Source organism: Crinia signifera, chromosome 5, assembly GCF_055691185.1.
Source record: "Crinia signifera chromosome 5, ASM5569118v1, whole genome shotgun sequence".
NCBI lineage: Eukaryota > Metazoa > Chordata > Amphibia > Anura > Myobatrachidae > Crinia > Crinia signifera.
Genome location: NC_139221.1, coordinates 63,070,091 through 63,214,269, shown reverse-complemented (window position 1 = coordinate 63,214,269; position 144,179 = coordinate 63,070,091).

Sequence of the window (144,179 nt, the reverse complement as noted above, 5' to 3'; positions counted from 1 at the left end):
AATCCAAGCATTGTAGGTTCCTCTAAATAAGACATGGTTTAGGATTGAAGAAGGGATCAGTTTTGGGGGAGAGTGTAACAAGGCGCTAAGTGAGTAGGGGTGAAAAATCTCCTTTTCGATTATAGAGTTTGTGTATATTGATCTCTCTTGGATCCAGTCAGATATGTACCGAAAGTGCGAGGAAAATGAATATAGTGCAAAGTCAGGGATTCCGAGGCCTCCGTCCTGCCTTGGGCGAGCTAGTTTGGCTAAAGACATTCTTGGCTTTTTTCCCTTCCATAGGAATTTTGACATTATTTTGTTTAGGTATGTTATGTCGTTTCTGGGAATTATGATCGGGAGTAGCTGGATTATATAGTGGAGTTTGGGGAAAATAATACTTTTTAGGACCGTCGCCCTTCCCAGCAATGATAGTGGAAGTTTTGTCCAGCTCTCTAGTTGGGCTTCAATTTTTGTGATCAAGGGAGGGATATTTGCTTTATAAATCTTAGTTGGATCGTTGGTGGCTTGTATGCCTAAGTACTTGATTTGGTTAGGTTGGATTTAAAATTTTTTTATCATAGGGTGTGATCTGAATAGTTCAGTAGGGGGCGAGAAGGGAAGTATCTCTGTTTTATCTATATTTATTTTAAACCCTGATGTGCGGCTATAAGTTTCTATAATGCCCAGGATGTTCGGGATAGAGGTGAGCGGGTTGGAAATGAAGAGAACCATATCATCCGCAAATAATGCTAATTTAAGCTCCTCATTACCCACCTGGATGCCTGAGAAGCTAGAGGAAGAGCGAAGGGCGATGGCTAAAGGTTCTATTGCTATAGCGAATAGTAAAGGCGACAAGGGACAACCTTGCCTTGTTCCCCTCTGTATGGAAAAGGGAGGGGATAGAAATCCATTACATGAGATCTGGGAGGTAGGGTTAGAATATAGAATTTTAATATAGGAGATGTATTCTGTTGGGAAGTCAAAATTATGCATGGTTTGGTATAGGTGGTTCCAAGTTACTAAATCAAATGCCTTTTCGGCGTCTATTGCTAGGATCATGTCTGGGGATTCTGTGTTTTTATTGGAATGGGACTTTTGGGCTGCTGTGAGTATTTTCCTTATGTTACGTACTGATTGGCGACCAGTTATGAATCCTGTCTGGTCACCATGAATTATGGTGGGCAGTACAGGATTCAGCCGGTCAGCCAGTATTTTAGTTAGTAATTTGTAGTCGCAATTCAGCAACGATATGGGACGATATGATCCCGGCTTAGTGAGATCTCTCCCTGGTTTTGGAAGGACCTTAATTGTTGCCGAATTATGGGGTATGGGGGAATGGTTTTGTTAACCAGGATGGCATTAAATACTGATACTAGTATGGGGGCTATTTTCTCTGGGTACATCTTGTAAAAATCACTTGAGAAGCCGTCTGGGCCAGGAGCTTTGGCGGGTTTTAGAGCTCGGATTGCTTTGTTAACTTCTTCTATAGTGATTGGGGTAATGAGGTTGGAGCCTAGTTGCGGGTCAAGTTTAGTGTATGGAAGGGTGGGCCAATCTATCTGTGTGATTGTTGGATCCAATGTCTGTGGTTGACTGGTGGGGAGATTACTGGTGGGGGGATCATTCGAGTATATAGTAGTATAAAATTCTGCCATCACCTGGGAAATCTGAGCATTTGTCGTGGTAAGGGTACCGTTTGGTAGTGAGAGGTGGTTTACTGTCATAGGTGGACGGGTGGAGTTTAGGATATTAGTTAAAAGTTTGCTCGTTTTATTGACGAATCTGTGGTATCTGTAGTTTGAGATAAAATGATGTTTATTAGTCATATTTAGTAATGTAGATTCAAACACAGATTTGGCTTGCAGGTAGGCTGATCTATTTGAAGGGGACGGTTGAGACGTGTATTCTGAATAAGCTGCTGTAAGAGCATTCTGCTGGTTAATATACTTTGAAGAGAGGGATTTCCTATGTCTCTTTTCATATGTTATTATAGTTCCTCGCAACACCACTTTTGCTGTCATCCAATACAGAGCGGGGTCGGTTGCCAGAGTTGCACTATTATTTAGATGAAATTCCTCTAGGGTTTTCTGAAGCTTCGTCTGGAATTCTGGGGAATGGGAAAGATGTGCAGGGAACCTCCACGATTTATGTGGGGAGATTTCTTTAGATGTCTGTATGCTGATGTGCATTAATGCGTGATCAAAGACTATTATCGGTTGTATTTCTGACTCTAAAGTTTGTGGGAACAGGGTGGAGGAAATACACATATAATCTATCCTTGATAGTGTGTGATGTGCCGCGGACAGACAAGTATATTCCCTTTGAGTGGGATGAAGTGCCCTCCAAGTGTCGATCAGGTTAAGGGATTTTAGAATGAAAGGGATTCCTATGTGTGGGGAGTGTCTTTGTGTGCGTGTAGTGGAAGATCTGTCTAGGGTTGGATCTGCAGTCAAGTTAAAATCACCGCACAGAATGACCCGAGTGTCTATATATGGAAGTAGCAGTTTGATTATTGATTTAAAGAAGACTTTGGAGTACTGATTAGGAGCATAAATGGAGCATATTGTATATTCTGCATCATATATTTTAGCTGATACCAGTAAAAACCTGCCCTCTGGATCTGCCTGGGATGAGGTAATCTCTATCGGGAGGGATTTTGACGCCAGGATAGCAATACCCCTGGCCTTGCTCGTGTAGGGTGCTGAGGCTAACAGCCTCCAATTATACATTTGGAGTTTAAGAAGTTCAGGGGGAAGTAGGTGAGTCTCTTGAAGACATATTAAATCTAATTTCTGCCTCTGGAGATAAAGGAGTACCTTGCGTCTTTTTATCGGTGAGTGGAATCCACCCACGTTGAGCGATCCTATTTTCAGGCTAGCCATGGTCGTCCACAGTTGGATGTTCTGGTCTGTGGGGAATAGAAGTGGAAGTCTTCATACGGTCATCTTCAAGGATATTCCTGGATACATATATAGGGGAGAAGGGTAAGGAGAACTTACATTGACAAGACTCGGGGAACAGATACATAAAGAAAAGGTGTATGATTAACATACAAATTTTAAACATACTTAAATAGACATTCCGCAAACATTTGGTAAAGTGTGTACTTTTTTCAAAGTGCCATATAAGAAGGCACAACATTACAATGAACTTATTCCGGAACATTTCCGCTGACCCGTGACCCTTATTAAGGTACTATGCATATATTATATTTAATCACGTTACAGGTTTACCGTGGGGTGTGGGGGAGCTGCTACATATCCCAGGGGATTTTAATCAGGGATTATGAGTACTTGAATATATTTTGAGTTGGCTCATTTAATTGTGCCGGTCGTTTCATTAAACAGCTGGGGTGAGAGTATGGTCTAATAACAGCTATATCACTATATTATCAGGTAAGATCACATCGTATCTAAAGTCAATTTAAGTGGGTGGGGGAGAAACCTAACTACTGCTTGTCTAGGCTGGAACAAACCCATCTATCAGACTCAGTCCTGGGAACTTTTTGTTTCAAGGTGAGACGTCGGTGATATCTGTATGGGATTCTGCACTTGTTTCCCGGAGGTATTCCTCAGCATCTCTGGGTGAAGAGAAGTCGTAGTGGGAGTAGGCTGTAAAGATACGTAGTCGTGCAGGGTAAAGAAGTGCGAATTTTCTTTTATCAGCCACCAGCCTGGAACATATGGGGGAAAAAGCTCTCCTCATTCGCGATAGTTCAACAGAGAAATCTTGAAATAGACGGAGGGTTTTGCCTTCCCAGATGATTGCAGGTGTTTTGCGAGAGGCCTTCCATATGCAGACTTTATGCAGGTAATTCATGCATCTGAAGAGAACCACTCTGGGGCGGGTGTCAGTAGGTCTGGGTGTGGGTCCCACGCGGTGAGCTCGTTCCACTACTAAATCTTTGCATTCTGCTTGGATGTTGAGAAGCTGAGGTAAAGTCTCTGATACAAAGTTATTGAGAGCAGGGCCCTTTATGGACTCTGGGAGACCCACGATCCTTATGTTATGTCTCCTTGACCTATTTTCAATATCGTCAAGTTTGTTCCAAAGTTGGTGATTTTCCCTTTGCAGCTTTATGATGTCTTTTTTCACATCATGCATATCGTGATGTAGTGCACCAATGCTGTTTTCTGTATCTGTGACCCTTGTGGTGAGGTGATGTAACTGTTGGGTGATTTCAGCCACAGCCTTGTTTAACATGGGTGACATCGTGGCCTGGATGGCGTCCACAATATCTTTATAAGAGGCTGGAGCTGCAAGGTCCCTGGTGCTGCGCGAGGCTGAGTGTGCTGGTGAGCCTTCTGTATACTTAGACGCTGGGGAGGGAGGCGCCGAGTCCAGCTCCGGCGCCATGACAGTTTCAGCCCGGCGCTTGTCAGCTCTCTGTAGCTGCGGCTTTTGGGGCGCTCCCGGGGACAGATTCTTGTCCATGTCACTCCCTGATGCGGCGATTTAGGAGAATCGGTGGGAGGGAGGCTAATTACCTGCCCAATTTAGCGGGTTTTGGGGTCCGGTGTTGGAGCTGGTCTGTTCAGCCAGCTAGCTTCATGAGCCAGAAGCGGAAGTCTCCAGTCTATACTGACTTTTATTTCTGTCGGAGTCCGCCAAAGAGGGGGTAGGCTTCCTATTCACTTCACTTCTATGCCATTACATGAAATGGAAGTTCAGTGCTCACATCCAGCAGGACACTAAGGGCCTTATTCTAGTTCACTCTTAGAGGCAAATTCCTTCTTAGCTGGACAAAACCATGAGCACTGCAGGTGGGGCAGATGTAACATGTGCAGAGAGAGTTAGATTTGGGTAAGTTATTTTGTTTCTGTGCAGCGAAAATACTGACTGCTTTATTTTTACACTGCAATATTGATCTCACTTTGAAGTAAAACTCCACCCTAATCTAACTCTCTCTGCACATGTTACATCTGCCCCCCTGCAGTGCACATGGTTTTGTCCATCTAAGAAGGATTTTGTCAGAAAGAGTGAACTAGAATAACCCCCTTAAGACACAGAAGGGGTAAGTCTGAATTTGGGGATATAAGACACTGACCTTTCAGAACAAGACCCCCAACCAACCACAATTGACCACCTGCTAATACCAAGCATCCTGTCAGCAACATGATGCAGGCCAAGAAAAGACCATTTGGATCCAATAACTCCATCTACGTTGTGTGCTTACTCCACCATTTGTTCATTCAACCTATTGTGATATTGACTTATTTCTAGTTACTGGATACTTCACCTACTGGTAAGAGGAGCTGACAGAATAGTAGTGCCCATAGCAGGCAATATACCCCTGCCAGTAGCTAGCAGTATACCCCAGATTATTGCTGGTCCTTCCTCTATTGATTACTCCTCATGTCTCACTGATTTAGATTGGGAGTGTGAGATGGTAACTGGGACAGAGGGGCCTTTACACTCATATTGGGCAGTTAGGAGATTTTTTGTCCAAGATGGAAGATAGAAGACACTAATATATTGTATAGTTTGCTTCTGGTTGTAGCAGGCATGAATATACTGTACAAACAAAAATAACCCACACACGTACACACAGGGCCAGACTGGAAATCTGGCACTTCTGGCAAATGCCAGAGGGACTGATGGCCAGGTGGGCCGATTTTTTCAATCAGGGTGGAAGCACCGTCTCCTGATCGGCGCACAGAGCGAGCCGCTGGACCGCCGATCGGGTACAGGAGAGATTGAGGCATCAAATGCAGCTCTGCCCCCTCACTCTTGCATGCTGCGATCAGCAGCCCATGCATTCACCAGTGGCGTGCGGTGGGGTGAGGCAGGAGGCACAGCCTTTCTTGTCATACTAATGTGTATGCTGGAGTTTTAAGTTTATAAAGTATGTCAAAAATACAAAGTACTGTGTATATATATATATATATATATATATATATATATATATATAATATTATCTTTATTATTGTAATAATTTTAATAGTCAAAACTCTGGAGCAGAAAGTCTATGGCAGGTGAAGCAGTGCCTCACCTGGCTACCTTTTCTGCACACCTCTTACTAAAACTCAGTGAATCTCCAGCAGTATATACTGCTGCACTTGTGTATAATGCCCACATGTACCCCATGGCTCATAAATTGTGTGCAAATCTGGCTCTGGTACTTGCCAGGGACTCCTTAGCCATTTACCTCACCGCACGTCCCTGCTGCACACACACACAGAAAGGCGTATCACTGTGTTCTCATCCTCCTCCTCCTCAAGTAGTAGTTGTGGGGAAATAATAATAGTCCCCCAGACTCTGAGGTAAAAATGAATTCCGGTTATATTAAATGATTTTCTGTGGTTGGCATTTCTGTGTTCATGACTAATATTGCCAATAAAAATATATAAATAATCATCCCAGGGATGCCAGCTCAGGCATAGACACAAATTTATCTGATAGTGCTTGAAGTTGGCAAAAAAACATTAGAAACGCATCTCTGAATAATTCTGCTGAATGGGAATCCTAATACCGGATCACAGGGGTTGCTCTAGCTGCCAGAACACCTCTGCCTAACATATAATCCTCACACTGAGGCGCATAAAAATTCTAACCAAGCACTCAGGTCTACAATTATAAAAGAGTACTCTATGGCACTGAGGATTTTCGTAGACCTGTCTGATGTGCCAAGTCTCTTCTCCCACATATTAGAGCAGCTGTGATGCATTATTGAGTAAGAAACTGCTGAATTAAAAAATACAATTCTTAGAAAAACTGAAATGAAACCACAGTCACAGCAGGTCCTCTGCTCTATGTCCTGGGCTAGGCAGAAAGAAAAACAATTTTAAGTAACTGCGCAAAAAAAAATGTTGATACTGATAGCTCCTTAAAAAATATATATATAAATTATCTAATTTTAACATAATAGGAAAGGTTTCAAATAATGAAACACATATGACCTTATTCCGGTCCGTTCATTCAAACACGAGGCCAGTTTAGAAACTACACTGTAGATTTTTTTAACATAGCTGCCACTCACACTGAAATTCTAATGATGTATTGTCACTTACTTATCCATATCTAGGGCCAAAATGGATTTGAGAAAGATGACCATATTCAAATATGTACGAGACACATCTCACTAACTTTATCTAACTTTATCTGTGTTTGCAACTTTATCTATGTAATCCTCTAATGGGGTGTGCGAAAGACTATTATTATTATTATTATTGTTATGATGACTCTTTTCCATAGAATTACATGTTGAGTCTCCCGTATCCAGAGATCTCTTATACAAAATATTCAAAAATCCGTGTGTTTTTTAGAATATTTTGGATGTTTGTTTTTGTCCCCCCCCCCCTGCCCTTTTTCATACTTACCAAGTCCTCCAATGTCCCTAGCAGTCTTCAGGATCTTCTTCAGCAGTCCCAGCAGTGCATTGCACGGGTGAGCGGGTGCGCCGGTGATGTCACCGGCACGCATACAAACTCGCGGAATGCACCCCTGGGACCACTGAAGAAGTTTCTGAAGACCACCGTGGACACCGGTGGATGCTGTGGGTCCAGGTAAGTATGTTTAAAAAAAAAATCAAAAAAACTTAAAAATCCCTTATCCGAAATGCTTGTGGTCCTGAGCATTTCAGATAAGGGATACTCAACCTGTACTATACAGTATAACTAATATAGTGGTGATATCAAGATTTTGAAGGGTTTGATCTTTGATAAATACGTGAAAGAGCATGCATGTGTGTGTGTATTGCACTAATAAACTATATAAATAATAAAGTATCTTGGAACCTGATTCTGCAGTAGGAATAACCCAGAAAATAAGAGAAAGTAATGTGCACTTTTGCAAAACTATATCTGTCTATTTATCTTATTGAGGTCTTGCAAATGATTGAACATGTGTTTTGAAGCCAAATTCGTTTCACCCTATCTCTTTCAGCTCATATCCATATGTGCTGACTGTGGCTTGGTGTCCGTTGCATAAATATATTACTTTTCATTTTGCTTTTTACAATTCTTTGGTCTATAGGACAATTTTACACCTCATAACATAGGTTATATGGCATGTAAGCCTGCAGCTGATTATATTTGACTTGTCATTTATTGAGGTCTACATAAGGCCATGCACAGCAATTATGTTACTATATGGAGCATGCAATTATAGTTAAGATAAGAAGTATGAGATTGTCTAAAATAAAATTTACTTAATCCCTTTCATATATGCAGTTGGCCTAGTTCAATTAAAACGGAGCATTTAGATAGCAATTATGACTTTGTTTGACCAGGGACTACTGTAATTGAATGTCACACAGCAATTGGTCATCTATGACACATACAGATTGGCTGCAATTACTGCCACACAGAACTGAACCTGCACACGTTTTAAATTGCATTTTACACTAACGTGCACAAGATCAGATATATACATTTTCTATAACTTGCATTACATTATCAGATATAAATTAGATATTGGCTTTAGTCTCAAATACAAATAAGAAAGTATTTGAAATATCCTTCGCTACAGTAGATTTTGGTAAAACTCTGTAGTACAGATGGGGCAGGCTTCATCCTGACTGGCGGATCACCAGAACGTCCCCGCTGGCGATCCGCCAGCAGCCTCGCCATCCATCAGACTGAGACGCGCGTGCGTCTCACGCGCACGCGAGTCTCAGTCTCCGTCGGCGGGCGACGGAAACCCTATCCGTCTCCGCCTCAGGGAGACGGACAGGGTTAGGGGGGGTGCGGGCAGGCGGCGGGGACCCCGGGTTACAGGGTTGGTGCGCATGTACAGTCTATTAATAATCTCTTTGCACTCATGTGTGAATAACCCCCATAGTTTCTTAAACATGTCAAAGATATGCATCTTAATTGCACACAGCATGCAATTTCAGAAAGTTGCCTGCGGTAGAGTATTACCAATGTTCTTGGGTGATGATTGGGAGGTGGCTATTTAGACACGGTGGTTTAGCCATTTTATGTGTTATAGAATAGTTGCATGGGTATTGCTGCAGCAACAAAGTGGAGAAGTAGCTTCTAGCTGGCATCTACAAACTGACAGATAAGCTTATTATGATTGCTATGGGAAACTTCTCCACTTTACCACTTCTCCACTATAAGAAGGTTTTTTCACAAACCCACCTTGGTTTTCATAGGTAAATAGCATAGCCATATTTCACAGAGCTGTACAGTTGGAGCATCGGTGTTTGGGGATTTTGTGATTACACTTAAATTGAGGTAGGGATGTGCGAGTTCGGATTGGGGGAATCCGAACACCCCCCGAACTCCCCTAATCCGAACTCACTCTCCAACACTGTCCGGGTATTCCAGCCCAGACTTAGGGCATGGGTCTCCGAACCTTGCGAGACCCCGCCATCAGATCTTGTGAGATACAGACCCTATAAAGGGATTTATAGCAGGATGCCATCTTCACTCCAGTCTAGGAGAGTGAAGAAGCAGCATGTGTCCTGGCCGCCTGCCCGTCCATCTGCTGTCCTGCTGAAACTTAGTAGTTTTTACTACTAGTATACAGTGATAATGCTGTTGTCCAATCCAGTGATAGACAGCACTCAGTGCTGTAGTGTACTGTATATAGGCCAGTCCAGTGGTAGTGCTGTGCTGTATAGTCCAGTCCAATAATGTAGTGCTGTATATGTATAATTTTTAAATAACCCCAAAATATATGTAAGGCTTATTTTAAATCCATATAATTTTTAAGGCTTTGCCGTGTGTGTGGTTTAGGGGTACACTCTCCTGTGCCGCCCACATATAAATAAAAAATAACCCCAAAATAAAAGTCTTACTTTAATCCGTATAATTTTTTTAGACTTTGCCATGTGTGTGTGTGTGTGTGTGGTACAGTCTCCTGTGCCGCCGCCTACAATAAATGACCTCAAAATAAAATGGCTATTTTAATCGGTCCAATTTTTTCCGGCCTTGCCGTGTGAGCGTGTGTGTGTGTGTGTGTGTGTGTGTGGTACACTTTCCTGTGCCCACTGCATATAAATAACCCCAAAATAAAAGGGTTATTTATAATCCATCTAATTTTTTCAGGCTTTGCCATGTGTGTGTGTGTGTGTGGTACACTCTCCTGTGTCTCATATAATAAATAAGCCACACTGGAGAGTTATCTGGGCAATGTGAGAGATGGGTGGTGCTCTTTTAGATATTAAATAGCAATGAAACAAAGGTAATTTGAAATATTGCATCTTTTTTCTGCCAATACAGTATATTACATTATTGTAAGCTAGCAATCAGGGTCTTCCTAACTCTAAATTGGTCTGTTACGAATACTACCCAGTTTATTTTATCACTGTTGTTCCAATTTTAATGTGCAACGGAATATGCTGCGCTATATAAGAAACTGTAAATAATAAATGGACTGTCTGACATGCCTACTTGGATACTGTCACTGAAAACAATAAATATAATCCTCCACCATCATATGCAGTGACAGTAAACATGTCTATCATTGTAGCGGGTATGTTTTGAAAATATAGTTTTCTCCGGCAGTTGTCGGAGAAATAAAGAAGGAGATGTTGCAATGTCACAATCCGCTTGAGCTGACCATTTTCTCACCAACAGCTCTTTGCGCCTCTAAAGATTTGTGTAAATCAGAAACAAAGATACAGGTTTACAATACCTGTGATTGTACAGTGGCCAAAATACAGTGATCTGATTTCCGACAGCATCTCCTGCATGCCTCTGTCATTTTATGGAATCAATTATGCTTTTTTTGTGGGGGGGCCCAAACAAACCACTTACAGTATTTCAGATACAGTTATGGCAGACCCTGTCGCTGAAATGGTTTGTTAAACTGTGCATGTTTTGTTTATGCAAGACAATTTCATCTTGCACCTCTTTTTTTGGTGGGGGTCCAAATAAAACAATCATTTCAGCCACAGTTGTGGCAGACCCAGTCACTAAAATGATTGGTTTGTTAAACTGTGCATGTCCTGTTAATACAACATAAGGGTGGGCGGGAGGACCCAAGGAGAATTCCATCTTGCACCTATTTTCTTTGCATTATGTGCTCTTTGGAGCATTTTTTTTTTCAGTTTTTAAAACTACCATCCTGTCTACTGCTGCAGATGGGCCACATGTTTGTTCCGCCCACTTGTGTCACAGCATAGTCATCTAGCTATCTTGGTGCAACCTTTTGGCCTAATAACATTGGGCATTATTCTGGTTCACTCTCAGAGGCAAATTCCTTCTCAAATGGACAAAATCATGTGCACTGCAGGTGGGGCAAATATATGGTGTCCAGATTGAACTACATTTGGGTGGGGTTTTTCTTCAAAGTGAGATCTACAGTATATTGCAGTGAGAGAAAATAATTTGTCCTGGTGTGGTGCACCAACAATAAATTTCAATAATAAAAATTAGCTTTTATTAATTTATGTTTAGAAGCTAGCGAAAAATTATTTAAAAACACAGATAGACAAACAAAAGACAATGAAGTGTGTTAAAAACTTAGCACGTGCGGATGTGTTGTGTGTGTTTAAACCGTACGTATATATAGTCCACTGTCAGACAGGCTCCTGTTTTAATTGAATCTGGGAATTTATAAGATTCCCTTGAACAGACACAGTTATTAGAAGTATATTGGCTAAACAGCTCTATGGTACTGTGTTCTTCAGTTCAGGTAACAATTAGAAACAATTTGTACAGATTGTATTGAGTGTATCAATTATCCAGATTGGTTACACTGCAATGGGCTCTGCTCTACTGAAATTGTCCTCAAGCCTGAGGATTGATTATACAGTATTGGTCTGTGGCTTTACACCTTCTGAAATTAATGTTGGGGATTTGTAATTATATTTTATTCCCTCTTGAATAAAATATAATTATGCTTATACAGTGCACCCAATGTTACCGATGGCTTTTAATGCCACCGATTTTATCACAGACTTCAATTATCGCGTTGGTCGCGTCGGGGGGATTGAATATGCTTATACAGTGCACCCGATGTTACCGATGGCTTTCAATGCAACCGATTTTATCACAGACTTCAATTATCGCGTCGGTCGCGTCGCGGTAATTGAAGCATAGTACACTTTGCCTGCGATTGATTCATTCAAGAGCATCGCGGCCCTTATAGTGCACTAAATAAGAGCCGCGACCGATCCCGATTGTGGCCGTGCTAGGAAACAAGTACCTTAATTTATTATCTGGCAGCAATGTTCTTGTTCCTGTTTTTCTGTTTTTGCTCCATAATGAACTTTATCGGTCATGTATCACAATTTCGGTTTGTGAAGGTTGCAGTGCGGTCTTCCTGAAGTTTGTGATGACCGTACTCGTTGTGCTCCTTCACTAACCACTGTTCCGCATATTTGTATTTTCTTCCAGACTCATGTGAATGTTTCCATGAGTGGGCACGGTATTCTAGCGTGCTGTTATCTTCCCATTTGCCTCATTTCAATTTGCCTGGTTGTGATAGTCAGGCATCTATTTTCCTTGTATTTTTCGATAAACTTCCCCATTCAAATATGATCCTATGTTTGGTCCCCCCCCCCTCCCCCGCTCTTTCTTGAAAATAAATTAAAAATTGAATAAAAAAAAAAAAAAGTTTGCCAAGATCGGTCTAAAAAAAAAAAAAAAGTTCTAAAAAATTCCATTAAATAAAAACCCGTAAACTTTATTTACATGTATCGTCTGATTTATTGTAATGTAATACAGTAATTAATTGTGTTTAATGTAGACTGTTTAGAATGTATTGCTATGTATTGGGCTTTCAAATTGTTTATTTGTGTACTATCACGACACACACTGCATGGCAAACCATAAAGGCATGCAATGGTATGCAATGCAGTGGTTGGCGTTCATATTTATATTGGTGGTGCCGTGATAATACACAAGATATTTTAGTTGTGATGGTTATTGGGTTAAAAAACTGGTAAAAGTGGTACAGGTTGGTTAGGAATAGTGGTTACGGGTAAACTGTTGGGAAAATTGGTACAGGTTAAAAAACTGTGAAAAGTGGTACAGGTTGGTTAGGAAAAGTGGTACGGGCAAAGTGTTGGGAAAAGTGGTACAGGAGTTGGTTAGGAAAAGTTGTACGGGCAAACTGTTTGAAAAATTGGTATGGGTAGGGAAAAAACTGGGAAAAGTGTTACAGGTTGTTACTAAAAGTGGTACGGGCAAACTGCAGGGAAAACTGGTACGGGAGTTGGTTAGGAAAAGTTGTATGGGGAAACTGTTGGAAAAATTGGTACAGGAGTTGGTTATGAAAAGTGGTACGGCCAAAGTGTTGGATAAATAGGTACGGCTTGTTTAAGAAAAATGGTACGGGTGTCACACTTTTGTTATGGGGGTATTTCATTGTAAGCACCCATGTCACATCATGAAATAGGTGCTACAATGAAGAAATCGCGTCGGTCGCATCAGGTACAGTGTACACTGTACGCGATGGTATTCAATGCCCCCGACATTTTCTGAAAGACTATTAGTTGCGTTGGTCGCGTCGGGGGGATTGAATATGCTTATACAGTGCACCCGATTTTACCGATGGCTTTCAATGCCACCGATTTTATCACAGACTTCAATTATCACGTCGGTCGCGTCGCGGTAATTGAAGCATAGTACACTTTGCCTGCGATTGATTCATTCAAGAGCATCGCGTCCGTCGGGGGATGATCGCGGCCCTTATAGTGTACTAAATAAGAGCCGCGACCGATCCCGATTGTGGCCGTGCTAGGAAACAAGTACCGTATAATCAATCCTCAGGCTTGAGGACAATTTCAGTAGAGCAGAGCCCATTGCAGTGTAACCAATCTGGATAATTGATACACTCAATACAATCTGTACAAATTGTTTCTAATTGTTACCTGAACTGAAGAACACAGTACCATAGAGCTGTTTAGCAAATATACTTCTAATAACTGTGTCTGTTCAAGGGAATCTTATAAATTCCCAGGTTGAATTAAAACAAGAGCCTGTCTGACAGTGGACTATATATACGTACGGTTTAAACACACACAACACGCCCGCACGTGCTACGTTTTTAACACACTTCATTGTCTTTTGTTTGTCTATCTGTGTTTTTTTATAATTTTTCGCTAGCTTCTAAACATAAATTAATAAAAGCTAAGTTTTATGTATGAAATTTCTTTTTGGTGCACCACACCAGGACAAATTATTTTCTCTCCTTGTCCTCCTTGAATAAAATACATTTGTCAGTGGTAGCACACCCCTATAGCACATCTTCCTTATATAAGGTCTTCATATTAAGATATTAGGGGGCCGCATAGATATAAATCCTCCTACTACAATCCACGAGTCTTGTGCGATTGCACCCAACCTGTACGTAGAAATAATGAAGTCAGTATTTTTGCTGCACAGAAACAAAATAACTCACCCAAATCTAATTCTCTATGCACATGTTACATCTGCCCACCCCGCCTCCCCCTGCAGTGCACATGGGCCCTTATTCTGATTGAGTCAGATGGCTCCGAATGCGGATGGACGGTCGATGGTTGGTATTTGCGCATGTGTAGAGGCATATCTGCGCATGTGCTAATGCCTCACACGTCCAAACACGGCGTGAGATTCCTGCAGAAAATGATCTTACAGAACCATCCGAGTAGGGGGTGGAGAGGGGCGTGAAGGGCTGATTTTGCTCATTACCATATGCGTACGCCCCGCGTTTCATGGGCGTTCCCATGAAGGTCAGTGTATTGGAAAGCACCATTCATCTTGCTAGAAGGGGACGTAGCCTTGTACCCCAACCCCAGTTCAACCTTTCTGGAGCTACCAAGGATTCCTGTAGTGTTGGACTGAACTTGTAGATTCGTCTGGCTGCACTACCGGCTCCAACACTGTCACAGAATCCAAGTTCTGCATGTAGTGCCAGGGCCGGTGCAAGGTTTCTTGGGACCCTAGGCAAAACTTCTGCCAAATGCCCTCCTCCTCCCCCGGCCCTACCCACTGACTCCTCCATCCCACAAATTCTGGGTAGATCAGCTGCGGTGTGCAGTAAGCACTGTATGTGGACTGATCTGTGATAATGCGGAACAGCAGCAGCCACCCTACCCCAGGGACAGTCCCACGCAGGAGCCTGGTAACCCATCGCTGTGGAAGGAAGTTCCCACTTGCTAACTGTCACCGCAGCTTCGGCATCACACTGCTGACTCCCCAGGGACCACTGCTCCTCATCTTTCAGTCAGTGCTCCACTCTAGCTCCTGCGCACCCCGCCCCCAGCTTCTGGCCAGAGGGGTTACAGTCCCTTCAGCGGTGAAAGCACTAACGCTCCTGGGGCCATCACACTGCGGCCTCCCTGGGAACCGCTGATCCTTGTTAGTGGGGGAGGGGGAGAAACTGCGCCAGTGACCGTATATGATGATAGTTAGAAGCTGGGTGTGCGGGTGCACTACCACGTACCTGGGTTTGTACAGCAGAAAACAAATGGGGGTGTACACCCTGCGCTCAACTTCCATATATAGAATTTACATACACAATGAGTTTAGTAACTTAATAAAGAATTTTATTTGAAAAAGATCAATAAAATATTTATTTGTAGCAACAAGCTAAAACACAATATGATATGAATGAGTCACTGATAAAAGGTATTTACTACCGATATGTTTAAAACAAAATATGGGTATAAATGCAAAATAAATATAGAAATAATTCTATGTGCAGTATCCAAATGTAATCAATTAAAATGGCTAGTACCGGTACACATACACATGTGTACCGGTACTAGCCATTTTAATTGATTACATATCGGTAGTACATACCTTTTATCATTGACTCATTCATATCATATTGTGTTTTAGCTTGTTGCTACAAATAATTATTTTATTGATCTTTTTCAAATAAAATTCTTTATTAAGTTACTAAACTCATTGTGTATGTAAATTCTATATACGAAAGTTGAGCGCAGGATGTACACCCCCATTTGTTAACCGCTGATCTTTACCTCCCAGCCAGTGCTCCATCCCAGCTCCTGCACACCCCACCCCCGGCTAGAGGTGTTACAGCCCCAGCAGCTTCCTTCAGCCATCAAACTACAAAAATCCCAACCCAGGTACACGGAGAGACCATGTGCTGTTAGTGCTACTGGCCTGTACAGCACACAGTCCACCCCACTGCCACCTGGGGGTGGAGAGGAGATCACCCCATTCGCCTCCCCCTGTAACCGTCCCTGAAAGGTGCCTCCCTCTAGTGGCTGGTGTCCATAGGCAAATGTCTAAAGTTTTATAGTTTATATTATGTTTTGACATGTATATTGTAGTTTAATATATTTAGAACAATGTTCTTTTATTAGGAATTAAAATATTCAACTTTTAAATTAACCATCTTGTAAATCATTCAGCCAGTGCTGGCACATCTTTCTTCTTTAAATGCCTAAAGCTGCCTAGTGGTGGCGCCATCCCTGTGTAGTGCAGTAACTGGCTTGGATCTTGTAGGGTGACACCTGGGTGAGGACTACACCCCTGCCACCTCCTTAGTGATGCTACCACCCAAATAGAATGTGAAAACTTCCTACCTTTTGTTTCCTTGTCTATATTTATTTTGACTATCTAAAGGGCCACTGTTTTATGTATGTTCTGTTCTTCACTATTGCCCACTAATGAGGAGCATTGTGTCATCTTAAAAATCAACTATAATTATAGTAATACCAGAAATGTGAAGTCTTCTAATATACAGTACTGTACAGTATGGAATCATTTTAACTAATAATATAGTTGCCGTACAGTATACCTCATAATTCCTATGTTTTCCTAAAACATAACACATATAATAAAAAACATTGTTGCAGATATTAGAACTAACACATATAAAATTGTCACATATGAATAAAAATCAAACAATGGACATAATAAAGACATTGCACTATTGACAACAACTGTATTCATTAGCATCTTGACCTTTTTAAGATTCAATATACTGTAGTTGCTTCTCTGTGTAATGTTAATTGTAATATACTATATTGTTTGTTAGGCTTTATTTAGCCCAGGTTCAGATCAGATTCCTGGGAAGCTCCCGGGAGAGTTTAAGTGAAATCTGAACAGATTTGTAGCTTCATACAGTATATGTCTGCGTAGTGGATGAGCACCTAAGATATGTCTTAGAATGTTCAAGAAGGAAGCCATACTTTCTCTGAGTCTATTTCCTTAAGGTTTACTTCTACTAATGAAGCACTGAATTTAACATAAGGGAAATATTGCTTAAAAGCTGTGTTTGCATGTAAGATGTGTCAAAAATGATCAGCAAAACGCAGAAATAATTGTACATACACACTATACAATACATTTACCAATTATTAGCAAATCAGACCAATATTTCTATAGTGTGTACTTAACTTAGCTCTTTGTCCTGACCTAAGGCTAAAGTATATTATGCTACTTCTTCTCTAATTTCTGAATTTTGAACAGACAATTATTTTCTGCACTTCCCATCTCATCTTTCTTAAAAAAAAAAAATTTAAATTGATTTTTAATTGATTTTTTTTTTTACTTTGTTCAAATTTACAAACAAATCACTGTATCGACTAATGTACTGTATTATTGGATATTTCAAATTAGAACTGTTCTTGAAACTTAGATGTAGGTTTGAATTTGTTTTACTCGGAAATTGCCAAATAAGCAAATGCATTTCTACATAAAAAAGAACACAAACCATTAAGTCTGAACATTTTGAGGCTCCTTGCTAGTCAGAGGCCTTGGAAAAAGACTCATATAAATAACCCAGTCATGCACATGATACAGCACTTCACATGATAATATCATGTGCATGTTTATATATATATATATATATATATATATATATATATATATATATATATATATATATATATATACAATGCAGGGTTTCTCCTCCTCAAAGAAAAGTGGAAACGGCACGTCACTGCAGCAGAAGTGAACAAATCTTTATTAGAGCCTCAACGGCTCGTTTCGGGGCATCAGCCCCTTTATCAAGAGGCAAACAAGACAGTTTACAGGCAAGTGGATTACACAGCATCACAGACGGATTTACCTTTTAAATGCTAAAACAGGCGCCAAATCAATAGGCTTCACGTGGATTTCAGCACAGCTGCGGTAAGACAGGCACCAGCTGATGACGAATGCAGCTCTCACCCGCCGCGTCATCACCATAGTAACCCGACTTGCGTCCCGGCTAGTTACTGACAGCGCGGCTCCCACCCACGCTGTCATAGCAACAGGACGCCGCTCAGCTGATTGCCGCACACACTGGGATATCCTGTGTGAGCAATCGGCTGTCAGTTTTATGCAAACGGACCGACCTCAGCAGCTCACACCTGCTTAGTCAAGCCCCCTGTCATCAAACCGACTGCCTCTGCTCAAAACACAGTGATCTGCCTGTACAATCAATGCATACATTTACATTTCATAGTATTGCAACATATTATATATTATATTTTATATATCCATAAATAGAGAAAGGTTCTTTAATGTGCAAATTGATTTATCAGAAACATATTAAATAATAATATGATTAAACGCTATCATAAGCCCAAAGGATCTTAATGAATGGTTGGGTCACAAAAGCTGGACAGGCACGCTTATGTCACACCAAGTGGCTCTCACACACCGGGATAGACAGTAGCTGTTACCAGAGCAGCCATTTGACACCATTTCATCACTACATCATGGGCACCAGTATAACCATGTAAATTAGAACCTAAATAAGGAAAAGAACACCCAAAGTGATAAAATAACTGTTCAAAGGATGCAGGTCAATTTTCTTCATTCTGCAACCTAAGATAACAGAGAATTAAAAACAAAGATGTAATCAACATTAAGAAGAGTAACTAGAAACATGTATACAATAAGAAAAAGATAGACCACCTAGGTCCTAGTACACCAATCTACATGAACGTGCTCCATACAATACGCTCATTCAAGCCATTTGGAGCCACCGTATTTAATCGATGGATCCAAGTGGCTTCCAGTTTTAATAATCTTTTAGTTCTGTCTCCTCCCCTATTAGACATGGGGACTTGATCGATAACTTGGTATCTAAGAGAGGCCAGAGTGTGTTGGCATTCCTTGAAGTGGATGGCCACTGGTTGGTCGACCCTTTTCCCGACCAATGCCGATTTAATGGCCGACCGGTGCATGGCCATTCTTTCTTTGAATTTGCGGGATGTCATGCCTATGTAAAATAAGCCACAGGGGCATACAATTCTGTATACCACGAATTGCGAATCACAAGATAGCACATGTCTGATATGGTGTATCTTAGAAGAGTGAGGATCTTTAAATTTACTCCCCACTATCATGAAATTGCATGTCGTGCAACGAGGGCACTTATAGCAACCTGGCTTTTTAAAAGATGTATTAATTTGTTCGTTTACACCATATCCTGTGATATCAGTGTGAACTAGAATATCACGAAGGTTGCGCCCCCTAGTATAGCAGGTTAAGGGGCGAACATTTTTAAATGTTGGTAAATTAACATCTGTAGCAACTATGGGCCACAATGCTTTACTTGCAATGGGCACCACAGAGCTCGAGGTATCAAACTTAGTGATGAATGGAAAAAAAGAAGCAGGGAGCTTAGTCACAGGATTAAGTAAATCACTTCTGTTTAATCGTAAAGCTTTAGTTTTAGCTGTAATTAGTTGTTTATATGAATAGCCTCTGTTGCGAAACTTATCAATGATGATGTTAAGTTCATCCTGCATTTTACAAGGGTCACTACATATCCGCACTGCTCTCACCATCTGCGAATATGGGAGACCCCTGCGCAATGCAGGAGGGTGGTGGCTGCTGGCATGCAACAGGGTATTACGGTCTGTAATTTTCCTATATAGCTCAGTATTAATCTTCCTGTTGCTCAGGTTGACAGTTACATCCAAAAATTCGATAGATGATTGGCTGGATTTACAGGTAAATTTTATGGGCGGTTCCGCCTCATTAATTTCACCCATCATGTCATTGAATAACTGTGCTCCACCATTCCAAAACATAAATAAATCATTGATATATCTACAGAATGTCCGGATGTGCTGGCTGTATCTATGTTCAAAGAAAAACTCACGTTGAAATTTGAACATGAAAATATTAGCGTAAGCCGGAGCTACCGCCGCTCCCATAGCACACCCGGACGTCTGTAGATATATCCCTCCATCAAATAAAAAATAATTTTTCGTGAGCACCAGCTCAAGCAATTTAAGGTACAGATTGATATTGAACTCAAACCCCTCCAAATCCATCAGAAATTCTTGCATGGCGAGTAGACCCTGCTGGTGGGGGATGGACGTGTACAAACTGCACACGTCCATCACACACATGAGGGTGTGATCGCAAATATCATCCGCACTGGATAGACGATTAAGGAAATTTGTAGTATCCTTCAGGAATGATTGCTGGGACGGAAGGTAGGGCTGGACTAACATGTCCAGGAGCTGAGAGATGGGTTGATATAGACTCCCCCTGGCAGAGATAATTGGTCTGCCAGGGGGGTATACCTGATTTTTGTGCAGTTTTGGCAGGGAATAGAGCGCCGGGATCACAGGATTCGCTACCTTCAACGCTGCTGCACATTTCACATCAAGAACCCCTTCTAAGACAGCCCCATCAATAACAGCAAACAATTCTCTCTGAAACATTTTAGTAGGGTCATAGGTTAATTTTTTATACACTTTATCATCGCCCAGTTGCTTATATAACTCTTTACGATAATCAGACACATTTTGTACAACTATCCTGCCCCCCTTATCGGCGGGACGGATAGTTATAGACTTGTCCTTGCTAAGTGACTTTAACACACTCTGTTCGGCCCTGGAAAGGTTACAATGTACAGGGTGTTCAGCAGCATTGAACCTGGTCATAGAGTCATTCAGCAAACGGACATACGTCTTGATAGAAGCATTAGTACTAGCTGTGATACTAAACGTATTATGGTTTACTGAGTTGGTATATTTAATGCATTTAGTAGTAATGTGTAAGGGCAATTCATTATTGTTACCGTGATATTTTTGGTTTTTATGTTTTTAATTTTTTTTTATTATTTTTTTTATTATTATTTTTTTTTATTTATTTAGTGTTTTATATTGTTTTCTAATTTTTATGATGCTTTATTTGTTTTATTATTTTTTTATGGTTTATTTTCCTTTAACATGGTGCTAGATGGTTGTTTGGCCATCTGTCTTAATTATTAGGTTTCCCTACTTAGTGGGTGTTCCTTAAGTTAAGATTGGACCTATAAGTTAGATCGCTGAGTGTTGTTCTATATCTTTGATAGGAACCAGTCTCCTTAATTTAATGAGTCTGGTGTGTGGCTATATGTGCATGTTTTGCACCACTACTTTTTGAACGACTATTTTGGACATTAGTTATTTACAGGAAGAGGTAGTTATTTGACACTATAAGATCATGTCTCATTTTGTGGGTCTGGTATGTGGCTATCTGTGCAGAATCGGCTACACTATAGATTGTGCATCTTTTTATTAAAGATTATTTAATTAAAGGAAGAGAGAGGGGAGGAATTAGCAGCTTTTTTTTTTTTTAGTGTTCCTGTTCTCACAGTGCCATTATCTACACACCAAATGTATTTGCAGATATTTATGGTGCACGACAACACAGTCTAGAAGTTGTGTTGCAGTCTACAACTCATAGACAATAAATCTTAATAAGGTAAACAAGTGTATTTAAATATTGTTATATTTAATGGTGGAGTCTCAGTACACAAATCATAGTAAACAAGATATAAATACACAAGGGAAAGAAGTGTATTTAAATGTGTTGATTGCTAATGCTGCAGTATCAGTACACAATTCAAATATTGTTATTTATTAACAGTTTCTTATATAGCGCATACATATTCTGCAGCGCTTTACAGAGAATATTTGAACAGTCCCTGCCCCAGTGGAGCTTACAATCTATATTCCCTACCACATGTACACGCACACAGACATTCTAGGGTTCATTTGTTGGGAGCCAATTAACCTACCAGTATATTTTTGGATTGTGGGAGGAAACCGGAGTACCCGGGGGGAACCCACGCAAGTACGGGGAGACTATACAAACTCCACACAGATAGAGCCATGGTGGAAATTGAACCCATGACCCCAGTGCTGTGAGGCAGTAATGCTAACCATTAATACATAAATGAAAAAAGTGTATTAAAATATATGTTGTTGCTAATGGTGCAGCTGCAGTACACAAGACATTGTTATGCCTGATTTAGAGGTGTACACACTGCCATGGCATGGCAGAGTGAGTTATTGCTACTCTGCATGCATTTAAGAAGCATTGGCAAAAGAGCCTGTGACACCTTGTGCAACCATGAGACCCATCTGAAAAGGGGCATGCCTTCGTGGAAAGAGGGCATGGCCTACCAACCAATCTAACGACTGACCTATCAGTATTAGCCATGCTTATGTTAGTGTTGCCAATAGGCATTGTAGTTCTTATACACATGCAGAAGCAGTATTCCTCTGTGTGACCACAGAGGAACATTTATTTTTTATTTTTAATACTATTTAAGGAGGGGGTCTGGTCACACCATCCACCTTGGCTATGCCCCTTCCCTAGTACAAGGGCACAGCACAAAGCAATTGGCTACTCTGCACGAATCTAACAAGGGTAGAACTTTGTATCGGCTTTTGCAAATGTTGCAAATGGGCGACCACCAATAGTTGCAGCTGCAGGTGCTTCTTTGCCCTTCTCTGAATCAGGCATTGTTAATGAAGCCTATTATTTATTACACCATGTTATTTGAGGAATCAGTTTTTTAAGATATGGTCTGCTTACGTTGCCCTCTTAATAAACTGAATTTTATGCTGGCTGTTGTACAGCTGGATGCATCTGTACAGTGGCGTAACTACTGTAAGGCAGCCCCAGCAGCCGCTTGGGGGAGCAAGCAGCATCAGGGTCTGTGTGGGCGCCAGCACCTGCTCAACGCACTGACATGCTGCTGCCTGCCGCTGCCCCTGACTGAGCACTGGAGGTGAGTCAGCCACATCATGGGTGTGGCCATGGCAGATATGTCAAATTCCCCCATTGATTCAATTGACTGTACACAGAGACAGCTATTGGCTACTGTGTACAGGATGGGCAGGGTGGATGGGCATGCTAGGGTGGTCTGGGAATGCGTCGGAGCCAAGGGAATCAGCAGTGTATGCTGGTCTCTCTTCCTCTCTCCTGCTTCAGCTTCTCAGTTATGCGTGTGACGTGATGACGTCACACGCTGGGGAAACATGCTGGAGAGGAGCCTGGAGGGGGGGGCGCCACAAACTTTTTGGCAGGGGGGAGCAAAATTTATCGTTACGCCACTGAATCTGTATAAATATATCTGTAACATTAGCCCCATACCGTACGTATGCCCTTCTCATGTCTTGCACCCAAGCAGGATGTACATATGCTGGGTATGTTTCATACATGCCTCTGCCTGGCTGACAAAAGGATAAAAATATATCAACGCAAACACAATCTACATTCCAGACACGATCGGAAAAAGTGAGAACCTGTAAAGATGTGATGCTCTCATTAGCCTTAGAAATTTACATAGAAAAAACCATGTGACCTGAGCAATATAAAGCTGAACTGCATATTATCAATAAAGGCATTTCATTGAGTCTGTATCTGTACATTTTGTTTAATGCTAGCCAGTGTATCCTATTTATTTTCTAATATCAATGATCTGCTGCAGATCACGTAGCTACAATACAGAAATGGCAGCGATTTAAATAAGATAATGTATGATATTGTAGCTACCATTAACATGTATGGTCCATTTTTACAGTTTACAACCCAAAGTATATTTTAAATAATTTGCAATAAAGTGCGCTTTTGCATACTGTAGTTGCATTATTAACAGTCCTTGAAACTAAACAACGCTGTTACCTGTTATGTTTTTGCAGCCTCTTCCTCCCCTGCCAGCTTTCTTTCACCGCATTGCATAGATCTGCAGTCATACCACAATGTAACTCTGTTAAAATACTTGTTTATTCATCTTTAGTGCCAAGTGAAAAACATAGTTTGGTTTTGCAAATATAAAATGTAAGAGGCATTTATTGCTATGGAAGCAGTTACAATAAAATAACAAATTAAAATGTAATTCTCCATCCATTTATATGATTATGAAATGCCAATAAAACCCTGTCTGTTCTACATTACAAATAAAACTTAGTCAGTAAACACCCTGTTTTATATATATATATAGAAAATATCAAACTCTACATTTCCCAGTGAACCTTTAAGAGTATAGAAATAGCTAGATGTATTAGATGTAGCATAACAGACGCCATGTATTATAACACACCAACAGTCAGGATTCTGACAGTCTTTAGCCCGATGACGGTATCACGACTGTGGGGACTCAGACAGCAGGGGGAGCGCAATGAAGACACTTGTAGGCTTGCTGCACTCGCCACGCTACGGGCACAGAGGTTCTCTACGCTCGCACCTATTTTATTCTCCCTCTATAGGGGTTGTGGACCCCCACGAGGGAGAATAGCTGCTGCCCGCCAGTCAGGCTTTTAGTAGTCAGGATTCCGACGTTGGTGTAATGACTGTTGGAATCCCGACTGCCGGTCAGTTATCCGGCACCCGTTTATCATAGACTATTATTAACCTCAACAACATTAATTTCCACTCATTTCCGGTCTATTCTGAACAGTTCCCAATATTGTTTTTAAGCTAAAATGTTGCACCGAGGTAGCTGGATGACTAAGCTAAGCGATAGAAGTGTGCAGAACAAACACGTGGCACATCTAGGAGTGGCACTGCAGTATCAAACAGGATGACAGTTTTATAAACTATGCCAAAAAAAAAATGCTCAACAGAGTACATAATGCAAAGAAAAGAGGATCAAGTTGGAATTGTCTTTGGGTCCTCCCACCCACCCATATGATATATGAACAGGACATTCACAACTTAACAAACAATCATTTCAGAGATGGGGTCTGCCACAACTGTGGCTACAATTATTGGTTCGTTTAGACCCCCACAAAAAAAGAGATGGAATTGTTCTGTATAAACAGGACATGCACAGTTTAGCAATCCAATCATTTCAGTTGCATGGTCTTCCAGAACTGTGTCTGAAATGATAGGTCTGTTTGGACCCCCACAAAAAAGCAGAAGGAGAAGCAATTATCTATCATTGCACAAACTGGCTCTACAGAGGCAAAATGTCATCCTCACCCCCATCAGTATGAACATCCTTGTCTTCACAGACTATTAATTCATCAGAGATCTGGACCTATTCGAACTTCCTGAGAGTATAGACTGGAGAGTTTACTAAACAGTTATGTCTGTCCTCATTTCTGTGGATCTGGGGGTGGGGTGGGTGCACTATCTGCTGTATCAGTCCAGGGATGCCCTGTTTACAATCGCAGTCAAGGGTTCTGCTAATTCTTCCGTATCAGTCCATGGGGTGCTGCTAAGTATGCTGTATCAGTCTAGGGGTGCTTTGTGTTGATATAAATGGAAGACAATCAATTGAAAGATTAGGAAGCACCTACTACTACTAGTGCTGAAGCTGCTGTCACCACTCATGACTTTGACAATGCAAGTCCATCATATCATCTGCAGGAAATGTTATTGGTGGCCCGAAAAAGGTGGTCAATTTGTTGAAATCAGATAATTTGGCCACCGTACTTGATCCTAGATTTAAAGCCTGTATCTTGTTTGTTTGTTTGTTCCTCCTTCTTTATTTTCTCCAGCAACTGCCAGAGAAAACCATCTACAATTACTGACATGTCTACTGTCACTGCATATGATGCTGTCACCATTTAAAGAATGGTGGAGGATTATTTCAGTGACAGCATTCAAGTAGGCATCTCAGACTAGTCCGTTTATATAATACTGGCAGGAAAAAGAGGAAATTTGGAGCACATTGCACAAACTGGCTTTGTTTATTTTAAGTTGCTCTCCCTTCAGTGTGTACTCAGAAAGAGTTGTTAACACAGCCGGGAAGTTGGTCAGTTATCGGTGTAGAAGGTTACTTATCCAAAATGTGGAAAACCTGATGTTAATCAAAATGATTTACAAATTCCATGAGGAAGACATAGACCTTCACCAGCTATTACCTCCACAAAGTACAGAGGGAATAAATAATTTCATAGTCTGTAAGGACAAGTATGTACACACTGATGGGAGTGAGAAATCAGAGGATGGTGATGATGATGATGATGATGATGATGATGACAACTTGCCTCTGTAGAGCTAGATTGTTAATTGCCTCTTTTTTGGGGGGGTTCCCAAACAATCCAATCATTTTTACAACAAGACTTAGCATGACCCATTTATTTATATGGCAGACAGGGCAGCACCCCTGCATTTATAGGGCAGACAGGGCAGCACCCAATTATATTGCAGACAGGGCAGCACCCCTATAATTATAGCGCATAGGGCAGCTCCCTGTATATGGCAGACAGGGCAGCACTCAATTATATAGCAGACAGGGCAGCACCCCTTTAATTACATTGGAGACAGGGCAGCACCCAATTATATAGCAGACAGGGCAACACTCCTGTAATATGGCAGACAAGGTAGCACCCATATAATATGGCAGACAAGGCACCCCTGGACTGATAGAGCAGAGCAGACATGGTACCCTGGATTAAGACAGCATACACAGCAAGGACCCACACAATGCCACTACTCACAGACTATGAGAGGTCCATCCTCCTCAATCTCCTAACTGTAGTGAAGATGGTGCAGATTGGTGGGGACTTACAATATAGGATCCAAATCGCACAAGAATCTGACAGCAGGATGATAATATTTTGCCTCGCTCTAGGATCAGAATCTGTCAGGAAAAACCAAGCCAGACTCGGGTTAAGCAAAACTACACTTGTGTTATGGTTTAGATTCAGTTTTGAATTCCAAAATTCATAAACAATCATTTAAAATATGATACTAACAGTTACAAACAGCTAAAAAAACAGCTAAAATCATATACTGTTTTATGTACAATCCAAAACCCAAGTTTGATTTTTATGTCTGAGTTCCCAACTGACAACAGACACTTTCCCAAAGTTATTCAAAACTTTTTTCAACTCAGAACCCTTACATCTGGGTGTGTTCGTTTTTCAATAAAAGCAGACAGCACATCTAGTTTATAGGCATTTTATAAAAAGAGGGGACCAGTGAACAGTCTTTATGTGAGCCCACTCCACTGTCATTGGTACATGAGCTGAGAAGATGCTGGTCATCTCTGTTTCTCAGTGATTTTTGCCGTAGAAAGGTAAGTATAATCAGTAGTGTGAGCCAACTCGTCAAGAGTTAATGTACACCAAAAACCCAATGCTCATTATTAATACCAGCCTCTTTTCATTCCTCGTTTTGAGTAGAGGATTTTTTTAATAACAATACATGGTTATGGTACTTTAGGCATATTGGCAATGCCAACTCATGGTCCTCTGCCAGCAACATTGGAGTGATCATTTTTTCTCTGACTTTTGGTAAATTATGTATCCTGACTGTGCCAAATATGCAGTTGGATGTACATACTGTAGTTATAACATAAAGCCATGAACAGAATTTTTAACACAACTAGACTGTATGCAGTTCAAAAAAAATCTATACCTTGGGAGAAAAAGAACACAATTTGGTCCTTTGTTCGGTTTACCTAAGAAACCATTATTATTCCAGTCTCCCATTATTCTATGTTCATGTTTATGAATTGTTTGAGTGTGTAGTTGTTGTCTGCCTTGTAAATAATGTTCCAGCTACTTTGTAATTGCTTCAGCATCCCTTCATTCTCCAAGGACCTCTTAGATTTGATGTTGAGTTCTTGGTTTCCTTCTGTTTGTAATTAAATTGCTGAACTGTGGGTAACATTTGTTTAGTTCAGCTGGCTGTATCAGCTGCTTCTTAAGGGTATTTAAAGAATTAGAAATGAAAAGGCAAGGATTTTAAAGGAACTGATTGAGTTTGGTTTATTTTTAAAACTCTAGAAAAGATTATTTTTGATAATGAGGGGGATGGGTTATCTAGTCTTGGAGAGAGATAAAGTGGAAAAGTTAACCTTAAGAACCTGATAGCTTCTGTTATTTGCAGGCTGTGATAGAAAAATAAAAGTTAGAAGCTTATTAGTTAAGCAACTTCTCCACTTTATCTATCTCCTAGAGTTGATAAATCATACATGGAACCTACCCTAACCTACCCTCCACAGCTAGCAGAACAACAGACAGTTTCGCTGGTCCAGAAGATTATTGCCACTGTCAGCACTAAATATAATACACTTGCAGTAAAATTGCGGTGTAGAACAGGAGATTTGAAGATGGAGATGTGATGTCCTGTCAATGTGTTCAGTATGATTTCCCGACGGATACAATACAGATGGTCATAATTCCAAAATCCATTGACCAAAGTCAAAATAGCAACTCGTACAAAATGCTGACATTCATTTTGCCGACATATTCAAAATACCGTCATGGTCAAAATAACATTTTTAAATGCCAACATGAGTTTCTATGTTTTTTTGGCATGTCTATGTCGACATAGGTCAACATGGACACCATCTAAGTGCAATCTGTCCCCTTGCATGGCTCGGTGTGTTTGGGATACAATTATATTCCTACTCCAGGTCTACTGGGATGGAAAAGTCTTTAAAACTCATGTTGTCATTTTGACCTGTAGGCATTTCAAATGTTGGTATTTTGAACTTTTTGACATAGTGAATGTCTGTATTTTTTTTGTCCATGTTGTTATAATTTGCATGTGCAAACCCCCAGCAGCGAGCGCCTTCTGCAAAGTTTTAATTTGCCGGTGCGATTCCTGCCTGAGTGACATGAAGGGGACGTCGCCCTGCCTGTTTGGAGCGGGCAGATGATGTCACATGACGTGAGCACCCACCTTCAAAGCCTCCGGATGAAAAGTAAGTCCTGGCTTACTTTTCATAATGAACATAAGAAAAATCATTTGATTTGAGTAATCATTGGTTGATTTTTCCTCTGGGTAGGCGCATGTGTAAGCATGCACATCTGCTCGCAGCGTAACATGGTTATTTGGGCAGTGGGTAGGTGTGCGTTCGGTGGGGCAGTGGTTACCTGCTCGCTAGGCAGCCAATATATGTATCTTGAGCAGTGAGCAGGTCTGATTTGGGCCTTTAGAGTCCGTGTAGTAGCAAAAAAAATCTGCTACACTCATACACAAGAGAATGTTTTCTTAGATGTGGGTTTAAAAAAAAATATGGGCGAAATGAAATAGGATGAGAGATTCAGAAAGTGAGAGATTTGGTAAGAAATCTCCAGTTTTTTTTAAAGTGGCAATCATTTACACTGCAAAACCAGTTTGATTGTGCAGTGTAAATGATTGCCACTTTAAAAAAAAAACCTGGAGATTTCTTACCAAATCTCTCACTTTCTGACTCTCTCATCATATTAAATTTCACCCTATATATCTAAAAATTAAAAAATGATAAGGAAACTCCATACAGCTGCTGAAGGTAATAATGGCAATGACGCTAAGAAAATAGTAAATTAGATATAGCCTGAAGTGCCATCTACGATCTTTCTCATCTTGCTGGTATAATGTATATAAAAGTTATAAAACGAACAATACAGGAGCCATATTACAAGGTCAGGTTGTAATTAAATATATAACCTAGAGGAAAGTGTTACAGTTTATCCATTATTTCTCTGAAAGCTCATTGATTCTATAAGCTTCATGATGTTCTATCTTTCTGATGTACAGTTATATGTGATGTGAAATGAATATAAAGAAAAGTAAGCAAAATAAATGAAAATGTATAAAAGAACATGTGTATTATGAATACATAAAAGAATGTCTTTACAGAAAACAGAAATCTTTCAATAGGAACACTGGTCAAGGATAATATAAAATATAGCGATTTGTAGAAATTCAGCTTGTTTGTTCGTTGGCGGACATTGAATTAACCTCAAGGATCCAAAAACACCTCTCATTTTACAATTTTTCCATGATTATTTCTCTCTCTCTCTCTCTCTCTCTCTCTCTCTCTCTCTCTCCCGATAGCATTATATATATATATATTTCAGCATATTTTAACCCATTCATTTTAAAAAGTTATTTATTATATTATGTGTAATATTTGTAAACATGTCAAATAAGAGCATTTTAAATGATATTTTTTTTTTATTTTTGTAAGCTTGAAAATATCTGTTTGATCATTTCCTACAAAAAGTATTGATCACTGTCGATCCTAATGGCTACTTGATGGTTCTAGATCTTATGAAAACAGTGGTGTATTTGTAATAGGCGCAATGTATTCATTTCTTAATACTAACCCTCTGGAGTACTGTGATGAAGGCATCAGTGCTACTGGAATCACCAGAAAAATGGCTGCTGTGCCATTTTTCCAGAAGTTTGTGCATGCGCAATAGAGCCTGAGCACTCTAGTGCTCAGACTCTATTGTGCTGGGTGGTCGGGACGCTGCAGTCCGGAAATAGGAAGGGGCCCGGCCAGAGGAGGCGGCGCACAGGCCTCCTCCTCTCTTGAAGCGCCCCTGTATGAGAACATTTTTTTTTCTTAATTTGAAGCAATCTCTCCCATAAATAGATAACATGATTAGATAATTCAATGGTTCTATTAAATTTGTTGAATTATCTTATATTTATACTATGATCTGTAACAACATGGCAAATTTATAAACAGTAAAATTAGGGTACTTGTGTATTATCACGGCACCCAGTTTTGTTACGTAAGGTAACGTAGTGAAATCGCATCGCATTACGTTATAGTACCATGCGATGTGATGCGATGCGATTTTAACCTTCCCGCTCCCTGTCATTCTCGCCCCTTGTCAGATCTTGTCAGAAAGTGCTCTGAGGTGATATTCTGTTGTGAAAATCACTCTAAATCACAGGCGAACACCAACAGCTCTGAGCTGCTGGTGTTTGCCTGTGATTTAGAGTGATTTTCATTTGAGATGGCTGCATCAAGTACCTTATTTACACTGCCTCAGAGGATGCTGTGAAGTTTTTTCAGGACCATCACCTGCTGCCAGTGACGGCTACATACACGAATGGGCATCCCATGCACTTGTCGGTGAAGGAGTGTATGTGGCGGTGCCATATAAAAGCCTGCAGGCAAAAGGTTAGCTTAAGAGCTGATCCGCTCTGCCAGTCCCTCCATTGGTTACCTGTATCTTACCGTATTCAATAAAACACTTCTACTAGCATCTAAAGCTATTAACCATACTGCACCAGCATATATCTCTTTACTTATCACAAAATATCTCCCATCTCGACCACTGCGCTCTGCACAAGATCTGCGTCTCTCTTCTGCACGGATCACTAGCTCCCATTCACTATTACAGGACTTTCATCAGGCTGCTCCCATCCTATGTATGCCCTTCCACCCACAATAAGACTCTCTGCTAGCCTCCAAACCTTCAAGCGTTCCCTGAAAACTCACCTCTTCAGGCAAGCCTATCATATTTAAGTTCTACACGCATAACACTCTGAGGCACTTATGTATTATATAGCTTCCCTTCTGGACTTGTAACTTGGTGGGACTGCTATGCTATTACTGGTGCCTGTCCTTGTGTTTCCCTCCTATATCCGTATAGATTGTAAGCTTGCAGCAGGGCTCTCCTACCTCCAAGTCTGTCTGATGTTACCCAGTTTGTTTTATCACTGTCTACTATTGTAATGCACAACGGAATCTGCTGCGCTATATAAGAAACTGGAAATAAATAAATAAGAGCGGGACACTTTTTCCCTGGGTGCCGCTTATCATTTCTGACTCTGATCAGATTTATATATTCTTGGGCAGAGGAGCTGACATAAAAACAGTAGTCATGTACAATGCCTGGATACGGAAGGCCTGTACTATGGACCTGCTGGCATAGCCGCAGTGCCGTATTGGTGGACCGGGCCAGATTTTACCTCAGGAATGGGTATTTGGAGGCATCTCACGCGAAACAGGACAGTGCTTCATAACTGCGGTGCCCAAACGTGACGCTGCCACTCTTATGTCCACCATACATCAAAACATCGAGCCTGGCACGACCATTTATAGTGATTGCTGGCAGGCATATAGCACAGAATAATTGGAGCGGGCAGGATATCATCATGCCAGGGTTAATCATAAATACAACTTTATAGACCCCGATACTGGTGCACATACACAAACGATTGAACGCTTATGGGGCTCCTGCAAATGGCGGAACAAGCGGCAACGGGGAACAGCACGTCACCATTTGGAGTCACATTTACCAGAATTTATATAGCGTAAAAGTTTGGCTGCAGATAAGCCATTTGAGCGAATACTTCATGCGCTGACGCTGCTCCCAAAGGCAGATTGACTCTTTTTTTATCTTGTTCTTTTATCTCATTTTTCTCATCGTTAATGTTCTTGTTATTAATTGACTGCTATCATTGTCATTTTGTTACTGATTATTGTCATTATTGTTTTTAATATTCTCTTCATCATTCATTATTCACTAAATTATACCAGTTATTCGTTAACACACGTGGTCATTACTGTGTCAGATGTATGAATGCAGGTGTGAATGTGTCCAGAAAACGCCCCCATTATCCACGGCACCACGAAGCGTGATGTCATAGCTGATCTCATAGTAAGCACCCACCACATCTCATCACATATCATCACATGGGTGCTTGTACAATACAATATCGCATCGCATTTGGTGCCATGCGATCCCATGCGATATTTGATTGTATAAGCACTCCTGTGCACTTAATATGGACATGCGATGCAATGCGATTTTCCTACGCAGAATACCCCACTAAGCTATTTGCTTACTGGGCGCCGTGATAATACACAAGTACCAAAATTAGCAATAACTTTATAGCTTGATAGCCACTCATTTTGTCAAGTGGTAGCTTACCTCCAGTCACTGGGGGACTTATTGGAGAATGTTTATATATATATATATATATATATATATATATTCAGTAGATATATTGATATCATAAAGCTTGATTTTAAATTTGAAGCTGGGAAATGATGAGAAGGATATTAGTCTTACAACTTTTATTTTATAACTTGAATAGTAACTATAACAGCTGGATTGACGGCATTAGATGAGACGTCCACTAATGAATCCGCTAACAATATTTATTGCTTATTTAATTTATTACATACAGCTATTAAATGTAATTCAATGTCCAGTCACTCTATTAGCTTTGTGTTGAAAATGCCCAATTGCTGGTGGTTCCTGCTGAGCCAGGTGCCCCCCCCCCCCCCCAGCTTATGATCAGCTTAGGGGTAGGCCCTTTGGCAGTCCTTATGTTGTGTTCCCTGTGCTTGCATGGGTTTTCTGCGGGGTACTCCGGTTTCATCCTAGGATCCAAAATATACTGGTAGGTTAATTGTCTCCCAACAAAATCAACCCTAGAATGTCTGTGTGCGTGTATATGTGGTAGGGAATATAGATTGTAAACTTGGTGGAGGAACTGGTGTAAATGTTCAAAATATTTGTTGTAAAGCGCTGCGGAATATGTGTGCACTATATAAATAACTGGTAGCAATAATAATAATAATAATAATAATAATAATCTGGCTGTTTATTCTTTTTACATGTAAGAAAATTAAAATTAAAATTGGCAAACTGTCGGTTGTGGACATGTCAGCTTTACAACGGTTTTCTGGCAATTTCGCTTCAATAAATCTTTTTGGTTGTTTTCTGCCCAAAAGCCACTGAAAATTGTGATTTAAGCAAATCCATGCTTGATACAGTATATTTGCACTTAGATATTTACTGGTCTTTATATACAGTAGCAGCCAATATTCCTGTGAGAAACAATAGCTAAGTCAGTTTAACTAATAAATAATAAATTAACTTTTATTATTTTCTTTGCTTCAGAAAATTGTAAAATGATCGTAACTCACATGTACTGCATTGTACAAGCTCTCGTAGTCCATAGTGTGACTTAAGACTTGGACTTATCAAACCACTTTAGAAAGAGTTTCCTCCATTGATTTATTTAATGTATTAAAAAGTATTTATATAGTGTCTCATTTTTAAGCAGGGGCGTTTAAGACAGAGGGCCTGTCCCATCTCCTCTGAACCTACCCTGCTTATCAGCACAATCCCTGTAACACTTCTTACTTGTCTACTACCACTGGCACGCTGCGCTATATAACAGTGCAGAGGCAGCAACACATCTAGCAGTGAAAGATGCAGCAGAGGCTAAGCAATAATGTTGCAATATGGGTAAAACCAACCGTCTCTATATTTGATTTCTGTTTCAATAGTGCTAACCACTACTCCAACCAAGCATCCTCCCCACTAAACTCAAAACCCTCCATATATATGGGGGTATTCTGGTTGAATATGTTCACAGCCTGACCGATGGTGCATGCGCTGGGTGCGTGCACCCACTGCGATCAGTGGGATCGATGGTGGGCGGGGGGCGGAGAGGAGTGGTGGGCAGCCCCATTACCATATGGGAATGCCTAGCGTTTCATTGGCGTTCCCATGAGAATGCTGGGCGTTCTCATGGTAACGAGGCCGTGACAGGGGTTGGAGGAGGTGCGGGCAGCTGACATCACCAGATGTCAGCTGTCTGCCCATTTCCTCCCAATGGTGCACGCATATGTAAGGTTGCTCAGAGCAACCTTACATATGCGTGCACTTTCCACAGCATTCGATAGTCGCCGATCATCGATTGATATGGGTGTTCTCTTATGTTAAACATCCATTCGTCGCCTGTGCGTGGGAACACACGCTGTGAGGGGAGCGGGCGGCCCAGCATTCGCCCCGCGGGGTTTGGATGCAGCCTTGCGAATCAACGATAATATTCCCCTATATGTGTTTAATTCTATTCAGTATAAAACCTTCATACTATAGCAATCATTGCAAAATAGGAACGTAAAAGCAAACATAGCATATTACAAAGCTAAGCATGTTATAAAAATATTGATCTTGATTTAAAGACAACTAGATACAAGAATAAAATGTGGATCATTATATATAATGTATGTAAATGAAATGGAATGTGCTTGGGAAAGTAAAAAGTAAATGAGTTAATTAGAAGCCTGCAATCATGTTTCTTCTCAACTTGCAGGAATAATTACCATGGCATGACATTGATAAGGGTTCATTTATTCTCTATAATTATATTTGCTTAATATATTTTAATTAATACAGCCCCTCCTTTCACACAGTGCTTTCTTTGATATTGTCATGTAGTGTTAGATATGCTCCATTTTAACTCCCTTGAATCTCTGTACCCATATTTAACTTGCTTATTTACATAGTACATGTGCCATTGCACAGCACAGCACACACAAAAAATAAAAATAAGAAAAAAAAATATATACAATATATATATACTGTATACAGCAGCAGTTTAGCAAACAACATTTCAGTGCATTTAATAAACATATCTTAAGTTTAATACTAATTAGCGATATGTGTTTTTATTTTTTACTTTTTTAAGGAATTTATGGAATAAGAGACGAACCGGGACCCCTCGGATTACTTCAATGAATCAATGCCAACTCGAGTCCTGACTCAAAGCTTCCTTCCATTCGAATCTCAAATGTAAAATCAACATTTTTGGCTTTAGATTGCTTGTGCAGTAAGTCCCTCCATTCTAAGTTCATCTGACATTTCATGCAGGAGAATGTGTTCAAAAATGACAGGAAATAATTGGAAATGAATGTTATTAATGTTAATAATAATGTAGGAATTAAAATAGGTCTTTGGGTTTTAGATATTTCCCTGGACCTTCATTTCCTTTTGTAAAATGGAATCTCTGCTATGATTATTACAGTACCTACTTTCAACAGACTGTTCACTACAGTACTTCATTTTGTCACCCTAGGTGTCATCAGTTCTTAGGGTCCCTACTTTGATGCAAGTCCAATGACTCCAAAGAGATGTCATTTACCGCTTATAGGGCCCAAAACAGCATTATTCTTTGAAGAGCTGAAATCAGGAAATTTCTGCACTTCATCCCATGATAGCTCTAATCCTGTGACCACAGGCAATTGTAGTTTCAGAGCCATGGAGGCGGCAGAGGGGCGGTGACAGGATGGCCACAGGCCGTTGTGGGGGCGTTTCATGGGAATGGTCTGTGTGGCACATCGCTGGGTGGAATCCGGAGTTGTGAGTTGCCTTTGCTCTGTGCTGGGCAAAACTACACTCATGTTGAAATAAGCCCATAGTTCTCATTTCCCTGTCCTTCCCTTCCCTAATTCTTTCTTAAACCACATTATATAATTGTCAGTAACAATCTGGTATTGCTCTACTTTCAATAAAATGTATTGAGTTAGAAAAAGAAAAGAGTGTACGGAACTCTAGCCACTGAATTTATCCCTCTAGCCACTGAATTTATAGCGGGGCTCGCTGCGCTCGCCATGCTTCGGGCTCGGTGGCTCGCTGCGCTCGCCACACTATATAAAATCAACTCCATGCCGACGTGGATAGTGGGGGTATGAAAAGGTCGGAGGATGCGTACCGCCGCCCCTCGTGGGCTCGCTGCGCTTGCCACGCTTCGGGTTGGTGTTGATAGTGGGGTGGCGCTAACAATGGGGGGCATTTAACATTATCATTACCCATCAGGGTGGGGATACAATTAAAAATCAGGTCTGGGTGGGCATGTAACATTGAAATCATGTCGCATCGCATGCCATTATAATGGCATGCGATGCAACGCGATATTAAAATTGTACACTCATCCCGGGGAAAGGCTCAAATCGGGTCCATCGTATGCCATCGCATACCTTAATTAGTGGTATGTGATGCGACGCGACGGGCGCCGTGATAATACACAAGTACCCATATTTTTTTAATTGTGAATAACTCATGTCAACCTTTTCATATCAACATATTGCTTGTCTTGACTTTTGACTAGGCTGACCATAGTATGTCAATCATATGGTGTCAAACTTTTAAACGTCAACCCGTCATAGACATTGTCTTTCAGCCATAAGGAAATCAGGGTTTCTGAAGCTGTGCTAAGAAAATATCTTTATTATGTATACATATATGGCATTAATATTGCCGCACAGCTGGTACCATGTACAATGTGGGTAGAACTGAGCAGGAGCATTTTACTTTTCTGTTTTGTTTCAAAATATTTTGTATAGTGTTATCATGGCAGCTTACAATTAATAAATGCTCTCCACTGTGCTGTATCTGGAAGGTAGCTACAGTACTTTTAACGCTGTGATGAGCATATATGCTAGGTTGCTCTAAAATTAGAGCAATTAGGGTTTCATGACAATAGGCTGCAATTAGGGTTGCAGAAAATTAGGGTTCCTTGATAATGGGCTGCAAATAGGGTTACCAACTCATCCCTTTAATCCGGGCACATATTAATTACACAGGTTCTGTGGCAGTTTAAAACCAGGTGAATTGGAGTCTTGAGGTGTGGCAGTTTAAAACCAGGTGAAAGCCAGCTACAGAACCTGTGTAATTAATATGTGTCCCGAATTAAAGGGATGAGTTGGTCACCCTAGCTGCAAACCTAAATATTTGCACGGGGAAGGATTTTACTCAGACTGGGCAGCAGCTACTGTATCTAATAACAGGGTGATTGCAGGATGCTGTTAAATCATCCTGCAGTGATCAGGTCTGAATAACCCCCTATAGTTTCTTTGTGGAAAGATTGTTCCTGAATGGACTGACGGCCTCTCTTGATAAACTCACTTAGTCCAAAATTTGTATAAATGTTCTTACTGAGGGACTACTACTAGTGGGGTCAAATTTAGATTTTTACAGAAGCTTTTTGAGTTGTATAGGGATAAAATATATCATTTTGGTCTAATATTACCAAAATGTTCTTTTAGTTTTGGGGCACAATTCAAATGAATTAGTATTATTCTTCCTTTGAAAGCAGTCTAGTGGGAATACATGATAAGCCTTTTGACAAAAGGATATTTTCTGTTGTCATTAATGGAGTAAATGATAGATTAAAAAAACAGGTTAATTTGCTGCACGGGGGCCTCCTTGTGGTGCTACCTCTAATTCCATCTCCCTTGCCTCCTCCTTTTAGAGTGGAGCTGTTTTTGGCTGCCTGTGTGGTGACCCATAAATGGCAAACATGACCGTGAGTGACGGGCCCAGATGCAAAAAATATAATTTAGGCCCCCTCCACTGCCCCAACCCAAGAAGTTATTGCTGGTCTGGGCAGCAATAGGGCACTTAGTCCTCGGGGGCCCTAGTGCAATGCACCTGCTGCACCAATGGTAGTTTTGCCTCTGTATTGAGGGTTGTCATACCGTTCAGAAGCTACCAAAGAAGAAGAAGTTTGTGTCTGTACAGTTTGTTGTCATGGTTACTGTACACAATGTTTCTGGTAGGTTTAGTGAAGGGGCACTTCCTAATTATACTGTTTCAGTGACATGGGGGTTTGGCAGTATCTGGAAGAGCAACCCTCCAGCTGGGACCTATTAGGTAATTAATTGTATTATGCATTGCTGTGTATTTATAATGGGTTGGTTGTTTGCATTTGATTTTGCAGTTATAAGTCTCAGAGTGCCGCCTAATTGCTGTATGTATTGGAATGCTTACTACTTGGAAGGCACCAGAGCCAGTTACATATTCCTTGCAGTGATGGGTGAGTGGCGGATACATATATCGTATACATACAAACACACGTATATGTGTGTGTACTTTTTCTCCTGATGACAGGGTGAGATACCACTAAATGTTGAGGCTAATAAATTCAATTTTACAAGACCCGCAGGGCCATGCCTATCAGCTTCTATATACAGTGTATATATATATATATATATATATATATATATATATACAGTAGGAGCAAGTTTCATCTTTGCTCCTTTGGGCGGGGCTAGCCATGGCTAGCCATGGCTAATCTATTGTTCTCAACTGCAATACAATACGTATTGCAGCTAAGAACAATAGAATAGCCATGGCTAGCCATGGCCAAAGGAGCAAAGATGAAACTTGCTCCTACTGTATATGTAAGAGAGAATAGCGCAAGTGAGTCAGATGATGGTAAAAAGTAATTTACTCATGAAATAAAAGCTCACATACATATAAGAAAGCAGCAATCAGCTTGCCCGGTAATTAGAGTCCTTGGATGCAGCCTTCAGTCGGGGGAAGCCAGGACGTAGTTCCCCGCCGTCGGTGCTTCACTTGCTCGGACCAGGAACAACACAAGTTGTAAGGAGACAGCCCAGCCTCAACGCGTTTCATCACGTGATGGACTTCGTCAGGAGGTGTGGTGAGTCTGGGTTTCAGTGTGCTTTATATCTACACCAGCTCAGCTGGTACCTATTACAATCTTAATCAACATTTCTTTCCTAGTCGTTTGGCTAGCATCCAAATGGGGGGATATCTATTAGTACAAACATTATAACATCTATATGTTTATAATACAAAATTTTAATTCACAATACATTTTTGATAAAAAATATATATAATACATAAACTTATAGAGCAGCATAGAGAGAGAATTTAATAAAATACATATATGGATATAAATATGTATACACACTAATTTAAAAATAAAAATAAAATTTGTTGCACAAATGTCTGGGTACTATCACCGGCCCGTGGATCCGGACTACAGCGACAGCATCCGACATAAAGTGCAAGCATATAAGTACAGTTTAATTGCATTATAATATAACACTAATTGCTATGTCTAAAAGAGGGAATTTATTTAACCCTAACGAACAACATTTATAATAAAACGTCTCAATTTATGCGAACAGAATGAACATATAAATATACGCCTCACTATTTGTTTAACTTTAACTGACAAAACGGGCAAAAACTTTTGTCAGATATATAAATATACGCCTCACTATTTGTTTAACTTTAACTGACAAAAGTTTTTGCCCGTTTTGTCAGTTAAAGTTAAACAAATAGTGAGGCGTATATTTATATGTTCATTCTGTTCGCATAAATTGAGACGTTTTATTATAAATGTTGTTCGTTAGGGTTAAATAAATTCCCTCTTTTAGACATAGCAATTAGTGTTATATTATAATGCAATTAAACTGCACTTATATGCTTGCACTTTATGTCAGATGCTGTCGCTGTAGTCCGGATCCACGGGCCGGTGATAGTACCCAGACATTTGTGCAACAAATTTTTTTTTTTTTTTTAATTAGTGTGTATACATATTTATATCCATATATGTATTTTATTAAATTCTCTCTCTATGCTGCTCTATAAATTTATGTATTATATATATTTTTTATCAAAAATATATTGTGAATTAAAATTTTGTATTATAAACATATAGATGTTATAATGTTTGTACTAATAGATATCCCCCCATTTGGATGCTAGCCAAACGACTAGGAAAGAAATGTTGATTAAGATTGTAATAGGTACCAGCTGAGCTGGTGTAGATATAAAGCACACTGAAACCCAGACTCACCACACCTCCTGACGAAGTCCATCACTTGACGAAACGCGTTGAGGCTGGGCTCTCTCCTTACAACTTGTGTTGTTCCTGGTCCGAGCAAGTGAAGCACCGACGGCGGGGAACTACGTCCTGGCTTCCCCCGACTGAAGGCTGCATCCAAGGACTCTAATTACCGGGCAAGCTGATTGCTGCTTTCTTATATGTATGTGAGCTTTTATTTCATGAGTAAATTACTTTTTACCATCATCTGACTCGCTTGCGCTATTCTCTCTTACTTCTATATACACCATTTGGACGATCTTTGAGCCTTGGTCAGGCTCTGCGAGAGAAAAAGCTGCAGACATACCAACAGGAAAAGCACTTTTATTTCTTAAAGTGGCTGTGCGCGGTTGGACTCCCAAACTTGCTATATATATATATATATCATGCAGGATGCGGCGGCACTCAGAGACGATCACACGTGGTTGAAAGTGCAAAAAAACTTTTATCATATAAATATGATAAAAGTTTTTTTGCACTTTCAACCACGTGTGATCGTCTCTGAGTGCCGCCGCATCCTGCACGATATTCATGGTGGCTGGGCCACTAACGGAAGGCACCTGGGCAAAGAAGACACCCCGTCTTCTGGGGCAACGGAGTGCCGGGGGTAACTGGACTATATATATATATATATATATATATATATATATATATATATATATATATACACACAGTGTATGTCTGTCACATCAGGTTTCTGCAAAAAGCAGATCTGCTTTGTTTTCCGTGATCTATTTTTTCAATACTTTACATGGTACTTGGAGAATAATGAAATTATAAGTAAGGGAGTATTTATTTATTGTACTGTAAGCATTTGTGTTTTTTCCCAATATTATGTGACATTAAAGCACCTAGCATGTCTGATATGCTATAGTTTTTTTTTTTTATTAATACCATTAATACCACACCTCCCAACTTTTGCATTCTGCAGCCTGGGACAAATGCACATCTATGGCACACATAATCCTAGGGGGGCATAATCCTAGGTGCCCCCTAGAGCTGCTGTAGTTTTCCATAAGCAATACAATTACAAGGATATCATTTATCTTTTTTTTTTTTTAGAAGACGGGAGGAGACGGGCACACACGCTGATGCTGTTCCTGCCTGGCGGCTTCTGGCGCACCGCTCCGTCCTTCTTCTGGTTGCCTGGCGTCTCCTCTGTGTGAGAGACATGGAAAGACGCTGACCGGGAACTGCCTATTGCCGCGTGCTGGGGAGGATGTGACTCGGTGGACTGCTTTGGGCATCCCTCTGTGTGAGAGGCAGAGGTGCCGGCTTGAAGCTCCCCTTTCCAGTGAGCCAATTGCCTCATTCTCCGACCGACTGCTTGATGTCCCATCTGAGTGAAAGGCAGAGGGAGACGCCGGATCTGAACCATCCACCTCAGGGCCCCACGTGCTAGTGAGGAGGCATGATGCAGTGTTGAAGCAGGAGAGAGCAGCAGTGGCCCGCACACCCTGGATTACTGCCCATTCAAAAATAAAAACTGCCCAGTTATTTAGTATCCTTATACTTGGATGTAAGAGGACAAAGAGAGAGACACTGTCCTCAGGAAAAACATGGACACTTTGTTACCCTGGTGGCTGCTTGGAAACCCACTGAGAAAAGGATACAAAGGGAAAACTTTATCTCGAACCTGTACCTCACTATCACTATATCTGCAGCCCCCCCAGTACCCCTGCATATCTTACCGACCCGTATGAAAAAAAGCAAGATATTGACACCTGGCACAGATATGATAAGAGACTGATATTTGTGCTAATTACGCATTGCCTGGGGGATAGAGATCGGAGGGGATCCTGACCATTAATACTCTATTACTGTAGGTCACATTGACCGATATAAGCTTGTCTCTTTATCTGCTGCCTGGACTCAGATAAAGATTGGACATACAGTTATGGCCAGGTACATCGTGGTTTACAACGCGCTTTTGAGGGCTCTGACTCGCGAGTTGCAGATCGCGTTATGTCCTGCGTTATGTACCACGCCATGCAATACATAGTTTAACCACTGGGTGACTAATGCTCCACATTAAGACTTTACGCTACGGATTTTTGCTAACCAGCCACTTTTCACTAGGGATTTTGTCCTTACTTTACAGACAGAGTATTTTGTATTTATTCGCAGACGCAGCTACAGTACGTACGGTCATTTATGTAATTGGTACAGAAGCCATGCTAACCTTTGCTATTGCTAGATGACTACTTAAAACATTATTGGAGGACCTACAGTATCATACTGTACTTTACACTACGGATTTTGTCCTTACTTTACGGACAGAGTTATTTTATTTTATTCGCAGCCGCAGTGACGTACTGGATGGTCATGAACTGTATTTGATTGGTGCAGAAGCCATGCTAACCATCTGCCATCACTATATTCAGAGGCAACAGTGGCCTAATGGGTAGAGGCACGGCTTCACCATGTCAGTATCAGTAGTTCGATCCTCAGTTGGTTACAATATATTTTTATTTTTTAAACGTTCTTTTTTTTTTTTTTAAACCAATACAGGTACTGTAGTTACAGTTACAAAAAGGCAGACTGCAATTAACATATGACTGCAATCAACATCTTATTGTCTGAGGTGTCGGTCTGTGTCTGAGTTTGGAGAAATCTATTGTTGCGGAAAAAAAAACGTTCTCTGTAGCGCAGTACAGTATGTACAGTATGGGTATTAACTATCGTGTACATGGAGGCCTGCCATTGTGAATTTTTGTTTGTGGAAAAGTCCGAAAGAATTTGATAAGCGCCAACTACTGTAACTACAGTACCTGTATTAGTTTAAAAAAAAAAAAACGTTTAAAAAATAAAAATATTATGTAACCAACTGAGGATCGAACTACTGATACTGAGACAGTGAAGCCGTGCCTCTACCCGCTAGGCCACTATTGCCTGTGATTTTACTGCTGGCAGATGGTTAGCATATCTTCTGCACCAATCAAATACAGTTCATGACCAGCCAGTACGTCACTGCGGCTGCGAATAAAATAAAATAACTCTGTCCGTAAAGTAAGGACAAAATCCGTAGTGTAAAGTATGATACTGTAGGTCCTCAAATAATGTTTTAAGTAGTCATCCAGCTATAGCAAAGGTTAGCATGGCTTCTGTACCAATTACATAAATGACCGTATGTAGCTGCTTCTGCGAATAAATACTGTAGTAACAATCTGTCCGTAAAGTAAGGACAAAATCCGTAGTGAAAAGTGGCTGGTTAGCAATGGTTAGCGAATTTAATCCCGAAACACGGTCCTCAAGGCAAGGAGTTTTACCTGAAAAGCTAAATCTATTTTGCGAAAAAAAACGTTCTCTGTAGCGCAGTATGTATGGGTATTAACTATCGTGTACTGTACATGGAGGCCTGCCATTGTGAATTTTTGTTTGTGGAAAAGTCCGAAAGAATTTGATAAGCACCAACTACTGTAACTACAGTACCTGTATTAGTTTAAAAAAAAAAGAACGTTTAAAAAATAAAAATATTATGTAACCAACTGAGGATCGAACTACTGATACTGAGATAGTGAAGCCGTGCCTCTACCCGCTAGGCCACTAATGCCTGTGATTTTACTGCTGGCAGATGGTTAGCATGGCTTCTGCACCAATCAAATACAGTTCATGACCATCCAGTACGTCACTGCGGCTGCGAATAAAATAAAATAACTCTGTCCGTAAAGTAAGGACAAAATCCGTAGTGTAAAGTATGATACTGTAGGTCCTCAAATAATGTTTTAAGTAGTCATCCAGCAATAGCAAAGGTTAGCATGGCTTCTGTACCAATTACATAAATGACCGTACGTAGCTGCTTCTGCGAATAAATACTGTACTGTAGTAACAATCTGTCCGTAAAGTAAGGACAAAATCCGTAGTGAAAAGTGGCTGGTTAGCAATGGTTAGCGAATTTAATCCCGAAACACGGTCCTCAAGGCAAGGAGTTATACCTGAAAAGCTAAATCTATTTTGCAAAAAAAAAAACGTTCTCTGTAGCGCAGTATGTATGGGTATTAACTATCGTGTACTGTACATGGAGGCCTGCCATTGTGAATTTTTGTTTGTGGAAAAGTCCGAAAGAATTTGATAAGCACCAACTACTGTAACTACAGTACCTGTATTAGTTTAAAAAAAAAAAAGAACTTTGAAAAAATAAAAATATAATGTAACCAACTGAGGATCGAACTACTGATACTGAGATAGTGAAGCCGTGCCTCTACCCGCTAGGCCACTATTGCCTGTGATTTTACTACTGGCAGATGGTTGGCATGGCTTCTGCACCAATCACATACAGTTCATGACCATACAGTACGTCACTGCGGCTGCGAATAAAATAAAATAACTCTGTCCGTAAAGTAAGGACAAAATCCGTAGTGTAAAGTATGATACTGTAGGTCCTCAAATAATGTTTTAAGTAGTCATCCAGCAATAGCAAAGGTTAGCATGGCTTCTGTACCAATTACATAAATGACCGTACGTAGCTGCTTCTGCGAGTAAATACAAACACTCTGTCCGTAAAGTAAGGACAAAATCCATAGTGAAAAGTCGTGGCGGCCACTGTTTTGTAGAAGAGATTTTTACGCATGCGCTGTACTGTTTGGGAAAAGTGACATCTGGTGGTCAATGAGTGTAAGTGCAGGTTACATTTACAAGATTACGTTACGTTATAACGCAATCTATAACGGGACTATAGCGCAAGGAGCAGGCGCGATCCAGGCGCGATTTGCATGGCGCACTTTATGCGCAATGCAGCCACGATGTACTTGGGCATAACTGTAATTGTGAATAGTGAGATTCAAGCTCATTGTACTATTGAGTTACTTGACTTTTTGTAGGTGAATAGGCTAAAAGGGGAAGTCATTGCCGGCTACTGGTTATATATCTATATATATATTGGTATATGAGATATTGAAAACAACCCCATAAATCATCAATACGGGTTGTAAAGTGACTGTATGGAGAAATATCTATTACCACAAAGGATGGGGAAAAATGTAAAAAGCAGCCAGCAGATGTAAAAAGTAACGAAATGGAGGCTACAAATACCCGATCCAAGGGGACAGGCCCAGTAGCAATACAAAAATCAGAAAACCGGACCCCAACTTTAGTGTCTCCATCACATACTGGATCACAAGGACCAAATACTGACAGGCCAGTTTCCCCTTGAAGTGATTCACTAAACAACACCTCAGTATCTGTCACAAGTTGCGAATCAAGACGAACAGCTAATTTAGAGGACTATATCACCTATGGTGAAATTGTTCAAGCTATGTTGGCAGAACAAGCCACTATGAATAACCAGTCACTAGAGGGGCTGAAAGTACAGCTACAACAGATTACACAAGGAATTGAATCCATGGAACATAATGTAGGAACAATTTTCTCTGATACGGTCAGAAATATGAAAATTATGAGAAGCTAAGTAAATCATATGTACAATTAGCTAAAAAAGTCTCCGACATGGAGAACAGATCTAAACGTAATATTTTATGTGTTGGGGGATTACCAGAAACATTGAAAGGCCAGATTTGAGTACCTTTCTGAGTAGTACTCTACCGACCCTATTAAAAATACAGGAGGAATGCCAGGGAATCGTCATCGAGAGAGTGCATCGCTTAGGACAATGGAGAGACGACAGAGGACACAGACCACACGTGGTTATATTTAACATTTTGAACTATGCCGCACATTTTTCTATGTCACGTCTTGATTATATTTTTTTCCTCAGATTCGGTTTTCTTACGCACCACATCTTGGGCCGGATGTATCAAGCTTCAAAAAGTGATAAAATGTAGAGTGATAAACAACCAGCCAATCAGCTCCTACCTGTCATGTTACAGGCTGGGTTTGAAAAATATCAGTAAGGAGCTGATTGGCTGGTTGTTTATCACTCTCTATTTTGTCACTTTTTGAAGATTGATACATCTGGCCCCTTGTCATATAGAACCAATTGGATTATCAGACCACGCAGTAGTGTGGGCCACAATGTTGTTGAATATAGAAAAAGAGACATATCACCAATGGCGTTTTCCCTCGCACTTATTGTCTTCATTTAAATTTAGGAAAAGGATAGAAACTCTATGGCATACATATGAGAATGATAATATACAGCATAGAGAGGAAGACCCTATTCTGTTTTGGCAAACGTTTAAGGCAGTGCTTAGGGGTGATGTCATATCATATGTATCCCATAATAGACAAGAATTTTTAGGCTCCTTAAAAAAGCACAATATGCACTTACAGTACTACGTCTTTTAACAAAGGATTTAAATTCTATAAATACGGAAATAAAACCAAAAGATTGCTATCAAATCTTTTAAAAGGGAAATGGGTACTTATGCAATATCTGGACTCCCGTTTTTCTTATGAGACCACGTCCCCTCGCGGGGCTCGCTGCGCTCACCACACTATATAAAATCAACTCCATGCGTAGTTGGATAGTAGGGGTATGAAAAAATGGGGTGCATTTAACATGGGAGTCCAGATAATACATAAGTCACGGGAATTGGACTTCTGCTCACATTAAAAAATTACGTTCAGACACAGGGCACTGTATAGAATCATATAAACACATAGTTGAGGAATTCTGAACTTTCTACGAGGCACTATATGCACCTCCTCAATTTTAAACAGCAAACAGAAATGCCTTTTGGCCCGATATTAGTATTCCCTCTATATCTATAGATGAGTCAATTTCTCTCACAGTTCCAATAAAAAAAATGGAAGTAAACAACACGATTCAATTACTAAAAATGGGGAAAGTCCCAAGACCCAATGCATACATGGGAGAATTTTATAAAACCATAGGCCCACAGGTAATAGATACTCTGACAGATATATATAACTCCATGCTTACCATTGAATTATTACCTTCACATTTCAATTTTAACTCGGCAATACTTAAACTCTTACCCAAAACTGGAAAAGATCCAGAATGTACTGGGTCTTATAGACCTATTTCATTACTCAACATTGATTATAAAATTTTAATGAAGATATTGGCAAAACGGGTCAAAATGATCCTACCAACCGTCATACACAAAGACCAAACTGGGTTTATAAAGGGAAGACACTCCACGGCAAATATCAGTAGAGTTCTGGCGACAATTCTTGCAGTAAAAAAAAAAACCCTTAGATGATTTAAATATGATTCTTTCATTTGATTTGATGCTGAAAAAGCTTTTATTTAATTATAAGGAATCATTTATTTTACACTTTAAAATCTTTTGGTTTTTCACAAGAATTTATACATTTATTAACTATTATTTATTTTAATTCTAAATCACAAGTTGTTAAAAAGAAAAAAAAAGTTTTTTATTTACATTAGTTACATACAGTATATGTATATCTATATATATATCTATATATATATATCTATATATATAGATATATATATATAGATATAGATATACCAACAATAGTGTCCTCAGCGCCCCAAATAGGTAATGTCCAACAAATAATTCAATAAAATTGTTTCAATAAAAATATTGACAAAAACAATTGAAGTGGTTCTTTTTTATATAAGAAGCTTTTCTTTTATTTTCAGTACATCTGACCAACACCCAACGCATTTCGTCTCGTTAGAGACTTCATCAGGGGTACATGATCTTAGAATAAACAAGGTTTATTAGACCCTTCTGGGTCAGAAGACAAAGATAGCACGAAAAAACGTGGTTAGGGTCCAATTATGGTACCGCAGGAAACAGTTTTTGAACCTTCTTATAATTTTAAGATGTTTAAATAATCTGAAGTCTTTGACGATATACTTAAAAGCTTGAATGGTGAACCTAATTAAGGCAATTTCAAAACTTGTCCCAATGTGTCCGAGAGTAAGGTCTTTTTCTTTCTCTTTCCTTTGTCTGTGGAAGGTGTGTGCTCATTGGGATCCAAATTGCAATTTGATCATGTACCCCTGATGAAGTCTCTAACGAGACGAAACGCGTTGGGTGTTGGTCAGATGTACTGAAAATAAAAGAAAAGCTTCTTATATAAAAAAGAACCACTTCAATTGTTTTTGTCAATATTTTTATTGAAACAATTTTATTGAATTATTTGTTGGACATTACCTATTTGGGGCGCTGAGGACACTATTGTTGGTGTATTTGTTTTTTCTATCTCTACTAGTCGGGGATAGAGTGTCAACAGCGACCACCCATATAACATTGTATAATAACAGCGCAATTTTGGGGATTTTTGTCTTTGTATAGATATAGATATATATATATATATATATATATATATATATATATATATATATATATATGACAGCTGCCCCTTTAATACTAATTCAGGTGCTGTGTTTGGGATGGTCTCACCTTTAAAAGCCATAAGGACATGGCAGTTGAGCTTTAACCCAGGAAAATAACACATTCATTTTAGCTATGATGTGCAAACAGTTGCCAGGTTCCCATGAAAATCAGTTGTTAGTGTAGGACTTGCAGTGAAATGGGGTCCCTTGGCGATGGGCTGCAAGCTTAAATGCATTGATCAATTCATGAATTAAAACCCCATTATTTAATTGATTATTTGAATGTTAAGTTGAGTTAGTTTGTTGTAGTGAGTGCTGGGCCCCCTGTGTTTGTATTTACTAGAGTGTGTGGTCACAGGCCAATGCACCCCATCCTGGGAAGTGGGTGCTGTTTGCACCCCATTCTTAGGAATGGTGAGTGTGTTGGTACTTCTGTATCTATATATTTGGGTTGGTTTTTAATTAACCTCTGTTACTGTGATCATAGCTTTCTCATGCACCCTAGATAAGCTCATTTACCTGAAACCTGTGACAGCTGCCCCTTTAATACTAATTCAGGTGCTGTGTTTGGGATGGTCTCACCTTTAAAAGTCATAAGAACATGGCAGTTGAGCTTTAACCCAGGAAAATAACACATGTTAATTTTAGCTATGATGTGCAAACAGTTGCCAGGTTCCCATGAAAATCAGTAGTTAGTGTAGGACTTGCAGTGAAATGGGGTCCCTTGGCGATGGGCTGCAAGCTTAAATGCATTGATGAATTAAAACCCCATTATTTATGTAATTGATTATTTGAATGTTAGGTGAGTTAGTTTGTTGTAGTGAGTACTGTATTTACTAGAGTGTATGGTCACAGGCCAATGCACCCCATCCTGGGAAGTGGGTGCTGTTTGCACCCCATTCTTAGGAATGGCGAGAGTGTTGGTACATCTGTATCTATCTATCTATCTATCTATCTATCTATCTATATATATATATATATATATATCTATATATAGAAAAAACAAGAATAACCCTTTCACTGCGCTAAGATAGTAGGCCGCACCTCTATATAAGTCCCCCCTGTTAGTGGGGGAAGGAGGACAACAGATGCAACAAATATATAGAGTGCGCCTTTGTTTGTGTCACCACCACCACCAAAAGACAGGTGTATAATTGACACTTTTTTGTAATTTCATACAATTTATTAAAAATGAATAAAAGATGTTTTCAGCAAAATTTCATTCGTATGTAGTCATATTTTCCATCATTCCAATAACCCGACGCGTTTCGTCATTATGACTTCATCAGGGGTATAACAAAAAATGACTCGGTAGAAATAAGCTTCAACTTAAAAAAGACTGGTTCTTCTTTAATTCTTGAACCGACTAAAGTTTTAAAATTCGATCACGATGTTGAAATGGGGCAAAAATAGGGTGATGAGTGGAGAGGCAAATTCGTCTGTCCTCTCACAGCAGTTTAACTCTCCTATCATGCCACTCCAATGTCTATATATAATACAGATAGGAACATGTTTACTATTTGTATCATATTTTCAGAGTTTTCTTACTTGCTATTATGACACATTTTGCAACAATACAGTCACACTTCAGTTCCTTTCTAAATAAGTTCCTTTCACTGCATAAAAAAAAACTGCCAATACTCATAGTTTATTCACTCTCTAGTTTTGACGTATTGAAGCCAGGGCAGTTTGATGACTGTAGGGATCCCATGTGCAGCTCTTCTGCATCCACATAATTATACCTCTCTTGAGTCCCAATCCACACACCATGCACCCAAATAATTATACCTCTCTTGAGTCCCACTCCACACACCTTGCATCCACATAATTATACCTCTCTGGATTTCCACATTGGCCGGCACTGGAGACATCAATCAACAAGAAAAAGTTGCAATGCACATTTTCCCTTTGGTTTGAACATGCACAGTGAAGATGTCCATGGGCATCATGTTCCCAGAGACCTGCCACATGTGCAGTTGACTCTGGAACAAAGCCAGAGTCTACTGCAATACTAGAGAGGATGGGCCTTCACAGACCCTGTACATGTGCTCCTTCTTCTCCTCTTAAACAGCCCTGTCCAGTTATTTTTTTAACTGCATTAACATAAATATAAGAACTGTGACTGTAGTATCAGTTGTCATTTTCATTGTTATTGTATACTGTAACTTGTGTTCAGTAAATCTAAAATGGTGTAGCACTGTGTCCATAAAATAAGCATTGTGTGTCGATATGAATCATGATCAGTCAATAAAGGAGCAGGAGCAGCAACCACATACTTGTGAGGTGACTGCTGTCAGTCATAATGATCAGAAAATTAGTGTGATATAAACTAAGTGTGATGCTAAAGGGTATACAGTTTAAAAAAGGGCATCTGAAATAAAAACAATTCTTTACATTGCTAAAGAAAAAACATTGCCTCTAATAAAAGAAGAGTTTACTGCTAAAAAAAACGAAATTCCAAACATAGGAATCCACCATTGCAGAATTCTCTCTATTTTGTTGCATTTTGTGGCAGTTCATCTTAAAGAAAATTAGAATTTTATTCACATTTAATTTACTTTAATTTTTTTTAGTTGCTTTCATAAAACATATTATGCAAACTGGAGTATAACTGAGTATTCTCTAGTCTGCATAAGTAATATACATCCTCTCCGTATGTTATAGATTTTTGTGTAGGTTTTTATGGCTTCTTGCTGTTCCTCCATTTTCTATACACTGAAGCATTTAAATGATGCAATTCCATCTGGTCACCACTTCTTGATCCAGTTGTTGTTATGGTAAATGGATATGTTCATGCCACAAATTTTACATGCAGTTGCTGAATGACAAAAAACGAAAAGAAAGACCAGCGCTAAGTAATCTGGACGTATTTAAAACCCAAAAATGTTACCAGTGTTTCCACTACTGCTGCTGCTTTTTGGGACTGCTCAATAAATCCCAGTGAGAACAAACAGAAAATAGGAAAAAAACTGCGCAAAGGGAAACACTAATAATAATCAAGGAATTTATTATACAAAATGTACATATGGTATGTGGCCACAACCTATAAAACCTTAGGACATAAAATACATCCACATAAAAATGAAATAAACAAAAATAAGAATATATAAATATATAGTATAAAAACTACATAGCACAAATCACACACAATATCTGGCTTAGTGGGTGCCTCTGCTGGTTAGTAATGCAGGTTAGTAGGTTTAGCAAGCTAAAAAAACTTGTATGGTTGGATCCAGAAAGTCCATATACTCAGACTGACAAATTTTTACTCAGATGGAATTAGTAAACTTGCAGCATGCAGAAGGTGTTATCAACTTCAGAATGAGTTAAAATAGGTTGTCTGGCCAGACACAAAAAGAGTTAGTATAAAAACTGGGTATATACCTTTGGAGACCTGTGGTGGAATACAGTCTCTGATGCCTCCCAGTTGCTAGAACTGAATTTCCAAATTTGTATGCAACTATATCCGGAGTTTGTGACACCAGTGGCTTCAAAGATGACAGGTCCCCTCAGTAAAATATCGATAGTCTTCAGTGATCTGGAGAAGTAGAAATAGTTCCCTAACGCGTTTCCCCGCCTGCTGTGAGCGTCGGCGGCTTCCTCAGAGAGAGAGCGAGTAAATAGTGCATAGGACAGTTGCTGAATGACTGCAGAAATGTCCCAAACAATTTTGGCCACAGGCAGCATCTCATGTACACTTCTATCATTTACAAAAAAAAAATTTGAACCACCAAATTTAATATGTAAACAAAACTGCATCCTCCCTCAAAAAACTTATTAGGAACTCAAACAATGAAATTAACTAACTAATGAATCCATCTTTAACAGAAAATAAGGAGAGAAAAGGCTTCAAAAGATAAATGTTTGATCATGTATACATTCCCCAATGCCCCCATTGATTAAAATGTTCTGGATGAAACAATTAAATTACAAATCAATCCTTCCTTGCTTGGCTTTTGATTAATGAAAACATTCTTGGTTTCACTTTTCTATAGGGTTGTATAGTTTATTAAACTGCCATCCTTTCTGCCATTGTAGTACCATTCTGTTTCCTATATGTGCCATGTTTGAAGTGCCACCCACTGGGGTCATTTAGCGAAGTCATCCAGCTATCTCAGAGCAGCTTTTGGCCTAAACAGGATGAAACCAATATTGTGAGCTGTAGGGTGGTCAGAATTGTCTGGAAATTAATATAGTTGAGTTTAATAACACTGCATAAACAAATCAGCCCCATTTGTTTTTATCAATAAAAACAAAAATACCAAAACCAGTGGGGGCAGTTTTTGCAAAACCAATACCCTACAAAGATTTAGAATCAAAACCAAAACATGGGGTTTGGCAAGCTTCTCTACATTTTAAATACTGTAGATCTCTTATGCTAAGTTGCAATTGCTCACCAAAGCTACTTCTTTGCTTGCTCAAATTCTAACACATTCACAAATACAGTAAATGACTGTTTGCTTCTTGTATTTTGGAAAATACATATTATCTTTGGGTTGGGATTCACAAAGAACTATTTTTCAAATATCGGCAGAACTACATAATATTTCAAACATGTTTGGTGTCAGGAATATATATATTAAGAACACTGGGATGATTCATTTTGTCCCTATGAAACAATCAAGTCTGGTAGTGCCCTGGTTGTTTGTAGTGCTTATGAAGCAATTGAAGCTATTACTGCTGGAGTCATGATGATTGCAATTTATTGAAAACAGCTATAAAATTATATATCATTTTCTCTTGTGATTTTTAAATGGCAAAGGTAGCAATGGCATATGACATTGGAAAGAGACATTAACAATCACAGGTAAAGTGATGGATAGTTTAGAAAACTAATCAATAATGTAACAAAAACAATTTTTTTTTATAGATATGAGAAAACAATTTACAATAAAAGTTATTTTTTAAATCGTCAATATCTAGATGACTCACTTAATGAACTAATATTAATAAACAGTGGAGATTTAATTCATGTATTGATTAAGGTATTTAAGCCTGCAGCCCCCTTCACGGGACCCCACTTTTCTGCAGGTTCTTTATTGCTCTATTGCTCAAAATTATTACATTACACATAGCTATCACAATAATGTTTGATTTCAGGCATGCTATCAGCAGTGGCGTAACTACCACTCCGCAGCCCAAGCGGTCGCGGGGGGAGCAGGCGCCACTGGGACGCAGGACCACGGTGCTTACATAGGCTTCCGGACAGCATGCCAGAAGTCCCGAGTGAGAGAAGTCTGCAGCAGCTGCCAATAATACGCAGATTTCTCTCTCTGGCTATCTGTGTGAGGACGCTCAGTGACCCGCCCCATGAACCACCCATGGGGCGGGTCACTGAGCATCCTCACACTGTCCAGACAGCCAGAGAGCTTCCCTGCCACCTTGTCTGCTGCTCCCCCCCTTACCGTGGCCGGCCGTCGCTCCCCCTTCCTCACTGCTCATTGTAGAGAGCAGGATGCTTCCGGTTGCATAAAAGCAGCACAGGTACACAGTAAACAGTATGTGTCCGTGTGTGAGGTTTTGGCCGATGCTGCTGCTGTGTCTATGAGTATGCCCTTCAGTGGGTGTTCCTTCTTGGTGCGCTACTGCTGTGGGTGCCATGCTGCCCCCTGTACTGGGGGTTCCCTCTCGGCGTGCTGCTTCTGCGGGGGAGTTTCCTCTCTGTGCACGTGTACTGGGTGTTTGTTCCCTCTCGGTGGGTGCGCTGCTACTGTGGGTGCCGTGCTGCCCCCAGTACTTGCTGATTAAGGGAATATTTATTTTTGCTTAATGGGGGGGGGGGGGGGGGGGGCACCTGACATTTTTTTGCAGGGGGGAGAAAAAATTCTAGTTACGCCACTGGCTATCTGGTCTAATGCTCACTGCAGACTATGCTTTTAAAGGTGAAGCAGTTTCCAACACACCTGTTGCTAAGCATCTAGGGAAATAGTTAACATAAGCTATGAAAAATTAGGTTAAAATGGAGCGCATGAGAGAATGTGACCAAAATAAGACTAATGAAAAAATTAATCTAAAAACAATATACACTAAACATCAGCACTCACCTTTCCTAGTTTTGGGGTGCCCTGTGGCTTGTAACCACATTGTTTATATAGAAATTGTAAAGGCTCTGCACTCACTAAATTAACTAATATTAATAAACAGTGGAGATTTAGTTTATGTATTGATCAGTGTATTAAAGCCTGCAGCTCCTTCACGGGACCCCACTTTCCTGCAGGTCCTAACACTATTGCTCAAAATTATTACAATAAACATAGCCATCACATTAATGTTATTAATGTATTGCTGCTGCAGTGCCACCTGGAGCATCCTTTGGATGTACCAGCTGTGTATCCTGAGCCTCTACAGCCACCCAGAGTGTTTTGCAGCGCTGTACAAAGGAAAAGTAAAGGGAGACAAAACTTAGAATTACATTGAATAAATAGCAAACATAGAGTACATGTAAAGAGTGCCACAGGTCAATACACATTACAGCTTAGATATAAGTAGTAATGACTCAATCAACGTACTACTAGAGGCTTGTGGCCAATAATGGAGATGAGTATGCGGGCAAATATGGTCACTGAGTGTTTGAGTATGGGAGAGCTGTGAGTGAAATATGAAGAGAAGAGGGCTTTGACAACAGGAGGGAAGAGGGCCCTGCTCTGAAGAGCTTACAATCTAGATCTGTTTTGGTTTTAGCTCTAATTTATCGTGATGTTTTGGCAAAACCACCATCGAGTTTTGGTTCAGATTTGTTTTTTGTTTCAGTTAAAAAGAATCATATAAAAAAATGCTTAAATTGTGTCATTTTTGCAATACAAAACCTGAAATACAAATTTAAAATCTGAATTCCAAACTGGTCTAGATCAGATCTCTGGGAGTTATAGACATTTGGGTTTGGTTTGGATCCACAAAATTCAGGTGGATTCAGATTTCTAGATAATTAAACTGCATCATCTTTGCTTCTCCAAAACAAACCTGGGCCAACCATTTGCAAGCTGTTCACCCTTCATTAGAATATTTATATTTTGCAGTGCTTTCCAGTCAAGGATGCAAGAAGAATCAGACTCTACAGAATGCAATTGCCACAAATCTGCATAACCATTGCTATGAGATTATTTGGAGAGAGTATGGCACAGACTGCACTTTCTGTTTATTTGATATATTTTATGATCACTCTTGATTTTACTCTTTTAGTATGTTCCATGCATCTAGTGTTTCTTCGACAGGAACAGTCTATTGGCAGATGCTCCTCAATGTGTCCTCGGAGCCCAATTCTCCTTTTATCTTCATTGTCTTAAAGTCTATTCTACAGGTATCTGAACATTTATAGAAATGAATATGATAAGGTTAGTAATATTGTAGGAACAAAAACAGTGGATCAGTAAAAAAATACAGATCCAAAACCAAAACATTTGAAGGTAGTCTTGACAACACAGAAACAAAAACCGAAACCAAAAAATCAATAAGCTAGTACCAAAACCAAAATGTGGGAATTGGTGCACATCTCTAGTTATTGATGAGTCATGTGCTCTTCATTCTTTTCAATTAAGTATATTCCAGTCATGTGCTCCTCATTCTTTTCAATTAAGTATATTCCATATCATACTTTAAACACAACTCAGATGTTATCACTCTAGCCTGTGTGCATATAATTGCAGGAAGTCAGTGACAATTCAGTATTGAGGGTGCGTGGCTTGGCCGAGCGTGGAGTAGGCAGCAGCTTCCCTGAGCTCCCTCCATATATCCTGTATTCTATCCTATCCTGCTGCCACTGACCTCTATAAAGGATGTGGGCTATCCTACCAACTGTCCTGCTTCCCTGCTGGTGTGTTTTCACGTAAATTGGCTGCCAGTTTGAGGTAATTGACAGCCGCGGCCTGAATCTCTGGGACCCGGCTGCTGATATCCTGCTGCACTGTGTTTATTTTGCCCTGGCACTTCTCTCCTGGGTGCCACAGCAGGCTGGAGTGACTGGCGAAGGTGTCTCTTTGTGGTGTTGAGTGGAATTAGCGAGTGTTGCCACGATCCGTGCGGAGGATACCGGCGCCATCTTGCCTGTGTGTCCCCTGGTTTGTGGCGCTTGTGTACACCTGATGATGTCTTATTGGGACCCACTGTGACTACTGGCTTCTGCCCTGCATTGGCACTCCGGATTCCCTGCAGTTCTCCTGCTGGTCCTTGATGCAGCTGCCTGGTGACTCCAGTTGTGATCGTGGGAGATAGTATTGGGTGCAGACGCCATTTTCCTTGATTGGATATCTGTTCAGATTACTGGTGGCTGAGGTCCGGCGCATGTAGTCAGAATACCTGACCCTTCGTGGCACTTTCACTATTAGATTACCTATTTGCTTCCACTGCAGAGAGCACTTTATTGTCATATTACTTTCTGTGGCTACTGGTCTCCTATATGCATCAGGCGGTGTGCTAGCCGTCGCTTTCTTACTTCGTGACTTCTCTTTTGCTAACAGTTTGCCTCTTTAAATCTCCTGTATATAACAATGGAATCCTCTGTTCACCATATACTACATGCAATCTACGCTTCTTCAGAGGTGTAACTATAATTTATGCACCCCCCGCCAAACATTTCAGCAGCGCCACCCCCCAGTAAAGTTAGCAACCCTCCCCCCAGCCACCCAAATAGCTCATTCAGTAAGGTGTCTGTCTCCAGTAGGGTCATGGGATCTAACACAGGGTGTGACACTTGCAAAAATTATCTTAGAAGGGGAGTCAGCCACATTAGCGATATCAACTGCTTTCCTTTGACTGATACAAACTTGAAGGGGAGGAGAGGTGCCCCCTTGGGAACAGGATCCCGGTGGCAGATGACTCCATTGCCTCCCAGAGTTCTGCCTCTGTGGCTCCCCTCCTGCTTCTGCTATGAAAGTGGACTTTTTTAACCCTGTGGATTGCATATTGAAGAATGTCTGTGGGAGGCCTTAGGGAGGTGAGTATTTGTATGTTTGTGTGTATTCATGGTGTGTGCATGTATGTTAATAAAATTTTATGGTACTTCCTCATCTTTGCAGCCACAGCTTATGCCAGTTACGTTAGCTGCTTTCATAATAGCACCATTGTCCCCTCGCGGGCTTGCTTTGCTCACCACACTTAGGGCTCAGTGTCTCACTCCGCTCACCACAACTTTACTAAAGGTAATAGATGGTGGCATGGACCCAGGGTGGTGTGGGCTGCATTAGGTAAGTTCCGTAGCGTAAGTTGTGGCCACAAAGAAGAATTTTACTTTTCAGTGTGTGTGTTTGTTTTTTTTTTTGGAACATTGGTCATGTTTTGGAACTACAAGTTGGGGCTTTTAATGTCACGCATGCTGGGATTTGTGGTTCGCAAAGTCCCTGCATGCGGGGCAGGCTTGATGGGACTCATAGTTACACATAACACCCAAATGTTACTTCATTTTATATATTTTTTACACAAAATCTATCAACCCACCACCCAGGTTCAGATCTGAAAGAATTTCCGAAAATTACTGACACATCTAGTTGTGGAGGATAATTTTAATGGCACAATATACAATTTATCATGCCAGATAGTCCCTTTTCCTGCTGCCATGTGCTTGTAACACTGTATTGTTTTCTTTGTTTAGCTGGCCAGCCCTTGAGGTGGCCAATATTGATTTTAGCTGTTTTTAACAATTTTTGAAAACAAAAAATCTAGGTCCACAACCAATACACTTGAAAAACTTCTCTATATCATGAAGATGAGATGATGACAATGAATGTACACTGTATCTTTAGGTCATGTGACTTGTTCAGTGAATCTGCCCTGCAACATGAAGGGTATGAAAGGCTTAATTATCACATACATGACAGTTCTTTCTTCTTTTGAGCTATACTGGTGCTGCATGATTTTGCCATTATTATACAATAGGTAATCTTTCATTTTGAATCTTTGCTATTCTTGATTGATGGCTGACTCAAGAGCCAGATAAGGAAGTGCAATCAACTCAGCATCAACCTCAAACGGTATAGAAAAAACAATATTTTAAGGTGTACATTTTATGTCCACCACCAAATGTAAGCATTTGTATTTGTTTTAAGTATTTTAAATAAATCTTTTCTTGTTTTTTTTTTTTTTTATATGACAAAGGAATAACAACATTATTCATGTTTACAAATGTAATAAAAAAAGTTCCAAAAAGATCCAAATGTATTGATGCATCTCCTCTGTGGATATTAATTTAGCCACTGTTTTTGCAAACAAGGGAAAGTCATTGAATTAGGTTTACTTTTGGTAACAGAATGTCTGCAAACCCAGGTACTGAAGGGGCATGGCCATATCTGGGGGGGGGGGGTGTAGCATACCTCCGAACTTTCTCACAGCAGCTGGACACATGCCCGAAATTTGGGGGCGTTACCTGCCCTGGCCCATGTCCCCACCGTTTTGCCGCTGTGGGGGTATGACCCAGAGGCACTGTGAGCTTCTAGCCATACCCCTAGCCCCTCTGGCTACATGACTAGACGTTGTGCGCGCAGTGTCTATCCACCACTGCACGCATGCGCACAGTCTATAAACCGCTGCTCTCTGGCTGACAAGGGGGACTTCCAACTGCCCCCCCCCCCCCGGGACACTGCTGACTCCGGGCGGGAACGTTCCCAAAAACCGGTATGTTCCCCGCGGGAAGCGGCGGGACGGTTGGGAGGTATTCTGTAGCCACAACCCTTCAAAAATAGCAGAATAGCTTTCAAGCAAGGGGGCACTAGTAACCGCTAAGGGGGCGGTGGTGGTGATTGCAGAAGGGCACATTTTTCCACTACAGCAGTGCTGCAGATGTCACCCTTAGGAGCTGAACCATACTGTGTCCCTGCCAGGCCTATCTAGCAACCCAGGGCCAAGTAATTAGTACACCCCTCATTGTGCCAAGTTTAGGACAACACACAGCCACAGATATAACCACCTATGGATGCCAATGTGTAAAGAGTATCATTGGTAGGTCTATCTGGCGCAAGCAAAGCTGCATACATATTGATTTGTTTTAACCTTCCTATGTTTTTGTGATGGTGGTGACTGATTGGGAGAACCAGTGTTGTATAGTTATTAGTATTACTTTTGTTTTGTTTTTCTGTTAAGTAACATACGAACTACAGAAACAATTAGCCCATTTTGTCTGGCCATGAAAAATAACAGTTTACTATAGGCTCGCCTTGATGTTGTTTTCTCTGGTCTTATAAGAATATATACTGTATCAGTTCTTACAAAGCAACACTTAAAAATCAGCACAGTTTCTCAATGCCACTATTGATTGGGAACACTGGCCAGTACTTTGAGATCTATTTAGCTGTTGAAAGACTTGTGCTAACCTTTCAGATTATTGATTTTATTTAGAAATGGGAGTGCATGACTTTCATTACAATGATAGCAATGCTGATTCACAGGTTTTCTCCTAACTCTGAACCATTGTGTATGTGTATGCAGGGAAACCGAATAAACTACAAGATTGTGCTAAATCAAAGTATGGTATACTCTTACTATAGTCTGATATTGGAGCAATAGCACAGTCATAGCCACAGTCTGCCAAGTTACTAAATAGCTGACTGCTCTGCAACACATTCATGTGTTTAAGTCATAATTGCTGACTCTCTGGGGGAAATTTACTAAAGGAAATTTGTAAAAAATAGGTGTATTTGTATTTAGAAATACACTTATTTTTGACATTTACTATCCCGAAAATACGGCAATTCGTATTCGTATTGATAGCACATCAATACGAATACGAATTGCCGTATTTTCGGGATAGTAAATGTCAAAAATAAGTGTATTTCTAAATACAAATACACCTATTTTTTTACAAATTTCCTTTAGTAAATTTCCCCCTCTGTCTCTATCTCTTGCATCATCATGTCCCCGATATGCCCATGTCACAAGCATTGCAAAGGGGGGGCTATGATCAGGGGCAAATGCAGGATTTTCAGAAGGGGGTTTCCAGAGGGGCGGAGCAAAGCACGGAGATGGACACTTAGGTGACCCAGTATATGATATTGGGCACTAGGGGATGAGAGTTCAGGAAGCAGAGCAATCTGCCAACGAGGATATAAAACTACATAACAGGTGTGTGGAGCTGGAGCAGTAACCAGCTGCTGGAAGGCTGATATCTCCGGTTCTGGGAACAGTAGAGACAAGCTACTAGTATCTATCAAAGGGGGAGAGTCCCAGCTTTTGGAATATACCCTCAGAAAAACTCTATGTCAGACAGAACTTGAAATATCTGACTGGGAATAGCAATTAACAGGCTTGGATGGGGACCACTGCTTTGAAGTCAGATATATCCGGTTCCCAAGGGCGGATTTTTAAAATTCTTGTACCCTTGGAAAGAGGGGACCCTCAGCTTTCAGCCCTTAGACTCCTGGGGGGTTTCTGGGTACTCAGAAACCCCCCCTGCGTGCGCTACTGATGATGACTAAATTGATACCTACAAAGCCACAGACCACCCCCATTTCCCCTTATTTCATGCATTTGTGGGGTAAGCAAGAGGGAGCAGATTGGGAGCAAGTTGCAGAAGCCTTGACTATTTCTTGAGTGGCAGGCAGTACCAGCTGATTTTGTGAGCATCCCAGCCATTCCGGGAGAGTATTTTAGGCAAGCATAGTTTAAGCCATAGAAAATATAATTGGTGATACAGTATTAACTAGGTTGAGGTTGATCAATGGTCATTACTATTTCTCCTTTGATCACACTATAGGCCAGGCATCAAGTTTCAAAAAGTGATAAAGTGAAGAGTGATAAACAACCAGCCAGTCAGCTCCTACCTGTTGTTTTACAAACCCAGCCTGTAACATGGCAGTTAAGAGCTGATTGGCTGGTTGTTTATCACTCTCCATTTTATCACTTGTTTAAGCTTGATACATCTGGCCCCTAACACTTTTGTTTTTCTGTTTGTGTTTAAAGTGTTATTTCCTAATGGCATTATGCCCCAAGAGTATGCCAATTATACCAATAAATAATGCTTTTGTGACCTGGATAGATGTATTTTTAACTGTTCTTATTTTCCAGGACATTTTTGGATACTTCAGTATACTTGTGCGCGCTGCAGTGCAGTCCAACTCGGCCACAGGAAAGCACAATAACATTGACTATTCCTCCAAATGGTGCTTCATACTGCTGGGAGTCTGCGGGGATGGTAATCTCTTCAGCATCTAAGCATCTCTTAAGAGAGGCATGCAAAGCATATATTGGCATGTGTTTTGGGAATCAAGACAACCCCTGTTTTCTTTGCCATTTGGACAACACGGACACTAAGAGATACTGTAAAAGACAGAACTGGCCAAAGTGGGCATAGTTCTGTATGGAGACAAATAATATCAAGTGGGAGCCACTGGTGGGCTCCAGGAAGGTGAAGAAGCCATCCCTACACATCAGGTTAAGCTTTATGAAAATTTGTTATAACACTCGACCTTTAAGACTTCTTCCATAAGCTGCCTGAGACAAAGGTCAGGACCACTGTTTATGTGCGACCACAGATTACAAGGTTCGTGCAGAGTAATGAACTCCCAAGGATGCTCACTCAGGAGGAAGCAGCTTGAACCAACCTTATTGCCATGGTTCGGGGCTTCCTGGGCAATCACAAGGCTAAAAATGTGCAGTTGGTTGAGATTTTGGTGAAGAACTTACTACTGAGTGAAAGATGACCCTTAAAATGATATTTTAGATGCTCATCTTAAGAAATTCAAGAAGAACATGATAGCTTACTGTACTAGGAGAAATACTGTAAGTAAGTGGCAAGTGCTACCGTAATGATATACTGGAGTTTGAACACTGCTACCAAGGACAGTACAACAAGAACATGATGGGAAATTACATGAGGAGTGATATATGAAAGCAATGTGCTGTACAATTATAAATCCCAAAAAGCAATTCACTTATATATCTTTTGTGTTCATGTTTGTATAACTTTATATGTTCATTTTCATACATATCTTGATTTTTTTTCCTACATTGTTTAAAAGAAAATGCAAATTAACCCTTTTTTTTCATTTGAAATAGATACATTAATGTCCTGGTCACAAAAACAAAGTTTGAGTTAAATAAATACCATGTTCCATGCTTTCCAGACATAAGCAATGAAGAAATAGCATTGACTGCCCAAGGACAAAAATTCCCTGCACCCTTCTTTTTTTTTTTAAATGCAATAATTTTTATTGTCAATTTTGTGAATTGAGATAAAAGACAACAAAAAACAAACATAACAATAAAGTAAAATAAAAAAATACAGAAAAATTATATGATATATCAAACAGATGCTCAGACGCATTCAATTACAGATCATGTTAATCTTGGAATAGCATCGCAGTCAATTGTGGATGATGACTATTAGCGTGTATATATTCAGATTGCTGAGTAAAGGGTATTGAAAGGGTGTAGCTAAAAGAGTGGTAGATCACATCAAAGTATTAGTTACAAGGTGCATAAGAGAATAGGGCATTGCTAGTAGTGGTCGGCGATGGGCCTCAGGGGGTGACCGGGCCACGGAGGCTTAGACCTCACAAGTGGCGTATTGTGAGTCCAGCCACCTAGACCAAACAGTTTGAAACTTATGTCCGGCTTTCCTGGCTAGATATGTAAATTTCTCGTGGGAAATGGTTTCATTAACTAGCCTAAGCCAAGTTTGTGTAGTAGGGAAATTCTTAGCGAGCCAGGTTCTGGCAATGCACACCTTGGCCAGGGTACATAGATTTATCACGTAGCGTCTGGTCGGATAGTCCAAGGACTCCTCTTCCAGAGTGCCCAGTATACACACTGCTGGTGTGAGGACATCTCTCGGGATGCCTGTGATGCGGATAGCCTCGATAACTCCTGACCAGAAAGCCGCTACATGGGGACATGACCAGATCAGATGCCAAAAGGAGCCATCTAGTGCACCACACTTAGGGCACACCGGAGCCGGGATGCTACCAAGATGGCACAGTCTGTCCGGGGTATAGTATATCCTGTGCAAGATAAAAAACTGGATCTGTTGGAACCTAATCGTTAAAGTTGAGATACGAGGACTGGAGAGTGCCAATTCCCAGGTCTCATCGTCTAAGGGACCCAAATCAGTTTCCCAGGTAGCTCGGAGCCGTGGCATGGCGTCTGAATGTATATGCAGCTGAAGTCCCGCATAAAAGTGAGAAACTAAGTGAGCATTGGTGGTGTTCATAACCATGGCCTTTACAGGGGAATCTAATAGGGTCAGGGGGGAGCTCTGAAATTGAGCAGAGAGGGCATGGCGTAGTTGAAGATACCTATAAAAGTAAGAGTTTGGTACAGAGAATTCAGAGTGAAGGGTTTGGAAGGTCTTAAGTACATTGTCCACGTATATATCACCTAATGTAGAGATACCCCATTTGGCCCAGACGGTGTGGACTTGTAGATGTGCTATTTCGCGGAGACGTAGGGGATTGTATAATGAAGTTTGAGGGTCCCATCCCTGCCCACCCAGGAGGAGATGGACCTGCTTCCAGATTAAGATTGCCTGTCTAATTAAAGGGACCGTAGTGAGGTTGGTGTTGGTACTAAGTAGAAGCTGTAAAGGGGAGAGAGGGGGGTGAATCTGCGAGAGAAGTTGGGAGTGGAGGGCAGAGGGATCACAGTCATTCAGCCACTGCCAAATAAACAACAGTTGGGAAGCAAAGTAATACATCCTAAAAGCTGGAAGTCCCAAACCACCCCGTTCCCTAGGCCGCGTCAGGACAGTAAGTTTTATACGCGGACGTTTATGAGCCCAGACTAGCGAGGACAGTAGGCCGTTAATTGCATGGAAGAATTTCTGAGGGATATATACAGGGGATTGTTGGAGTACATAAAGTAGTTTTGGCTGGTAAACCATTTTAATTAAATTTACCCTGCCTGTCAGGGTGAGAGGTAATTTAGTCCATGAGCTAACCTTAGAGCGGAGTAGCGTAATCAGTGGGTCTAGATTCAATGGTATAAATAAACGGTGATCGTTAGAGATGAAGATACCTAGGTATTTGAAGGAGTCAGACCACTGCAAGGGTAATGAAACCTCCGGGACGGACGGACACTTCCCAGTCAGTGGCATTATGCAGGATTTATCCCAGTTGATCAACAGTCCAGAATATTTCCCAAACTGGTTAATAAGTTCGAGGAGCGTAGGCATAGATTCTGCATAATTCTGTAGGAACAGCAGGACGTCATCTGCATACAAAGCAATTTTATCCTCTCTATTTCCTACAGACAGGCCACGTATAACAGGGGATTGTCTGATTAGACAAGCTAGGGGCTCTATTGCAATCGCGAATAGTGTAGGGGAGAGGGGACATCCCTGTCTAGTACCTCGTGACAGGGGAAAAGAGGAGGAAACAAAACCATTGACAGAGATCCGTGCCACAGGCCCCGAGTACATAAGTTTAACATATCTTATAAAGATTGGACCAATACCCATGGATCTCATCACCTCCCAGAGGAGATCCCACTCCACGGAGTCAAATGCCTTGGCAGCATCAAGAGAGACTATAACCGAGGAGTGGGAATCCCCACGAGGAGACTGAAGGTGGGTGTAGAGCCGTCGTAAGTTGATAGAAGTGGATTTATGAGGCATGAACCCAGTCTGGTCCGGGTGTATAATATGTTCAATGACCCGGTTTAATCTTATGGCAAGGATCTTAGCAAGGATCTTAGTATCCGTGGGGAGGAGGGAGATAGGGCGGTAGGATTCAGGTAAAGTGGGATCCTTACCCGGTTTAGGTATAAGGACAATCAGGGCCTCCGACATAGAGGGTGGAAGAGCATCTTCCTCTAACAGCTGGCGGAAAAGGGTAAGTAGCCGTGGAGCAAAGAAATCTAAATGTTTTTTATAGAAATCCACTGGGATTCCATCGGTACCCGGAGCTTTTTTAGAAGGGAAGGATTTTACAGCAGTTACTACCTCTTCGAGGGTAAGAGGGGAGTCTAAAAGTCTAGAGGCCTCAACAGAAACAGAAGGGAGAGGGATACTACCCACATAGGATTTTAGCTCATCAGAACCACAAACCAGCCTGGTCTCATATAGCCTACTGTAGAAGGTAACAAAGGCATCTGCTATGTCAGGAGTATGTATAGCTCTGGATCCGTCAGGGTGTCGTATTTCCACCACGGTGTTATTCGCACGATCCCCTTTAGCTAAGTGGGCCAAGAAGCTACCTGGCCTGTCCGCAGTAGCGTAGGCCGAGTGGGACGAGAATAGAAGTTTATATTTGGCCTTATCCTCCAGATACGATATCCATTCCCTTTGATTCTGTAACCACACTAATTTTAAGGCATCTGAGCGGTCTGCTAGATATGCGAGTTCCGCGGTAGTGCAAGCTAATTCTAGGTCCCCCTCCTGTTGTCTATATGAGGCCTTTAAATTAGAAATAGTACGAATGAGGGTGCCCCTAGCAAGTGCCTTGAAAGTATCCCACAGAGTCATAGGGGAGACACCGGAAGAATTGTACAGAAAGAACTCTTCCCATGCAGCCTCAAGCTCCGTCACAGGGCCCATGCGTTCAAGCCAGAAGGGATTAAGCTTCCAGATCCTCTGTCCAGCCTGGGATATTGTAATGGGGGAGTGGTCAGATACACCTCTACTTTCGTATTTAACATGACTAGTGCGTGGCAAGAGATCTCTTGTGAGAAGGGCAAGGTCGATCCTCGAAAAGGAGGAATGGGAGAGGGAGAAGCAGGAGTATTGCTTCAAATTTGGATGCTTTTCACGCCAGGCATCAACCAAACCCATCTCAAGGAGTAACTTTGCGAACGACGTGGAGTGTATGTGAGATGAGGGGACAGAGGTGGTTAGCCTATCAAGTTGTGGATTAAGGACATTATTAAAGTCACCGAGACATATTATTGGGGTAGAGGGGTATAAAGCCATAAAACTAGCTAATTTTTTGAGAAGGTCATGGGAATAGGGCGGGGGGATATACATTGCTGCTAGAATAACTGAAACGGAGTTGAGTGTACATTTTAGGAACACATAGCGCCCATTCGGGTCTGTTTGCACCTTTTCCATGGAAAATGGCACAGTCCGACGAATCACAATGGACACCCCTCTGGAGGCGGAGGTATATGTGGAGTGGTAAGCCCATCCCACCCAAGGTTTTTTGAGTGCTAAGACTTTTGTACCCGTTAAGTGTGTTTCACTCAGACAGACTATGTCAGGAGAGTATTTCTTAATTTGGCCAAGCACGAGGGAGCGCTTAAGCTTGTCGTTCAATCCGCGAACGTTCCAACTGAGAAAACTAAGTCTAGCCATAGTCCGTGGGGAGTAGGGAATTTGTGAACACAAGGCCCAGCACCGACCATCTCACCCAAACACAATACCAGGGAGGGATTAGCGATGAAACAAATACATCAAGAGCATCATATATCATTAAAGAAAACAAAAAAGCTTCAAAACCCGTAACCACCCAAACCCACCCCGCATACCCCACCCAACCCGAGGTACGCCTAATTCCCGAACGAAAGCTAAACATCCCAGAATTGGGAAAAAAGATCAGCCAGTATAGGACTAGCTGCTAGTTACCATCTATAGGAAAAGAAAAAAAAAACCACAAAAACCCCATATGGGGGCCAGAAATGTAATGACAACTCAGCATTTGGAGCCCCTCCAAGGTGGATTAGATTATATCGAACTCCACCCGGGGGGAGGGAACCAGCCCAATGTAAAGCCCCTGCATATTAGTATATATAATCAGCAAATAACAAGTATATGTATTTAGGGGCAAAGCGGAGGTGTTGCATGAAGCCCGACAAAAGATCGTAAGGATCAATACCATCTATCCCACAGATCACATGCTGGATGACATATAGTAAGCATAATCCACATTAGCTAGAAACTGCATAACATTTGGAGAGTCAATAAGAGTATGAGAAACATGGCGAGGAGAATAGAGGTATACTCAACCTCAGTGGGCCGATGGGGATCAGTCATTGTCCAAAGCATGCCTAGCAGGTCTATGGCGGTCCAGCCAGACAGCCGCCTCCTTGGGGGTCTGAAAAAACTTTGTCACACCATCCGCCACAACTCTCAATTTTGAAGGGAATAACATAGCGTATGGGATTTGTAGCTCCCGCAGACGCCGCTTGATTGGGAGAAATTGGGCCCTGTCTTTCTGGACTCCCATTGCGAAGTCAGGAAATACAGAGATGTTAGAGCCTTTCCAAGTAAGTGGGCCCTTTGTGTGTGCCAGGCGTAGAACTGCATCTCTATCTTGGTAGTGGAGAAACCGTGCTATGAGGGTGCGAGGTGGGGCGCCAGGAGGTAGTGGGCGCATGGGGACACGGTGGGCACGCTCCACAGCAAAGTGAGAGGAGAACTCCTCTAAGCCAAATGACTCCACAAGCCATTTTTCGAGAAACCTTTCAGGGGAGGAGCCCTCCTCCCTCTCGGGGAGGCCAACAAGGCGGACATTATTGCGTCGCAGACGCCCCTCCATGTCTGTGAGTTTCTTTTGGACATCATCCATCTGCGATTCCAGAGTAGTCGTGCGGCGTTCAATAGGAGTAAGATTGTCCTCAATTGTGGAGACGCGGGTCTCAACCTCCCCAACCCTCTCGCGCACCCGCTGTAGGTCTTGACGGAATGTGGAAAGATCAAATTGAACTTGAGCAATCTTGTCGGTGAGTCTGGTTTCACTGGCTAAAAGAGCATCTAGCACCTTTTGCATAGGGTCCAAAGGCGGGTCAACTGCATCAGAAGTCGTGGGGGGCGGGAGAGAGGGGTCAGGGTCCGGTGCAGCCGACTCGGCCGAGCGAGGGGCAGGAGGGTTCCTGGTATATTTCTCCAGTTTGGCAGCGGCATTGGATTTCCCCATGTTCATTCGATTAGTAAAAAGGAGCGTGAGGGAAGTGGGGGGACAGGTAGCTCAGCCTGGTGCAGGTGAGCGTAGGGTGTAAGCTGCAGCACCAGTAGTCAGATAGTTCTGATTATAAGGTTATAGAAGGTCCTCTCCGCTGCAGCATGGAGTGATGGCAAAGAGATAAGCCAGCAGACCTGGATATGCAGCTCAGGGCAGAATGGACACAGCCCTGTATGATGAGGTATAAGCCTTAATAGTCCTGCTGCGTTGCTGGTGAGGAGGTGAAGCCCACCCCTCACCTTTTACAGTGATCTTGGGCTGAGATAGAGTATCTCTTATGAGGTCTGTGCAGTGGGAGGCTGGCAGCTCAGAGCGGGAAGATGGCGGCTTCAGCAGCAATGAAGGAGGGGGTGTCCCCAGTCCCGCGCACCAGGGTCACGACAGGAGGGGAGAGAGCAAGCTCAGGGTACCTGGTGTGTGCGGCAGAATGCCCGTCCAGCACTGTCACGGGTAGCAGAAGCAAGCGCCGGCAGCGTCTCCGTCTCCCCCGTCGCAGGCAGGCAGGCAGAACAGCGTGTTGCGCTGTGAGGTCGCGGGGTCACCGCACGTGGCGGGGGACAGCGGCGCCCGGAGAGAACGAAGGCAGCCGGCACCGGAGGAGGCAGCCCAGCAGCTCCAGTGGGTGAACCCCAGACAGCAAGGGTAGGTCCCAACCCCCGGGGGGAGAGCAGGAGGGAGAGAAACAGGATTTCTTGGAGGAGCACACCGACTAGCGTGTTACTCCATTGCCGCCGTGGCCACGCCCCCCCTGCACCCTTCTTAATGGCAGTACAGTAGCTGCCATCATAACATCATAACAAGAGTCTTTGCTCTATGCCCAACAGTGAGGATCATGCCAAACAAATACTGTAAAGTGGGAACAAATCAGATATGAATCAGTGGATATCTGCAAGACCACACAGCATAAAAGTAAAAAACATCTTCTCCAAATTCAGAACAGGAAGCATGTAAACAGGAAAGGACACTTATGGTTGCTGGTAGATGACTGCACCAGGAGACTGTGCTCATTAATTTGGTATTTTAGACTTGTATAGTGTGTGATTGAGTCTGTATAGGGAGCACAATGGAACTTATGTAAAGTGGTATTACAGTGTATTTTAAGTGTATCTATAACAGTATTGTATTAACTATATTTACAGTATGTCAAGGTTATGAAGTATATTCAGCTTTATAGGGCTTTTATGTAAAATATATTATTTACATTTATATAAAGCCTGAGAGTGGTGCTGTATTGTGTGTATGGTATACTAACCCGATTATAAGGGGATAATAGGACCTGTGGTGAAGTACGAGTTTGGCATGTTTGATGTGTGAGTACACACCTGTATGCCACCTTTCATGTTGACTCTGTCTCCCCTCATTCTAACTGTACCACACCACCTGTATCTACCTATTCAAAACACACACACACACACACACAAATCACTAATGACTTCTTTAATATTGGCAGGTAATAATGCTACTGAATTGCAGTAGTCCCACACAGTGTAACCTCCATTCTCTACAATTGAATTGTCTTAGTTGGAGTCCAATTATATTTTAGAACAATATATGTACTGTATGTAGATACAGTAATGCTTCCTATACAACCACTTTCACAGTAGAGTATATACATCTGTAAGTGTAGTGCTGTACATTAGTCTACAGTAAACTTGCTATATGTTTACATTTAAGCTGACATTCTATATCGGTTGTAGTAATTGTTAAGCAGTCTATTTCTGTGGACTGCATTTACGTCTTTTGCAGACGTCGAAACACATCTCAGCTAGAAATCCCACAGGGATGATTGTAGATCCTGTATAAACTCTACATTATGTACAGTAGCTGTACAAGACTTCAAAGATCTCTAATCTACTATGTTGAAAAGGCTTTGATTGAGCATGCGGTTGTACAGTTACTTGGTAGTTTAACGGATGAGTGACTGAAATGTTCGTATTGTTGGAAGTACTTAAGACAAACAACAATAAACAAATTGCAGTAAATATATAAGATGGAATCGGTGACATGAGCTAACGTTTAACATAAGTAGCTGCTTTATAATATAATAACTGAAACATGTAACATCTTAATTATTTCTATCAATTGTAAGATGGTTATTTCCCCACCTTCTATGTATCTTGAAAACTGAAGTTTATACAGTATTAGCTACTGAGGTATTTTATATTCAACCATTTTAGTGACATATTTAAAGCTGCTGCTTTCAATTTTCTAGCAAGGTTAGTTGTTGAAACTATCAATATGACATTTAACCAAATGTGACTGCCAATATTATTGTAGTGTGTAACTGATATACTTTATTTATCATTAAAAGCATACCACCCAACTGTCCGGATTTCCCAGAGACAGTCCCATTTTTGGGGACACTGTCCCGCAGTCCCACACATGCACAGTTAGGAGGCACCCTCTCACTCACTGCTTTGCTCTTCATGTGCACACTGTGTACTCACGGGAGACAGGCGTAGTGGGGGCATGCTAGCAGCTCACTGGGTATGCACCCACAGTGATGGCAATGGGGAGACGGGACACGCAATATTATCATTCTCTTTTACTGAGGTAATGCCCCTTTTTGGGCGCCCCTATGGTTAGTTCCGAGCCCTGAAACCTGTATATTGGGTGGTATGGTTAAAGGGAAATGCTATTTAAAAAAATATATATGTTAGTAGAATGTTACCATATAGGGGTAAATGCAACTAGAGGCGAGATTTGATGTGGAAAAAAGGAATGTGCCTATTGTGCTGATTTTACAATTACCATCAATATGCACTCACCCAAATCTCGTTCTATAAAATTAAAAATAATTACGATAGTTTCTGGTAAGAGTACCCCAACAGACTGCATGTAAAAATGGCTATTATTGTCCCAAATAAAAATATTTTCAGCTTTTAAGATGCATAAAATGTCTGTAGAACACTTTTAAATACTTTCTATCCCACGCTTACTGTCACCCCTGTCTGTCTGCCCCTCTCTTTTGGGGCGGGATTTATCAATACTCACATTTCTGCAGTGAAGTGGAGTCCTTTTTTTCGTGCAGTTTTCGCTGCCTTTTTGCAGAGATTTCCGCGTTATGTATGAATTGTTCCCCCTTTCCCTAGGTCCGCAGTAATGCAGACCTCCGTCGGAATCATTTAGTTGTTTTTTGATTTTTTTTGTGCGCATGCGCAATGACGTTTTATGTTGTCATAATGCATATGACATTGCCCTAATATGCCACACTCCTCACCCACCTTTACCCTAATCCTATCTGGCACACACCTCACTCCAATGTGCCTCACACCTCAATGCCTCTTGCCTAGCACTGATGATCTGTGCCTCACACCTTCCAAAAAAAAACCAATCTTGCCTCCCAGACAAGTACAATACATCCCACAAGCACAACCTGTTTTCAAACTGACCAAATAAAACACTGGAATTACCTTAGACTTTAATAATTGACCTGTCACAACTGCAGTTCGTCAGCAATACAAGGCGAATTATGTCCAACAAAAGCTAAACGCTGCGAGTGTTAATACATAACACAGCGCTTCAGCTGCAATAGACGTCAATGGAATCAGCTTGCGCGCCGGAAACTCCGCGATAGTTCAAGCCGGCTGAGTTTTTTCAAGAACAAGAAAACAAAACTTTATTAATACATCAAACAAACACTCTGCGGAAGTGAAAACGGGATGTCAGCGCAATGGTAAGCGTTGATACATCCCGCCCTTAGAATATAAACTCTCACGAGCACAGTCCACTCTGCACTTCCTTCTCTTACTTAGACTGTCTTCTACTTCATATTCCCTACAACAGCACCTAACCCTTGGTTTCTGCAACCCTGATGCCTATGTCAGTGTCAGGGCCACTGATGCAGCAATGTTTAGATTGCATGTACATACCTCCCAACTTTTGTCTTCTGGGATGAGGGATCTGCTGTGCTGAAAAAGGGATGCAGTATCAATATGAGGGGTGTGTCCTCAGGCAGTGGGGAATGGCTGAGCATCACAACCAAGGTTTTCATCATTTTGGTGGTGTGCTGAGTGCTCCCCAAACAGCTGGGCAGCTTCTGCTTCCCCTCCCTGCACTGATAGTTGCAGGTGATCACCAGCTGCTTTGCAGAGAAGAGTAGTGAAGTTATGCATGTACTTGTCCTACAGTTCATTGTCTTGTACTGTTTTTGTTTTTCATGTTTTGATTATATGTTTATGTACTTTGTTAGGTGCTGTGTATCCATTGTGGTACCATATGAATAAAGGATAATAATAATAATAATAATAATAATAATAATAATAATAATCAAAAGATCTTTTGGACGCTAATTTGGGGGTGAGGTATGCCATGGAACATTGAAAATTTGGGGGTCCATTGTACTGTACATGCTGCCCCCCCATGCCCCTGAATACTGCAGCTGGTCATAGAATTGCTACAGTACATGACCGGTACCATGATGCATGAGCATTAGTAAGAAATATGTTATTCTCTACACAAATATATAATAGCCAGGTAAGTTTGTGCCTCTGTAACATCTTTATCTACCTAATATTTAATTGAAACGTACAGAATTTTACTTAAACTCACGTAATAAGTAAACCGGGTATAGCAGAAAAAAAGGAAAATGCAGGAATAAAGAACATGATAATGTTAAGTTATCAAAATAATTTATGGAGAAGAGTAAAGAAATTTGTATGAATTAAACTGAATTATGACTTTGTAAGCACAATAAAAGTGTTTTATGTTTTCATTAAAATAAGGATTATGAATTGGGATTGTAAAGGCTTTTTAGATTACACATTTTCTGTAAGAATAAAAAGGTTTGTAATTACGTCCCGTGTAGCTTCTGTTATACACCTTTCCGAGATGAATAAATCTGAACTTGTATTAGCTTTTCATTTAACAATTTCAACATATTAGAACATAATTTCCACTTCTTATTCTGGTTTATATTATATAGTTACTGTTTTAATTATAATTGTAAAAGTGTGAACTCGCTGCAAATTCAAGTCTTAATTATTACACACATTTTTTTGTGAGGAAGAGCCCCTTAGTCACAACTTCTAAACAGGACTTCTTTTTTAATATATTCATTTTACTGTATATTCACATCACCATAGGCCTGATTCAAAGATGTACAGTATGCGTTAACACCGTGACTGGGCTAAAATAGGCTAATGTTGCATAAGGTTTCTTGTGTAAATGGTCTCTTCCTTCCAGCTTCTGTGATCCGCTAGAGTAACGGAAGACACGTCATTAGATAACTCTGCATAAACATCGGTCATAACAAATCATCGCAGCCAGATCTGCAAATGTGGGGGGTCCCGTGCCCTGGACTTGAACCTTAGTGTAAGGGACCCACCAAATGAGGTCACCTGGTCACAGATGGTGAGCCCAAATTTTCGAACAAAAATTATGCTAAGCACCCAAATTTGTTCTGTTAGATTTCAGAGTTTATTCTAATTATTCTGATTAGAAGTGCTTAAATCTATAGAGTATGCATCTGGATTTGATTTTTTTTTATGTAGAGCTGCAGGTCTCAGCATGTCAGCACCTCTTATTATGTTTGGAATTAGGGGTTGTAATCCTTGGCTTTTCTGTCCCTATATAGATCTGCACATGTGCAGATCACCTAAAAATTTGAGGTGTACAACTCTCAATATGCACCCATATACAGTATAACTCCATTGTTTCCCAACTCCAGTCTGCACATGTGCAGATCTCCTAAACATTTGAGGTGTACAATTCTCAATATGCACCCATATACAGTATAACTCCATTGTTTCCCAACTCCAGTCTTTGGGATTCCCAAACAGTGCATGTCTGATAGCTCTCCTTAGTACTATTATTTAAACAATTAGCAGCACCTGCGCAGAGGTGGAGGGTGCGATATCTAGAGAAGAATCACATTTTCTTTTTCCTTATCACCCTGTCACTCCCACTTTTTACTTTTTACCCAAAATTCACAAAGACCTCACCTCACCCCCAGGGAGACCCATTATTTCTGGTGTAGGATCCCTCACTTCTAATTTATCACATTTTGTAGATTCTCACTTACAAAAATTTGTTATTGCACTCTCTTCACACATTAAGGACACAACGCACATTTTAAATAAAACTTTAGATTTATCCTGGAACAGGGGTTGGAGTTTTCTGACCCTTGATGTCCAGGCACTATACACGAATATACCGCACGATAAGGGTGTGGGTGCAGGTGGTCACTATTTAGATTTGGACACTGAGATCACACCAGTTAAGAGGAAATTTATTTTGGATTCTATTCACTTTATTCTCACTCACAATTATTTTATTTTTGAAGATCACTATTATTTACAGCGCCTTGGGACGGCCATGGGGACCAGATTTGCGCCGAGTTTTGCGAACCTCTATATGGGCCGCCTAGAAGAACAACTTATATGGGGCGGTCCATATAGAGAGAATCTGGTCCTCTATGGCCGTTTCATTGACGATTTGTTTATTATTTGGGAAGGTGGACACGATTTGGCACAAGATTTCGTTAACTTTCTAAATCTTAACACTTTTAATTTAAAATTCACACACAATTTTAGTTACACGTCTGTTAACTTCCTGGATATCGCATTCTCCACCTCTAATGGCCTTTTAACTTCTGCAAATTATATTAAACCGGTTGGAACCAATAATTACCTCCACTATAATAGTGGACATTATAAGCCCTGGATAAATAATATCCCCAAAAACCAACTGTTAAGAATCCGTCGAAATTGTTCACTAGATACTGATTACAAATTACAATCTGAAATAATGATTAAGAACTTCAAGAGAAGGGGTTACCCCTACAAATTATTAAAGGAAGCATTGGAGAATGTAGATAAAGTTAAAAGAATCAACCTACTGGAACCCAAAAGTCAAACCAAAAATGATAATGTAAATACCAATTCAATTGCATTCATCTCAAAATTCAACAATAAATCACAACAAATTAAGAAAATTGTATTAGAAAATTTCAAACTACTATCCCATGATAAAGTCCTACAGGGAGTCTTAACCAAACCCAAAATCACCTTCAGAAGGAATAGAAATCTTAAGGATTTTATATCCCCAAGCCTATTACCACCACTGAACCACCACGAAATGTCCACTTGGATCCCCCCCAAACCACTTGGCAATTTTAAATGCAATAGAAATATCTGCTTAACCTGTCAATACATGTCCAATAAAAAGAAAATAATAACTTCAACCTATAATAAACAAACCTTTCCAATAAAACAATTTATTAACTGCGAAACAGTTTATTGTGTCTACGTGCTGGAGTGTCCTTGTAAACTCCAGTACGTGGGTCGAACCACTAGGAGTCTAAAAAGCAGATTTAGGGAACATAGGAACAACATCCTTAAAAAACTGCATAATCACAGCATCCCGCGCCATTTCTCGACTAAACATGGAGGTGACCCTAGTGGACTAACAGTGACAGGGATCGAACAAATTTTGAACACTAAAAGAGGAGGCGACAGGTTCAGAAAGCTTTGTTTGGCCGAATCAGCATGGATTTTTAAATTAGATACTCTGAATCCACAGGGACTAAATGAAGCCCTGGACTTTACCTGTTTGGATTGATCTAAATAAATAATTCTTTTTACATATACATATATTTTTTCTAAATTCTCATGGGTTGGAGCGACAGTGGTCTACCCGGCATGCGCAGCTCATTGTGACATCCCGGGTTTGCAGACACCTCTCTCTCCTCCCCCTGAGAATTTTACACATGAAACCGAAACATAGACAACTTTACAAATAAATTAAGATAATAGATGAATGCCTGAATCAATTTATAATAACATTCCCTTGGAGTCTACATTTGATTATATAAAGAAATATAAACCATCTAATAAAACATTGATCAAATACAATTTATAATAAATCATATTACATATATATACAAAACCTCATCTATGTATTCTGGATTTCTACACCTTTTTCCAAATAATTTGATTACTTATGTCATCTTTTGTAAAAACCTATGAAGAACTTCTATTTTCATGTGGTCACCGTGAATATAATAAAATAAAAATAAAAATGGTAATAAATTATTCTACAATATTTGAAATTAATTAAAAACAAGTAAAATAAAATGTTTTTTTCTGTTCATATAAAATTACAGGATTTCATAATTATTATTCTATTCTGTCATTGTCTAGAAGGTTAGTACTAATAACAACGACTAAATCTATAGGGCTAAATGTGATCCTCCATATGTAAAACTATTGTTCAAAGAGCAATTTGTCATTAATATTTATGTATTTTTATGCGCTATAAATCTACATTATATATATCTATTGAACCCACTACTTTGAACGGTGAATTGTCCATCGAATCTATGCCTATTACATCCCTTGGGCTAAAATATGGACAAATCAATGAACAACTGCAAAAGAAATAAAATAAAATAAAATATAATCTAAGTCCCGCTACTATAATGTTAACACTACTATATCCTTATACGCTCTCACCCGATTATCGGATGCGAAGATATATAATCTTTGTATAAGTATATTATATACAAAAAAATCCTCTTTCTACCAACTTCTCCTTTTCTTCCCCTTTTTTTATATACTTATTCATAAACATGATGTATTCACTATGGCTTTTTGGTCTCTTTCATATAAAAATATATACTTTCTTTAATACATCTCTGTATATATTGCTCATATGTTTACAAGCTCATTGTACTTATATGTTAATTTAGTCGAACCAATGAATCTCAATATCTGTTTTTTATGCAACTACTAGATAAAAAGTAAAAATGAAAATAAAACACACTATTGCACGATAATGCTTTCAGACAAAAAGTTTCAATTGATGCGATAACATTAATTGTTATCAGCTTTCCAGCAAATAAATTGTTAACAACTAATTGATCTATCCAAGTTTGTCTCTGAAAGAGAGATTCCTTCTTCTTCTCATTTGTTAATATGTAAGATCATTCCCTCTGTTTCTATGCGTACATGTCTTTTTATACTCTATATGCTTTTATATAATTTTGTTGGACACACTGCATGCATTTTAAATGTTAGTCTGTACGCTTTAGTACTATAGAACAATTGTATGTAAACTGAATGAAGTGACTAATTGATTAATTAACACCTGAAGTAATCACACACCTATAAAGGTAGTACACCTTCAGAACACAGCTATTAGTCTTGAAAAAGTTCCCAGCATACAACAGGGGACGAAACGCGTTGACAAGTTACTATCCTGTACCTGTGAAGGTGATCCAACCAGCCATACCACAGCAGAACTTCACGGAGGCAGTGCCAGCCGCACAACATCACCGGCAATTAGCCGCCTCGCGTGCTCCCCAGCCAGCAGCACAAATCCTGTGCATACATCAACGGCATTTAGCTGCTTCAAGCTGATCTAAGCTCCGTATCTCCGGCTTCATTGGAGTGTGCATCCCGCCACCATCCCCCCCTGGGCTTACCGCCGACTGTGCTTCCCCAGCTGAAGTGCGGCTCACCTCTACCCTGAGCCGCCTGCCATCAGCTGTGTACAGCCCAACTACACTGCACAGAGGTTACCAGGGTTGACTGCAGGACGGCGCATCACCCTCTAAACTACTCCGTGCCACCGCAGATCGAACGGTGTTTGCACCCCACACTGCGGGGTTACCTTACCGGCGTGCTGCCGAGGAGAGTAGTCATTTCCATCTGAGGGGCTCCCTCATTCCATCAATCGGGACCGCCTGCATTAAGCACCTACCTACTACTAATTTGGTGAGCATAAAATATATGTGACTGCCTAATAACTGCCTACAAATCTTATATGTACCTGACTGGCCAGTCCTGAATAAATCGGACTAATTTCTTTTATATATATATATTCTTTTGCTGCAACAAGTACCTGCAGAATACTGCCAGCTCTAAGTCATTTTTTTCATTCACTGAGCTCATAATTATATCCTGCTGTGAAGATATCCAAACTAAAATAGCTGTTTTGGGATCCCAACTTTTATTACATTTATATGTTATATTTTATATTCATTACTGTATTTGTTTGATGTAAATTTATGTGTTTTTTCTAGATATAAAATTTATATATAAAAAGGCTACAGTGTGTCCTGCATTCATCTATATACGGTCACCTAGTGTACAATTATCTATACACAGCAGCGCAATTCACTCCTACCCCCCCTATCCAATTAGCAGCACCTGTCAGATGTGTCAATCAGTAAAACACCTAGGAACCAACTAGGAGATCTGGAAAATATTCACTGTTAGGGGGCCCAGAGGACTGGAATTAGGACACTTTATCAGATTAATGTGTTTCCTTACTTTTCTTTAAGGATCCAGTCTGTTTTGCAGATGGATCTTGCATTTATTAGCATCGCTCATGCTCCAGAACCAGGCATACACAACAATGAGTAATTATGGGCAATTCAGCATCGTACACACCGCCACACAGGGTCAGATTAAGGAAAGACATAGAGGGTAAGTATCCTCTGGCCCATCTCTGAGAGAGGGCCCTCCTACCACCCAACATATATCGGGCCATCATCAGTAATCTGCATGTCTACACCTGCAGTCATTGACAGCCATCATGATGATGGCACCACAGTGATGTGCTGGTATGTTGGCATGACAGCCTTGCATTGGTTATGCAAAAGCCTGTTCTTGTGCATGCACTCAGTGTACTCAAGGCTGGTCCTGGGAGAACCCATTGTTTCATGTTTACATCCTTGGTGTACTGTAGTTTGGTATCAGGGATTTCCTGGGAGCAACCTCAAGGATCCAAAACCTTGCTTTGACTCATTCAACTTTAAAGTATACTACTTAGATTCCCATTTCCACCTCCATCCTACACCAACTCATCTGCTCTCCCACCTTCATTCTCTTATCACCCCTATATTAGGAAATAAGTGACCAGTCAATTCTTGACTTTGATCTATTGGAAGCAGTCAAAATCTGCAAGCATAGGATCTGAGCATCTTTAACATGGCTAGATGACTGTTTCAGAGTATATCCTTGTAGGGTGTTCACAGTTGTAGTGGTCAGTACCATACAAAATTGGTCCAAGGAAGAAAGTCAGTGAAATGGTGACAAGGCTTATTAATGGTTAGCCTTTACTCCCCATGCACATTAATAAGCCTTGTCACCTATTCACCAACTTTCTTGACGTGTATATATGGCACAGCGTTTATTCATAGAAGCTGGGGGCATTGCGGTATGTGGCATAATGTGTCAGGTGCATCACAGTGTGTGGCGTAATGTGTAAAGGGCATTATTTGGTTATTAGGCAGATTTCTTTTTTTTTTTGTAGCTCTTCAGGTGGTTTATGTTGCTGCGAGTAGCTCCCGCCCCAACAAAGTTTGGAGACCACTGGGCTAGAGTATTAATCAATTAGTAATATTTCATAAAAATAATTAGTACAAAGCTGTCTTTGTGGCCACAATCATAAAAATAATTAAATTATAAAAACAGGGTATACATTTACTATTCATAACACATCAATACATAATAAAACATAAAGGCAAAAATAAATAATGATTTATGGTATCGATCTATCAGTTAGATATAATCTACTGTATATAGGCAACTTGCTTGGTAAGGGCAAGTAATGGCTTATTTGGTATGTCCTTATTTGGTTATTATTAATACTGTATGCTGTCCTGTACTGTCATAGTTATTGTGAAGTGTAGTTATTAATTGTTTACGTTGTTAGACTCTTTCAAACTTTGTTAGTAGCAGTATGAAACAGGGTTAGTGCACATATATTTCAATGGCATGGTGTATAGTCACACTAATGCATAGGGACTTCCATTTTTTGTATGTCCACACAGTGAAAAAGATACCTTACAGGTTGTCACAGATTGCTTGATTCTGTGCCTCCCAGTTGCTGGCGCTGAATGTCTTAGTGTGAAACTTTATCCATAGTGAGCACTGAAGATATTGCCATATCCACTGTAGGTATAGTGAAATCGGTCATGTTGTGCATAAATGAGTGATAAAATCCCTTTCACGTTTTCCTGCCTGCTGTATGCCTTATCGACTTTATCAAACAGATAATGTAAGAAGAACATGCTGCTATTTTGCCAGTAACAAAAGTAAAGTTTGTTTGGGGGTGGTGGTGTGCATGGCATTTGCCGATAGCACACTTCCACTTCCTGTCTGCAGGTCACAGGTGCCGATATGTATGGTGCCCTGCTTTCCAGGCATCTGGCTTCCTTTCCTGGAGTGTACAGCTATGCCTTCCTTCGCTGTACACTCGGCTGCGGCTCTCCTCCTCTTTCATATACACTAGAGGTGTGAAGCTCCAGCGGCCATCTTGTTTTTAGGGAAAGTATTCTAGATGCCCTATTCATTATTTTTTTTTCACTCCTGCATATTATTAACCATAAATTCTTTATCTTCTTTACAGGAAGATGCTAGAATGCCAGTTTGTTATAGACATTACAGTTCTTATATTATGATACTTATACAGCTCTGATTAGCAACATCTAGATATTTTGTATTAAGTATCAAATAGAACAAGATATATACAAAAAATATAAAGAGCGGCAGCTTGCTTTTAATTTTGTCTTTTTCCGGTCTGTATCCTATTTCCATATTTTATCATTTGGAAATTAAAATTTTTCAACACTGGTAAATCCAGTTATTAATATGTTCAACAGTGGATCTTGTAGTTTATAATACTGTTTAAACATATTTTATAAATAAGTATTTATAGACATCCATCTATATTTTTGGTTGTTAGTCTGCTTCCACATTTATTTGAATAGGCATTATTTGGTGGAAATAAGGCAGTAAGCTATATTAAATTAATGGCATAGTGGGCTGTGTTTAGAGTTGAACTTCGCAGAGATGTTAGGTAACAGCTATCGGGCTGGTGCATACTAAAAATAGTGACAGCATGTTACACATGCAGATAGATAAAACTCTGTATAAGAGCAAATATATGGTTTTAGTGGCTTATTCAGAGGAGGAGGTGTCTTGTGTTAAAAGACGCTCACTGACGGCTCCTGTCCAAAGACACAGCGCTGAATCAACTCATGCTGCATTCAAGAAACCACTGACTTTGGTATGCCAAGACTCTGCCCTAAAACCAGCAGCATGTCAATTATGCTGTAGCCTTTTGTAGCATTACAGTCACAGATCTGTACATGCACAGTGTGGCTTCTGCAGAGATTTGTGTAAATCTCTGAATGCGGCCGTAGTTCATGCTCATAGCAGTAATTATGGCCTACTGGTGTGCAGCTTTGAATTGGCTCTTAAATGTTTTCATTGTTTAAAATTCATAACACAGTTCCATCGCAGGCAAATACCTCAAAGAAACCTTTTGAGGAGTGATAACATCCATTTCATCGTGAGTACGGGTATGTACCCATCTCTTAAAGATACCGTTATATGTGTCTAGTACCCTATTTTTGTGTAAGTAAGGTATGCACCCTTGCTGGCACTTGAAGATAACCTGACCCCCTTTTGTTTGGAGTGAAATATCAATACACCAACCCATTGTTGTAGCTTATCTTTGCATGTACCTTCCATCCATGATATGAATAACAAGCATGGATCATCATCAACTTTAAATATCCCATGAAAAGATAAGTATACATCCAACCCAATCATTCAGCGCCATCTTTTCAAAACCCCACCCCCTTTTTTTTCAAACATATCAATAGAATCAATAGGTATTGATCCAAGGGTATTAAAATAAAGGCAGCAGAATGCCAGGAGCGCCATCTTTTTCAAATTCCCCCACAAAAAGGGTAGCGGTTCAGGATGACAGAGATCGCTTTCACTCATTCTGTACTTTGACTAGATTTTGACTGCATGCACTTACTTGACAAGCGAATGATAGTGACGTGTGGGACTGTGCATCACCATCATTCGGGGGCATACACATGGCATACACAAGGGATCTTATTCTGGTGCATTCGCACGGAGGACCGATGTTTTGCCCCTGTGCAGGCGCATTTCTGCACATGTGCAGACGCAGGGTGCATGCACCCACGGCAAACATTTTAATTCGCCAGGTGCACGCACCCTACATAGCAAGCGATGGGCGGAGAAGGGCGGGGCGCTGAGCAGCCACATTAGCATATGGGAATGCCCAGCATTTCATGGCCGTTCCCATGAGAACACTGGGCATTCTCAGGCTAATGAGGCCGTGATGGACATGCGGAGGGCGGGCAGCTAACATCACCGGATGTCAGTTGCCTGCCCTGTATATACGTGTCTCTGAACTGTGAGTGCTGGAGAAATCATTAGATGGTCGTCCCGCCTGCTAGTGATCTAGTCATATCACTTGGAAAAGAGCACAAAATTGCTCATTATATATGCCCATTAAGGTTTATCCAATAACAAAACAAACTAAAAAGAAATTGGAGAAGCCTACTCTATTGCAAACTGTGTGCACTCTAAATGGTGAAGATTGATCAAACATGAAAGCATACTACGTATAATTGAAAATTCTATTTTGAAAACAAGTGCATATTACTAATTGATAATCATTTATTATTAAGACCAGACATTCTAATGTGTCAGCATATTTTACATACTTTAATTTAGTTACGTGAAAGGAAACTGCCACTTTGGCCAATAAAAAAATTAAATATTAATGAAATATCAGCATAAGACTCAAATAAAAGAAATGATTTCCATACTTTACTTAAAAGGCAGCTATTATGAAAATGAAAATACTTTGTGCAGTTTGTAAAATGTTCATTATAATACAGTATTTCCCCCTGCACCATGCAACTTTTTTCTGCTGTCTTGACATAATTAACCTCATTTCTGTCCCCTGTCTCCACAACAGGTTATTCTGCTTTGAAATAATCCATATCATTAATGTGATGACTAAATCAGTATGCCACTATGCTCTAACCTCACAACAATTTTCATTGTGTCACTGTCAGCTAATTTATCATTTATGAGAGATGAGATTATCCCGAGACTCCTTTCTAGTCTCTTCTATATATTAGTCAGGGTTATGGAGGGCTGGGACTATTAAGAATCCCTTTACACTCAGGATGTAAAACTCTATTCATATGACATTAAAATGACCTGCAAAACAAAACTGATGAGTTAGACTGAGATTTATCAAAGCTTCTAAGTAGTGATAGACAACCTGATACACTGGCCAACTCTAGGATTTCTAGAGTGGGTTCCGAACGCAGTCCGCAGCCTCCCACAATCTAGAACTTTGGAGCAAGAGTGGGGGAGCAATAGAAGAACCTAACAACGACCTTGGACATTATTGTTAATATTGGTCTTTTTATACACTGGATACTCTATGGAATATCTAACACTATTGATCAGGGATGGCCAAACCAGTCCTTTAGAATTACCAAGAGTTCACGTTTTCCAGACCACCTATCTGGTGCACTGATGTAGTTATTACTAACTGTCACATTTTCAAACATGTGCCGCATTCATTACTAACTGACACATTCTACAGAACCACAGGTGACCTGAAAATCATGAACTTTTGGTAGATCTCAAGGACCAGTTTGGCCACCCCTGCTATAGATGTTCTCTAGTATAGGCTGTATCAAACATTTTAATTCTATTAATTACTGGTCAGGAAAAGTTTAAACAGACCATTATAAATAAACACACAAACATAATAGAACCAGTAATGCACATTCTAAGCTCCCATTATCCCACCTCATGGAAAGGCTCCTATCTCTTCTTCCAGGTAGCTACTCTCTGGTCCAGTGCACTGATTAAGATCCACACACACAGCAAACCTGGTAAAAGAAGTTGCTACCACAGGCCAGGAGCAGCAGCTTTGCTCTGTACATTAACTGTATGAAGTTTAACATAATTATATTAAATATGACTATTGTTGTCATAATTTGAGCTACTTGCCAAGAGGAGGGAAGTTTCAAGGCAACTAGAAATCCAACTTGCATTTGCCTATGTGATAAATTTGAAGGGATGCAATGGGTGACCTCTAACCTTGAAAATGGCCGCACATGACTCTTAATCTCAATAGCAAGTTAAAAAAGAGACAGATCTACATGAACTTGATATCCATGCCATGTATATAATGATATAACTAAACACAAGATGGATAAAAGTACATTAAAATTAAGAGGCACATTGTATTGCATCAAATAAAGTAAAGGAAATATGTAGTACTATTAGATCTTTATTTTCATTACTTATTATTATAATTATTATTATTATTATTATTATTATTATTATTATTATTATTATTATTATTATTATTATATTTAAATCAATAAAAGCAAGTTCACTTGAAAGGCTGTCTCAAAATATTAGAAATGCTTATTTTTAAAAGTGCATGACCCTATGACAGTGTTTTTTTTTGTAATCTTAATGCTCTTACACTCGTGGATAGGATGAATACATGGATCTTATGGTTATTTTGGAACCCCACTCCTAATATTAGTACACTGCAACCAACCATTTTGTGTCATCTCTTCTAGGGTTAACCTATTCCACCCAGGATAGTACTACATACAGATGGAGTCGTTTTCATTCATACCGACATGCCACTCGCCAAGATGGGGACATGTGAGCATCACACGTACGCGTATCCCATTCTTGGTGAAGGCGCCGAGATGGGAAGACACTGCGCACTGTCTGGATGAATGAAAATTTCTCCAATTGTACTGCTCCCTAAAAATGTCTGCCTCCTCTGTTACCTGTTGTAGGTAAAATAGACAATTTATTACCCAAAATTATGATTTCAATCCATCATTATGCCTACTCTCTTGATTTTGGTCTGTTGGAAGGGCTGCCTCTCTCCCCTGCTCAGCACATGCTGCTCAGTGCCATGTGTTGATTGAAGGTAGAGAGGCTACAGCAGCCTGTCCTCTTCCACTGGCCACACCTCTTTTTACAGGGGACTGGTGGCGCTTTCAGGTTATATTCAAATAGTCATAAGCTTTCCAACGACATATCACAATGCATGACAACAACAGAAATAGCATGGACCCTTATGACAGCACCCTTAAGGGTTCGGACGGTTAAACCCATCTTCGAACTTAGATTGTGCAAAGTTTGAAGACGATTAGTTAAAGCGTTTGAGAGTTATCATGGAACATCCATACACACACACACACACACACACACAAACATCATTCAATTATAGTTATGTACAAAAATCCTTCCAGCAATAAGAACTTTTTCATTCATAGACAAGATAAAATGTTGTACCAAGATGCCATCCTTGTGGCACAGACATGGATACAAGTGCAATTTCAAAGCATTTGTTTTTGTTGTATGACTTTTTAAATGAAAATGCCCATCCCTGACTTGCAATCTACTATTATCAGCCATCTGAAGAGCCGTAAACTGTAGTTATATGATAGTACTTTCCAGAAAAGGATAAAAGAGCAGAGGATAGGAATAGGAATCCCTTAAGTATAGAAACAACTGCAAGTGCTTGTTTGCCACTTCCGCTGGAAGAAAACTTAATTGACCTCTCCTGTGCTAAGACATTGATGCTAAGATTTCTTGAACAATTTCTGGATTTCGGTATGACAGGAATACCCATTGCTGTCATCAGCTACATTTGAAGCACTCAAGCCTTTTCATCTGCCTACCTTTGTGAATCTGACTTACCAGCGTTGACTTCAATTGAAAAGAAGTACATGTCCCATCTCTCTGTTCAAGGTAACATTCATGTGCAGTATGCCACAGTGACAAGGATTTGTGTTCAACACTACAAAACTCATTGCTATCATTAAGTACCATTTTATTTTTTTAAATATAACAACATCTACAGCATATTGCTAAGTACCATATTATTGCCATCGTCAAGGCTTTCCTTCAATGAAAAATAATCACATCTTTAACCCCTTGAGTGGTGGGTTTTGTCAGGTTTGTCCTGCCCCAGCAAAACCCACCACAGATCATAGGAGCCTCCCCCTGCCCCCCCCCAACCTTCGCTCTGGCATTTGTAAAATGGAGGCTGAGCTCCCCTGCCACCACTGCCCCAGCCGCCAGTCACTGTAGGGACCTCAGGTGGCAGGCTCGGGGATGTTTGCGGTGGCTAGGGAGGACTCAGGTGCCTGAACTCCTGAGCGCTTCCGAGTCCCCCCGAGCTGCCCCGAACATCCCCGAGCCTGCCGGCTATGTCACTGCTGTAAAATGAATGGCGGTTGGTGGCTAGGTGGCCGTGCTAGGAAACAAGTACCGTTTATTTATTTTGTATACTTTCAGTTTTTCTTGGAACACTGGGATTTATACAGAAATGTACACAAATGTCATTACAGTTGTTATTCCATACGCTGGGATTTGCGATAATATGCAAATGTTCCAGCCACTGGGATTGTATTGAGACATACACTAAATGATTTTCATCTCAGACCACTTGCATATGAAGATGCAGGCAAGTTGCTAAACAGCATTCTACATGAATAGTGCATACTGTACATCCCTGAAACAGGCATTAATAAGGTTCATGGTGTTAATAGTAAAAATTATATTTTCATTGGAAATTTTATTTATCATAAATTTTACTAATGGTGCAAATTACAAATTAGTAAATTTGCTGTCATATTTTTAAAGATGTGTTCATCTCAATATTCCTCCATTATCGGGGCTGTCTTATCAGCGTTGTGGGCCTTAGGAAAAGCAATGCACTGGGACCCTTACTTAAGTAAAAAAATAAATCATATATTCCCACGGTGTCCACCTACAATCAGCCATCCAAAAATCCCCTTGCTTAAAGCCAGTAACTGTTTGGCTGCAGGCCGGTAGAGAATGTTTCCCAGCATCTCTGATTTTGTGTAATTCACAACCAAAGCAGCCAGGCAGCAATCTCTACTAGCCTCGCAAGTAACTCCAGAGGCACCAGCAAACCCCTGCTCAAAGGCCCCTAGAATTGTGGGGCCCTACGGCAGCTACCCAGTAAGCCCATGCATTAAGCTGGCTCTGCCCATTACATCTCTTCTATTTAGATTGGCATCTCAAATGCTCTAAGGTACAACAGTGGCATGGTAAAGGACTACAAATGCTTATGTGACCATTGCGTTTCTCTTTTGGCCAATGATTGATCGCAAGTGATGACTATTTAAGCAGAGAAGCATGAGCAATCATAAATCAAATAAATTATTTGTTAATATTGTGGAACCGCACCCTCCATCCCTTAGAGCTACTGTAGAGCTAACGTAGAGACACCTAGACCTCCCTAAGCCCCTCTTCTACCTGGTTCCAGTGGCCGTGTCCTCACATCATGATGTGATGACATCATATGTTTGGTGGTGGTCAATCTGTAGATGTACTACTAATATAATCGTATATGAAATAAGAGTGCAACATTGGAAGAAGAGAGACTTTCATAATAGACAGGTTAGATCAGGGCTGGGCAACACCGGCCCTCCAGATGTTAGTGAACTACACATCCCAGGATGCTTTGCATTAGTTTTGCTATGTGGCCATGCTGAAACTGATGCAAGGCATGCTGGGATGTGTAGTTCATCAACATCTGGAGGCCGGTGTTGCCCAGCCCTGGGTTAGATAAAGGGCCATTAAAGTAGGTGCAACCCCTAAGCTATCAGCCCATTGTTACCTTAAAGATGTAGAAGGAGAAACATCACATCATTGTGTGAGGAACATATTCATACAGATGTAACCCTTTTCGTTCAGTGCTGGTGCCCGCCAGCACCCTCCCTCTGGTAAGTGCGGCGGAGAGGGACTCCATTAAAACTGCACATGCATATCCCAGTCTTCGACAGCGGCGCAGTGCGCCCCTGCCCGTCTCTGCTTCAGGGAGATGGGCAGGGTTGCGACGACGAGGGGGACCGGCGGCGGGGGATGCGGCGGAAGCTCCGTTGCCACGGTGCGCGCCTGCGTCTCGTGCGCGCGCGCCCCTTGTCAGGAGCTGGTGGCTGGCGATAATTTCACCAGCCCCTGCCAGGATGACAGGGGCTCCATCTGTATGATTGTAATACTTTATGGCCAATCCTATGGCCATTTATGTGTCTAGTTGTAATCATGCTGTCAAAATGATGGGCATATTTCTATGTGGAGGACTGGAGCTTTCCCATTTTTATTCTGGGCATTATATGTGTATTTGGATGTGATTGATGAAATGTATTCATTAATATATAATCTTTGCGATTTTTTAGATTGTTCAAACTAACGAATCAGTGGTACCTTGTTTTTTGTATCACATTTATATATAATTCTTTTCACTTTAATTGTGTTTTAATAAATTTAATAAATTCCCTGATGCAAGACTCTCTTGCAGATTTATACTAATTGTTGAAAAAGAAAGGTTAGATTTTAATGAATTAATTTGCACAAGTAATAACCGACTACACTACCGTATTAATAAAGTGTCTTCTTCATTTTTGGACGTGTCTTCCACATTAAAATAAGTCAAACCAGGCTAATGGCCAGATTACACTAAAATCATTTTCGTCTCTACAGCACATCCAAGATATCCATAACCTGGGTCTGAATACATTATTATTTCTTCAGTTGAGTTTCTCGGACTTGATTGGGGGAATTTTAACAGTGAAGATCTGTCGGTTGTTTGACTAATTTATTTCCATTTTATCTGCGAACTTTTAAGTGTGGATATACTGGTTATATGAGAATCCAAGACTTCTACTAAAAGTTTATTAGGAAATTATTTGCACCATGACCTTCTACGCTATGTACTGCAAATTCTCCACTGCTTCTTATAAATTAAGGGTTTCCTTGTCTACATTTCCTTCAAACTTCTTTCATAAATTCTATAACAATTAAACTTGACTCTTAGGAGCAATATCTTTGGCACACGATCTCTGTTCTATATTTCTGCCCCCCCTCCTCCCAGTTGGAATTGATATTCGAGGTGCTGTTGATACAAAGGACAGTTTACTGCTTTATCTAGGAGGCCAACATAATCATTGGCGATGCAGTATTGTAATTGCATTAAAACTATGCTTACTGTTAATTTGTGTACAATATCTATTGGAATAAAACATCTGGGTTAAATATATATATATTTATATCACAAGCCATAGGGCACCCCAAAACTAGGAAAGGTGAGTGCCGATGTTAAGTGTATATATTGTTTATTAGATTATTTTTTTAAATTAGTCTTATTGTGGTCACATTCTCTCATGCACCCTGCTTTAACTAAGATTCCATAGCTTATGTTAACCATTTCCCTAGATGATTAGTGACAGGTGTGTTGGTAGCTGCTCACCTATAAACGCAAAGTGTGATGTGAGCTTCAGACCAGATAGCATGCCTGGAATCAAACATTGACGTGATAGCTATGTGTATTGTAGCCATTTTCAGCGATAGTGTTAGGACCTGCAGAAAAGTGGGGTCCCGTGAAGGGGGCTGCAGGCTTAAATGCATTGATCAATTCATGAACCAAATTTCCACTATTTATTATCAGTTAATTTAGTGTGTGCAGAGCCCCTACAATGTATATATATATTTATATATATTTATTTCAGAAATAGTATACAAAGACAAATTTATAAAAAAAGGATACCAGACAATGATGTAGCACCTGGCTGATAGTGGTCCATTGGTGTAATAGAGGTGTGATACACCAGGAAATAAAGCAAGTGGGAGACACAGACAGATGGACCCCAGCTCACTGGGGTCCAGATGCACTAAGCTTTAAAAGTGATAAAATGGAGAGTGATAAACCACCAGCCAATCAGCTCCTACCTGACATGTCACAGACTGTGTTTGAAAAATGTCAGGCAGGAGCTGATTGGCTGGTAGTTTATCACTCTCCATTTTATCACTTTTGAAGCTTAGTGCATCTGGGCAATGATCTTTACTTCATGAATCTGGTGCTGTAAAAATAAAGTAAAAACTACTACACAGCCCAGCAAACACAGATCTAATAAATAAATAAAAAAAAACATGTGTGTCTGTGAGTGAGAATGTGTGGTAATGCTACACACCTTTCTGTAATACTATGATACTGTACTTCTGATACTGGGTACACTCCTGTGAGCAGCATCAAATCCTGTGGTGCTTCCAGATTGTTCCACCCTGCAGCACCCTATTTCAGCAGCAGCACTCAGCAGACAAAGCAATTGAGATAGTGGCATCTAATGGCACCTGAAAAGCACTACATTTAGCAGTGACAGTAGCCCTCTACCTCCGGTTAGCTCATTAAGAGTCATACTCTGCTCTGCACTCTATCTATATTATCTGGCACTCTTGGTTAGGAAAAGTTTCTTGGAGCTCAGAAACCCGCCACATGTACCACTATTGATGTAAGAGAGACTGAGCTACCAAGGGCAATGGGGCTGGAGTTAGGGCGGGATGTATTAAAATACATCGCCGCCCTTCGCGCCCCCCCCCGCCGCGATGCCGCCGCATATGTACTAACATATGCGGCTGGCATCGCGATGCGGTGACGGAGGCCCCCCGCGATACCTGTACTGTGGTCTGCGGGGGGTCTCCGTCACCTCCCAGCCGGCTTCTGCAGTTTTCACGCCGGGGACAGCTAAGCAAGCTGTCCCCGGCGCTTCCTCCTCCCCCTGCAGCCGGAAGGACGTCCGGCTGCGTTGCTAGGGGGAGGAAGGGCTTACCTTCCGGGGTCCAGGAGGACCTGCAAGAAGGTAAGCCCAAGGGAGGGGGGAAAGGGGGGGTCGGCGAGGCGGCGGGGTTGCTGCGACGCGGCGGGCGGCGAAAAGAAGCCCATAGGCTTCTATAGGGTATCGCCACCCAAAGGTGGCGATACCCTGCCCTGCGGTGACGTGGCGAACGGGTTTTAGTACATAGGAAAATGCGGTAAAACGGGGGTTTTACCGCATTTTCCCTTTAGTACATCTCGCCCTTAATGAGATATAACATAGCTGAGACACTGGAGAATCTCATTATAAATGTTGGCCCAATTCCTAAAAGTATATTTCTGGTAGTCTAAAAACACCCATCTCTGCATGTACTATTATATCGCTGCATCCAGAGTAATTTTATTTTACTAATTTTTTTTTAATTATAGTTCCTGTACTTGAGTTCTCTAATTTTCTGTTGAACATATTTTGCACCTTATGACCAGCATCTGAAACCTCCTGAACATGAGCAACTGAATGATTCAGTGACTGCCTAGTATCATTCAATATCCTGGCTTCTCTTAGAGGGAGATGTATCACACCTAAAGACAAAACGTGGTGAAGATGTCCATAGCAAATAACCTGCTTTTAACTGCCATTTTGTAGGCCATGTAAGATAAATGACAGCTAAGATCTGATTGGTTGTCATGGTCACTTTCTCCACTTATTCTTTTTTGGAAGGATTGATACATCTGTTATGTAGTCGGATCAGGCCTTTAGAGATGTAAATTATTAATTACTGTAAATGGAAGTACAATTATTGTGGCCTTGATATGTATACATGCTGTAGGCATACATTCACAGCATGCTGCACAATTCCCCAAGCTGTGACTAGTCGCGGCTTGATGGCCACCCAAAAGAATAAATAATGTATGAGTACATATGCACACATGCATTTCATTTGCGGGCACACTAGTCATGCCATGCATGTTGTGACGTGCATGCATCGCAGGGTGGACGAGTTTAGCTACATCCGTATCTTTCAGTAGGCTTGCTGTAATAATTAACCACACCTATACTTTACACTGGTTCTGTGCCTAGCTAAATTCAAACCTGCAACGCACTTGGCTTTAATCAGTCACAGAACCTGGATAAGTCATAGGTACAGTATGCTGGATTAAAGGGGTATTTTGCAGCACATCTTTCTTAATGGTATGCCTTGTTGGAAACATACTTTGCAGCTCCCCTTGTTCAGATACAAGTTTCTATATTGATGATGATAACGACAGACATATGCTTGTCCTTTATGTACCAATGATTTATATTCCAATTTCATATGTCTTAAGATATCTGCAACTCTAAATACAATGCAGTAGTACATTTGGTACTTATGTATTATCTGGACTCCCATGTTAAATGCACCCCATTTTTTCATACCCCTACTATCCAACTACGCATGGAGTTGATTTTATATAGTGTGGCGAGCGCAGCGAGCCACCATGCCCGAAGCGTGGTGAGCGCAGCGAGCCCCGCGAGGGGACGCAGTCTCATAAGAAAAACGGGAGTCCAGATATTACATAAGTACCGTACATTTATAGCTATAAATGAGGCCCCAACTGTGATCATTCTACAGTGGACTCAAATCCAATTCCAATGGGTTACAATTAAACAGGTGAGATGCTTTCACAGACAACTCTTTGATGACCTGCGATGAGATTCCCATATTATTACAAGATACTAAACAACACAATAAAACAATTTTTTTCCTAAATAAATAATTTGAAAAATATATTTAGATACCATTTAATACTATATATATATATATATATATATATATATATCAACATAGGGAGAAAGGCACTCGGCGGACTTCAATAAGAGCATTCAATAAATGACACTTAAGTCAAACATGGGTTTTAAAGCAACGTTTCGAGCATTTATTGCTCGTCCTCAGGCTCAACCAGTACAATACAAAACACTTACCTATATACCACCCCCGTCACCGTGAAGAGGCTGCCACGTTGCAGAACGGAGTCACCGATGGGTGACGTCACAGGAAACGTGCCCTGCGCCAGCCGGCGCTGTCGGGACTGAACGCATTGCTGCCATGGCAACCCCTATAACAACAGAAAAAATGTGCAATACATAAACATAAAATACAAAAAACAGACCAAAATAACTCAAACAAGATCAAACTACACCGTGGTTGGAAAACTTATCCACACAAGTGGAGAAATATCGTGCAGAACTTGTCAAGTTCAAAAGGAACAAATTGGACTTAGTACAAAAAGATTACGCTGAACAGAGTGTATATTCGTGGGTAAATAACAAACAACCCAGTACTAATAGAAGACCACCACGTAAACAGTGGAAAAATCGCAAGCCTTGGGGAGACACAGAGACCTCCAGCGGGGGACAGTCAACTCCCAGTGAATCTGAGGACGCCCGGCACTCAAAAAAGCCCCCTTTAGGGGTAAGCACCCGGGCAAAGCTAGCCGGAAAATCCAGAGGCCGACAAGAAGAGGCGGCCAATTCATCAGAATCCTCAAAAAACAAGCGAAAGGGGAAGAACAAAAATTAATATTCAATCTCTCTAAACGTATACTGACACAGGAAGAGATGACTGTGCTCAGTAAAGGTTTGACTTTTGTGCCGACTGCTGAATTTGATAACTTTGAATGGCTCATTGACTCCTACAGATTCAACCGCAAGCTGAGATTAAAAGAGCATTTCTCTAAATTGGACACGATTACTCCCAAAGAAACGCATACAATTACCTTTCCCAAATCAGCTTCAACATTTGATCCCCCCACTAACAATCCAACTTTAAAATGTTTTAACAAAACTTTGGATTACAAAGCGGCAATGTTTGGAAAAGACCATATGAAGAAGCACAACAATTTGTCTGTTACAGAACGGTCTGCACTTAAAAGTCTCACTTCGGATGAGACCATCGTGATTCGAGCAGCAGACAAGGGCGGAGGTATAGTTGTCCAGGACTTGGATAAATATAAATGTGAACTACACCGCCAATTACAAGATTCAGAGGTTTATACGATCCTCCCAGGAGACCCAACAACCATCTTTAACAATGAATTACATGCTCTACTACAAAGGGCGATTTCGGAGAACATCATCACCACTAATGTTGCTAAACAACTGTATGAATTTAATCCAGTGGCTCCTGTCTTGTACTCTATACCAAAGTTGCACAAAGATGCGATAAATCCACCGGGGAGGCCGATTTTTTCAGCCCGCAACTCAGTTTACTACAAAATTTCCAAGTACCTAGACTCGTTTTTTCAGCCGGTTATACAGGCACAAAAAACGTATCTGAAGGATACCACTGCTTTGATTCTTAAATTACAGTCTTTGCCCATACTACCAGAAAACTGCCTGATTTGTACCTTGGATGTAGCTAGTCTCTACACCAGTATCCCACAGATGGCTGGTGTAGAGGCGGCTCGGAGGTTATTGATGACCAGTCCATTATACACTGGTCCTGAATTATCTTTTTTCCTCGAATTATTGTCCCTTACGTTAACCAAAAATTATTTTCTTTTTGATGGCGGTTGGTATCTGCAGCGCCGGGGCTGCGCAATGGGTTCTTGCGTAGCTCCGGCGTTTGCCAACTGCTTCATGTTTGATGTGGAGAGGGATTTCTTCTTTGTTGACCCAGCTGTTGCATCTAAAATTGTATTTTTCAACAGATACATAGATGACCTGATAATGATCTGGTCAGGTACAGCCCTTGAACTAGACACACTAATGCATAAAATTAATGCAGCAAATTGTACTATCAAATTTACGTATGAGGCAAGCACCACGTCGGTGCATTACCTGGATGTCCAACTGACCATTGTGGATGGGAAAGTTAGGACCAGTTTATTTAAAAAACCCACAGACAGGAATACCATCCTGCGTTTTGAAAGTCAACACCCCATGTCGACAAAGAAGGGATTACCTTTTTCTCAATTTTTGAGAGCACGCCGCATATGTGATGAGGATGCGGTTGCCGAGAAAGAGATTGATATGATGATTCAGAATTTTGTAGCCAGAGGTTACAAAAAATGTGATTTGGTAAAAGCTAAACAAAAAGCAATGGCCACTCCTAGAGCAGTTGCTCTCATGACCAAAGAATCTAAACCTGACAAGAAGGATGAGAAAATCCCCTTTGTGCAAAGCTTTAACCCTTGTAGCACCAACATAGTCAGAGAAGCTAAAAATCTATGGCCAATGATCACGAATGACCCTGGTTTAAAAACATTTGCCCATTCTACAATTCTACCCAGTTTCCGCAGAAAACGTAACCTCAAAGATATGTTGGTAAAAAATGATATAACCAACTTGGGCAAAAATAACACCAGCACGTTCCTCACTAAAAAGCCAGGTTGCTATAAGTGCATAAATTGCACTACCTGTAGCTATTTAGAAACCGGCAGCTTCTTCTCACATCCTCACTCAGGTATAAAAATCCCTATCAGGCATATTCTCACTTGCTCCAGCCCCTACGTAATATACATTATCCGCTGTCCGTGCGGTTTAATGTACGTGGGGAAAACCATCCGCCCCTTCAAGGAACGGATGGCAACTCACCGTTCTACTATCCGACATGCAGTAGAGGGTAAAATTGTTCAGAATGAGCAGCCAGTACCTAGGCATTTTAGGGAAAGTGGCCATGGGCTGGCAACCCTCCGCTATAAAATCATAGATCAGGTCCCTGAAAATAAGAGAGGAGGAGATCGTAAAAAACTCCTGCTTCAAGCAGAGACTAGGTGGATACACCGCTTGAATACTGTACAGCCTTTTGGTCTCAATGAATACTGCAGCTTTAATTGTTTTCTTTAACCCATTACTTTTATTTTTCTACTAGAGTGTACATTTATTACCCTTTGATACATGAAGTACGTCCTGCACGTTACCATATTTTCAGTTGCAATACGTGCATCAGAGATGTTGCTACAACATGCTTTCATGTTGTTTATAACAGTACTGTTAACCATGGGTTTTACCCCTTAGTTGTTGCTACATATGTACTGCGTTATTTTGGTCTGTTTTTTGTATTTTATGTTTATGTATTGCACATTTTTTCTGTTGTTATAGGGGTTGCCATGGCAGCAATGCGTTCAGTCCCGACAGCGCCGGCTGGCGCAGGGCACGTTTCCTGTGACGTCACCCATCGGTGACTCCGTTCTGCAACGTGGCAGCCTCTTCACGGTGACGGGGGTGGTATATAGGTAAGTGTTTTGTATTGTACTGGTTGAGCCTGAGGACGAGCAATAAATGCTCGAAACGTTGCTTTAAAACCCATGTTTGACTTAAGTGTCATTTATTGAATGCTCGTATTGAAGTCCGCCGAGTGCCTTTCTCCCTATGTTGATATATTGAGTGGACCTCCACTGCTTACAGTGCACCGCGGCAGCAACTCACTTGGACCAGCACCTGAGTGCCTATCTACAAAAGTTATATATATATATATATATATATATATATCACTTTGTAGTTTAATTATAATTGTTTTATGTTTAGAGATATTCCTACAGATATCAATCAAAGCATTTCACTCACGATATGAATAAATTAATTCATAAGTTATCCTTACATTTATTGCTATAAATATTTTTGATAATATTTCATGACTAAACAAACATATATTTTTTTACACCCACTCTAGGGGTATATTCACTGTCAAGCGGAGGCGGAATGTATTCCCCCAGTTTTATATTCCACCTATTCAGAATTCTTTCCTAGCAGAAAACATCCTGGCGGAAGATCAAACAGGTGTACAATCCGCCTGACAGCACCCTGCCCGCTGACAGCAGTAGTCAGAGCAGAGAAACAGAAAAACAAAAGAAGGTGGTAGCAGCGCTAAAAATAAATTAAAAGAGAATTGGATGATCTTTACAAAAGTTTTACTTGAATGAAAAACAAACACATGAACACAATGAAAATAATTGACATGTATAAAATATAATTGATAATGAGCGCCCAATTCCACACTATAGCTGCGATAGTAGAGTCTGTTCCTAGTATGCCCAGGTTTAACTAGAGGAAAACATAGTTACCGCTCCATATAAGTTGGTTAAGGAAATGTATTGTATCCACGTGGTCGGCCAAAGATGGCACAAATAACCGCAATCCACTGGAGTTGATCTAGGATAATTAGATGGATAACCTCAGGTACATGTGTGATGAAGTTTTAGAATGGTGTGCGGTAGTGTTTCAAGTTTAATGTCCCAAAATGCTGGAAGGGAACAATGGGATCCAATGGGATCCTCTGCTGGGCTGGTCCGAACTGCAATCCAAAGTGGTGGAGGTGGCAAATGGGGCAACAGGACGCGTTTCGATCTACTACAGCAGCTTTATCAAAGGTAAGAGTCAGACAAACAATGAGCTCAAATACCCCGGTGAGCGGCACTACGTCAAGCTACAGGCAGGGCTAACCAGCGCAGCAACCATCACCAGGTGATATCATCAAATCAGTCTCACGGGAGGACCCAAAATCCCCCAGGATTATTACATATCAAGTGTAGTAAATATCTTATATTAAAGTGCATTTAACTAATTATTAACCAACATAAAATGAACATTAAATATAAAAAAATATAAGCACAATCTACATATAGCAAAGGCAAATCAAAAAACTATAGGTACTGAGCATACCGCTAGAAAAGCCGAGTAGTTTAGAAAATTTAAACAAATCTATAGACTATTAACAATATTTATATATCCATAAAAGCACATGCTATAATATCTAGCATAGAAGTTACTTAATCTACTGTATCAATGATGTGCCAACATGATAACCACGAATGACACTCTATGAGCAATTAAAGATACAGACCCATGACAACATTACATGAAACCTAGCAACTGGTAAATAGAGAACAAACTTTTACATGATATATGATACATCATATATACGTGATATTTATCTGATTAATGAGTTCATACTCTCAATCACAATTTCTAAATCAAACAAATCCATCCCACTGCTTCATTTAGACCATTAGGTGTCAATGTATTAAGTCTGATAATCCACCTGGCCTCAGTCTATATCAGACATAATCCTCTGATATCATCAGTAATTTGGTCTATCATCCTATACTTTAAAGATGTTAAACTGTGGGCATTGGCAGCAAAGTGGCGTTCCACCGACTGGTCACTTATCTACGTTAATGGTTTTTTAATGGCCGACCAAAGGCATTAAAGTTATTTCAGCCTAGGATATCCTGCTAACAAGACATTGGATATTTTCTCCAAACTTGTTGTTTATAGATAATATACAGATCTAGTCCCGCTTGCTGGCTACCGTTTTTTGCACCAAATGTGCATGTACAGCGTGGAATCAATACTTGAGCCATTGGAGTGAATTAGAAGCGTGTGCATGGTGATGAGAATGCAAACAATGGGAGTAATAGGCGTGGAACATATGAACGTGTCTACATCTGTGTTTGGGCACATCAGTGACATTTTTGTCAACTCACTTTCGTCTGGTAAGGTACCAAAAGACTGGAGAATAGCAGAGGTAGTACTAATATTCAAAAAAGGAAAAAAGGGATGACCCAGCTAATTACAGACCTGTGAGCTTAACATCAATAGTGGGTAAAGTATTTGAGGGATTTTTAAGGAATGGGATCCAAAAATATTTAGATCTCCATAGATTAATCAGTATTAGCCAACATGGGTTTGTAAAAAAATCGCTCATGCCAAATAAATTTACTAGGCTTCTATGAGGATGTCAGCAACAACTTTAATATGGGAAATGCTGTAGATGTGGTCTTTCTAGATTTTGCTAAGGCTTTTGATACAGTGCCTCATAAGAGGCTGATAAATAAAATTAAGGATCTATGACTTGGGGAACAAATTTGTAGATGGGTAGGGAACTGGCTGAGTAATAGAGAACAGAGGCCGTTATTCTGATCGGTGCGGCCGGATCCGAATATGCGGCCAGCACCGTGCGTCCTAAACCCCGCCTTCCATACGGATCGCCAACTCCGTCCGTACACGGTAAGAAGCTGTCCGAACGGACCGCACGTGTATTTCTCATGAATACACCTCCTCCATCTCAGGGAACCTCCCCCATCATTCGATGGTCGCAGAACATCGAATGCAGGGCCGAGTGGTCCGCCAGCTCCCGCAACCTCAGACCACACGGGCATTTCTCCGTGCAAAAGCAGGGATCTGGGCGGGCAGCTGACATCCGGCAATGTCATATGTCCGCCCCCTACACGTGCGTCAAGGCCGCATTACCATACGTATGCCCAGCGTTTTCATGGGAACGCCCATGAAACGCGGGGTGTAAACATATGGTAATGAGCCCAAACAGCCCTTCACACCCCTCTCCACCCCCTGTTCGTAGTGTACACATTTCATGCGGAATGTGGCTGTGCGTCCGGCTCGCACATGCGCAGAGACGCCTCTGCACATGCGCAGACACAAAACATCTGCGGCACGAACGCACGCGGATATTACCGCACCAACCAGAATAAGGGCCAGAGTGTGGTTGTGAACAGAGAAGTATCAGATAGGATACCAGTACTTAGTGGAGTGCCACAGGGGTCGGTTCTAGCAGTGGCATAACTATCAAAACCTCGACCCCCCCCCCCCCCAGAAAAGAATACCCAGCAATGTTTCCATCTTTGCTGATGATACAAAACTGAACAGAGTACAGTAATTAGATCACCCGATGATGTCTCCACTTTTCAAAGCGACCTTAATAAATTAGATGAGTGGGCACAAAAGTGGAAAATGAGGTTCAATGTGAATAAATGCAAAGTTATGCATCTTGGGATACATAACCCATGTGCTAGCTATAACCTAAGTGGGGAGACACTGGGTTATTCAGAACTTGAAAAGGACCTAGGAGTCCATATTGATAATAAACTTGAGTGTAGTGCTCAATGTCATATTGCAACAAATATGGCCAGCATGATACTAGCATGCATAACAAAGGGGTATGGAAACTAGGAACTCAAAAGTAATTATGCCACTGTACAAAGCATTGGTTAGATCACATCTAGAATATGGAGTACATTTCTGGGCCCTGAAAAAAAGGACATCATAGAAATGGAAAAAATCCAGACTAGAGCAACAAAGTTTATAAAGGGAATGGAGAATTTAAGCTACTGTATGAAGATAAATTGAAAAAATTGGGATTACACTAGAGAAGAGACGTTTAAGGGGGGACATGCTCAACATGTACAAATATATCAGGGGCCAATATAAGGAACTGTCAGGGGCCATTTTTACTGAAATGAAGGGCTCTAGGACTCTAGGACACGTGGGCATGAGTTTAGATTAGAGGAAAAAAGATTATTTTCCCTAAGAAGGAAACACTTTTTTACGGTCAGAGCAGCCAAACTATGGAACTCTCTTCCTGCAGACACAATCAATACGTTTAAAATAAGGTTGGACAAACATATATTGGTTCAAAACATCCAGGGGTACAAACAATAATCATAATCTGTCTTTAAAGATATCAGCATACACTACGTATAACAAGGGATGAAGCTATTAGATCATACTCGCTAAAGGTTGAACTCGATGAACGCAAGTCTCTATTCAGCCTTATCTACTATGTTACTGATCACAATTAAAAACTCTTGTTGTTTGGTTTTCTTTTTTTGTTTTCTCTTAATGTTTTTTTTGCTATTTTATTGTGAAATATATATATATATTTACATAAGTATAATTGAATGATGTTTGTTTGTGTGTGTATGGATGTTCCACGATAACTCTGGAATGCTTTAACTAATCGTCTTCAAAATTTGCACACTATCTTATCATCTTAAGGGGCAATCTAAATTTGAATATGTGGAAAGCAGTATGGAGTGTCCACCAACAGTGCGCTCAGCAGCCAGACAGATCAATGTATATAGGGTGTTTCCCTTAACCCTTAAAATATAGCAGTGTTTTGGAAATAGTTATACATATCTCAGTATCAGGCGCTGAAGGGGTTCAACAACAGATATCCACTTCCCTTTCTTGTGGGTATGGTACATACGAAAAAATAAATAGGTGGATATAGTGAAGTACAGTTTAGATACATATACTTTAATTGACACTAATATAACAAACAATGCTTAGACAGGTCACAATCTGATCCTGCTAGCACATCCACAGTAACAATACAATAGTTTAAAATGAATCCATAAAGAGCCTTTCTGTCCGGCTCGGAAGGAGTAACAATTACCGAATGATGAGAACTGAGTGCCAGTTCAAAATAAGCTCTAGTGAATATGTCCCGGGGCAAACTCACGAGTCTCAGCTCCCCATCAATTCAGCGTGTCTCCTCCGGGTCAGGCAGGCAGTGCTCCAGTAAGGTGACCAACGCGTTTCAACTCCCTCTGGAGTCTTTTTCAAGGTCCAAGTCAGTGTGTAAATTAATGTGGCTCCTGTCCGGTTTAAATATCCTTCCTACTCACGTATTAGTGAGTGCAGGTGCCGCTGACCGGAAGTGACGAACGGCGATTCCCGTCACATCCCCTCCGTCTCTGATTCGCGTCGTCTGTTGCCATGGTATCCAAGACGCGCAGGAACTTCTGTACAGAGGTGATGCGCGGCCGCCCCCGTCACGTCACTGCCGCGTCAGCGCCTGATCCTGTTACCATGGTGCTGATCGGCGTCTGCCGCATCGGCGTCTGGTCCTGTTACCATGGTAGTTTATTGCGGGGATGCCGGAAATGAATGTCTTCTCCGTGACATTGCCCCGGCTCTCAATTCCTATGGAATTAATAACACTGTCAATACATGAACTCTTAGATAGATGCAGTATTCATATATGAGTGTATATTATTGGTATTCATACGCCCAAAGATTAGAAAGTGCACGTGCATAATCATTATTCATACAGAAAAAGTGCCAGTGCATACTGCTCTTAAAGTGACAGTGCATAAAAACACATATTATGTCATAATAATATATACGGTAAAAGCGAGGTATTTCATTTTCAAAAATAATCTAAAAACATTATAAAAACCACTTGATTTCATAATCCGCATTCAAGCCTTTCGGTATTAAAGTGCCTAGTTCGTAAATTAATTTCATCTCTGCTTTGGCTAATTGGGTGGCGAGATCTCTTTGTCTCCAATGCCCCTTTATCCATTTTAGACCACAGAATCTGGTGATATGATCAACATTTTTTTGATGGCATTTACTAAAGTGAGTTGATAAAGCATGGGTTTCGAGGCCCTTCTTTATGTTACGAATATGTTCACTAAGTCTCACTTTGAAGGGCCTTGATGTTCTCCCAATGTACCATAGATTGCAGGAGCATTGTATTCCGTATACCAAATTTTTTGTATTACATGTCATGAAATCATTAATTTTAAAAACATCTGCATTTATTTTTATTTCACTCAGTCTCTGCCCGGTTCCTTGTATGTGCCTACAGCCGATGCATGTTCCACATCTAAAAAAACCTTTCGATTTTACAGTAGAAATTGTTTTAGTGGGTGGTATTGCACTATGTACCAATTTGGAACTCAAATTAGCTGCTCGACGGTATATACATTTTGGCTTAGGGGGTAATAGTGGCCCTATAACCGGGTCCTTCTGGATGATGTTCCAATGTTTGTTTAGTGTTTTTTCTATGGACTTATATTGATTATTAAATGATGTAATAAAAGCGAAGTCTAGATTATTATCATTGGTTTTCTTCTCTTTAGGTCTAAGAAGTGTTTCTTGTGTAATCTTTGTAACTTCTTGCTTCACTTTCTCTACCTGCATCTCATTATAATTAGAGGCTAAAAACTTATTTTGCAAGCCTTCTGCTTGTTGGTTAAAAATTTCTTGTTCAGAGCAGTTTCTTTTTATCCTCCTGAACTGTCCCCCCGGAATTGCTTGTAGCCAATTGGGGTGGTGACAGCTTGACGCCGGGATAAAAGCCCCTGAATCTGTTGGCTTGGTGAAGTTTTTTGTGTGTATTGTATTGTTAGCAATATAAACTGTTAAGTCTAAAAAGTTCACCTCAGTATTGCTACAGGAGAAAGTGAATTCAATATTTAAATGATTACTATTTAAAAAAGTATAAAATTCTTTTAAAATGGGTTCCTCCCCCTTCCAAATAAAAAATACATCGTCTATGTATCTCCGCCATGACACCAGGTTCGCTCCGAATGGGTTGTGGGTCCATATGTTGTTTTGCTCCCACTGGCCCATGAAAATGTTGGCATAACTCGGAGCGAACCTGGTGCCCATGGCGGTCCCTCTCTGTTGAAGATAAAATTGTTCTTTGTATAAAAAGTAATTATTATATAAAATCAGTTTAACACCCTCTAAAATGAAATCTTGTAATGAACGAGGTAGGTCGCTTTTTCTCAGGTAGGTTTCTGTGGCTTTAAAAGACTCCAGAGGGAGTTGAAACGCGTTGGTCACCTTACTGGAGCACTGCCTGCCTGACCCGGAGGAGACACGCTGAATTGATGGGGAGCTGAGACTCGTGAGTTTGCCCCGGGACATATTCACTAGAGCTTATTTTGAACTGGCACTCAGTTCTCATCATTCGGTAATTGTTACTCCTTCCGAGCCGGACAGAAAGGCTCTTTATGGATTCATTTTAAACTATTGTATTGTTACTGTGGATGTGCTAGCAGGATCAGATTGTGACCTGTCTAAGCATTGTTTGTTATATTAGTGTCAATTAAAGTATATGTATCTAAACTGTACTTCACTATATCCACCTATTTATTTTTTCGTATGTACCATACCCACAAGAAAGGGAAGTGGATATCTGTTGTTGAACCCCTTCAGCGCCTGATACTGAGATATGTATAACTATTTCCAAAACACTGCTAAATTTGAATATGGGTTTAATCGGACTAGCCCTTAAGGGCTTAAGGGCCCATGCTATTTCAGTTGTTTTCATGCATTGTGATATGTCGTTGGAAAGCTTATGACTTTCTATAAACACTATAAACAGACTTTAAGTGGAGGGTTCATTAAATTAAAAACATTTTCACTTTACAAAACTTTTGACAAGCTGAAATTAATAAGCGACTCATTGGCAGAACACTGTAGATATCGTTGTGAAATTCATGTGAGATTGATCCCCAGTCATTATTATTATTTTTTCTCTTGATTGTTTGCTTATTCATTCAGGGTTTGACAAGAGTCACACTAAAAACTAGTCCAAAGTGAAAAGTTAATCAATTTTTTATATTGGGAAGATTACGTAATTTGTGCTTACGTAATTTTTCAATGTGCTTGTCTCACCCCCAGCCTAACTAAAAATTGAGGTTTCACGCAAGATCATGCTCCTACTAATGTCATTCCAAAGGCGTGATCACAAAAATGGCCTTGTGCCAGCTAGGCCACAACCTATTGAAAAATGAGATGTGGCTTTGTGGGAGCTAGGCCACGTCCATTTTCTGTATGGTATTGGCTATTTGTCTTACCATAACATATTTTTTTCACTCATTGCCTCTGATTGGTCATCTACCCCTGGTCTATAGACTTTTTTGAAAGATCCAAAATGAGCTGCCTGCACAGTCGACAAACAACCTTGTCTGGTACGTGCATCGTCATTCATCATTCGTAGCATACACACTGATAGATATTTTGACCAATTTCGTTCAGAAGGGCCAAAATGAATGATATTGGTAAAAAAAAAATCGTACAGTGTGTATGCCTATAGCAGCCAATCACTTTCTACCTATCATGAATGTGTTTGCTTATTAAAAGCTAAAAGCAGATTAGTTGCTATGAGCAAATTCTTCATTTGTATTTTTGAATAGTATCTGCCCATATATCTGCCCATAACTTATAGGTTGATGAATGATTCACTTATACACTATATTAGCCAGGAGCATTATTTGATGCAGCCGACTTTGAAAAGGCTCAGACATTTTTGTTCAGTAGACACTGTTTAATTAACATCTGTTCGCATCACTTCCGGTTCCGGTTAGCAATGGAGTAGCTGCTTGCTCCAAGGCTCCCTCCTGATCCGAACGAAAAAGCCACTTTACACGGCCAAAAGCCTCCCTACTATTCTGGAGTGCCCTTATTGAATACAACACAAGGTGGGCGAGAGAGGAATCCTGCTAGCCCCGGTGACGGAGACGCTGAAGCTCCGCTCGCAGAGTGATCACCGCGTCACAAGCCGGGAGACTACGGGCGCCATCCCCTACACCCCCGGCGGCAGAACGCTGTGAAAAGGCACCCAGACCTGCAAGCGACAACACCCAGACGGCGGGTCTCCCCGCAACCCAACCGCCGACGGACAGCAGGTACCACAGAGAGGATTGCGCACGTCGAGTCAGACGCGTGGCGCACTACACCGCCCAGACTAACAGGCTCGGCACAACACATCACCGCCAGCACACACCATCATCCTCACTAAGCCAACACTGAGAGACAACTTACCATTGGGGGAACCTCTGCCGGCGCACTACTGCTCCCAGGATATCGCGCTCAACTACAGTGACGTCATCACACCAGGGCAGCTGTTAAAAGTCACAACTGAGCAGCCCCTGCTATTTCCTATCCCTTCCCTTCTCTGAAACTCTGCATCAAAGCCTCCTGGGTCATACACACACGGAGACCCTCCCTGCAGCCTGAGCTGAATAGTCAAGTAATTAATAAAAAAAAAAAAAAAAAAAAAAGCTGAATAACGTTAAAAAAGAATAAATAAATAAAAATAAAAAATAAATAAATAATTAAACTGGGGAAAAAATAAAAATAAAAAAAATAAAAATAAAATAATAAAAAAAATAAAAAAAAAAATAAAAAAAATCATTAATAATAAAATAAACAAAATAAAGTCAGCAATCTGACGCAGCTTAAGGGGGCTACAAATACCAGTTACCAGGTACAATAACGCCTGCAGTTGGTCGAACACCCTGGGCTACCCCAGCTGCATTTTTTCTTCCCTGTTGTTTGGACTCCATTGCCCTGAGACTCTGAGACATTCGTGACCGCAACTCCAGCGGGCTCGCCCATTCGTCATTCGCACCATACGATGTTGCTGAAGGGGCTCTTTTGATTTGCCTACGGCCCCGGATCCTTGACTGGGCCCTGCAGAGTGTTTGAGGGAGAGGGAAAAACTTCTAATATCAACACTCCTCCCCAGCCATCTGCCGACCCCCCCCCCCCTCAGAAATCCTTGTATCGTTGCTAAGACGCCACCTAAGCCTAGAAAAACACCGGGAGGCGAAGGTACCCCCCCCCCCAATCTGCTCTTGATTACTGCTCAAACGAGAATAGTTTCGAGCCTCTAGGCCTTTGTCTACCTTGCTGGTACCTCTTTCCATACATAGAGGAAAAAAAATAAAATAAAAAAAAAAAACTGGGAACTGACCCCCCATCCACGTGGCAGCTAACACCTTTTGACACAAGATACCAACCCAACAAAATTGCGGGCTGCCTATATATATAATACGCTGCAAAGACTACACCCTACTCCGATACCTCTCAGACTCATCATAGTTGATTTTGCAAAGACCATCACCCCGGCCAAAATTTTGACATATTGGCAGACTGCCTTTTCAGTGATTAGCGGTGTAACAATGGATAAGTACAGCACTTCTCAGCAACCCCAACGTTCCTCGCAGCAAAGCATGAGACAGGTAAAAAGAGGGATCATTCCCCCTACGGAAGATGAGATGGAATCAATAGACACATCACCTGCCTCAAAAAAAACTACTACAACCTCACTAGATGCAGACTCGGATAGTAAAAGGGTCAACGCCCTCACATATGAAGATCTTGTGGATGCCATCACCTCAACGATGGGGCCACTTCTGAATAAAGCTGTAAAAGACATTAAGACTCAACTCCAACAACTAAGCTTAAGAGTAGACACTACAGAAAACAGAATCGGGGCCTTGGCTCAAAATATGGCAAACGCTCAATGCGAAATCAAAAGGCTTGAAAAAGAGAACTACACCTTGATAAATAAGGTTGAAGAAATCGAAAATCGCTCCAGACGCAACAATTTGCGTATAGTAGGACTCCCCGAATCCCTGAAAGGACCCGCCTTAGACAACTTTGTAAAAACTACGCTACCACAAATGCTGGGCATCCAGGAGGCCTGCTCGACCATGGTCATTGAAAGAGTCCATCGAATAGGGCCCCCCCCTCGCCCCCAGGACACACGCCCGAGGGTAACTATTTTCAAATGCCTCAGCTATACTCACAAAATGGAAATATGGAACGCTTCAAGGAAGCAACCTTTGCTGAAATGGGAAGGAAAGACTATTAGACTTTTTCAAGACTTCTCTGCTGAAGTTACCAAGGCACGCAGGGCTTTCTCACCAATCTGCAGTCGGCTGATTGAAGACAAAAAGAAATTTGCCCTTATTTATCCGGCGAAACTCCGAATTTTTTACAAGGACACTCACTATGATTTCACATCTCCAGCAGAGGCGGCCGAATACCTCCGTCATCGAGACCTTCAAGTAGACCAGGACATCTCAGATAAGAAATGATTTATCATATGACCGTTCATGCTAACATGTTCTGCTTATAGTCATATTTCTAGATACAGTATGGTGAAATTTTGGACTGATCTCGCCCCCCCACATCTCTCTCAGTACCCTCCCCCCCCCCTCCCTCCCCCCCCCATTCTCACATCCCCCCCCCCCTCTTTTCACTCCTAGTTCATTATGGTACATTCAGTTAATCAACATGTAGGTGTGTTAAATCTAGCCAGATAATGTACAACCTATAAAAGGTCACTCCAAATCTCACTCGGTTGGGAATGGAGGGAGCCTAGCTCCGGAGATGTTTAAATTTGTTTAGTTATTTCTTTAGGATGTTAGGACTTTATTATTGCTACGGAAGTCCATTAGCCTTTATTACGATATTGTTGAGATGTGGATCATTTCAACGCATCACTTGTAATGTGTTCTATGTTTATGTCGTTATTTCCTTGCTGTATGCTGTCTCCCCCTCCCCTTATGTCTCTTTCCTTAACATTTACTCCGTTCTGAATATCAGGCTGACATGGGTCAAAGTTATGCAAATCGTTCAAGGTAGCTATACCCCCTTGTTAAATAAACATGTCGGAACTTAAAATAGGCTCTCTTAACGTAGGGGGTTTTAACTCCCCTGCGAAAAGAAGGAAGGTATTGGTCTATAGTAATAAATTAAATCTAGATGTGCTCTACTTACAAGAAACACATTTAATCCACACGGAGATGTTAAAACTACAGATGCTGGGTTGGAGCCTACTAGCATCTGCTCCATATAACTCCAAGTCTAGAGGAGTAGCCATTTTAATCAAAAGGTCCATTCCCCATGAGGTACTCAAGGTCATTTCAGACCCTGAGGGAAGATATACGATCGCATTTGTGTCCCTCCATACAAAAAAGTTTACATTATGTAATATATACGCCCCCACACCCTACAACAAGAGATTTTTTGAACAATTAATCAAAGAGCTAACTCCCTATAACGACACAAACTTGATAGTCTGCGGAGATTTCAATTTAATATCAGATAGGGTCCTGGACAAGTCCTCTGGTTCAACACGCGGTGTCTCCTTGCCCGGCCTGGGGATTCCCCAGCTGGCCGATCACCTGAGATTGATTGATGTATGGAGATCTCTTAATCCTACATCTAAAGAATTTACATGTAAGTCAAAAGCTCACCATAATTTTTCTAGAATTGATTATATACTCCTCTCCGAGGCCCTGCTTGCCAAAACATCTGCGGCTGAAATTGAGCCGATTACTATATCTGATCACGCACTACAGTGGGTTAAACTTCATGTGGCAGATGAAACATCTCATAATAAAATATGGAGATTCCCCGCCCATTTACTAGCGTCGGAAGATTTTAAAAGGATGCTAAAAGACAGTTGGGAGGACTTCAAATCCAGCAACCAGTCCCATGCAGATAGCAACCCCCCCCTTTACTGGCAAACGGCAAAGTCCGTCATACGAGGAAGCATTTTATCGTACACAAATAGACTCAATAAATCTTATTCAGCCACATACCTTAAACTCCAAAAAACCCTTACTCACACATATACCAAATATCAACAAGATCCTACGCCATCCAATAAACATGATTACACCATAGCCAATACTCATTTCAATGAATATTTGCACTCTTGTGGAAATAAAAATCTATATAATACAAACTACCGTTATCACAGATTCGGCAATAAGACTGGGAAGCTACTCACCAACATGTTACATGGAACAAGGTCGGCTACTACCGTTCATCCCTTAAAACTCCCTGACGGGTCATACACAAGGTCAAACAAACAAATAACATGTACCATGAAAGACTTTTATTCGTCCCTCTACGCAGTACCGACTTGCCAAGATACGACAGGTTCTAAGTCCCCTAAAGACACCCTCCCAGGCAGCGAAGCCCCTCGCCTCCCTACCCTATCTAAGGAAAAATCAGAACACCTCACAGCCCCTATAACCACCAAAGAAGTGCTAGACACAATTAAAGCCTTAAAACAAGGGAAAGCACCCGGCCCGGACGGCTACGGAAGTAATTTCTATAAATTTATGGCTCAACATATACTAGATCCCCTTACTAATTGCTTTAACACTATGTTGCAATCTGAACTCCCTCCCCTACATTTTAACGCGGCCTATATCAAAATTCTACCCAAACAAGGCCGTGATCTTTCATTGCCAGGGTCTTATAGACCCATTTCTCTGCTCAACTCGGACTATAAGATCCTGGCAAAAATATTGACAAACAGACTTAAAAGTGTCATGCCAGACATTATCCATCCCGATCAGACCGGGTTCATCGCTGGTCGACACTCTGTTCTCAACGTCAGGAAAGTCATTGCGGCTGTCCAACACCTACAAAAAAAGGAAGGTATGTCTCCTGTAGGGGCCATTGTGTCCCTTGATGCAGAAAAGGCCTTTGACCTTGTGCTATGGCCCCACCTATACAAAACAATGGACGAATTCGGCATTCCCTCTAAATTTATCAAATTCATTAAATTATTGTATACTACACCCGCATCCCAAATAATGTGTAATGGCCAACTGTCAGATCACTTTCAACTGCATAGAGGCACCAGACAAGGGTGCCCTCTATCGCCCTTACTTTTCGCTATGGCCATTGAGCCTTTAGCGTTGAAATTGAGGAGCGCCCCTGATTTCCAAGGAATTAATATAGGAGGACATGAGATTAAAGTCTCACTTTTTGCAGACGACATGTTGCTGTATGTCTCCAGCCCCATGACGTCTATCCCAGTTATACTTTCGATAATAGAAACATTCGGACGTGAATCAGGTTACAAAGTAAACCTCGACAAATCCGAGATAATGATTTTAGGGCACTACAAGACTGATCCCTCTTCCTCCCCCAGTTTATCACAATTAAAAACTAAAGCAACCCAGATTAAATATCTGGGTGTGCAAATTCCGAACACAACGGAACACCTATACAAATTAAACTTCACTCCCATAATTACCAAAGTGATTAACCTGATGAATACCTGGAACAGCTTTCCTCTCTCCCTCCTAGGTAGAGCCGCGGCAGTCAAAACGGTGATCTTTCCTAAGGTGTTCTATGCACTCCAGATGCTCCCCATAGCTATTCTCCACACCGACATTAAAAGGATAACATCTGCAATTTCCAAATTTCTTTGGAAAGGGAGTCGGGCCAGGATCTCGATTGCAAAATTAACATCCCCTCGGCCCCAAGGCGGACTAGGAATACCCGACTTCGAGCTATACTCTAGGTCTATATTCTTCAGATACGCAGGGGACTGGTTGCTGGGGAGGTCTACATATACAGACGCAGCGCTAGACCGGGCAGTCTTTCACCCTTTCTCACCTGCGGCACTACTGCATATGAAACCTTCTGATATTCCCTCAGGGTTACTCGCAAATGTCTTATTTAAAGACACATACAAAAATTGGGTGGGGACTAACAAACTTCTTAAACGTGACTATCATACTTCGCCTTACCTACCTCTGTGGGGAAACCCCGGCTTCAGCCCATCCCTGACCAATCCTGTTTTCAAGATCTGGCTCAAGGCTGGCGTGGACCTTGCAAGCAGGGTGTTCGACCCAGGAGGACACGTTGCCTCCTTTGCTGACCTTCAGGAGAAATTTAAATTACCAAATAACACCTTTTATCTCTATCTTCAGGTGAGACACTATGTGCGGTCCTTGGACAAGGGCCCCCTGCTGGGCAAGGAGACACACCTTATCTCTGCCATACTTCAGGCGTGGGATACTGTAGAATACAGAATAAAACACTTATATCCTTGTCTAGTCGAGGCAAAAAATAAATCTAGACCCCTTATGCAGGACTTAATAGCAAAATGGAGCGCAGATATTACAGATCCGGGTAGACTGTCCTCTTCCACAATAATTCACTATGGTAGATGTAATCGTTACTTAACCTCTGCTTACTTACAAGAAACACACCTAAAGACATTGCATAGATCATTTATTACCCCCGCCCAGCGTAGATACATAATCCCGGGGAATGCGGAATCCGGCGACTGCACTAAATGCAAAATGGCAAATGCAAAATACTATCACTGTTTCTGGGAGTGCTCTAAAATTCGTCGGTATTGGGCAAAGGTGATAGCTTATGTCAACAGGGTGCTGGGGATATCAGCGTTGCCAACACCAGAGGCATGCCTGCTCCTTGATTTTAGCTCTTGGAGCCTCGCTCCTTACACATCACGACGGGTACCCTTTTTAGTGACTACGCTAACTTTAGCGAAAAAAACCATACTAATACATTGGACTAAAAAATCAGCGCCCACAATACGAGAACTGATAGGCAAACTATTACAAATACTATATTTTGATGTGAAAACCCTTATGATAAACGCAGGGGTGTCCGCAAAATCCTACCATGACAAATGGGACGCCTTCATAAATTGTATGGACGAAGAATCACGAAACACCATACAGGGATTCTTTAATAAGGGAGAGTGGGTAAAGGCAGGACCCCATTTGAAAGGTTTATCACCGGACTTACTTTCGAACTAATAAACTCTTTTCAGTCATTACTCTTTCTTTTTGACACCATACATATTGTACCTCCAGAAGGAACTACTTGAACAGCAAATTAGCTAATGCCTTCCTAAAAGTCAAAGATATTATATTATTGGGATGAATGTCAAAGAGAGCTTCTAGATTTGTTCCTTGTTGGTTACCTGATTCGATTCGAAGTCGGCAATACCCATTTTAAGCTATCAAACTATCCACTCATATACTAAACTCAACCCCCCCCCCCCACACCCCTGATGTGTCTGTCCTACGTCTATATTGCATTATACTATGTTATTGCTCAAGCAACATCTGGCTGTTAACTTCTGACATTGTAAAACTGACCTATTGCAAAAGAAAAAGCATTGTTCAACTTCCTTATACAATGTGCAAGCAACTGCATATCCGTTCTTTTTTTTTTGCATTATTGTATGTTTGTGTATATGAAAACTTTCAATAAAAAGTTTAAATAAAAAAAAAAAAAAAAAAAACATCTGTTCGCATTCTAATTTTACATTATTTTTTATTATGTTTCGTTCCCTGGAATGTGAGTTTGTATAAGATCTGTAACACTTTTGAGATCCTTTTGAAGGATTTAAACAAAGGCTGTACTGAAATGAGCATTTATTTACATGCTGTCATGTTAATTAACACCTGCTGTGCTTTACAAACTAAAACAGCTTATTCTCTAAGAATTTTTCCTGAAAAAATCTGTTTCTTATGATAATGGGAATTTTTTATTAATGATGTTTTTCTGTAAAACAATGTTGTATAAATTGTCTTCTCTTGGAAAATAATATGGCATTAATGAATCTTTCGACATCATTACATCTACCAATAAAAATGAATTGACTTTTTCATATAAACAGAATTTATTAATTCCTGCTACTTTTCTGTATTGTAGTGGGAGATTAACTCCTGAAATGCATTGAAAGTGGTTTATCAAAGGAAAGATACTTTTTATACAACTTTTTAATCCACCAATCTATGTTCTCATGGATACTTTGTGTTGATTTACAGTAACAGTTCATTTATTGCAAATAATCTAAAACCATATACAGTAAATACGGATTATTGTAATCTGTAGAGTGTTTGGCTTGGAGAGATAAAGTAAAGAATGATAAAGTACCAATCCACTCCTGACTGTCAGTTTAAAAGCTGTGTTTGAATAATGACAATTAGGGGCTGATTGGTTGGTACTTTACTAAGCCTTAGAGAGAGCGATAAAGAACCCACCAACCAGCTACTAACTTATGTTCCATGGTACTTTATTCATCTCTATTTTATCTCTCTCCAAGACATAGTAAATAGACCCCTTTGGCTTACTCAACAGACCCCTTTATCTCTCTTGAAGCCCCATTCTATGTAAAATAATGCCCCTCTATATTACAGTATATAGAGAACATTATCATTTATCCTATTGTTTCATCTTAAAGGATTTATTCATACTGTAGGAAAACATTTTTGCAGGGGTAAAACGCTATAATGTATGGTTTGATGCATTCTTAAGATGAGCCAATTAAATTTCTGTAGTTCATTATTTTGTTAGATGAAATGCATCAAATATGTTTTTTCTGTTTCAAGCAATGGGAAGGGAGTAAACATGGGGAAGCTTATATTTTTCAGGTACCATATATACTCGAGTATAAGCCTACTTTTTCAGAACATTTTTTTTTTCTGAAAAAGCCCCCCTTGGCTTATACTCGAGTGGGGGTCCCACTTGAGTCAATAAGTTTTCCCAGTTTTTTGTTGTAAAATTAGGTGCCTCGGCTTATATTTGGGTCGACTTATACTCGAGTACATACGGTAGGTAAATTTGGATACACAGTAGTTGATTAAGGTTAAAAAAAAGGCACCAGTCCATCAAGTTCATCCTCCTGTATATTTATTATGATTATCAGATGATTATCTCCTGTGGTCCCTATTTTATATTTGTAAATGACCCAGATGAAGCAACCACAATTCTGATTCAATCCAGAAATCCCTAATGACCCAAGATGGCAGTCCTCTTTCTCTTTGTGTCCACTACAATACATTTTAATTAGCGATTGTATCTCTGGATACTCTTTTTCGCTAAAAATTTGTCTAAGCCTCTCTTAATCATATCAATTGAGTCTGCCATCACAACCTTCACTGCAGTATATTCCCTATCTTAACTGCCCTTACTGAAAATAAACCCTTCCTGGTTGGGATCCCTTTATTTTTTATATCTCAGTTTCATTTTATATGTGATTTTTTTTTTTCATAGACAACTCATTTTAGACACACAGGGGGGTATTCAATGTCAGGGGCACAGCTGTCGAGCTAGCGTGACAGCCATGCCTCTGTCCCGTTCTCGCTTTGCTCGCCTGGAGCTCGGCAGTCGGGATTCGATGTCCCGGCCGCCGAGCGGCGAGAAGGGGGCGTGGCTGCGAGCTGAGGACAGAAATAGACGAGCTCCGGCTGGCAGCTCGCCTATTTCTGTCTTTTCTCGGCAGAACGAGCCCGACTGCTTGTGATGCCGGGCTCGTTCTGCCGAGAATCCCTGTTCAATGCTGTTCGGGGAAGACAGCATTGAATATGGCCCCGCAGCCATCTCCCCCGTCGGGAGATGGCTGCGGGAGCACGACACTGATTGAATACCCCCCACAGAGCGAGATTTAATGCCAGCAGAGTTCAGTGGCAGTGAGAGCTGTTCACCGAAATCTGACTTTTTTTTAAAGGCGAATTAACTTACAAGGGGAAACCATGCCTTGTAAGTTAATTCCCCTTTTAAAAAAATTTCGATTTCAGCGGACAGCTCGCACTGCCGCTGAACTCGGGCGGCATTAAATTTTGCCTACTGGTTGAAACGTACTAAGGAGCAATTTTTTTGACAGCTAAAAAAATTGCACCATATCGCACATGTCACATTTACAATTTTCATCCAAAATTCGCAATTGTAATAGAGTGTGAATTTTTTTAATTTGCTTGCAATTTAAATGTGCATTTTTTAGACAAGTGCATTTTTTAGTAACATGAATGATTTCCGTTAAAATTAAAAAAAAAAAAAAAGTTTTTTTTTTGGTTAAAAAAAAGATGCAAAAATACATTGATTTTCACAGTAGAACTACATATCTCAAAAGGCCTCCCCCACATGCTGGGACTTGGAGAACCACAAGTCCTAGCATTCGGGGCATTACATTGCACCTTACTACATTCCACCCACTGTATTACAATATAAACAGTAATTAAATAAATCGGTACTTGTGTATTATAGCGGCGCCCATCGCATCGCATACCATAAGGCATACGATGGTATGCGATGCGATGCGATATCGCACGATGTTCTACAATGGCATACAATTTTAAAATTGTATGACATTATATATGGCATACAATGCCATACAATGCGATGGGATGTGATTAAAAATTGTATAAGCACCCTAATGGGTGCTTACAATGTTAAATGCACCCTAATGGGTGCTTACAATGTTGAATGCACCCCCACGCCACCCCCCACTGTAAACGTGAACCCGAAGCGTGGCGAGCGCAGCGAGCTCGCGAGGGGCGGTGGTTCGCGCTGCGCTCGCCACGCTTCGGGTTCACGTTTACAGTGGGGGGTGGCGTGGGGGTGCATTTTACATTGTAAGCACCCATTAGGGTGCTTAAAACCACCCATTAGGGTGCTTGTACAATTTTTAATCCAATAGTGGTGTAAAATCGCGTCGCATCCCATGCCATCGTGTGTATGGCATACGATGCGATGCGATAAAAACATTGCACGACCAACATCAGGGGCGCCGCTATAATACACAAGTACAAATAAATCAAATCCAGACAGGGTCTTATTAACAGAGGAGGCCATTCTGGGACTCCTCCTCTCTAGGCGGCAGCGCACCAGAACACACTTGAGTCTGAACACTAGGGGCTGTAAACTCTATTGTGCAAATCTCCAGGGAAATAGTGAAGCAGCCATTTTCCATGTTATTACATTAACACATATTTGCAAACCACCAGTAAAATGGCCACTGCTCCTGGTGATTGGTGGAGAGGTTCTGCCACTGACAGGGGGTCTACAGAGAGGTGAGCATTGAAGAAATGAGTGCGGGTGTGCATCTATTATTGATACAAAACTGAATCCAGGATCTTCTGCAAAATAAATAATTGTATTTATTCCCTGTCCATTTTACGTACATCAACAAATCTTCATGATAGGCGCCCAGCCTCTCCGGATCAGTAATGCATATTTATTCAGCGAGCTATTTAAACACTAACACTGGGAACCTGCAGTACTTGAACTCTAGGAAGTGATGAGAACACAAAAGGCATAGTTACTTAAATATTAATGTTCTGTTCAGCTGAACATTTCATGCATAAGAAGAAACCTGGGTTATCTGGGAGACAATATGATACATTTAAAAGGAGTGACAGCAGATGTCAGAAGGGTTTTTTAATAGTCAATAATGTTCATGTTTAAAAAGTACATTTTGAAAAGTTCAATCAAGCCATTGCATGGCAGCAAATGCTAAAACTGATACATATCCATCCTATTAATATTTTATGTCAACTTTAACTCTAACTGCTTTGCCGACCAGCTACTTCCCAAATGTTTAATAATTCACTTTCTCCTTACCAGTAGTACATCTGTAAAGTATTAAAAGCCTGAGGCAAAGTACAAACATCATGTAATCCCTAGACTACCGTGGACAAAAAGGGAAGAAATAAATTACACAACCAGTGTATCTAAATGTCACAGACAACTTTCTAATTATAACTAGGCCGAACAAAGAAGAAACCTAGATTTTAAAGACAATGGGCCAGATGCACCAAGCTTCAAAAAGTGATACAGTGGCGAGTGATAAACAGCCAGCCAATCAGCTTCTAGCTGCCATATTACAGGCTGAGTTGGAAAAAATGTCAGAAGCTGGTTGGTTTGTACTTTATCTCCATTTCTCTCTATTTCTCTCCCTCTGTTAGGCCTAGAGATCTATATACTAAGCCATGAAGAGAGATAAAGTCAATAGAAATCAAGTACCAACCAGCTTCTAAATGCCATTTTTCAAACCCAGCCTGTAATGTGACAGTTACGAGCTGATTGGCTGGTTGTTTATCTCTTTCCCGTTTATCACTTTTTGACGCTTGGTGCATTTGTCCCAATGACTGTTAACATGCTTAATGTGAGACAGCAACGAATGGATATTCAACTTTAGAAATAAAAATCTAAGCAGGGACTATAAACATTGTTGTCTAATACAATGTAGCTAAAATTGTAAAATCATCTTGACATACAGGGGGGCATTCTAATTCTTACGGACAGGGCGGAATTTGATCTCGTTCCGATGTTTAGGGGTTTGTGCATGCCACCAAAGCCATTCGCAAAGAGGAGCTGCACATGTGCACAAAAGACTGCACATGTGCAGCTCCCCTTTGCGAATGGCTTTGGTGGCTTGCATAGTCACCGAGTTGTTCACAAGGTTTGGGGCAGACGGCGGCTGGGAAGGTGGTTGGCCATGGAAACGCCCAGCGTTTTATGGGTGCTCCCATGAAAATGTTTGGCATTTCCATGGCTATGCGAGTGGCCTGATGTGTGCCGAGGGCATCACAGAATGTCAGCCGCCAGCCCCGTCTTCGTTCCGGCATGCACAAATAAAAGTCAGTTTCCACTGACTTTTATTTGCGAAACCAGGAGAAATCAAATGATTTCTCCTGAAGCGGTACACATCACATTGCATGGTAATGAGGGTAATCGATAAGGGGGGGGGGGGGGATTTTCAGCATGGTGGGCTGCTGCAACATACCACAAATCTCCACATTTCAAATAAACCCCCCCTCCCCCCTATTGAAATGGAGGACAAACCCTAAAACCTCCATTAAGCAGATATTACCATAATCCCCCAAATATTACAAAAACCCCACCCCTTCTTCAACGGAGCCCATAAACATCACAGAAAGCACCCCATATAGCACTCAATATTGTCCCTTTTACAGATGTCACAATAGAAATAGATGGGCGCCCACCTTAGATGAGTTTTTGCAGCACTGGGTACTGTACTGTCAACCAGTAAAGTTTTTTTGTGGGAGACAGAAGGGGAATGGGGCCACTACTCTGGGCAGGGCAACAGATAAGTGTCCGACAGGAGGCCTCACAGGTGTATTAACTTCCCGGGGATCTTCCCTGAAAGGTTTATGGCCAATCTGCCCCTGGTTTTGTCTCTTCACAGGGTAAACACGGCACTGTTTCCTATTCATATACCCATTAACACTACTTTGTGACATCAGAATATTATTTTTGTATCATATGAACACAGTTTCACCTCTGCAAATTGCCTCTATTCTATAATATTAAATAAAGTAAGAGATTACAGTATATTTCGAATGCATGGCTAGGAAAAGCAATGTAATAAATAAGACTTGTTTATACCTCAGTTTCTCAAACAAAGTAGTCTGTGTTTCCAAATAGACTGTTATAAAGTCACTTTTTGAATCTTTTTAGCAGTCACTATTCTTCAGCAAGCTCCCTGCAATGAAAGTATTCTAGCTCTAGAGCTGTTTCGAAATTGCTTTCACTGCATAAAACATATATTAAATCAACTTGTACTAAACATTCATAATCGGTTATATTCTCCCTACTGTTTGCCAATAAAATGGAAATGAAAACTGTAGCAATTTATGGTCCATCTTATGTGAATACAAAAATGAGATATGGATGAATCACAATATGTGCCATTTTTCATATTACTATGAAACCATTTCTACATTCTATTCACATTATTTCTCTAATGACTTCTTTGTAGTAGGCAGTTCAACTGCAGTGCCAGTGGTGAATATATTAATGCTTACTACAAAATGGAAGCTTTAATAGTTTGTTCTTACAAAATGTAATTCTGTAATTTCAATATAGCTTCAATAAAATATTTATTCTTTTATATTACTGCTACAAACATGTTCAAAGCCTATCATTAACACCAACCAAAAACATGCACAAAAGCAAATTTTTCGGTTTTGCTTTTTAAGAGCCTTGTGACAAAGGAGATAAGAAATGGCACATTCCTTTAAGTCTGTATATTGTATATTACAAAGGTAGTTTCAGCATTAAAATGATAATATTGCAATGTTTTACTATAAAACATCATCTGCAAATAACTCAGATAAACACAGGAGGCCAGGCCTGTGGGATGGGACTGTATTTGTCTTTGTTCCCTGTATTTTGTTTGCTGGATGCTTGGGATGGCATCCTGCCAAACTACCATAGGTGCAAGGGGTACAGCTGCTATGGGGCCCAGAGCTGAAGGGGGCCCACCTTTACCGTGTCAGCTACTGTATATGTATATATATATATATATACATATTTCACCATTATTTGGTACATACAGTAGGGGCCCTTACGAACTTTTGCTATGGGGCCTAAGAATATCTACTTACGCCTCTGCATCCTGCAGAATGGAGAACCTGAGAGCTGCTGGCAGACAGTATCCAGATACTAGTAACTGTAACTGTATATTCTCCACATGCTTGCCACCATGTTCTCTGGTTTCCTTCCACAATCCAAAAATATACTGATAGATTAATTGGCTCCTGACAAAAATGAACCCTAGTGTGTCACTAAAGGGGAGCCTTCAGTGACACACTAGGGTTCATTTTTGTCAGGAGCCAATTAATCTATCACTATATTTTTGGATTGTGTAAGGAAACCAGAGAACATGGTGGCAAGCATGTGGAGAATATACAGTTACAGTTACAGTTAGGGCCATGGTGGGAATCGAACCCTTGACTGCAGCGCTTGAGGCAGTAATGCTAACCATTACACCATTGTTTTGGTGGGTTACCTGATGTTATGTGGTCAATTTTTGGTCAGTTTTAAAACTGTCTTTTAATAAATCTGTGTGACCTAATATGTTAAAAATTAGATTAAATGTCTAATGTTCTTATTAACATGTAGTTAAATGTTAAAACACTACAAGCTGTCTCTTAACTGCATGTTATTGTACATGACTCTTCAACCACAATAGCATCACATTAGGAGTCACTAGACTTAAAGATCAGACTGATCAGACTGCAGGTGCATGTTGTTTACTTGGATCTACAGGAGAGTCTTCATATGACCAAACATGTTACTGTGTAATTGGAGGGTAACAGTGCTTTATGACTAAACAATACTTAGCCCAGAAGAGATTATAAACCTTACCATATTGAATGTTGTTTATCTTCTATCTCCTGTATTCTGTTATATGGTAGTCAATTAAAATCTACAATGTGGAGTAACCTTCTTGTTCACATACCCTACGCACCTATAACTTTGTTGCCATCTGTCAAACTTTGTAAAGTGTTCTAAAGTCTGTTTTTCAATCTTTTTTGCAATTGGCTTGGACTGTAGTAAATGGTAGGTTTGGCAAATTGAACATAAAGTCAATACTGACCTTTAGTAATTATGTCCATAGAAACGAGAATCTGGCAGAATGTATATGGAAGGTTTTACATTATGTAGAATAAAACTACAATTTCTACTGAAAGCAACCATCACATTCCTTACTTCCAGTGTTTGTCATTTACCATCAGTGCACTGGGTTTGTATGAATTCCAGACAGTTGGATACTGACAGTGGAATAAAAATCCCTATGGATTTTAGTATTTTGCCCTTCTTCTAATCCTAACTCTAACCTCAACCTCCCACTGCCTAACCCTAACTGTTCCCTCACACAGCCTAACTGTAACACTTCCCCTCATCACAGGATAGACCAATCCTTCCCCACTCCCACAGCCTAACCCTAACCCATCCCTTAGTGCTAATTCTGACACCCAACCTCGGTACATATGTTTCACGTTTATTATCATCAAAAAGAAAGAAATTACCAGACAAAATTACAGTGTACATAAAATACCAGTGCAGTAAGAACAGTATCCATATATAAAACACACATAAAAAGTATATGATAAAATATTCAACAAAACAACATTTATACATTTAACATACAAACAGCAGATGGAAGGAAGCTATTATGTAGGCAGCTCAAACTTCTAAACCTTTTTTGTGAAGTTAATTTCTCAAAAACCCTGTAAAAAGGATTTCTCAGATCCGATAAAAAATTTCTGGTTCTCTTTAAAACTCTTGATCTATAAAGCTCCAGAATATTTGGAAACCGCACCCCAATGATTTTACTTGCGGTATTTACAATACACTGTAAAATAGAATGTTCCCTGCCAGTGCAGTTGCCAAACCAAGCAATAATAAGCCAGGATACTTTCGATCGAGCATCTGTGAAAGTTGATCGTGGTGGGTCTACTCACACCTGCAGCTTTTACACACCTCAAAAAAAAGAGACACTGCTGGGATTTCTTTATTCGGGATGTTATATTACTGTACCATGTCAGGTTTGCTGAAACCTAAACGCCTAAAAAATGTACTGACTTCCACCCTATTTCAGTTGCAGAATGTTGGAAGCCTCACACTTCATCACTATTGCACAGACGGCAAAAACTCTTTAATGTTCTTTGATGATCCGGGAATTATGAATGGATTTGCAAAGGCAGGACAATTATTGATGCATTCAAAATTCATTCACACTTTGTAAATGGCATTTATTCTTACCTTTTGGGTAGCAGTCCACTGTGTGTTCTCTATACAGAAATCCATGCTGAATTAGCCCCAATATCCACTTTAAACAAAAATCACAATGCTACAGTATGTGTTAAGGTCAGATTGATCTGGATCAAATAGTCATTTAACCTATTAACTAGAAAAAGAATTCCCTCAGAAATGTTGGGTTTTTAATGATTGAAATAGGTCGAGAACAAACATTTAAAACGTAACCACTTTGGCTTAATACAAAAAAGCATTTGTAAAATATTGGGAGGGAGGGGGGAGGGTTTCCGGAACAATTAAACATCACAACCTTCACCATTTAATCTTGGGAACATTGTGACCATCGTGACTTTGATTTCCCCAGCAAATACACTTTGGGCTGAGGGGGGTTGTTCATTTACATTTTCCAGGCAGCTGTTCCTCCTAGCAGCTGCCAGGTGGGCTCCTGCTGTGCTGCCCGATCAGCAGTGGTAATCAGGATGGCATACAGTATGCTGTGGGAGGGTGCTGGGATGGCAACACCTAGAATATTATCTTCCAGTAGCCGCACACCCTGCATTTCTGACTGGTCACATTGTTTGCAACCTGGTCTGATAACTGTCAGCACAATGGTTTCTGTGTTCCCGGCTGTGAAAGGGGTGGGCCAGTGGAGGGCACTGGAAACAGGAAACAGGGTTCTTTTATGTATTTGAGGATATACAATAGGACAACAGGGAACAGCTAGAACCAGAGGGTTGGCAGAGACCAGGAACAGTGGTGCGGAGTACAACTCGCCCATGGTTTTCACCAGGGAGCAAAACAAGGTGCTTTGGACTTAGCTGCAACCAACAAGCAGGTCACGGCCCCCTGCCCCGGTCCTCTGGCACTTAGCTGGCTGGTTACAGCGGACTCTGGGAAGTGTATAATGGGGATCTTGAGAAATATTAGAGTTCAATAAGTGTGTGAGTCTAGGGACTGAGGGTATCAATGGTTATTGGCCTGGAAGCCGGTGATGACAGGAGGCATTGGCATGGAAGCCGGGGATGGTTGCTGATGGCCTAGGGGCGGAGGTAAGTATCAATGGCCTGGGAGCGGGATATGAATGTTGATGGCCTGGGAGCCGGTGACAGTTGTCGATGGCCTGGGAGCCGGAGATGAGTGTCGAAGGCCTGGGAGCCGGAGATAGTTGTCGATGGCCTGGGAGCTGGAGATGGATGTCGATGGCCTGGGAGCTGGTGGTGGTTGACAACAGCTTGGGAGCTGGTGGAGATTGTCGACAGTCAGGACACAGATGGTGTTAGTCACTGACTTTAAGGAGACATTAAGAGGTCGCTGGCCTGAGAGCCAGCAGTGACTTTTGCTGGTGATGGCTGGATGCGACTCAACCACTGAGATAGAATAATCAGGAGCAAACTGGCAGGTGTTGGGTTAACCAGCAGCAGGACTGTAGTAGCAGCAGCAGCAGGTCACAGATGGAGATAACGCTGGAATACAGGATAGCCTGGCGCCTAGGAACTTTGACACTGGAGACACACAGGGTACAGAACAGTTGTTCAAGGGAATTTGGAATGCATGGGAGCCTTGCGTATATTCCCCCTGCTTAGATGTGATTGGCTACAAGCCACAGCATAAATCAGAACCAGGAAGTACCTGTATACACCTTGGTCCAGAGATCCGGTGTAAATGGTCAGTTTAGGTAAGCAGGCAGTGTGATTAGTTCAGCCTGTCAGCTGATCGCAGGTGTCATGGTGGCACCCATGCAGTGGGGGACCAGCGTAAAATCTGCGTGGGATGCTGAACAGGGCCTGTAGGGACACAGGGGACATTGCACCATGCGATTCCTGGCAGTAACTACTGTATACACTGTACCTCCCAATTGTTTAGCAGTTACAAGTTTAAGTATGTGAGTGTTGACTTCAGGTAGCTATGGTAGCTTGATAATATCATAAAAAGTTGTGGATATGCACCTGAAGCTAGCTGTATAGAATAAAAGTTAAGAAACATTTTCATTGGAGTCTAAAATCAAATACTACCTGCAAGAGATTGACTGTTCAAGATTGGCACACACTGGGGCTGCTACTGTACAAGATTTTTCTAAGATACTATTCACGTGCTTTGTTAAGGCTTAATGTTACCGACGATCCATCACTGATTGACAGATAAATAGGTCTGACTAGCACATCAATTTTCCATATAATACTAGACCTTAGGTGAAGCCTGTGTGAAAGCAATTTACAATGTACTTGCACATGCTGGATTTTAAAAGTAAGAGAGAGGGAGAGAGAGAGAGAGATTCTGTGGTCTGGTACTCCCAATGACTATAGCAGCTGCACTTGGTGCTCTCACTTAAAAAATGGTACATATAGCACAAACAATGCGGCACTCATAGGGGGGTATTCAATGCTGCAGCGAGCGGCCGGCGAGGGGGTTAAACAGCGAGGATTGCTGAAAACCAGCGATCCTCGCTGTTTAACCCCCGCGCCGGCCGCTCGCTCTATTCAACGTTCTGGGGAAATCCTCGCCATCACATGACGGCGAGAATTCCCCAAAACAGCGAGACCCACGGCTACTGCAGAAAACTCGCAGTTTTTAGCTGCGAGTCTCGCTGATTCTGGAGCCGCATCCGCCAATTCTCCCTCGCTCAAAAAACGGAGCGAGGGGGAATTAGCGGATGCGGAGGGTGTGTTGAATGATGTCAGGGTGAGTGGTGACAGCGAGCAGGAAGACCTGCTCGCTGTCACCACTCGCAAACAGCATTAAATACTGTACCTGCCATAGTGTAACATAGACAACAGCAGTTGAAATTTAGATCAACGTTTCATTCTTTTATAGAATTTTGTCAGGATGTATATACAGACATTAAGAACTTATGTTATATCCCTACCACACTCGCAACACAAACTTGTAAAAAATGTATGACAAAGCTTTACTTGAAAAAAAGCTTGATTACAGGTATTTGCAAATGCAGACTAACACAAGAAACATAAAATTGATTAGCTAATACTTAAACAGTAATTCTAAATCAAATCAAAATGGAATCCTATCAAGTGACAGTGATCAGCCATTAAACCTTATTCATAGTTACCGCCAGTCTCCATGCTTGCCTGTTTTTCCTCAACTGCCTGCCTCTTAATTCTGTAACTCGGATATTTAAACCTTACTCACATTAATTAATTAATTAATTAATTAATTAATTACTCATAAGCATTGAGTTCTATTGGCAAGCTTTGCTTTCAATCATGCTGTCATAATTAACCCAACACACAACTTCCTTGTTACTAGGGAAAGATTTGGTGGTCTACGCATGTTTGGCCCTGTTCTCATAATGTTGACAAGTTTGTGGAGACTAGCTGGCTGTCCTTGCTCCACTATACTGTCAACATTGCATTTATAAACTTATAAAACCAAAACCATTCTTTATAAGAAATCACTTTTCCAGCGCTGTTCTGAATCTTCAGCCATTTTATAATGTTTTTATGCAAGTCATGGTTGAAAAAATGGTTGCTGCTTCTAACAAACACCTGCTGCTTAGCCCAAATGGTAGGCCTCATACGCCGTGGCTAGCAACAAGCTAAAACCATCTGCAGCAATAATAAAATAATAATATAAGAAAACAGAGTGTAATAAAAGCATAGAATTATTGATGCATTAATTTCTGTTTTAACAGACCGATTGGTCACTAAAACCACTAGAGACAGTTTTGGAGGAGAGATGAGCCATCATCCTTTCCTTGAATTTTCAGACTTGTTTTTCCCACGAATCAGAGCCCACACGGACAACTGATCAAATAAATGAGTATCATAGAAAAACCTCTATTAAAGTTAACATTTTCAGGACACAGGCCCATCCTCAAAACAAATACAGCAATATATATATTTATATATAGGCACACAAGTATGCAGGTGTGTTATATTATGTTGTTGATATATTGCACTCATTTGCACCTGCCAGCAGCCCCACTAAATGGGTCGCTTGCACCCATAAATATCAGGGAGATTATGCTACGCATTAAACAAAGCAAGAGGACATATCTGTATGCAATTAATACATTACACACACTCACTCTCTATCCTTGGAGCTGCTCCTAGCGGCAAAATGCCATAATTTGCCGCAATTCTAATGAATTATATGAATTGTTTCATACAGTACATTCATGCAATAAGGTGCAATTTTTTACACAGCTAAACTATCACACCATATCGGACATGTCATGCCAAAAATCACACTTGCAGTAGGGTGACATTTTTTACACAGCTAAAATATTGCACTGTATCGGACATGTCATGCCAAAAATAACTTGAGATTTCTGACGATTTCCGATATTTGGTAATGGGAATGTGCGATGTTTAAGACATGTGTGAGTTTAAAAACGGGAATGTGTGATTTTTCAGAAACGATGTGGGGTCCCCCCAAGTATAACCAGCCCTGGGCTCTTTGTCCTGGTTTTGCACATACGGGGGAAAAAAGTGATGGGGTCCCCCTGTATTAAAGAACAGCATTGGACTCCTGGACTGATCCTGGTTATAATAAAAGGGGGGACAAAAAGAGTAGAGGTCCTGTATTTTGGAACCAGCACCGGGCGCCAACAGCCAGCTGTGTCATGCCACAGTCCCCAGGCCAAAACATGAACATCCTGGCTGGTCAGCCCTGGGGGACCCAATAAAGGGCACCATCCTCATCCATGGCTGAAGTGCGGAGCTTTCCCCCCAGAGATTATTCGAGAGGAGGATTGTATGCAAGAAAGACACTGTTACACACTGTTTTCTATTAAATATCTGATATTTTTTAATTTGAGCTGCTGCCGGAAAGAAAGAATTCACAGCCGGGCAGAGAGCGGTGAGCTGCCCGGCTGTATTCACAGTGAGAATCCCTTCTGCAGCAGCCCTAGCACCCGACCTGGTATTTTAAAACTTGCGCTGCTGCGGCCGCATGCCGGGTTTGCCAGTCTATCGGAGCTTGCTCGCGCTTCGGCAGCCAATCAGGAGTCACCACTCCTGATTGGCTGCTGGACGACGAGCAAGCCCCAATTGGTACGGCAGCATGGAATTTTAAATAGCCAGGAGCCGCTACTCTGCTCTCCTCACTGTGGCAGCCGTCAAAGCCGCCGGCGCTGGGCTGCGGCGGTTGAGTGTGTGCCTATGACGCTGCAGCCTGTGCCTGGCGTGCAGACTGAAGAATGAGAGGGTCCCAGCCGCGGCTAAGCAAGGGACTTCACCTCCCTTGTCTGCATGATCCACTGCCCATCGGTGCCACTCCCGCTGCCATCTTTCACTCCTGCAACCATACTTACCTTGGTGGCCAGTCCCCTTATACACATCTATGCTGCTGTCTACATCATTCAAACTGTAAGTACGTTTTTAGTACTATTCAGTTTTACATCAGTTATACCCTTTCTGTACTATACTGTACGTCTACCATTCACATTGTGTACATGAGAATCCACCCATGACTGAGGTGTGTTTGTGGTGTTTCTGGAAGTCAGATATGACCTCTCCCTAGAGTCACAAGAGTCCTCTCTCCTTCCCTTGAGTCACACTCACCCGGGTGCCCGAACACTCCTACCTCTGTGCACACGGGGTACCCCCCATCCATCCTGCCGACTGCCGCCAGTTACCCGGCATAAGGGCATATGCTTCTTATCTCCCGACTCCCACATCCGTGCTGCACTCCCTGCCTAATGCCAGTGGCGGGCATGTGAGGGGCTGACTGCAAGGTGTACTTGGCCAGCTGATAGTTGTGCATAATACGTAATGGACATTATGGTGTGTGGCTTAATGTGTAATGGGAATCATGGTGCAAAAATTTTGGCGCGCCTACGCCACGCAATGTCTCTGTTTGTGGAATATGCAGTGAAGTTTGACTTAATCCGTGTACAATTATGTGAATTTTGGCTCAAAACGTGTAGCATTATATGAATTTTGGCCTTTAGTGCTCGCACAACTACATCCTTCACTATTTATGCCAAGGTGGGCCTGTGTACTTTAAATGCCAAGGTCTGTTTTTACTCTCTCTCTCTCTATCTATCGCGCTCTCAATCTTGCTCTCTATCTATCTCTCTACACTGGCACCGCTAACACCCCCCTCCCCTATCTTGGTGCCCCCCCCTGTCATTTTCTCCTGGATCCGCCTTTTCTGCGCTGTGAGGTTAGCTGCACCTCTAAATACCTCGCTGTTAATAGAGGTATGAAATAGACATAGGGAAAAGAAAAGTATAGAGGTGCGCTGATGTAGGTTTCACCCAAATTGCGTACACAATGGTAGAACAATATATAAAAAAAAATATTTTGTACAATAATATAAAAACAATTGTTTCTCACACATAATCGTGTCACATTTAATCCGATGTTTGATACCACTTTTGACAAGTATGTTTCCCTACGCGTTTCGTCCAGGAGGGACTTCTTCAGGGGTGACAATGTATCCATCAGAAATGTGTTCAATCTTAATTGATGGATGGACCAAAAAGAGTCAGCCCCCTTCAATTGTTTTTATATTATTGTACAAAATAAAAAAAAATTATATATTGTTCTACCATTGTGTACGCAATTTGGGTGAAACCTACATCAGCGCACCTCTATACTTTTCTTTTCCCCACACACACACAAACAGTCTATATATATATATATATATATATATATATATATATATATATATATATATATATATATATACTTGACAAGACTGCTCGGCACTCTGGCTTAGTTACATCAGCTTGGATGGTGCCTTGGTATTCCAAACAGAAGAAGTATAGCACACAGCAATCACCGGCACTCATCCGAAGTAACAGCGGTCAATGTGAAATAAATCAGCCCAATACAGTGGGCTAAGCTAAGCACCCACTGTATTGGGCTGATTTATTTCACATCGACCGCTGTTACTTCGGATGAGTGCCGGTGATTGCTGTGTGCTATATATATATATATATATATATATATATATATATATATATATATATATATATATATATATATATATGGTACTTGTGTATTAGCACGGTGCTCACTTTAACTAGGTATGATAATGTAGTGAAATCGCATCGCATCGCATAACGTTCTATTTCCATGTGATGCGATGTGATTTTACCCTTCCCGCCCCGTGATATTCCCGCCCCCTGGCACATCTGGCAGAATTTCCCTCTGAGGTGATTTTGTGAGGAGATAAGAGGTGTATTAGAGAGCTACAGTGATTTTAAAGTGTTTCAGTGAGTTTTGAGAGGATTTGATCGATTTCAAGTGTTTCCTGCGATGGCATCATCTTCTTCAGCATCTTCTGTGACCCTGTTCACACTGCCGCAGAGTGAGGAGGACGCTGTTCGCTTTTTACAGGAGCGTCACCTGCTGCCAGTGACGGCGACATGCAGTAATGGACACCCCATGAGGTTGTCCATAAAGAAGTGTATGTGGTGGTGCCACATCAAAAACTGTCGGCAAAAGGTTAGCCTGAGAGCGGGGCATTTCTTTCTGGGGTGCCGCTTGCCATTTCTCAAGTTGCTCAGGTTCATTTACTCCTGGTCAGAGGAGATGACCTCCATTGAGTTCTGTGACCGGGAACTCAACATGTCCAACAAGACAGTTGTCCTTTAGAATGGCTGGATGCGGGAGGCATGCCAAATGGATTTGATGGCACAGCCGCAGCACCGCCTTGGGGGCCCCAGACAAATAGTCAAAGTAGATGAAAGTCTATTTGTAAAAAGGCTGAGCAACGTGGGACGAGTTTTACCCCAACAGTGGGTGTTTGGAGGAATCTCGCGTGAGACGGGCCAATGCTTCATGACCCCAGTGCCGCAATGGGACCCTGATGGCCGCAATAAATGCTAATATTGAGCCCGGAACAACAATTTATAGCGACTGATGGCGTGCTTACAGCACGGAGGAACTACAACAGGCTGGATACCACATGCGCATGTTAAATACAAATATAACTTTGTTGATCCAGAAAGCGGAGTACACACGCAAACAATAGAGCGGCTTTGGGGATGTGCTAAATGGAGGAATAAGCGCCATCGTGGTACTGAATCTTATATGCAAGAGTTCATTTGGCGATAATGCTTGGCAGGTGATAACCCATTTGTGCGCAAATTACATGCCTTAACTCTGCTACCCAAAGCCGATTGACTTTTTAATTTCTGTTTTTTTACTGTCATTGTTATTGGCCTATCATTGCCACTTTTATTGTTCATTATTGATGCTATTAATTGTTCTATGATATTTAATTGTTATGTCTTCAGTAAATTAATACAGTTATTCGTTAACACATGTTGTCCTTACTATGTCAGATGATTGATATTGCTGGTGTGAATATGTCCCCAAGGCCCCCAACCTCCCCACTATCCACGTCATCCCGAAGCATGGCGAGCGGCGGCGGAACGCGTCCGCCCGACCTTTTCATACCCCACTTTCCACATCGGCGTGGAGTTGATTTCATATAGTGTGGCGAGCGCAGCGAGCCACCAAGCCCGAAGTGGGCCAGCGAGGGGACGCGTAATACATTTAACATAATTATGTTATGTTACATAATTATGTTACATGTATTACGCGTCCCCTCGCGGGGCTCGCTGCGCTCGCCGCGCTTCAGGCTCTATATAAAATCAACTCCACGCCGGGCCTTGTGGGCCAGCGAGGGGACGCGTAATACATGTAACATAATTATGTTATGTTACATAATTATGTTACATGTATTACGCATCCCCTCGCGGGGCTCGCTGCGCTCGCCGCGCTTCAGGCTCTATATAAAATCAACTCTACGCCGACGTGGATAGTGGGGGTATGAAAAGGTCGGGCGGACGCGTCCCGCCGCCGCTCGCCACACTTCGGGATGATAAGGATTGTGTGTGTGGGGGCAAAAAAAATTACACTATATGTCATTTAATGGTATAGCACATGAAATGACATAAAAAATCGCATCCCATCGCATCGCATGCCATATAATAATGGCATGCAATGTGTGATTGTATGTGCAATCAGAACATTAAAAATATAGGATGTGATAAAAAATCGCATCCCATCACATAGCATGCCATACAATAATGGCATGCGATGTGGTGGGATGCGATTTTTTTATTGCACCCTATCTTTTTAATGTATTCACTGACATAGGGCAGTGAATACATTACATACAATAATCGCATCACATCGCATGTCATATAATAATGACATGCGATGTGATTTCACTACCCTGAATAGCCCACAATGCAAATAACGTAGTGGGCGCCGTGATAATACACAAGTACCATATATGTATATTGCAACACATACACATAAAATATACCCACCAACACATACCTACATTGCCCTGGGGCATATACTATTCACCCTAATAACCCCTACCTTTTGGTCCAAGAGACAGATACTACCTAACTTGGACTCATAGATCTAGAGTACCCTCTCATAGAAATACACTCCCCATCCTAACCTCTCCCCCTTTCCCAGAATCATACAGTACTCTACTCACCCTACCTTAGAAATACAGAACCCCCATGGGCATACAAGATGATGGGAATACATTCCCCACTACTGTAATCCCAGCCCCTAGACATGCATGACTTAACTAGTCCTGGTGCATAAGCTACCTGCCAAATGTGTTTGTTTGTGGCAGCCAATGTATTTTTATTTTCCTGTGGGGGCCAGTGTGTGTTTTTTTTTTTGGGGGGGGGGTTTGAGGCGACTATGGTGTATTATTTTTTTTCTGCATTGGAAAATGTGTTTTATTTTTCCAGTCAGAGGCCATGTGTTTTTTTTTTTCTGGCAGCCAATGTGTATTTTTTTTTTCTTTTTGTGGATGCAAATGTGTTATTTCTTTCCTTCCACCAACCACAGTGTTTTATTTTTCCTGTCGGAGGCAATTTGTGTTCTGAAGCAAAGGGTGCAACTGTGTGCTACTCAGAATCAGGCCCTGGGCCAGATGTATCAAGCTCCAAAAAATGATAAAGTGGGAAGTGATAGAGAAACTAAAACAAAATTTGTGATGCTCTGCGCTGCTGTAAATTGGTAATACTTATAGTTTTAGTCTGCTGATCAAAAATGATGAATCCGGACATACTGTATATATTAAACCATTTTTATAAAAAGTAACAGTAATAAAAAATTATAACATTTCATACAGAAAGATACATTACACAAAATAAAACATATATGGCTCTATAAATAGGGCTTCAATGTTAGGATAGCACTAAGAATAATATATATATATATATATCATATGGAGTCTCCAGTATTAAATGGGTTAATGGTACCAAAGAAGTTATTTATTTTTAGTAGCAGTATAAAAAGCGGTGATAGCCTCTGTGTTAGTAGAATTAATAAGCCGGTATATCAATATGTAGCCAGTTTATTAGCATGTATATGGACACGCAAGAAAGTTGTATGGTAGGACAGTCAATCACCGGTCAAAAGCAGATATGGTAACAAACGTGGTTCCTTGTATACTCACAGAGCGTGACACGCCGTATGGCAGAGGGCTAATGCACTTTCCACACACCCGTCGGTGCCAGCAGAGATCTCCCTCGCTCAGTTGTTTAGAGCGGAAGGCCAGAGGAGAAAAGCCGGTCAGAAGTTCTCACCGCAAATGGAAGGAATTGTCCGTGCTGCTGTTTAGTTTTTGGCGAGGTCTGGGTTAGCTCGGCGTTCAGTGTGTTTGGTACACGGCGGCTGGGGGAAGGTTGGAGACTCCACGAGAGCTGTAAATGACGTCAACGCGTTTCATAACCACAATACACTGGGAACTTTCTCAAGTGGGGAGTGATAAACAGCCAGCCAATCAGCTCCTACCTATTATTTTTAAAACACAGCCTGTGACATGGCAGGTAGGAGATGATTGGCTGGCTGTTTATCACTCTCCATTTTATCACTTTTGAAGCTTGATACATCTGGCCCCCTATGAGGAGGGAAACAGACTCCACCCTAATCATGGCTGCTTAAATAAATTACCTGGGCTGGTTTTCCAACCCAATCATCCACTGATTCTAGCCATCATTTATAGTATACTACTGTATATAAATAACAGCTAGAAGTTGATTGGTTACAAATTCTGACATGTGACATTTGTACAGTATTTTTAAAAGTTTTTTTTTTTTATTCTAGTTTTACCAAAACAACTTCATATATGGCTTCTGAACACAGTATTTGCATGATACAAATATATTTCTGCATTATTTACCTTATTCTGTAATAGCCCAAAGGCAAAAGCTGCTAGCATATAGAACATTTACCAAGATACAAGGTTGGAAGCTTGTATTTACTTTAAGTGCATACAGTCCCTCCAGCACATAAAATCAGCCTAAGCTACAATAAGTAACTGATTTAAAGCTGCATAAATATTTGAAGCATTGTCATGTTGGTGTCAGACTTCAGCAGGCAGCCAGCTTCAGCTTGTAATTTCATATAACACTTGGGAAAGCTGACAAATGACTGAATCTACCTTATGTTTGCTGCCTCAGTAAATTGTGTTCAAATGACAGATTAGAGGGTCACTGCTTTATATTCACTAGTACACAGCATACATAAGACTGTGGAGTTAAACTTGCATGATATTATAATATTAAAGTAGGTGTAGATGATCCTACTGGCAATATAGTGTGTGTGTGTGTGTGTGTGTGTGTGTGTGTGTGTGTGTGTGTGTAATAGCCAAGCAAACAAACAGCGGCACTCAGAGGCTTGAATAATAAGTATGGGATTAACTTCAATCCATGTGCTCGGCGGCTCCGTCTTCAGGACAGAAAATGCACAACATGTGCATGTGTGCATTTTCTGTCCTGACGACGGGGCTGCCGAACCCCGAAACATAGACCTACTTGAGCACATGGGTTAAAGTTAATCTCATACTTTAACTATTTTTCAAGCCTCCGAGTGCCGCTGTTAGTTTGCTAGGAGATATATATAGCTTAAATGCATTGATCAAGTCATGAACTAAAACCCCATTATTTATTTAATTGATTATTTGAATGTTAAGGTGAGTTAGTTTGTTGTAGTGAGCGCTGGGCCCCCTGTGTTTGTGTATATATATATATATATATATATATATATATATATATATATATATATATATATGCAGCAGTACCAACACACTCGCCATTCTCTAGTAAATACAAACACAGGGGGCCCAGCACTCACTACAACAAACTAACTCACCTTAACATTCAAATAATCAATTAAATAAATAATGGAGTTTTAGTTCATGAATTGATCAATGCATTTAAGCTTGCAGCCCATCGCCAAGGGACCCCATTTCACTGCAAGTCCTACACTAACAACTAGATTTCATGGGAACCTGGCAACTGTTTGCACATCATAGCTAAAATGAACATGTGATATTTTCCTGGGTTAAAGCTCAACTGTCAAGTGCCTTATGGCTTTTAAAGGTGAGACCATCCCAAACACAGCACCTGAATTAGTATTAAAGGGGCAGCTGTCACAGGTTTCAGGTAAATAAGCTTATCTAGGGTGCATGAGAAAGCTATGATCACAGTAACAAAGGTTAATTAAAAATCAACCCAAATATATAGATACAGAAGTACCAACACACTCGCCATTCCTAAGAATGGGGTGCAAACAGCACCCACTTACCAGGATGGGGTGAATTGGCCTGTGACCACACACTCTAGTAAATACAAACACAGGGGGCCCAGCACCCCTGTGTTTGTAAGCTTACATATCCGACTGAGACCCAAACCCACTATAACCTTAACATGATCCAACTGGACCACCTCACATTGAATGCATATCTAGACAGCCAAATAGACTAATAAGTTTTATACATCCTGAAAGATATATTTCCCTGGCCCAGAAGGGAGTAGATATTTTAAGTAAACCTTCCAGTGTTGCAATATGAAAGGTTCAGTTTTACCAAGTTTGGTCCAGATTCATTAAGCCAAGAAGGAGCCTATTAAGAACAATTATAAATACTTTTAATTTTATATCTATACATTTACATTCACATAAGTAGGGTTATTTTTGTCAAAAGCTAATTAACTTATAATAACAGTATGTTTTTAAAGTGTGGAAAGACACTCAGCACCTGGAGGAATACCACACAAACACAATTAGAATATACAAACTCTACACCTAAAAGCTATGAATTGCAGTGAAAGCAGTGAATTGAACTCCAAACCTCAGTGCTGAGAGACGGAAATGCTAACCAATGAGCTATCTGTGCTGATGTAGCATGCATAGAATAACTCCTTTGTTATTGTATTTGTTATCCAAAATTACACACTGAGGGTTTATTCACTTATGCTGCTTTCCCACTGCAGACCCGTTTTAAGTTACAGGTAATCTTAAACGGTATTTAGCATTCCCACTGCAGCAGATTACAGTTTTAAATGCCATTTAAGTACCATTCCCATTGCAGGTAAAACGTTTTAGCTCTTCAAAACGTTTTTACAGCACAAATGCTGGCCTGTGCCAGCAATGTACTGTATATATTACTGGCTGATAAATAATCATTGGTGCCCAGTGGTACCAATAATATATACATTGCTGGTCTGTGCCAGCAATGTATATATTACTGGCTGATAAATAATCATTGGTGCCCAGTGGTACCAATAATATATACATTGCTGGTCTGTGCCAGCAATGTATATACTGTATTACTTGCTAATAAATAATCATTGGTGCCCAGTGGTACCAATAATATATACATTGCTGGTCTGTGCCAGCAATGTATATATTACTGGCTGATAAATAATCATTGGTGTGCAGTGGTACCAATTATATATACATTGCTGGTCTGTGCCAGCAATGTATATATTATTGGCTTTGCTTAAAAAGAAACCATTGGTGGCCAGTGTACGCTCCTCTTCAATTGGTGGCCAGTGTACGCTCCGTTCAGCAGGCGGGGGGGGGGGGCGGGGCGAGCAGGCCGGGAGGGGCGGAGCGCCCAGCTTGTGTGGCCGGGCGGGGGAGCAGGACTGCTGGGCGGTGAGTGACAGCGGGACGGCGCCGGTGAGCAGCGGTGAGTATATGACGCTGCGGGCGGGGAGGGGGGAGGGAGCAGACAGCTGGACTGAAAGCCGCGGATCTTTCAGCCCGGCTGCTGTATACACATTCAGCGAGGATGGCTCAAATATGAGCCATCCTCGCTGCATCTGCTGGTAAAACCGTTTAAGATGCATTCCCATTGCCTCTTAAACGGTAGATTACCGTTTAAAACACTGCTTTGAAAACGGGTTGAAATACCGTTTAACTTTAAACGGTATTTCAACTCTGGCGCTTTCCAGACTTTCTCGGCTCCTGATTGGCCTGCTAGGCGGCCAATAGAATTCAGTCTGAGGAGAGGCGCCGAATATGAAACATCTCAGCATCTCTCCTCAGTGCGATGCAGAGACAGCGCAGACAGCGGGGAGCGCCGACAGCATGAAGATTACCTGGATTACGTCGGATCAAGAGAAGACTTCTTCAGCGCAGGAACAGGTGAGTAGGATTTCCTTCCACAGCTCCAACATGAATTTCTTCGGACCCGGACACCGCCATGGACCTGGAGGACGACACGGACCGTCGACATGGACCTGGAGGACAACGCAGACAGCCGACATGGACCTGGAGGACGACACAGGACATCAGGACCAGGGCTACCTACGGGATCAAGAAAGGTAAGTATCAGTATGTATGTAATGTGTGTATTAAACTTTTATTTAAAATGGGTGTCAGTGTGTTTTATTTAACTTTTTTTTTTACTGTGGCACTACAAGACCCAGCGGGCCCTTTAATGCCCAGCAGGCTGGGACTTGTGGTTCTCCAAGTCCCAGCTTGCTGGGGAGGCTTGCTGGCACTTGTAGTGCCACAGTAAAAAACAATAGTTTGTTCTATTTTTTACACAACTATCAGCTCGATGCCCACCGCCCAGGGGCATCGAGGACAGCACCAGGCTTCAGCCTGGTCAGGTAAGTCCTGGAGGGGGGGGGACCCCTTTATTGGGGGGGGTCCCCACTCCCCCAGGGCCCCTGGCCAGGCTGACTGGTCGGTAGGGTTAATGCTTTGGCCGGGGGGACTTGCATAAAAAGTCTCCCCCCGGCTGTGGCATTACCCTGCTGGCTGGTTTTGCCTGGGGCTGGTTCTTAAAATACGGGGGACCCCTACTCATTTTGTCCCCCGTATTTTGGGAACCAGCCCCAGAGCAGGAGCCTGGGGCTGGTTGTTAAAAATCAGGGAACCCCTATTTGTCGGGTTCCCTGATTTTTAATTACCGGCTCCAGGCTCTGTCAGCCTGGTGCTGGTTTCGGCTGTGGGGGGGACCCCACGCCGTTTTTTTTTTATTTATTTAATTTTTCGATTTTTTTACACTGAAGCCTGCACGGATCTGACTGATCCGTGCAGGCTAAAACGCAAATACGACATGAAAATGGTGTTCTATTTTCCTGTTGTATTTGCGTGGGTGTTTTACACCACTAAGCAGCCGTATTATCAGTACGGCTGCTTAGTAAATCAGAAACCACCATTCTTTTGAATGGTGATTTCTGTCGTATTCTATCGATGGTGTAGACATTCGTATTTGTAAATACAAATACGAGTGTTCCATCTTTAGGACTACGAATTGTTGTATTTTTGGGATTGTAAATCCCGAAAATACAAATTCGTAAAAAAAAGGTGTATTTCTCCCTACGAATACACCTTTTTTCTACGAATCCATTTTGGTAAATGTCCCCCTAATTGTGGATTTTTCTTTCCATCCCGAAAAATTTTCCTAGCAGTTGTGGCTGAAATTTTTGTTGATATACCTGACCGTGATTTGGTCTCTACAAAATCCCTCATTTTCCCCTTCTTAATTAGAGTTTGAACACTGCTGATTGGTATTCTCAATTACTTGTATATATTTTTATATTGCTTTCCTGTTTTATACAGTTCAATTACCTTTTCCCGCTGATCTCTTGACATTTCTTTTGCTTTCCCCATGACTCAGAATACAGACACGTCAGTGCAGCACTGGATGAAAGATGCAAGGGTCTTTCAGGAGACCAGAAACTCACTAAACCTTAATACACAAACAATAATTACAAGCAAACAGATCACAGGTGAGGATGGTTACCTTTAGTATGATTCAGACCGGTTTGTGTCAACTTGTGTGCATGGTATCAGGCCAAAATCTATAGGGTATGTAAACTTTTGATCAGGGTTATTTGTGTAGTTTCTGTTGTCATTATGATTTAAAAAGAATAAACACAGTTGTTTGACAATAAATGGTTTCACCCAACCACTAACCATGAGTGAAAGAAAAGTTTGTGAGTTATCATTCATATTCTCTGACAAATGGCAAGAAAATTACAAATTCTGCTAGAGTATGTAAACTTATGAGCACAACTGTATACAGCCCCCATCCTCCCTTAACACCCTTCTTCTTTGCAACCTATACTTTTGATCCTTTAGTGTAATCAAATGAGACAAAGTCCATTCCCTTATTTCATACTCTCCTCCTCCCCCCGTATGCTGAAGCCCATCCCCTATCACCTCCTTTGTTTTCTCTTCTCCATTGCCTGCATACACCTTACTAACCTCTTTAGCCTCCATTGGCATCTTCCCCTCATGCTTAAAACTGCTTTTGTCTCACCAATTCTTGTAAGAAACAAGATTGACTACCCCTTACTCTCTAATTACTAACAAATTTCTATTTTCCATTTTCCATTATAATATATTAGAGCTGCTTGGCTCACCTACTCCATCTTCAATCACTCTATCCTTGTTATTTTCCTATCTGGTTTCTGCCACCACCATTATATTGAAAATATCATAACCAAAGTCACTAATGATCTTCTCTCAGCCAAATCTAGTGGCTACATCACTCTATTCATCTTATTGGATCTCTGGCCCCAATTTAATTGGTGTGCCAATGTGCAAACCATTTGATTATTGAATGACTGCGCATGCATACAGCTCATAGCACACATGAGAAAACTCAAATAGCAAAAGAAATAGCAAAAATATCTCATCGCATTCCCGTCAACATTTGATGGACAGGAAGTCGGCATTTTGAGGTGTTAACCTGCCATTTTCTGGGAGTGCCCAGAAAAAAACTCAGAAGTTTTAAGGGAGGGTATGTGATGTCAGCACCAGCCTTAATCAGTCTGTATCTGTCGCAGAGTTGAGGAAGTGTATAGATAGATAATAAATATATAGTATAAAAGGTAAGTTATAGATAAATATATTATATTTACACAAGGACTCCCTCAACCTACCAGGCCGTCCAATAATTGCGGCTTGCGTTTCGGTCTTCTACAAGGTGGCACAATACTTGGATCATTATTTTCAAGCATCTATACAGATATAATCGACATACCTGAAGGACAACACCATGGTTTCTTGTTGTGCACGATGGACATCGTTAGCCTTTATACCAATATCCCACATAGGTAGTGTGTGAGAAAGTTCTTGAGTGAAAGCTTGGTATACGAAGGTCCTGACATTGAATTCTTTGTTAAGCTTCTGTCTATGACATTAGAGAAAAAATATTTTGTTTGACAAGCAATGGTACTTGCAGTGCAGGGGCTGCGCAATGGGTTCTTGCGTAGCCCCTGCATTTACCAATTGCTACATGTTTTCAGTGGAAAAAGTATTCTTTTTCACTGATCATGTAATTTGTTCAAAGATCAGGTTGTTTGTACGGTATATAGATAATCTGCTAATCGTCTGGATAGGCAGCAGGGAAGAACTGGAGAGTCTGATTACTAAAATCGAAGCACAGGCATCCACTATCAAGTTCACATTTGAGATTAGTGATACCATGGTACACTATTTAGATGTGTGCATCTCCAAACAGAATAACATGATTTCCACAAGCTTTTACAAAAAGTCGACGGACAGGAACACACTGCTACACTAGTCAAGTGCACACCCAGAGGCTTCCAAAAGGGGCCTACCATTTTCTCAGTTCCTAATGGTTCGGCGCATTTGCGATGACCCTAAGGTGGCTGAGTTAGAAATAGACACTATGATCAGTAAATTCATCTGCAGAGGGTAAAATGTTCGAGATCTGTACAAGGCCAAGGCCAAAGAGCTGGCAATTCCTAGAGAGGAGACCTTGAAGTCCAAGAAGAAGAAAATGGTACAGGAGAGAATCACATTTGTTCAAACATTCAATAGTGCCTCCCTTGCCATCACTAGTACAGCTAGGAAATTGTGGCCTATGGTCACTAGAGACCCTGATCTCAAATCATTCTCACACTGTAGTTTGCTTCCTAGTTACAAAAGGCAACAAAACCACAAGGACTACTTGGTCCATAATGACATTTCCAATATAGCGACTTAGACACCAAATAGCTTTTAACAGTGCAAGCCAGGTTGTTTTAGGTGCACCAACTGCACAATGTGCAGTTACCTGGAGACGGGGGACAGCTTCGCCCACCCACACTCGGGTGAAAGAATCCGCATTAACCACATTTTGACCTGTACCACCACCCATGTGGTTTATATTATCAGGTGTCCCTGTGGCCTGGTGTACGTGGGTAAGACGACCTGCCAATTTAAATCATGTATGGCAGGCCACAGGTCACACATCAGAGCTGCCTTTGAAGGGAAGAGTGTGAGTACTGAACAGCCAGTGTCAAGACACTTTAGGGACTTCAAACATAATCTCGCCACCCTAAAATATAAAACAATTGACCACGTTCCCCCCAACTTCAGGGGTGGGGATCGTAATAAATTGCTCTAAAAAGAAACAAGGTGGATACACCGTTTGAATACGGTGCACCCCTTTGGCATCAACGAGGCTTGTAGCTTTCATTGTTTCTTGTAGATTCCCCCGTGTGGTAGTTAGCGGATTAGTTTGATTGGTCCGGCTAGTAAAAGTCTTGTATTATTCAGAGGTATTGTAGCACACCACTCCATTACTTGGGAAGTACAGTATCCTGTTATTCTACATCAGGCATGTCCAACCTGCGGCCCTCCAGCTGTTGTGAAACTACACATCCCAGAATGCCTTGCCATAGTTTTAGCATTCCCTGATAGCAAAACTGTGACATGGCATGATGGGACTTGTAGTTTCACAACAGCTGGAGGGCCGCAGGTTGGATATGCCTGTTCTACATTATACTGTATCTGTGATGTATCAGATTTATTGACAGAGTTAGGTGTTAGGACCCGCAGAAAAGTGGGTCCCGTGAAGTGGCCTGCAGGCTTAAATGCATTGATCAATACATGAACTAAATCTCCACTGTTTATTAATATCAGTTAATTTGAGTGCAGAGCCCCTACAATGTCCGTTTAAACAATGTGGTCACAAGCCAAAGGGCACCCCAAACTAGGAAAGGTGAGTGCTGATGTTTAGTGTATAATATATATATATATATATAGTATAAAGATTAAGTTATACAGATGAAGCGCCTGTCAGCCAGGCAGCAGGATCGCCAGATGTCCGGATAGGAGCTCCATCTGATGGGAGCCCACAAGCATCTCACATGAGCGTGCGTCCCCTTCTGTCGGCTTGCGGGGCTCGCCATGAGCAGCTCCATTGAGAGTTGCTCCATCTGTACATATGACCATGTAGTCCAGATAAGTGGTGGATTTTACCTGGGGGTAAAACCGCCACTTATTTTATTTACAATTTTACTACCCTTAAACCAATGGGTGTGAATGCAGATTTCAAGCTTTACTGGCTTCTCTGATCCCTTTTATGATTTTAGCCATATTTTGGTTTATAATTTTTTATGAGAAGGTGTATTCATATTTTCTTTTTTTCGAAAAAAATCTTAGATCTTCTATTTCTATTAAGGTACTTATGATGGACAAATACTAGACTTTGTTTTGTATATGTATGGTTGCTTGCTAACATGACTTTTGGATGGAACTTCCTGTATTAATGACCAGGACTTCTGCCATTCACAGTCTTCAAGACGAAAGATCCATTCTAATCTGAAAATACGTCACTGGAAATGACGAATTGGACAATGTGAACGTAAACATACAAAATACCGGAAGTACATCACCAGAAGTTGCAGACCAGAAGGCTGCAATCCCCAGGATGGGCGAGACTGCATATTAGACTCAGGAGGACCGGATTGGTTGGTTTAGGCTTGTTCCCTCCATACAAACCTCAGCCAGTCCACATATTTTATTCATTTAGGTATTTATACATTGTCTTGGATAACAAATGGCTCTCAAATCCCAGCCTTGGTAAAGACATAGGATCAACATGGGTCGGCTTATTGTGGACCCTTGAATGTGTGTTTGTGACAGAGTGACTTTTGCATTGCTCTCCAGGATGCCCCCCTGGTGACTATGCAATCTTTATAACACCGATAAAATCTGTCCATTGCCAGCTCTTCTCCTTTTGCTGGTAATTGTCCTCACAATTCATAAATGTGGATCTATACGTTTTTCTATCCTGATTATGCTTATCATTGGATATATATATATATATATATATATATATATATGTATAGAACAAGGAGGCCGGCACTCAGGACTGGGGGTGATGCCCAGATGACTTGCTCCGGTGCCCTCTTGCAGGAGGGTGTGAATCCTCAAGGAATGTAGCGTGGGAATAAGCGGCACTCAGAGGCTGTACAAACGGTGAAACCAAGTGGAATATTTATTCCATGTGCAGAGACCATACGTTTCGGAGCTCGCAGGCTCCGTCGTCAGTGGAGTGCTTACACTCCACTGACGACGGAGCCTGCGAGCTCCGAAACGTATGGTCTCTGCACATGGAATACATATTCCACTTGGTTTCAACGTTTGTACAGCCTCTGAGTGCCGCTTATTCCCACGCTATATATATATATATATATATATATATATAATGCACATTAAGAACTGCTTGATACCAGTTCTCTTCTCCAGTTGGTAATTTCCCCTTCTTTCTTTTTTTTTTGGATTCTGATTTATTTTTGTATTTGTTTTTTTGCCATTGTGGCTGAAATGCACATAACATGGCCCTTATTCTGATCGGTGCGGATATTCCCGCATTCTTACGGAGCGGTCCGCACGCCACGGTGTTCTGCCGCGTGCGGCCATCGTCCGTAGAAACGCCCACGTGTCCTCCGCATTCGGACGGACTCACTCTTTAAGAACAGGGCGTGTTTACGGACGACATACAAACCATGCGTGTGCGGGAGAAACACTCAGATTCTGCACGGTATTACAGAGTATTACAGAGTATGCTCGGGAATACCGCATCCGAACGGGAGCCAAGCGGTGCTACCGCCCGTAAGCGGAGTATTTACGCCAAACAACCCACTATTATGTCAATTCTGCAATACATCACATGACCCACTTATTCAATTACCTATCCTCATAAAAAACTGGTTATTTTGAATTGGAATCAATTAGATGCCAATATATCCTTACAAGCATGCCTAACACATGCATTGCACACATTAACCCTTACAGCAATTTAAGTGCAATGGTTTGTATTAGACCCTGTGTAAAAGATTATAAACAATCTACACATATACTGTTTAATGTGCAAATAAAACCAACAACTGTGAACTTGCATAAAACATTTATTAGAATCAAAAATTAACATTTAAATTAAAAAATATACAATAATAAATTAGATTAGGAGATCTCGCAGGTCCTGCAGATCGGCTAGTAATAGCCTCAAATGGTGCTCCGCCCGCAGGAGGGCCCCACGAACCCCCTCATCTGCCGGTGTGGTGTCATCTGTGGGCATGTCAAAGGGGCAAAAATTAGTCATGATATTCATGCATACATTTCACATACTGCTACATAAATTGCACAAATGCTAGGTGACATGTGTGTGTATATATATATATATATATATATATATATATATATATCTATGTAGAGAGATAGAGACACACATAGATAAATAGATATGACACATACATATATACATACATGCAAACTTATTTACTACATACTGTGTTTTTTTCCCTCTACCCTTTACTCTGCAGAAGACATAACAGTCATAGTGTTTCTTCTCAGTCACAACCCACCCATGACTAACCAATGACAAGCATGTCATGGCCTCCGTCAATAAGAACTTGTCACAATCTCCTCAGTCTAAGTTCAGTGATGGTTCGTGGCATGGGAGTTATGCAAATGTCAGGAATGCACAGTACACATCCTCAAAATCATAATTCTGTCTAAACCAACCTACAATTCTGTGAGGGCAAAAAAACAATCTGAACTACAGGGGGTGTTTAGGTAGAGGAGGCTCCTGGGACACTGGCAACTTGTGACTCCATTCCAAGGTAGGCCGGGCCATACTCCATTTATAGCATACATCCTATAGTTTATAAATAACATTCACCAACAATATAGATTCCACTATTTGATGGGTCATAATCAACGCTTGCAGCAGGTGAATTTAATCCACAAATGATCCACTCATCCCTTTACTCCAGGATCCTGTTTAACTACAACGGTTATGTGGCAGTCAAAATGGAGCTCAAAGCCATCCCACAAACCTGTGTAATTGAGAGGTGTCCTGGATGAAAGGGATGCCTTGGACACCCCATCTAACCCGTACCTGTATCTGTAGCTACCCACTTTGGGGTCTGTATTAATAGTATTGTACCAAATTTTTTTATCGCCAGTGCTACATAACAAATACCAGTACAACTACTTCATGAATGATGCATTATGTAAACATACCGATCAGATGGGACTCCGGGGCCTGACACGCCTCCTCCCCCTCGGAATCGGACACCTCTGGGGCAACCGTGGCCTCCTCAGCCCCCTCCTCCGCCAGCTCCTCCGCCACCATCACCTCGTCCACCTCCTCCGCCACAACCAACTCCTCCACCACCACCACCTCCTCCTCCACCTCCTCCTCCACCACCACCACCTCCTCCTCCACCTCCTCCTCCGCCACCAACACCTCCTCCTCTGCCACCAACTCCTCTTCCACCTCCTCCACCACCACCTCCTCAGGCACCTCCTCCTCCTCCACCACCTCCTCTACCATCTCCTCCACCATCTCCTCCACTTGCTCCTCCAACATTTCCTCCTCCTCCTCCACTTGGTCCTCCTCCACCCTTGCCGCCACCTCCTCCTCAGGCTCTTGCCCCTCCTCCTCGGCCAGGGCTGCCTCGGCCTCTTCACGTGCCTGTCGGGCTCGGGCTCGTGCTGTGTGGTAGAAAAAAAAATCATGGTCAATGTCGGGTCATTGGG